The following is a 132,752-nucleotide window of genomic DNA, read 5'->3' as shown; positions in this document are numbered from 1 at the left end:
TTCAATTTGCTATGAATGGTGAAGAATTATGTCTTGCTGACAGTGCAACTACACATACAATACTTAAAAATAAAAAATATTTCTCTCATTTGATGATGAAAAGGATTAATGTAAGTACCATATCGGGTAGTACAAATATCATTGAGGGCTCCGGAAGAGCCACTATAAAGTTGCCTTGGGGAACTGAAATTAAAATAATTGATGCTTTATACTCCCCATTGTCTCAAAGAAATTTATTAAGTTTTAAGGATATTCGCAACAATGGTTATCATATTGAGACAATCAATGAAGAAAATAACGAATTCCTTCAAATCACAAATATAACTCAAGGCTAAAAACATGTTTTGGAGAAACTACCTACATTCTCTAGTGGTTTGTACTACACAAAAATCAATGCTATTGAAGCTCATGCTATAGTAAACCAGAAGTTTACTGATGATTTTGTTGTTTGGCATGACCGGTTAGGCCATCCCGGTTCAATAATGATGCGAAAAATAATTACGAATTCATGTGGACATTCTTTGAAGAGCCAGCAGATTCTTCATAATAATTTTTCATGTGCTGCTTGCTCGGAAGGCAAGTTGATTATTCGCCCATCACCAGCTAAAATTAAATTTGAATCAATTAGTTTTCTGGAACGTATACAAGGAGATATTTGTGGGCCCATACATCCCCCATGTGGACCATTTAGATATTTTATGGTTTTAATTGATGCATCAACTAGATGGTCATATGTGTCTTTGTTATCAACTCGTAACCTGGCGTTTGCGAGATTACTTGCCCAATTGATTAAGTTACGGGCACATTTTCCAGATACTCCCATTAAGACTATTCGGCTTGACAAAGCTGGTGAATTTACATCTCAAGCTTTTAATGATTATTGCATGTCCATTGGGATAAATGTTGAACATCCTGTAGCACATGTTCATACACAAAACGGTCTAGCAGAGTCATTAATAAAACGTATTCAGTTAATTGCTAGACCATTGCTTATGAAATCCAATCTCCCAATTTCTGCTTGGGGACATGCTATATTACATGCAACAACACTAATTCGCATTAGGCCAACAAGTTATCACAAGTTCTCCCCATTACAATTGGTTTATGGTCAGGAACCAAATATTTCCCATCTAAGAATTTTTGGATGTGCGGTTTATGTTCCAATAGCTCCACCACAACGCACTAAGATGGGTCCTCAAAGGAGGTTGGGGATATATGTTGGGTTTGAATCCCCGTCAATAATTAAATATCTTGAGCCTACAACAGGGGATTTATTTACGGCTCGTTTTGCAGATTGTCATTTTAACGAGTCACTTTTCCCAACATTAGGGGGAGAAAAGAGAGAGCTGGAAAATGAAATTAAATGGAATGAATTATCATTATCCTATCTTGATCCTCGAACTAAACAATGTGAACTGGAAGTTCAAAAGATAATTCATTTACAAATTTTAGCGAATCAATTGCCAGACTCGTTTGCTGACCCAAAAAGAGTGACCAAGTCACATATTCCAGCTGTTAATGCTCCATTTAAAATAGATGTCCCGGAAGGACAAAATAAAATTGCTAATGAGTCTAAACCACGCTAGAAACGTGGAAGACCAATAGGTTCCAAAGATAAGAATCCTCGGAAAAGAAAATGAGCATTGATTGATGATGGTCAAATTGAAGAAACAATTTCCGAAGGATCTCCAGAAGAGACTTTAGACATGATACAAGAAGAAATTCAGGTACCTGATAATGAAGAAATTTCAATAAATTATATCATGTCTGGAATTACATGGAACCGAAATCAAATCGACGTCGATGATGTTTTTGCATGCAATGTAGCATTAGATGTTATGGATAATAATGAGGATAATGAACCAAAATCCATTGAAGAATGTAGACAAAGAAATGATTGGCCAAAATGGAAAGAAGCAATTGAAGCAGAATTAAAATCTCTTGGAAAAAGAGAAGTATTTGGACCAGTAGTCCGTACACCTGAAGGTGTAAAGCCAGTGGGATATAAATGGGTCTTTGTGCGAAAGAGAAATGAAAAAGGTGAAGTTGTAAGATATAAGGCACGCTTAGTTGCACAAGGATTCTCACAAAGACCTGGTATTGATTATGAGGAGACATATTCTCCTGTGGTGGATGCAACTACTTTTAGATTTTTGATTATTCTGGCAATAAGAGAAGGACTTGACTTACGTTTGATGGATGTTGTCACAGCTTATTTATATGGCCCACTGGATAATGACATTTACATGAAGCTCCCAGGAGGATTCAAGCTGTCGGAAGCAGCAAAATCTAGTTCTCGAGAACATTTCTGTATTAAATTAAACAAATCTCTTTATGGATTGAAACAATCTGGGCGTATGTGGTATAACCGTCTAAGTGAGTATTTGTTGAAAGAAGGTTATAAGAATGATCCTATCAGCCCATGTATTTTTATAAAGAAATTTGGATCAGGATTTGTTATAATTGCAATGTATGTTGATGATTTAAATATCATTGGAACTCCTGAAGAGATTTCAGTGACTGTCAATTATTTAAAGAAAGAGTTTGAAATGAAAGATCTAGGAAAGACAAAATTCTGCTTGGGGTTACAAATAGAGCACCTAGAGAATGGAATCCTTGTGCATCAATCAACATACATAGAAAAGGTTCTTAAAAGATTTTCTTTGGATACAGCACATCCATTGAGCAGCCCTATGGTTGTAAGATCAGTTGAAGTAGAGAAAGATCCATTCCGACCTCGGGAAAATGATGAAGAAATTCTTGGTCCTGAAGTACCGTATCTTAGTGCAATTGGAGCACTAATGTACCTTGCAAGTCATACACGACCTGATACATCATTTTCAGTTAATTTATTAGCAAGGTTTAGTTCATGTCCAACCCGAAGGCATTGGAATGGGATTAAACATTTACTTCGTTACCTTCAAGGTACGAAGGATATGGATTTATTTTTCCCAAAGTTGTCCAAAGAAAATTTGATTGGTTTTGCAGATGCAGGTTATTTATCTGATCCTCATAATGGTCGGTCACAAACTGGATATGTGTTCACATATGGTGGTACTGCCATTTCTTGGCGTTCCATGAAACAAACCATTGCAGCTACTTCTTCCAATCATTCTGAGATTTTAGCAATTCACGAGGCTAGTCGTGAATGTGTATGGTTAAGGTAGGTAGTTCAACATATAAAAGAAGTTTGTGGTTTATCATCTGGGAAAGAGGCACCAACAACTTTACCAAGAATATGAAATACATGGAATATGAAATACAACGTAACAATCTTCCTCATCTCTCTTTATTTTCTCTTCCATATTTAACAAAGGCAACTTATTTGCAATTTTTTTGTAAGTCTTTAAGATAAAATAATATAATAATCTTATTACAACGGAAAAAGTATGTACTAGGAAGTATGTAATAATGTTATACAATATTTTTTAACAACCAGCGGGCTGTACACAACTGTCTCAATTAACTCTATAAATAAGGCTTCATCCACTCCCTCCAATTCAATCAAGTCATAAACACAAAAACAAACTAAAAATGAATCAGACACAACTGACTAAGTGTGTGCTGTTCATAGCCATGGCTGTGCTTCTTATGGCCTTAGCCGTCTCAGCTGCCCGATCTCTAGCAGACGAACCAGTAAAACTTCCAGGTTCATTCGGAAAAGGAGGGTCTCTGGGTGGGCTGACGGGTAGTGTACGTGGAGGACTACGACGGAATGGTAAAAAGGGTGGGATAGCGGGTGGACTACTTAGTGGACATGTTATTTCCGGCATTCTCTAATAATATTCCAAAGCATGCATATTCCAAGTGTATAGTTTACTACTCTTAGTACTCTATTACATGTTTCTTGTTGTGTGGTCTGTGGCCTGTGTTCATTAATCTCTTCGGTTTAAATTTTAATGACAAGTTTGCGGAATAATGAGCTCCATTTGTTCCGAATACTTGCAACAATTTAACTTTTATACTATTTATATGTGAACATTTAATGCTTTATATCCACCTCTAGTAGACTAGTACACTTTGGACTTGTTCTTGGTCTGAAAAATAGACATTTAGTCCCTTTCTCTAGTACACTTTGGACATGTTTATATGTAAACATTTAACATCTTTATCTCAGCATCCATCTACTGTCCAATACATTAACCATACGCACGTTTCGATTCCAAGATCAGAAATCAGAATCGTTCCCTAACTTAATGTCATTTGTAAATTGTTTCAACTATACAAAAGTTTTCCACTCCCCCAAAATATACATGGCCAACAAATCATACACAAACTGCCTTGCAAAATAGACTGTTGGCTAATCAAGTGGTTAAATAGCAATAATTTCCTTGATCCTGCTGGCTTCCTGTTTCAATGCACTTGACATCTTTATCTCAGCATCCATCTCGAAGTTGATCTTCTGCATTGAGTCTTTCAGCTGTGTGAGTTTATTCTCAAGCAAATTCATTCTCTCTTTGGCTAAAGCTCGCTTAATGATACTTTCTTTCAGCTTGTTTGATTCATCAGCTGTGTCAGATTCCACAGCACTGCCTAGTAGTTGGTTAATGTGAGTAAGCAAGAAATCGACTTTCATGCCTAGCATCTCAAATCCCTTCAATGTTTTCTCCCAAACCCGAAGATCTTCATGAGAAGTAGAGGCCTTCTTATTACAGGATTTGATAGCATCTGCTATGTTGATAGTCTCTGCAATGATCCCAACCACCAGATTACAGTTCAGACCCTTGAGGAAATTCTCATGCAGAAATGAACTTTGGCTGTGGCAGAGCTCGTAGTACTTCTTTCGAGTATTGGCAGAGAATTTGGAGTCCATAATGAGGCCGTCAACAACAATGTGGAAGTCCTCAAAGCCTTCCACTCTTTCGAATTTGATGTCAGAATCTGAGAATTGAATTCCTTCGAGTACTTCAGGCCCTGACTCAATATCACTGTTGCTTTGGGACAGATAGCCTGAGGAAGTGTTGTTGTCTTCTTCTGTTTGTAAGACCTTATCCTGGCTATTGCCCTCTATTTTGGGATAAATAAGGATATGGATATCAGTAAATAATTCATCATGTAGCATTTTATATAGAGACGCGATTACAAGAGTGAGCTTTAACCTGATATCTGTTGTCCTGCTCCAGTATTCAAGCTCAGGAGCTTTAAAGATCCATCAACTTCACCAAATGTTTGTCCTCTTACAACATAAATCTGTAAAAACATTGTGAAGTAGTAATGGATTTTAAATTGGTGATGCAATGTTGCAACTAATTATTGTAGAATGGGACTTCAAAAGGCCTTATCAATGGTTTGAGTGAGAATTACATCTAGGAAGTCGAAAATTTTGTGGTTGTTTAGTGACTAAAACATGGGAATTCTTATAAATGGAGGAAACTAATCAAACCTTTCTTATATACACCCAAACCACGCCACAACTTTGCTAAGAATGGTCACTTGGTCAGGGTTAAAACGGCCAAAGGCAAGCATTACTAAGGGCTAAAGAAAACCTTAAATCCTCATTCAGGACAATGAAAAAAAGTTAATAAACATGCATCCCTATTTGCACTTATGTCCTAACCATTTTATACAGATAAAAATAAGAAATTTCTGCATACATTACTAAATTTAGCAATCATGACTCAAGTGCAAGATGCTTGCCTGAAATTTTGTTGGGGCAATCAGTTGAAAAACCAATACATCACCCTCAAGCAAGCCATGATCAATGGAAAAACCCCTCCATCCGCCACTGAGACCTACTTTCGCAGCTAAATACTTTGTGCTGGATTTCTTACCAGCTTCATCCACCAACACTACATCACTGTCACATACCGGGAGATGCTTAACACAAAATTTCTTCGGCAGACCCTATCCATCACAAAACAAGTAACATCAGACTTTGTACAATGATTCACACAACTCCCTACTAGTGTATGCAACCTTTTATTTTATTGAAGTAGTACAAGTTATTTGCTGGCTTACCAGCCAAAATCCCCCAGAAACATGTGATTTCAACATCAATTTGACAAAGCTAGGATGTTTAGCTGACAGATTTGCTTGGATCTCTTCTGCTCTTTTCAAAGCAGACGACTTGTCACCCGTTGGTAAAGGATCACTTAAGTCACTCCTTCGACTGTCCATAAACAACATCATCAATATACATAGCTCTATTGCCTCTATAGACATAATCTATCACATTCAAAAATAAAAGCTATAAAATTAGTTCATAAACTTACAATTTTTGTGTTATTGAAATCTTACTAGCCTTGTCATTCTTTTTGTTTGATGAATCATTGGTTTTGACCCTCTTCTTTTTAGCTCTTCAGAACCATCCAAATTACACAAATTCATCAGCAGAAAAACAATACATAATTAACAATCACCCAAATTATTATTTTGCACTTATTTGTAATACTTCATAATGTTTATCTTGCTTGTTTACATTAAGGCCTTTACCTTCCTTTCTTTTGTGGCGGCACCCAAACCACGAGTTCTCTATTTTCCAAGGACTCATCATCATCACTAATGTCCCTTGCTCGCTTGCGGCTTTCGTGTACAGACGAGCATCAAATCACGCATAGCAATAACAATGATCAATACCAGTTATAGTATAACAACATCAAGTAGTTACAGTGTTAACACTTACACACTCTAGGAAAGTGATAAATGAAACTGCTATTAAGAAATACATCAGCTAACCTTTCAATTTTTGTTGGAATTTTGGAAGACTTGGACATTACACTAACATTGTCTTCAAATAATGTATGATCATTAGTGTCCATTTCCTTAGATGGCTTGGTGCTTCAGCAATCATTAAGATTTATTTACACAAGACTTAGTTAGCATTGTGAAATTAAACAAGTGATATGCATATAATAACATAATAAAGTAACTTATCTATATTGCTTAATTACTTTTTCGATATGTCTAGCCGGCTTGTATAAAATAAGACAAGTCGCGCCAAATCACATAAAAGTTAAATTTGTGTGTAAATTTTTTATAAAACAAGACAAGTCATGTTCAAATGACATAAAAAGTTACCAACTTGTATTACAAAAATGTACAATACACCCGTTGTATACATAATTTATGCGTTCTCTTATGAAATTTGATAAAATTGAAAATTTTTAGGGCCTTTTATTTACCTTTGACTTTGCTTTTGATTCTCTGGAGATAATATCTGTAACCCAAAAAAAAAAAAAAATGAAACTTTCAACCAACAATAGAATAAATGGGCCATAAACATTTAAGGGAAAGTTCAATCTTTTTGTGAGATTTAAGGTAAAGTTGATAATTATGATCATTTTTCATAACAAGAAGTCCAAATAAATAAATCAAAAGACCTCATTAATAAAACTTGAAACGAATATAAAATCTGAAATTTTCTGGAGTAATAAAGCTTCAAACTTTTCTGAGCATAAATGAAATAATAAATGAAAAAAGGTAGTAACTTACAGGTTGAATTTCAGTTTGATGATCATCTTGAAGCATAGACAGTCTTTTTGCAACTAAAGCAAGCTTCAAATCCTTCTTTGAAATTACTGATTTCTCCTTTTTCTACCAAAAAAATAGACAAAAACAGAGAGAAAATAAGTGTATAAAACAGAGCAACTCAATTGGGAAAAAAAAATACAGTTTTGATATAAAATAAAAGATCAAAATCCCAGAATTCCAGAAATAATGGAGAGAAAATAACCAAATCAACACTCTTTTTTCTCTCTGCTTCTTTTACAGGAGTTTTAATTTCCATTTTTTAATGATTATTTTTTTAGGGTTGAAAAATGAAAATTGAAAGTGTAATAAAACAGCAAATGAAGATGATGAAGAGATGATAAACTGTAAAAGGAAAGGAGGGAGAGTGTAAGAAAGGAATTGGACCGTTTGAATTTGAAATTGGGTGGATTTTCTAGGGACTCTACTCTACTCAACCCCTACTAGGAGTAATATTATCGAAATTAGATTATGTGATTTGATAGAATAGAATGTCTGAATATTTTCTTTCTATTTTGGAGAAAAAAAACCTCCATTTTTAATTTTTTATTTTTGAATTTGTACTTTCTTTTTCATACTCCACTCTTTTAGGTTTAAATGAATGAATAAGAGTATATTTTATAAGTGACTCACAACACCCAAATTTAATCTGGCCCAAATTTGATATGAGTTGATAATCAATGTTACTACGGAGTACGGAGTAATAGTTAAGTGGATTAATAATACTCTGTATTATGGAATTTAATTTAACACAAGTCAAAATAAGATTCAAAGTGATTTTTCACTTAAATTTAAATTTAATTATACGGAGTACGTAACACTGTTCTTAAAACCAGTCCTTAGAATTTTTAAAATCAACAACAGCTCTTGCTTCTTACTACAAGCAATTAGGAAAATTTGAAAATTTTGTAGAAACAAATACGTAGTTGATTATTTAGTATGAGATGAACTTAAAGGTTTCCTAAATAAAAAAGAGCTTATAAGTTTGGGATGACTCGTTATTTTTCTTGTCCTTGCATCAATTGACTAAAACTACATACTGAAACCAGTCATCATAATGCTAACATCCCTAAATTACATGTGTCAACTTCTTGTGAAAAATTTCTCGCATAAATTATTTATAACATCATTCAATTTACTGTAACTTTTTTTTTCCTTTCAAATTTCAAGACTAAACAGTTTTCTTAAAAAAACGTAAGAAATTATTACTCCGTATTACACAATTTCCAAGTAAAGAGTGATAACATTTAAAGAAATAACTCGTATTTTATTAACTATACAATTTCCACATAATTAACTTAGTAATAAATCATATGATAAATAAGGTTGCTTCCATCTATCCTCTTCACCTAGATATATATGGTTGGAAATTATAGCTTGATCCTTTATTACTACTATAAGATAGATATATAATGTTCAAAAGTTTGGTCTTCCAAAAAAAATTGAATCTTATCCAATCTGAAGATTCCAAAACATGATAAGTAGTACTCCGTACGTACAACTTACCAGGATCATGATTTTCAGCTTCGGATGATTTCTTCATCAGGTTTTTGGTGCGAATGAACCAAGGGGGGGATACAAATTATAAGGGGGGTGGAGAGATTTGAACATATAAATTGTATCACTAGATTAAGACCTCATCGGTGAAAAAAAAAAAAAAAAAAAAAAAACAGTAAAAAGTAATATGTGAACGATAGTTATTTAGTAAGTCAGATTAACTCAAAAATCTATTTGATTTGTTTAAGAATAATACGGTCTGTTCTCTTCAGCTTTTTTTCAGTTCAATTTAGTTTTTAATTTCCTTCTCTCATAAAATATTCAGTTCTATGAAGACCCTTTCAAGTGATATATATACTCAATAACTCAATGAAATATTCCTCAAATGCTCCGCAAGATATATAATGTATCTAGTAAGTTTAAAATGTGTATGCAATTCATTCAACATCTTAATATCAAGTTCCGAACTCATCAACCTTCATCTCCATCTTGGTCTCTCAGCTAAGGCACATCACTCTTATTAGTCACACTTTAACTAATGATATTGTTTAGACCTATTTTCTTCAGCTTATTTTTAGTTCAGTTTAGTTCAGTTCAGCTCTAATAAATTCAGTTCAGTTCTTGTCTTAATTTCTTTTTCTCATTAAAGAGATTTTGCCTCCTTTGTGATTGGATTAGTTCTAACTTGGTGCACACTTTGTTTGAATCACTTTAATCTCCAAGTTTACTAGATTAATTTGATTGCTTGAGTGCCAAACTATTAGCTTTTTTCAATTTGAAAGACGACCACAGTTAGTTTAAGCACAATAGTCCAATATGACCAATAATAAGAATCAATGAGCCTTTTGTGCATTCATCGTTTGGATTTTTTCTTCACCTGATTTAACCTAACAAGTAATTTTCTCAATTTCACTTCATACACTCAATTCAACAATATTGATTTACATCTATCTACATCTAAAGATGGCAATGGCATGGTACGGTACGGTACGGTAAGAATCAGTACCAAAAAAAAATGACCAAAGCATTACGTTATTTACATGTAATATGTTGGGCAACTGGGACATGAATCATGTCGAGTTTCATTTTATTTGATGAAGCATGACAAGGTTCAACACAACAAAACTAAAATTAGCTAATTTAATTTGTCTAGGCCACCCTTTTAACATTTTCAACACAACACATATAGTACCTTACTATACTAGTTGGCTCGGCAGTGAGCCAGGCTCACCCAACCCTAAGACATGTTAACCAAGCACGACTCACAATTATCTGACATCTTCCGGTTGCAGAAAAGGTAAATAGAAAACTTATAACATGTGATAAATTAGACCTTAAAACCCTCATACTAGTCTTTACCATCACATGCAAATCAATATAAAATGAAATTATATAATCCTAAGTAAAAGTCATCCCAAGTTAGGCTGTATCTTTCCACTATTCAAAGTCAAACCTTCAGGATTATTGGAAGCAAAGTAGTTCCTTCCTCTTCCATTATAAAATTAATCACCTCATTTTCTATATAACTACAACATCTACTTCTCTCTATTTTCCTCTAAAAATATTCACCTTTTCTTGTTTAAAGGTCAACAACAACCCCTTTAAGATCTGAACATATTGGTGGTCGTGGTCGTGGTCGTGGTTGTGATCGTTGTCATTTGATAATGTATAGGTCAGCTAGCGCGACACGGGTTTCCGACGAGTTCTCAACAAACTTGGTGCCGGGTTCTGATGCAGATGAATTGCCGGTTTACAGAGAAGTTAGCAAGAAACAGAGTGGTTTACAGAGGAGATTTACATTTCCTGCAGAATATGTTATTCATCTGATTCCTGTTATTCTTGTTCTTTGTGGTTTTATTCTTTGGTTTAATTCTCATCATACTGAGAAAATCTGAATTTTTGGGGGGGATTTTTTCTCTGATTTGTTGAGGAATGAGGATGTACTTGGTATAATTTTATATGTTAAAAATTATAATTATTAAAGTTTATTTGGATAGTTGTAATTGGTAGGTATATTCAATCTTTTGTCGGAGTATTTAATTTGCATTGTCAATTTTTGGACTGTCTAGTAGCATTAAAAAAAAATGTACAATATTATATTAAACTCCATAAAAAATAAAAATTGAAAACCAAAATTTGTATATGGAGGATATTTTGGGGGGAAATATATATCGGATTAAACGAAAATATTATAACACCCTCTTTGTAGATACACTAATAGGAGTAATATCACTATAAGGTGAAATCAACAATAATAATGTCTCTCTATTTTATGTTAAATCGTTTTAAATAATATGTAACGGAGGTAGTAATAATGTTTAAACAAGACTTGGACTATAGGACACATTGGGCATGTGTGACAAACTTGAACTAGCCAGACATTAACAAAATAACAACGCATATGAAAATGCCCCTATCTAGCCCATACCACTAGAATGAGCTCTATGAATATCATTGTACAAACCCGCATAAAAAAAAAGGTAAATAAAAAGAATTTGTCGTTTGTATTGTCCTTCTAAAAAAAAAAAAAAAAAGATTAAAGGTCATGGAGAATAGCTATGTGTCTAAGAGATTTTCTTCTTGGGCTTAGTGGCCTTGGACAAGGCCCATCTCATAGTTACCAAGTACGACTATTGAATTAAGTCAATTTAAGTTTTACTTAAATCATATGAGTTGACATTATACACTAGTCCGAAGACTCCAAACTAAAATCAGTTTTTTTTGTTTCCAAATGTTTGAAACACTTTTTATTTTGAGATGTTTTATAAAGTTTGACTAATTTATTTTCTTTAAAACAAGCATTTCCTTAAAAGTTCACATACATAAGTAAGAGATGGAAAAAACTTGTGTGGACCTGGTTCACAATAATATTATGTGGACATGAGGACCATGAGGTCCATATGCGTGCCTTATTGATGTTATATTGAAGATAGTGACCCTAATCTTAAAATAGTAACCTTAATTTTAGAATGGTAACCTTTATTAATATTTGTGTGACCTTTAATATTATTGTAAACTTAAAATATGATGTTATGTTAAATATAGTGACTTTAATTTTAGCATAATGGCCTTTAATATTTATATTAACTAGTATATTAATAATTTTAGTAAAATAAATATAATTAACCTCTTATGACTTTTATAATTACTACTACACAATGACTTTTTATTTTAACAATTGTAACTTTTATTTTAACACAGTGACCTTTATTTTTATTAATAAAACGACTATAGTGACTCTAATATAAGTGGTTCATAATAAATTAACATGAACCAGGTTTATTATTAAAGAGTTTGTACCTCTTTATTGAATTATTTTATTTTTATTATGTGGGTGAAAGTGGTCCTATTTAATTTATGCTAATTTTGCCAATGGAAACTATTGAAATGATGGAGAAATATATTTCCTACAATTTAGCTAAAGCAATGACAGTAATGTTATTTCCTTTTCCTCCCCTTTTTTTAGTAATCATGCAAAAATAGCTACTCGTATTATATATATATGCTGCCGTCATAACGAGGGAATAATGCCACAAGTAGCCGTTATACTTTATTTCTGTTACAAAATTCTACCTTCCAAGCGATACATGCATGCAAAGACAACCAACAAAGCTGGCAAATTAATCAAAGAGGATTAAAGAAAACCTAAACTTTTTTATAAGTATAAATACAAATATCGTATTCGTGATAATGCATGGGATGTATCTAATTTATAAAATAAATATTTCAAAAGAAAAACTTAAAGTTATAGGAAATTATTCTTGTAGAGAGGGAGCATATAACAATTCACTTATATTAATATATAAATTCGTATAATAAAATTGATATGTATTTACCCAATGAGAAGCTAGAAATGAGGAAAAGCCAAAATCCCATAATAAAAATATATAAAGTTGACGTATAAAAGGAGAAATGGGTGAAGCTTGGAAATTGAGAAACGTATATTAAACTAACTAATAAAGCTAAGATTGGTTCATAAGTCACGTTTACAGTAATCTTTGGGTTTAGTATGATTACATGATAATTTTTGTTTTTATGTATAGCTAACTACACATGTAATGTTATCTTCTTCTTCAATTAAACTAATGATTCGACTTAACAAGAGTAGGTAGTATTATTTGGGTATGTCAAAGCATGGTTAGCTAGGCAGTATCGGACTATCGGGCACCAACTAATTAAGCTTTTCAGGGTTATTTGAGAACCTTAGGAGGCACCTCGTTGCCTAATTTTGTTGGGTCCGAAAATATTCCTGTTTACTAATTAGATGGCTAAAAGCCTATAATAAATAAAATTGAATCGTTTATGAATGTCGAAAAGACATGGTGTGATGGTAGAAAATACTTACCAATGTCAATAATGTCATTTGGAACCATATGTTTACAACCATTATTTGGTCACATAAAGGCTTGTGATGGTGTTGAGTTAATGAAGACAAAGAGGTGTATATACGTAACTGGCTACATTGATGATTAGGGGTGGATAGGAAGCACCTCATCCCCTTTCTTTTATGAAGTTAAAAAAGATAAGATACATCTAAATAAGGTTATAATGCAAGCTTTTTTAAAAGTTGAGCGAGAAATTTTTTTTAAATTTATGCTGGGGGTTGGGGATTTTGTCCCTTGAGGTCATAAAAATATATTTGGAACCATAACTCTACTAGTAGGACCTATAACAGTATAATGTCCCGAAAATGAGTTTAGTATAATTATATGGTTATTTTGTAAATCTATTGTATTGCAGTGGTAGTCAATAGATGTAAGAGATGGTTCCAATCACCATGTAAATATCTCATGAGTATTGGGAATCCTTTATTGATCAGTTAACAAATCTAATAACGTTTTTCTTGGAACAACGGACATACAACTATACATAAATGTGACTAATTCATTATACAATACTATCAACAAATGACGCGGATAAGTTATTTAAGATATTGTTATTCTCGTGCTTTAAAAAAAAATGAAAAGCAATACACATATTTCAATATTCCCAACTTATTTATGCCATTTTAAAAAAAAAAAAATTAAAAAAAATCGTTTTTATAAAATAAAATAAAATATATGTGTCACTTAGCAAATATTTACAAGTTAAGACAAATAGTGGCATGTGAATTAAGGACCACTCTCTTGTTCATGGAGTCTCATCTCATAAGATAAGATGTGTATACCCGTATGAAGAAAAAGTAGGACCAATTCAATTCCTTTAGATTGAAAAAAGGTCTACACGTTTAATTCTCGCCAACAGTTTTCCTATTCTTCAATTCTCCAACTATCATTTTCCCCCTTATGTTTTATTTGCAAACTTCATTCTCAATGTATATGGATTATTATATGTGATCAACATTTCTTCATCTAAAATTCTTTATATAAATATGTATGCAAAAAGCAACCTTTTCCTTTTTCCCTATTTCCCTATTTCCTATTTCCTTTTTTAAAAAAAAATAATAGCAATATGTTGTTATTTTATTTTTTATTTTGCTTAATGTTATGTACATCCATCTTTTGTTAAATATGCATATTATTGCTTTTATATGGAATCTTTTATATAGATTCTAATAAAAAATATATATTGAATCCAATACTCATCGATAATTCTAAGAAAAAGTATATATTTGTGCAGTTTTGTTTGATTCGCTTTCATGTAGCTAGGTATATAATTGTATATATCATAATTTCACATTTTTTGATAGATTAATGGTTAAATGTTGCATTGGATTTTTGCAAAAGTGAAACATGATTATCAATTTTCTACAAAAGGATTAATTATTGTATTGAATTTTCCCTTGTAAGAATGATTTTATTTATTTTAATTGTTATTTTTTTTTGTAAGACAAAGTATTATTTATGACCTTTTTAATCACGGATATAAAGTAAATTTAGATTATTGATTGGTGTGTAGTACCCCATCCATAGAAACAGGGGCAGAGCCACGCACGGGGGGGGGGGGGGGGGCTGGTGGAGGCCCGACCCCCGTGGCCCAAACGCCAACTCTTGTATCTTTAACTGTTGGCCCCCTTTAAAATTAGCTTAAATCTTGAATGTTTCTTATAATAATACATAGAAGAGTATAGCTCAGTGGTAATTTATGATATTTACAATCCCAAGAGACCCGAGGTCAAACCTAACCTTGTTACATACTTTCTCATTTTTTTATTTTTTATTTTTTGTTAGTTTTGTGATTACTACTTGTATTTTAGTAATCCATACTAATCTTTCTTTTTTTTTTGAAAAACATACTAATCTTTCTTTGATTAGTTCTCACATATTTTCTTTTGTACATCTTTTCTTTAATTAATTTTGTCCATTTACTATTTTATTCCAATCTTTTATTAATTTATCATCATATTATACAAATTTAACCATTGATAACTTTAATATTACCTATGTTTCTTATTATTTGCAACAAGAGGGGGTATTATTGTGAGATATAAAAAAATTTCTTTGGTGCAAGTAACAACAAACGGATGTAGTAATTAATAGTAATTAAAGGTTAATATAAATGGTTTTAAAAATATATATGATCAAATAAAGGTAATTGTACTAGCGCATAAAAAATAATTTAACAATGAAAAAAACGTACAAAATAAAATATGAAATACTATTTTATTCGTATAAGTTTCGGCTCCCTTGGATTTCAATTCCTGGCTTCGCCCCTGCATAGAAAGGATTTTTTTTTTCTTCATTTCATTCCGTTCATTATTCTATGATGATCTAGCTAGTGACACTGCTCTCACTCCTCACAAAAATTATTAGCTACTTACTACTCCTTATAAAGGTAATTATGTTGAATAAAAAAATGTTAAAAAAAAAAAAAAAAAGAGTTTATTATACTTGTGCACGCAATGCACAAATTTATGTAGATAATCTAGCAATAATACTTACAAATCAACTAATTATTGAGTGATGATAGATGTAACAAATAATTATTGATTGTGTTGAAGGAAGCTAGATATGATCACATGATGTGGTAATGAATGTGTCACTCAATATCATGTTGTTGAAAGGTTGTAACACAAAATAAAAAATTTATATATATTTTTTGTTTTTTTGTTTTAGTTAAAATGGTTAAAGAGTGATATTTGTTGAGATCTTGAGTATCAATATTAATCTCCGTTGACAACCACCAAAGATAATAGTTTTGCATTGGTTTATGCATCGAATCCATTCTATTGAATTCAATTAAGACTTTGATATTGTTGTCCTCGTCATCGTCAAACCTCCCATTATTTAGATTAATATCCTAATATTGACCGTTCACACGAGAAGGTTATTATAACAAGAGAAAATGAAAGGAAATATAAAAAGTTAGTCTACAAATGTTAATTATTATACACTGGTATACCAACTCCAAAATGTTGGTAGTTTTGGTGCTTATGCAAGCAATTGTTAAGTCATTTGTAACACAAAAAACTTTGGGTTATTTTTAAGATTGAAGTTTTTTACTTATAAAAATTCTATGGTCATATGATGGACCCAATGAATGCCTCATGTTGGTTGGCTGCCACTTGAATTGTATTTATTTTTAAGAGGCTGCTATTTGACCTTTTCTTAATTGATGACCATAATTAACACTTTTACTTTTCGACCCTTTATTTTTAATGGATATTTTCTGTTTTTATTATTTGTCATCAATGAAAGCAAATACAACTATACAAGTAATAGTCAAAAAAATTAATACCAATTTATAAACTTTAGCTTTGGTACAACTTAGCATAAATTTTTATGAATGTTCCGTCAAAATATGTTATACATTTTTTGTTTTCGTAGTTTTTAACAATTTATACTCTACAATTAATAAAGAAAGATAATAACTAGTTTGAATATTTCAAAATTGTAAATATGGATACTTTTGAATGGATTAAGTATTTATTGCGGGCTTGTGGTTATATTTGCGTTAGGATTGCGCCCAAAAATAAATAAATTAAGAAGTAGCTAGTATTGTTTAGCATTTTGTATTTAATTTACAATTAAATAAACATAATGTTAAATCATCTTAATGTGGACCGTTTATACATTGTTGACTTGCTTCTTTGCTTATTCAATTAAAAAGGAAACACAAGTTTTATTTTTAAATTTAAGCTAGTGTATACACTAAATAATTTCTGAAATTTCTAGTTGATAATTTAATTATAAAGTTAGAAGATTCTAATGTGAATACCGGTCAAGCTCAAATCATGCATAATCCCTAACAAGTATTTTTAAAAGTAAAATTACTTGCACCGTGGTTAACCAATTGAGATCAGGATATTACTTTTTGGACTAGTTATTTTTATTCTTAGGTAATTGTACAATATAATATGTTGACCAAAATATATTTATTTTTTTTCTTGTTTCATTTTATATGAAGTCATGAAAACAACAATATGGACAATCTTTGAATATAAACGTGTAAGACTTTATCTTTGTATTTAGCATTTGTAACTAGGCAATTCTATTATTATAAAGCATTAGTCAGATGCTCAAAGTTTGAAGGTCATTTTTCTAATTAAAATCAAATTAAGTCAATACTTAATATTTCTTCAAATTTAGGCATTGTTTCTTTTAATTTGAATCCCTAAAGATCATATAATTATTGTTGTTTGAAATAGAAAAAAAATATACAAAAAAAAAAATTCCCCTTATTTGTTTCCATAAAACTATTTGATAAGAATATCACATAAGATTTTGTGGTACAAAAATAATCTACTTTCTCATATTACCGCATCATATCCAAATCCTAAGTGATCTTTCAATACACAAACAAGAAACAAATCATAGTCATTTATGAATTTAAAATCCTAGTTCTTGTGATATGATGATCACACAATATCTAATTACTTTAACAAGAAACAAATCAAATTACATCTAAAGGATCATATGCTAAAATTTTATCTCAAAATAAAATTGTGCATTTTTAAAAGAGTAGGCGAAGATAGTATATAAGAATAATGTCGTACGGAGTACAATTAACTCCTCCTCAACAAGCTATTCTTAATCATTCGACAACTTGTCATACCATACTACTACTAACCAAATAAAACATTATTAGTAAAAAAAAAAAACCATTGCATGCCCCAAATAAAAAGCAAGAATAATAAGCATATTCTCATTTCATATTTTTTTATTTTTATTTTTTTTTATACCATATTCATACTATAGTCTTTTTTTTTTTTTTACCTCTTGGAGTATCAATTTAGATTTTACAATCTCGTCAAAAAAAAATTTAGATTTTACAACCAAATTAAGGCACCCCTACATAAATATATATATTTATTTTTTATATTTTTGAAATTAAAATAAAAAATAAAAGAAAAAAAAAAGAAAAGAAAAAAAAACCACAAACTTCTCCCACCAGCAAACAAACAAACAAACCAACAAAACGCAAACCCCCCTTTCTTCTTCTTCTTCTTCACCAAACTGAGCAATTTCTTCTTCCAAATTCAGGTATTTTTTGCTTTCTCTCTCCTCTTTCTCTCTCTATAATCTTTTATTCATCTTTTAATTCTTTCAATTTCAAGCATTTATTTTACTTTTATTTGATCTTGTAATCTGTACATTATTCTGATTATTGGAGTTTGTATCATTTTTTTTACATGAATTTATGTTTGATGTTAGCTGATTGTGGTTCTTAGATTGCTGATTTTGATGGTTTTTGTTAATTTTCTGTTATCTTTTCTGGAATTTTGATTTTGTTGTTCATTAGTTCATAAAGTGATGATTGGCTTTTTGTAAGAAAAAATGTGATCGTTGTGTTTCACTGCTAAATTAACTCTCTTTTTTGGGGGATTTTGATTAATATTGAGAAAAGAGAAATTTAAATTGTTGGAATTTGAAAATTGGTTTTAAAATTGCTTATTTTCTATATTTATTTATTTTGTCTGTAATATCAATTTAGTCTTAATTACAAATTGGTATCAGTTACACATGATTTGTTACATAGTATTGTTTATGCATGTAAGTTTTAGTCATTGATCTTGCTTTAATTGTTTTTGTAATCTTCCTGAATTTTGGGTTTCGTTTCATGTAACAGGTGTATTTAGATTTGATTTTTAGTGTGAAAAGGTTGATTTTATGATGAGATTCAAGAAGGGTACGAAAGTGGAGGTATTGACCCAAAAGGAGATGCCGTCGGGATCATGGAGGTGTGCCGAGATAGTAGGTGGTAATGGCCACAATTACACTGTTAAGTATGAAGGGGATGTGGAGCTTTCAGGGAATGGAATGGTTGAAAGAGTGTCCCGGAAAGCGATTAGGCCTTGCCCACCTTCGGTGGATGTATTACAGGATTGGGTATCTGGTGATGTTGTTGAGGTTTTTCACAACTATTCTTGGAAGATGGCCATAGTTTTGAAGGTCTTGGTACATAATTACCTATTGGTTAGGCTACTTGGATCTACCATTGAACTCAAAGTGAGTAAGTTTGATGTTCGGGCAAGACTTTGCTGGCAGGATGGTGAATGGATTGTGATTGGAAAGGTATATTATCTATACACATTATTCCTTAAGAGATTTCTATGTTGACACTTTAGCTGTTTGATGTACCCTGTAGTTGGTATTCAGTTTCACTATTTTTTTCATCAATTTTTTTTTTTATATGGCAACTAATTGTTGTAATTGAAGTCTTTCAAAAATCCAGTTCTTTTTCACTGTAGTATCCGGTTTGTCATTGAAGCCATCACAATAAGCTTTAAACATAGTCCTTTCCTATGTCATTTTATTTTGGGGGTAGGGTTATTTGTTTACAGGGCTGCAATCTGCTGAAGGACTTTTAATGTGTGGATATTTGCTTCCATTGCTATATTGTTTTTATCTGCTTATATATACAGTACATGGAGAGAAATTACCCTTTTTTTTTTATTATTGGACCAATGTTCTTAATAAATCAATTTGCTTATATGTATGTTGCTTCTCTATGTAGGCTTCCAACAAATGTGAAGATTCGAGGTTCAGGCTTCCATCGTCTCGAAAGGGTAATAATCAGTTGCAGAAAGTTGATGCTGCTGTGTGTGTACCTATGAAGGGTTACCATGTTGGCATTAGGAATCCTGATAACATTAAGGAATCTCTTGTGATTCCTTCCAGAGCTCTGAAAAGGAAGCAATCCCATTGCTATTCTCAGATTGAAGCATATGCAGGGCCTAAGCGGAAAATTAGAGTGGAGAAAAGAGAGGACATGCAGCAACAACTCGAATTACCTGAAAAGGTAGATGATGTTGCTTCTTCACGAGCAATGCTGCATGAAAAATGCATGCGTCCTTCTTTAACCAACAAAGTAACTGGGTGTTCTGAGTTGATTTTCGAGAGGGAGAAAACGGATGGTGCTGTTGGATGTTCACGTTCAGTTAGTTTAGAATCAGATGATGATAACAGTGTCTCATCTTCTGTTGGTAGTTGTAGTGTCTATGGGAATTACTCCCATAAATTGCATCGTTTTTTTGCCACAGGTCCTTGTGAAGATAATGACAGTCAAAATAGTGATGCTGAATCTTGTAGTCAGTTGAGACCCGTTGAAGGGAATTCTTTCCTTCCCGCAAAAGAGGAGTTGACAGAAGAAATACATAGGTTAGAATTGCAAGCCTATCGTTGTACTATAGGGGCATTGCATGCATCAGGTCCGTTAAGTTGGGAACAAGAACTTTTATTGACAAACCTTCGCCATTCACTGCATATATCAATTGATGAACATTTGAAGGAGATAAGGACCTTGGTTGCATCTAGTACCTGCATTCCTTCTAGTTGACAAATCATAGGTTTGTCCAATTTTTCGTCAATTATTGCAGTAGATAGTAGGCTCTTTGACTGTCTTTCACAAGTGTAAAAAAGCAACCCAAGTTGTGTCTTCGCTGCCTGTGTATTAGCTCTTTGGTTTCTCAATAGTTTACTTACAAATACTTGTACTTGGTACTATGACAAAGTAATGAATGCTTTTTTTATTTCTGAGTTTATTGCTCTCTTTTCGTTCTCTGTCTCTGTCTCTGTCTCTCTCTTTACCTGACTTCCCTACCCCTGGCTCTCTCACAGGATTTTGCTGTCCAATGTTTTGCATCCTGATGCATTTGATTATCTTTACGATATTTGTGATCACATTTGTACTTTCTTGTTTGATAAGAGTTAAATTGCAGTCTGTATAATTTTTGAAGCAGTTTGCTAATTGCTAATAAACAGTTGCATTTAGCTCCTTCTATATTGATGATATTTGGTAGTGTGCCATCATTTGTGTCTTTATAATTGATGCAGTGACCTACACCTCGGTCATCTTACTACTTTCTCGTTAAAGCAGTGATATGTGCTTTTATTCATGGCATATGAACTGTTTCGTTTATCCAAAGAAAGAAAATGAAATAATTTTCCTTTCAGGATATTATTGATACTTCCCAATGCATTTCCAGGGCCATAGCAGGGGGCTTTTCCAGATGCATAAAGATGATACTGGGATCTGCCACCTCTGTTTTGGTGTGACTGTGCCAGTATCTGCATCCAATCCCTTGCTCTAGAGGCTTATGATGCTATTGATGACTCTGTTACGCATTGCTGGCTGCTGCATTCTTCCATTCTGGGCCTTGCTGGAGCCTTGAATGCTTGTCTGCTGAAGGATGTAAAGCCAGAATCTTGTGTCTGCGACAAGGTATCTGTGCTGATACTTAAAAAGGTTCCATTTTCAATCTTTATATTGGATTAGAGTTATTCCAGCTAACCCTTTTGATCAGTGCTAATTCTCATATGGTCTCATTAATGACCTGCATTCTTTAGATTGGTTTATGGTTGCTCCAAGTTTAAGTAACTTTCTTGCTACCTTGAAAATTGAGATAGAGGAATCATTTGTGACATTAGTGAAGATAACAAATATGTGACTAGAAGTACTATTGAGATATGAATTTAGCTATTTAAATTATGGTTCCTTAATTATATAGAACAGGATAATATAGTCGTTCAGGAAATTAATGATATTGTTTACTCACATGTATTTGTTGAAGGAAATTAGCCACTTTGTATATGGTAAAGCTAGCTAGAGATTGTTTAGCATCCTATTATTATGGATATTGTCAGTAAAATTCAGAAAACTTGAAAGAAAAATGAAGTATACATGTCATTCTTTGTTTATGATGTCATAGATTTTTTGTTGCTCAACTTCTAGAAGAAAACCTTGAAATTGGGTTTGGGTCCTTAAATAAGATAGTAAAGATATAAGTGTGTCTCAATGTGAATTCTCTCAATGTCAGTATGTAGTGTATCTTTATAGTTGAAGATTTGTTTCTTTTATGTAATTAAGTTTGAATTGTAACTTTGGCATTTTCTTTACTCCTTGTAAAAGGCTGCCTTATATCATTGAATTTTATCTACCTCAGCTGTTCTTTAAGATCAATCATAACTCTTCTATAAACAACTCGGCTCTTTTTAATTCACTAATGTTATTGGTTTATTCCACTCTGCTGCTACTGGACGATGTATGTCATTTTCTCCTGAGAGCATTAGTAGAGATTTTAGCCCATTTTTACTGAGATTCATGTGTTGGAAGATAGGAGCAGTATCGTATAAGTGCAACTGGTGAAGAATTCATTTTCTGTAACCAGCTAGAATACTGAAGTTTGCTAATCCTCAAGTTCCACCGAGGCTAGTTCTGTGATTCGGGGACATTTGTAACCGAGATATGAAAAAGCCCTGCTTATCATGCTTCTGTGATCTCTGTTATTAGCTCACTTTCACTTTGTTACATAACCTTTGTCCATATCATTACCTAATATAAATGATCATGGATTCCATACATTGTTATTGCTATATCCATCCTTATTACTCTTTATAATATTCGGTCCATCATAACTTCCTTTTTAGGGAATTTGGATAACTGAGAGAGATGTTGGCAATCCATCTTTTGGATGTTCAGATGTTATATACATAGCCCATGATTCAAGGGATTGTCTTTTTTTGCCTTTTATTCTCTTATTAGGTCAAATTTCCCTTTTAGTCAGGGGTTGTCTATGTAATGCCTCATTGTCTCTTGTTCTTACTTTCTATCTATCTGACTAATTCTGTGCAGAGGCTTATATTTACAAGAGAAGCACAAAATAGTTGTCCACTTCATCCTGTTTACCTCATGGCCAAGCTCTTGAATCTTTTGTCTGAACTTTGAATATTGCAGACACAGGTTATAGTTGAGCTTAGATTATTTAGCTTCTGATTCATTTAATGAAATGTAGCCTGTTCAATATGCACTGTAAGGGCCTGTTCTTATATGTTGAAATTCAATTCAATTCAATTCAATTCAGCTCAGTTCAGTTCAGCTCAGCTCCTAATTTCCTTCTCTTATAAAATATTCAGCTCAGCTCAGTTCAATCAATGAGAACAGGCCATAAGTTGTGAAGACAGTTTCTGGTTGAGCTGTGTGGCTCATCTTCTACTTTAGGCTACTGTAAATTTCTCTGTGAAACTCTGAAGTTTGTTCTTGAAAGCTACATTCTTTGCAATCTTCGCATCTATAAACTCATTTCAGATTTGAATATTGAAGTAATAGCTTTATAAGAGAAGCAATGTGATCATATTTGTTCAGGATGGGTTCAATACCTTTCTTTCCTTTTTTATTGCTGGCTCTTTTTCGATATGATTAGAAGGACTTCATCTGCATACAATTTCTCAGATCTGAGTTCATTCTAGTTGTGAAATTGATCCATTTTCTAAATTTACTTCATGGTTGGTTGAAAGAATTTGTCTTGAAAAGATCATGTGATTAGAGTTGCTGCGTCACGTATTTGGCCTTTTCTTGTGTCATGTAAGCAGAGTTCAGGGACTTGTGAGCATGTACATTACTATTTCTTTTGTTCTAGTGCCAGAGCCAAAGCTGCAAAGCAGCTTCATATGATGTGGATAATTTCCTATCATTTAGCCTTGATGGAGGCCTATTGGCTATTACCACCGACCACCTCTTGTTAACTTAGGAAATAGCTGGTTTAGTCTTTCTCAAATGTCAGACACACATCTGTTCAATGCTAGCCAGACATGTATATATGTTCTTCTGTAAACCTAGTCTACAAATAAGAATATAATTTACCGTACTATTAAGGAATTCTATGTTGGGAACTTGGGATTTTAGATAAATTCTGAGGCAAGATCATAACAGTGGAAGCCTGAGTCCTGATAGTATTACAATATGGCTGGCAGCTCAGAAAACATATATGATGAAGTATTAATTAAGTTTTCTATCACATTGGTTATAATCACTATCGTGAATGGCCTCCTAATAACCCACTTATCCCTTCTTTTGGGTTGTAGATTTGATTTAAGCTGCCTTCCACCTCACGGATTTGCGTACAAGACCTATGTGGACATGTGGAACTTGGGATTCATGCCCTGGTCTTGTCTGCTTAAATTAGTTCCCGGGGCTGTGCAAATGATGATGTTGGAATTGACTATTTTTAAGCGTAGGTAAACGTGTAGCTCTTCCTCTATCATTTTATATTTCCAAATTAGCAGTGAAACCCTGGTAACTAGTCGTAGCCTATAGAGGGCCGGAAAATGTTATGAGATCTTGCATTCTTTCCTTAATTTTCCTCCTTGCTGAGTCCTTATTTGCAATTGCCATAGACTGCTTTGGGATCTTCTTTAAGCCATTTTAGGATGAAAACATCTTAACAATTATTTAATTTTTCATGAACTGCATTTGCTGAACTGCTGAGAAAAATACATAGCAGTGTAGCTCACACATATGAAGTATGATTCTAGGTCTTCTGAAGATGATCTATTTGTATTACAGGTCCAAGTTATTCAAATTTCAAAAGAACTTATGCAGCTGATGCGTTCTGAAATTGTGTGAAAGCTGGCTATGTACTTTCTTTTCTGGAATAAACCTCTTGCAGAGTAACTGTCCCATTTCTGAATGGTATGTATTACGAGAAAGTTTCCTCTCTCGGGGAGTTTTGAGGGTAGGGTAACAGTTTGCTGTTTTGTTCTTGATACTAGTTTGTGGGAAAGAATTGTGACTATTAAGGCTGTAGACTGTTTTACTGGAGCATATCTATTGTTTCTCTTTTTAGTTTGCATTTTCTTGTTGAATGCTAGAATCATATAGCTTGATTTGATATGATTAGTAACTCTTCGTATATTGCAACTTGCTGTATGTAACTCCAGTTACTCTTGTGCTTAGCCAGTTTGGGACCTAATATCGGATTTGTCGTTTCCTGTGATTCTAAAGGGCGGTTGGGAAAGGAAAGTCCTTTTTAATACAGCTGAACATCAAAATCACAGGTACAAGTGTACAGCCAATAATCTCAGCCTCTTAAGTTCTCAATTTCTTTATTTTGAATCTTATATTGATGGATCCTTCAAGGATGCTTCACCTGCTAAGGGTGCTGTTGTATGTGGTAACTTTCACAGATCATGATTGATGCGCCGAAACCATAAATGCACATTGTTGGCTCCAGTTAATGATCTCCCTTGCTCAGGTCAGAATTCTAAATCTTAGAACAGCGGGTTTTTTTTTTGTATGTTCTATGAAAAATAATGCTTCAACCTGACCTTTGACATGAATATTAAGTACGCGAAAATGATTTTATGCCCTGTTTCATTTATTTTCTCACCAAATGTCCAGCCTTTTGTCTATTAACCCCATTTTGATTGATTGCAGCTTCCATGTGACGGTGCCCCCCTCGCCCATATTCTCTTAAGGGACTAAGAGAGGGACTTGGACGGAAGGTATATTGGGGAATGTTTGCATTTATTAGATTTCGATTACGCTACTATATATATATATATATAACTTCTTGACGTGGAGAACTTTGAGCCTTTAGACAGAATGACAGTTACAAATTAGTTTTCAAGATTTTGTGATTATTAATGTTGTCAATATTTAATTCCTGATTAAGTTGGCTAACTGATTGTTCTAGGGGCAGTTAACAGCTGCACAGCTGCTGTTGTGCCGACGCCGTCAAGTCTGGCATTGAAGGCGATTCATATTGAGTTGTTAAGGATGTTACTATCTATGGAAAGTCACGCACCCTGAACTTTTTGGTTCCCTGCATGTTTGCCCGAAACTTGAATCAGTAATTTTCATCAGCATCATGTGAGGGCAGGACTTTTCACAGGATTTTGAGGGTGATAAGCTCTACTGTCATCAGTTATAACATTACTACAGTTCAAATTATACTATTAACGTGACAATTATACACGAAGAGAGTTTATATACAATCTGCATAAGTTTATCCCCAAGCAGAAAACAGATCAAACTCGAACCCAAATTGGTGTAGATGAAAGAAGATGATTTTATTTCACATCGTCTTTCTAGCTTGTAATGAACTGCTTTTGCTGTTGTTATTAAGTGTTATTGCCAAATTATTTATTTATTTTTTTGAATGGAAGTGTTATTGCCAATATAGTAAGGCCATGTACAATTGAACATCACTTGGTTTAATAGCTATATCATATAATCTCTTTATAACTCGATTTCTATGACTAAAATTTAAACGACTAAGGCCCTGTTCTCTTTAGCTTATCAATTCAGTTTAGTGCAGCTCAACTCTAATCAGGTCAGTTTAATTTTTAATTTCCTTTTCTCATAAACAATTCATTTCAGCTCTTTCCAATTCAGTTTAGTTCAGCTCAGCTCTAATCAGTTCAGTTCAGTTCAATTCAGTTGTTTTCAATAAATTAGAACAAGCCCTGAGTACAGCTAGCATGTTAGCCACTAAACAATCATCAAGTTAAGGAAAAAAAAAAAGAAGAAGAAATATATTCTCTCGTAATTCAAGTGCAAGAAAAAAAAAATAATAACTTAGTAGTATTTGGGTATCAGTAAGTAAAAAAATTGTCATTTTGCTCAATAATTATATGTTGTTAATTATCTAAAAACAAAGGTTAAAAAAAAATTAATAGTAACAAAAACAAATTACAAAAAACAAAAAACAAAACAAAAAAAACACACACTATTTCACCTAAATTTGTTCCAATCTTTTCGGTGATGCATTTGTAATTTTGCATGAATGTTCAAAAGGGGTGCGTCCAGAAATCATTACTATTATTCATCGGACCAAATTTTAAAGATAATATTTTACATTTATCTTCTATAGTATTGCCTAACAGTCGCTCTAATACAGCATCATGTTGTACCAAACCTACTTTCTTTTTTGTATAATGACCACTAGCCAATTGACCTTGGGACCAGGGATGAAGCTTTTGAGTGGTGAAGACAAAGCCTTAACCCCTCTTAAAATTCTTATCTTAACTACAAATAAAATAAAATAAGATCTATTAAATTATAAAATTACCGAGTAGAATTTTACATGAGTTATCCTGACACAATCTTGATAAAATCGGCTCTGGATAGGAGGGAAGAGTATGGCCGGGGAATCCCACCATCTAGATAGAGTACCTTTGATGTGTGGAATACTAATCTTATCACTAGACCAACGCTACTATCCTCAACACGTGGTAATCAACTCAATCTATCATATGGTATCAAGATAAAGCCATACTATTTCCAAATAGTTGGTTGATATGGATGATATAACTCTTTGTTGACAAAACTTTCTTATTTCTTTGTGTCCACCTAAAAGAAGATGCATTAAAATCTTTGGTGAGTCTAACAAAACAATTTCACAAAGATGGAATTGAACTATACAATAAGCAATTTCAAAAGAAAACCAAAACCTAACAAATTTTTTCACAAAGATGGGGTTGAACTTATACACCAAGCAACTACAAGGAAAATCCAACTTTATTTCCTTATTTAATACAAGTATAATGTCACATTTTTCATGTGAATCATAAGTGTGAAGACAACCAAACATAGCTTGTGATCACCTGAAATTGGAATGTACTATGTACTCTTTCCACCCCACATATATCATTTAACTCGAATTACTTCTAACAAAAAATGATCAAATGGGACAATTATAGCGAGACTGACAAATGTTATTGTATGTTGTTGAAGCATATGACAAGACTAATGGAATATGCATAGAAACATGATCCGGGGAATCAGAACAAACTCTTTCAACTTGGTCCTTATAATTTTGTTAGTGTCATAGCACACTTAATAAGCCAACCTCATTAAATTTCCACTATGAAATGACTAACATGTGCCATTGACTCTTGTCACCGGAAAATGTGGTAATTTTTCCTGTGCAGCTAGCTTAGCTTTGGTGTAATTGCTCCTCAAAATTTTAGGTCAAAACATTTATTCATTGTGATCATTAATTTGCCACTGAAATTCATGGTTTTTAATTAAGTTTGTGCTTTTCATGTCACTAGCAAAGTAATAGGAGCTTTCATGATTGATGACATGCATAATTCCTTTTCTTTGAAATTAGTTTTGGGTCTTTTCTGATTGTGATAGTTGATTAAGCTATTGTGATATTTTTTTGGCTTCTTTTTTAGTATGTTAAACAATGATAGGGTAGATGGAAAAGGGGTGGACTAAATTTATTCAATTTTCCTCATAAAGGTTCAATTATATGAATAGTAATTAAAGTTCATTATCATCTTTAAGCTTATATACCTATTCTTTGGTTATCTATTAATAGACTCCTATAATCCTACTTCCGATAAACTTGAAATGTATGTTGAATTAACAAAACAACGACATGCGCATAGATGGCCTAGTCTAGACTTGTAACTATTTAGATAAACAAATAGTTCCAACCTGATGTGAAATGCATAAACACCATTATTTTGGAACACCACCAATTATTTTTGTACATGGTAACATTCAACCCTTATAAGGCCTTGTTCATCAAAATTAGAATTAGGTCATGTTCTTTAGAGCTGCTCTGCTCTATCCAGAAACTCAAAAGAACAGGGTCTTAGTTAGTAGTCTTTTGCTTTTGATTAGTTGGTATATTTGAAGGAGAAACTCAATCTCCCAAACAAGTACACATAAAAATACCAATACTAAAAGTAAACAATCCTTAAAATCTAAGATTGGATAGCCAAAAATCTACATTGAATTATTATAAAAGAGGCTAAGCACTAAGCAAAAAGGACAAGGAGTTAAAGAAAATATATTGGAATAATTTTTTTTCCTTCATTAATTATTATCGAAGTAGTACATTACTAAGAATTTAAGATATCCACTCAATTGCTTCCTTTATTTTTTTTAGGGGCTACATTTGTTGAAGAATGATGAGCTAATCATATAGGCAAGAGACACAATTGCATATTTGATTTATGACAGCCGACAATCACAATAATAAATAACAAGTAGAAATTGAGCCAGCTCAATTTTTTGGGAATGATGCCAATTTGAGACTTTTAAAGGGTCACATTAAAAAAATAAAATTAAAATTCTTACAAATAAATTAAATAATTAATGTTGTATACTAAAGTGATTATTAAAATTATTGTATGGATAAAAACTAAGACCCCATGATCATGAACTGGCCATGAATATTTGATACAGAATTTGTCTTGTTATTGACATGTTGATGATGGACCACTTTGATCTCTTTTGTTTATTTGATGTGTTACATGTCCAATTGAAATTAATTCTCCCAAATTTAAATTGTTTTTTAAGAAAAATAATAAAATGAAAAATATAAAAATAAATGGGGAAAAAAAATGAATTGGTGATAGTTGAGAAAGGAATTATGAAATCTTCGTTTTGTCACATGGATCTTTCTTATCAGATTCATTGCATATTGAGGTTGGCATTATATTATTTATATCTCAATTGTATGGCTTTTATTATGATATTGATCGATTTGTTTGATTTGATTAGGGTGTGTTAGCTACATACGTTTTAATTTGCAAGTCTTTTGGTCCCTTCCTAGAATTGAGAAAAAAAAAAAATCTTGTGCGATATTTGATAAATTTAAGAGAGATTGTTGGTTTAGTTTTTCGTATGGCTAATATATAATATATTTTTTTAAATAAATATAATTTTCGAATCATTTGTTTTTAAGAAAAAAAAATTATTAATTAATGTTTTTAAATTGATCTTACAAGAGTAACTGTCATTATTAAATTTAACTATATGGACATAATTGCATCACGAATAAAAGGTGAGAAAGAAATTAAATGCCGAAATAAAACTCATTTATTACTATGAGATTTAAACATGACAAAACTATTACAGGATAATTAATATTGAATGAAAGGGTTGAAAGTATTATACAAGAAAGTAATCATAGACTTGCATCTTTCACTTATCTAGTCAATTTATGTCATGTTTTTCTCTTTATTTCAAGCGCAATTCAAATCTTGATTCAAAGAATTTACCAATTGAAATTATAATTATGGTCAAATGCCATGTTTAGCCTTTCTACTCCATTACTATTCCATAGTCAACTAACCTTAAGTTTAGCTTATCTATCTTCCCCAACTAACTCAATGTTTTCCTAGTGAAAAGGACATGAAAAATAGTCATATCCTATGTGCCAAAAATAAGTAAAAGAAGCATGTTTTTTTAACCCATTACACATTGTCTTTCCTCAACTAGATTACAAGTACAAAACAATGATGTTAGAGAGGAAATAATTTGTACAATTTGTTGCCATATAATTTGTTAAGTGGGACCATAATACATTCTTATGTCTCTTAACACATTTTGGATAAAAAGGATTTCAATAACATGTAAAAAATCATATCCTTTAGCCTTAATTAGGGCCTATTCTAATTAGCTAAACTGAATTGAACTTATTAGAGCTGAACTGAACTTATTAGAGCTTAACTGAATATTTTATAAGAGAAGGAAATTAGGAGCTGAACTGAACTGAACTGAACTTATTAGAGCTGAACTAAACTGAACTTAGGGCCTGTTCTCATACGTTGAAATTCAGTTCAGTTCAGCTCGGCTCAGTTCAGTTCCTTCTCTTATAAAATATTCATTTCAATTCAGTTATGTTTAGTTCAGTTCCTTCTCTTATAAAATATTCATTTCAGTTCAATTCAATTCAATTCAGTTCAGTTCAGTTCAGTTCAGCTGAGTTAAGTTAATGAGAACATGCCCTTATTAGAGCTGAACTGAACTGAAAATAATCGTATCAGAACAGACCCTTAATTGATTAATGATGTTGTAATTACTCTATCTAGTTCTTTTAAACTATTGAGTCTTTCAATAATGTAGATAATATCTTTTACTATAAAAATAAATACACATTTCAAAACTTACTAATCATGTGAACTATTGTTAGATTTATCTTGTTTCAAATATACATTTCTCAATAACTATTTTTTTTTTCAAATTTATTTGTTAGTTATACGTACATGTCTAATAAATTGTTATTACAGTGATACATGGAAAATCATACAAGATTTCAATGAGAAAATATAAAAAGAAACAAAGGGATTACTAATTATGATTATTTTTTTTTTATAGCAAATGATTTGATGAATATTTTGGAACACATGCACATGTCTAATTAAAAGCCATTTCATACTATTTTCAGGAAAGATATTAAATTCTCAACAAGTTTTTCTGCTACAAAGTGTACTACAACTACATATATGATGATCACATTTTATGAGATTTTTGCTATAAATCTTGGAAATATCCCATATCTTTTGTCGGCAGATGAATCACCTAACCAATTTTAATTTGATTTGTTTAATTTAATTTAATGTTTCTCTTTATTATTTGCCACGAGGCTCTTCTGTAATTCTATAAACAGTACTTAGTATTCTGATTCCATATGAACTGTCACTACTTCAATCCGGGCAACAGGGGTACAATTTTAACTTCTATTATATAATTAATACAAGTATTAGGTTGTTATGATATACTTATGTAATTTGTTTAACTAACTATATGTCTATGTCTCTAATGTATAGCTAGGTCTAAGGATTGGACATCTTTGTTGGCTTCATTATCTCCCTAGGTTTCAAAATAAAAGTCTTGTTTATTTGGTGATCTGCTATTGGTTGTTGTATGATTAGATGTTAGTTTAAATTGGTTATCTAAAGATATTTGATACGTAGTAAAATTAAAGCTAAGTTGTTGGTTCTTTAAATATTACTCTACTACATACCTTATTCAGCATGGCTTACTAAAAAAAAAAATCATTTTAGCTAAAAAGAATTCGGGTAAAAAAAAATCATTTTAGCTAAAAAGAATTTGGGTTGAAACTTTGAATTAAAGTAATTTACCAAAGATAATTTGATGAAAAAAAAAAAAGCCAATTAAAGGGTTGTAATCTTGTAAAAGTCATTTACTTAACAAGGTTGGGATTTGTTATACACCATGCGGTAGGGGTTATCCGAGTCTTTTTGCTAGGGGTTACCCGAGTTTTTCAATCAGGGGTTACTTGAGTTTTTCAATCAGGGGTTATTTGAGTTACTCGATTAGGGGTTACTTGAGCTACTCGGTCGGGGGTTACTTGAGGGGTTCGAACAGGGGTTCACTCAGTTAAGGGTTCTTTAGTCAGGGATTACTTGAGTTTCTCGGTCAGGGGTTACTCGAGTTTCTCGATCAGGCCGCATGCAAAAAATTGTGACTCGAGTAACCTCTGACCAAAAAACTCGAGTAACCCCTGACCGAGAAACTCAAGTAACCCCGAAAACTCGAGTAACCCTGTTCGAGAAATTCAAGTAACCGCGAAAAACTCAAGTAACCCCTGACTGAGAAACTCAAGTAATCCCTGACCCAGAAACTCAAGTAACCCCTGGCGCACGGTACAACAGGCCGCACATAAAAATTTGTGTATAGATAGTATGCATATGCTATAGTTTGTTAATTTCGATAATGAATTCTAGCATGCTAAATTCACTCTAAAATTTGAAATTTAAGATATTAACGATCCAATAAGTACATGCTGATAATTGTATTAGTCAATTTAAAGTATATTGCAATATTTTTTTTAAAAAGCAAAAGTATTAATTAATTAATGATAATATATACTCTAATTGCTTTATGTTTTGTCAAGTATCTACAATAGTATTTGTACGAACCATACAAACAAAGCTGCAAAAGGTACAAATAGTTAGATTTCTGTAATTCTGTTACATGCACTAGACCTCCAACATATAGTATGTACTTTGTTAGATCATTAATTATGATAAACACTAACGATAAGAAGGAATAATTAGTGTTAATTTTGGTATTAATAACACCACGCAATGTCTACACTTTTCATGTGGGAGAATGGAGGAAAAGCCATGTCAATCTCTAGCCCCCTATAACACTTACACAAACCATAGTTTAATGTTAATAATTTAATTAAACTATTTAGTACTTAATTTATATATTATTAGCCTTTAAGCTAAGGTAATTATAGATGGATTCACATGCTTGATAGCATGCTTTGATTCTCTAATTTATCTTTAAAAGTAATTACAAATAATAATATTGCATTGCATGCATGGAACGAATAGAAAGAGTATGTTCCTCCCCAACCACATGCTTCCTAGGGGCCAACAAAAAGAGTCTCAATTTAAAGGCATTACAACTTTATAGTATTGATGTATTGTATATTATTGTATAATGTATAGTATGAGATCCCATAAGGTTACAAAAGAAAAAAAAAATTAATGATAAAATAATTTTTTTGATGAAATTAATTTTTTCTTTTTTATAATAATAATAATAATAAATAAATAAATAATAAAAGGTGGTCCTCTATTACTTGCGAATACATGTATCACAAGCACAAGGTTCATAGAAAGCTCAAAGCCCAAAATCTATAAAGGTCGAATGCTTATTCCTAAAAGGACATTTGCATGCCACATTTCAGTTGCTTTGCTTTCGAACAACATCTCTTTTGCCTTGGGAGGTGCTAGTTGTTCTATCTCCGCTCTTTTAAAATTGCAATTTTGCAATGTACTATTGGGAGTTTCAAGCTCTATCATCGAACAATATATTATATATGTGAGTGTCCTGCATTGATCGAAAAAAGAGATTATTAATCACTTTATAGGAGTAAGCGGGTGTATTCAATTCATCTGATTTACTTATTTTAAACTTATCTTACGAAGTATCTTTTTCTAAACTTATTGTATTATAAAATAAATGGAAGTAAGGTTGATTAGAATAAATTCTAGAATGATTTTGGGATACAAACTCCTTTAGTCTACATTGATTAAAGAATGAAGAAGATGTTGATCATTCATTATTTAACATCGAGGGACTAATTTTTTTACTTAAATTTAACACTTACTAATACACATTAGTAAATATAATGAGGCTAGGTTAATATTTTAAAAATATATATCAAGACAATTCTAACAGGATTTCACGATATCTGATGATGGAAATTCGAATGCCACATACTCTCTAATTCTCTGTTGATTTATTTGACAAGTGTCAACTTTTGTTAGAGGAATGGCTTCATAAGCGTACAAGAATAGTTATTACAATGATAACTCGAAAACTCTAACCAATAGGCAATAATCAAGTGCCCCTAAAATCTAGGCTCCCTAGCCGTGATCTCGCCGGACTTTAATGAAAATAACCTGCATTGGTAACTCAAACTTTAGCTTCCTTCATTTAGCAATAAATTCCATTTATTCAATGCAATCCTTTTTTTCAAGTTCCACTCATTTGTATTTCTCAATTATATCAATTTCTTGGTTCCTTCTTTCCCTCATCCCCAAGAAAATGCAAGGTATTTAAATTATTTATTATTTTCACGGTCTTCAAATAATAGTCTCATTTGGCTTTTATATACGCTTTTAGGAAGGTAAACAATATGTATATTTATGTCTGCGAAAGAAATGAGTGAAAATCAACATTTCGTACATTTAGAGTTTAACCAAATAAAAGAATGTGCATATCATTCAAAGTTGAAACCCTTGATCAACATATTTTTAACTAATTCCTAATTATCCCACATTCCCATAACAAATCCTAAAGATCTAAGCAAGGAGTCAAAATGCTACAACCTAATGTCTTGTAACCTTTTGGCAAGATCACAAGATTACATTTGCTAAGAAATCCATGTTAGTAAACACGTACCACAACCGAAAACTTTCCTTTTTTTTTTTTTAATCACGACGAGTGATTAAATTTTGATATTTTAACCTAATTTTGAAAACTCATTAGTAATACTCAATACCACAATCACAAAATTATCGATTGGATAATTACTATATGAACAGAAAACGCACACGAGCAAGCATACATAAAGGAGACATGCTAACTCTTTAACTATACAACTCAACATGACACCCCTCGATCATCCCTATTGTCCTCGGACAAGCGTCTAAACACGATTGGTGCACCGTGTTGAGGGTAGAGGAGCATCAACACCGTTGGTGCATGTTGGTAAGACGGGGCAAGCGTGAAAGAGAAGCGTTGTAACAAGATAGTGAGCACAAGTTTAGCTTGAAGAATAGCAAGATTTTGGCCAATACAAGTGCGAGTTCCAAGGCCAAAAGGAATGAACGCCACAGGATGCTTGGCTGCACGAGAAACACCATCAGCAAATCTCATGGGATTGAATTCATTAGCATCATTGCCCCATATTGCTTGATCATGATGAACGGCTAAGATCGGGACAAGTAGCTCGGTCCCACGTGGGACCCGACATCCTCCTAGCTCCACGTCATACTTAGCTCGTCTAATTGTTGCAATTGCTGGTGGGTATAAACGAAGGGACTCGTTTAGTATCATGCTCAACTGCACATTAATTCATAAGCTACATCAAATTTAGAATTTCGATTTTCCATAGAAAAAAACTTAAACTTCTAATGTTCAACCAAATAATTACTCAATTCACTAGATTGAAATTATACGAGAATTGTAAATATACGATAAGTGTAACTTCACAAGTGCAATCAAATAACTATCCGAATTCTCCACACACATTTAACATACATGATCACTGACAAACACTATGAGCTTTTATTGGAGTGATGCACACTCCAATCACCAACCATATGATCTCATATATGTATTACCTCGTATTGCTTTTAGAATTATCGTTCTAATTAAATATACTCATATCATAAATGATTTCTTTCGTAGTCTAAATAATTACATATCTTATATGTACTCCGTATAACCAATGTTAAAAGAGGACGTACCACATTATTAAAGTTTCCCTATAACTACTACTCCATAGTCCCATATATAGGTAGACTTTATCATTGTATTTGGATGTTAGAGTGTTAGACACTTAGACCCTATCTTATCAATATACTAGTGTACATAGATCCTCACATAGATGTTAAAGACAAAATTATTTAATTTTCAGAAAAATAAAATAAAAATATATAGTAAGAATGTTATGCTACAAGACAAATTTAACATTAAAAAACAATAACAAAAAAAAATGTAAAAAGGAAGAAAAAAGTAGAAACGGAACATACCATCTTAAGCTTAGCAAGATCATCTTTAGAGGGTAAGTCACGTGATGGGCAGACCCTTAAGACCTCCTCACGTGCCAGGTCCTGCCAATGAGGATGCATTGCTAGTAGCACAGTGGTCCACGTCAGCAGATTCGACGTCGTTTGTTTCCCAGCAAAAAAGAAGCTTTTACACTCTTCCACAATATCTTGGACCGTTATTTTATTATTACTAACATTATTATTATTAATATTATTATTATTATAATTAGTGCTTGATAATTGTGGGGCATAATTTAATGATGATAATAATGAAGAATTATTTATGGCAAATTCTGGAATACTGTTATTTTTTTCATTCTCTCTCATTCCAGCCTGGATCATTAGGCCCAGCAAATCTTTTGGCCCACCATTTTCTGCTACTTCCTCTGATCCAATATTATTATTTCCCATAATAATATTATAATCATCATTATTATTATTATTAAGATTTTGATTCTCTAATTTCCTCTTCTCAATTAGCTTCACTAATGATCTTCTTATCTCCTTGTCTAATCTCCATGATTTCACATTCCCTTTTGTTGGTAGAAATCTGCATTACATTTCAACCCATGTACAAATATGTTAGTACATGATATTAAACAAATGCTACATATATAATATAATAATATAATGTGTCTAACGTTAGGACATTAGTAAGTCTAAAGATATTTATTAGTTGATGATGTTAAAACAAAAACAAAGATATTATAAATTTATCCTTACAATTTGTCCAGTATTGGTTGACTTATGTCTCTACATACATGGTGACATTACAAGTTGTTGTTTAGTTATTGCAACAAAAGAGACTTAATAAGTGAAATAAACCTAATAGTATTCTATTTTATAATTCACAACATTTAATACTTTATTGCGGACATAATTAAGTCCCGCCTTTTATATGTAAAACAACAAATAAATTAATTTCAATTACTCTATAATAAGGAGTACAATCGACTTTATTTACATGTTAAATCGAGTTTAAGGCGGTCGGTACAAATGTGGAATCTTGTAATGAGGGTAGGTTGTATATATGTGAAGCTACATAATGGTACAAAAACATCGAAATCATATTTATAACTTATAAGACCAAAATCATAAATCACAATGAATTAGAAGTGAGGACCTAGCTATGAAAATGAAGCCGTTGATGGAAAAAGGTCGGTGAATCTATAAAATGGGTGTATTATAAGTAGTTGATGATGAAACGTGGCACCTTCTTTTAGAAAATGTCACCATACTCCTATTAATTAGGAGAATAACATAGTTATGATCTTGGTTTAGATGGTGATTGTCCAAAATTAATTGGGGGGTGAGTTTGAAAATTTATGTGGTGGGTGAATTATTAGGGAATAAAGGAGTACAATCTAATAAATAGCTTACTCATTCAAAAATATGGATGTCATATGTACAACTAGCATCTAGCTAGCAATTAAGGCAATATGAATTATTTCGGCCTAGAAAAACACAGCACCTCGTCTACTTATCAATCTTATAGGTATATCCGTATGCATATAAAATACAATTCCACTCAATCGCTAACTTATTAAGGGTCGACATCAAAACCAAGCCAAGATCCTTTGAAATAAAGTGCTCCCTATTAAACTACTACGAGTAATGGTCTAGTGGTTGACACTGATGGACAAATATATTGTGACCGTGTTTCATTGGATAGTCTCGTGAGACGAGAAAAAAAAAATAGTGGAGTTAATAGCTTAGTCGGGATTATTTACCTATAGCCAGGAATGAGAACCTTCTGAAAGGCATCAGCAGCAAGGAGCATTTGATGGCTTTGAAGCCTGAAAATGGCTTTACCTTGTTCATAGCTACTTCCAAATGCCATTCTTGTGATCACATCCTCTGTTAAACCCTGAAACCACTCCGAAACTTCAATTTCAACTTCACCTTTCTCACACATCATCCGGTCCCACTTGTCCAGCATTTCCTCTACACTCTTTCCCACCATTGGTATCAACAACTGCATCCTCCCCAACAATATTTATGTGAGGCCATAATCATTACTTTACATACTATATTTGTCACATTCCATGGACTATATGTTAATGTTATCCCTACCTTCATGTTACACTTAAGTTTACTCGAGTTAACACGAGTAACATATGTTAGGTAATGATGTAGACAAGCTTTGATTCTATGGTTACTGTATCGTGAAAATAACTTAATAATTAATTACCTTAAGATTTTCCATGTGGAAGGTGGGTGTTATGATTTTGCGATGGTGAGCCCATTTTTCACCCTTGAGGCTAATAAGTCCATCTCCCTCGAGTTGTTTCACAAGCGGGTTAGCCTCGATTTTCTCATAGAATTCGGACTTGGTACTAAAGATTTCTCTAATAAGGTCCGGATCTGAGACTGTCAAGCGAGCCGTGGGTCCAAACCACACTATGAATGTTGTACCTACACACATACATTCAAACATACACATTTAGATTAAAACAAGAAAATATCAAGCCTAGTAAATGTAGGAAATAAAATCCAAAACAACTTGAAAACTTGCCCAAGATGAAAAGATTGCAATAAATACATGGGAGTAGGAGGAACTGAGGAAGTAATAAACCTTAACACTAAAGTAGAAATACCATACAACTTCAAGTAGTAAGTATCAAGTTTGCAAATAAAGGAAATTGAAGCAATAAATAAAAATAAAAACTTTATACAAGTAATAAATTTCCAATAATTTAGAAATGAAGATTAAGATAGATGTTATAGAGGGCTACCCTAGAAAAATAGGACAATTCAAGACTGCGCCACTAAGAAAGAAACAAGTTGTACAATTTAAAGGGTTATCAAAATTTGAGCTTCCTTTAGTATCAGAAGGTAGTAAGAAATCTGAAAGAAGGCAATGATTATTAACCCCACATACATTTAATTTTTCTCTAGAAAAATCCTTTCTATAAATAAAAAATATAATAATTGTATTAATAATATTGAAAAATTATATAAATTTGAAATTGCATTTTTTAAACATTGGAAAGCTAGAAAATTATCCATTTATGATGTCATTTTCCAAAATTTAATTCTTTTTTTAAATTTTGGGTTATAATTTTGGAAATTTACTTCACTATGGATAATTTATAAACTAAAAAATTACTCAAAAAATAAAAATTGAAATTGAAGAGAAAAAGGGACGAAAATTGAATGCTTATACTGTAGTAGTAACTGAAATTGATGAAGAAATGCAAATAATTAACAGCTGAAAGAAGGCTGCACAACAACATCATGTCAGAGAGAAAAAACAGAGGAAGAAGACAAGTGATGATTATTAAGAGATTTTGGCTGATGCAATAAAAAAGTTGATAAAACAAATTAATGTTGAAAATCAACAAACCCTCACCAAAAATAAGAATTAAAATTTTAAAACCTTTTTATTAAACAATTCCAAGAAAGTACTCCTCCCCTTTCTCAAAAAGTTAGTATAAACTTTGGATGATATAAAATTTTAACAAAATCCAAGAATTATTTCCTCAATGGGTCCAATTATGAAATATCTACAGTCTCCCTTTTCTCAATACAATGAATTGAATGAAAATATAATCTAATAACAAAAAATTTAAACAAAAAATGTGTCAAATCATATAATGCTTTACAATTACATTAATCTTCTATTCATGACAATATAAGAACGGGATCAGATGTACGCAACCTTACCTACTAGAACTATATCCACTACACATAAACTTTAACCAAGTAACAAAAACTGTACTAAATGAACTACAAACACGAACACAAACACGAGACGAATGACTCATAAGTCATAACTTAACCTCTAAATGACTTAAGACATGATAAAAGATAATAAGTGAGAGAATTACCATAAATTTTCCTCCAATGATGGTAGAAAGAGAAAACTCTAGGAAGAATGTTGTGAGAAAAAGGCATAGGATGAGAAGAAGCCTTTAACATGAGTTGAACAATTTCTTTGACATTACCAATGAAAAAATTGTAAGGAGGTCCTTTGATCCCCTGTTTTGCAAAATGATACTCTAATTTTCTTGGTCTCCACCATAAAACCACCATTATTCTTAATACTAAAACAAACATAATTGATGTAAAAATTATGGGTTTTATACCCAGTAATTTCACCAAAAACCCATCATCATCCATTTTTTTTTTCTTTGATTTTTATTACAAAATTTGCTCTGTTTTTTTTCTTTTCTTTCTCTCTAAAAAACAGAGCAAAACTGCTGCTGCTGCTTTTGTCTGGCTGTCTCTGTTTTAAGAAGGAAGCAAACTATTTTTAAAAAAAATTTGGATTTTGGATTAATAATTTAGATGGGTTTTTTCTTTTGTTTAAGTTTTTGGGTTTGTTTTTTGTGTAAGAAGAAGAGTGGTTTTGATTTAGGAGTGAATTCTGTGTTTAATAGTGAAGAGGTTTTAGAGAGAGGAGAGAGAAAGTGAAGAATAGGGCTTGGCAAGGCCAACGGCGTAGGGGCCGCAATTGTGTATATTTTTGAGGGTCAACGAGGTTGAGTTTTATATTGTTTTCAAACATTCTTTTTTGACATTTTTACCCTTCTTCTTTCACAAACTTTGGGTGCTCAACATACTATTTGTCATTCTGTTGTTGAGACTTGAGAGTCTTGAGAGTTGAGACTTGTTACAATTTAGTCCATTAAGTATACTTGCTAAAACGGAACTATTCTGAGCTAAACTGAACTGAATTAAAGTTGAATTGTGCTTTGATTTGGATTCGGTGACTTGGTTCTAATGCAAAGCAAGATCTAACCTAAGCTGACTCGTGTCAAGTTGTTAGCGAATGACCATCTAACAATCAAACATGCTAAATGCTAAAACAGCTCGAGCTGAAATTTAATTGTATTAAATCGGAAATTGGATCAGATGATTTGGGTTTGACACGAAGAAAGATCTAACCTAAGTTGTTAGCGTTAAGAAATTATATGGAGAGATTGATTCCCCCTTCCCCCCCCCCCCCCTAATGAAGATCATCCAATATTGTTTTATATTCCGTAACATGTAACTAGGTAGAGTCTCTTGGGTAGCTATTAATGAATATACGTTGATTTTTTCACCATAAAAATGATACCACCTTCATTATTGTTTGATCTATCTAATTACTATAGATTCGCAAATCAAGTACTTTGAAAATGGTAGTGAGGATAATAACAAGGTTGACAAAGTATGAGACAAAATAAAAAATACGAATAATAATGTAAGATCGATTAAGATGGATAAAGAAATTTCTTAATAATGTTAGATAATAGTTGTCCATGCATGATTTGCTTCCTTATGGAGTTTTATTTCATAGAAAATAATCAATTGGTAGCAATAATAATAGCAATGATTAAGATTTGTGCTATTTTGTTGAATTGGAAATTAATTAATTATTTGTGAATTGCTTCCATATTAGGGGCATATTATAAAAGTCATAAAAAGGTAATCTCCTTCTCCTTTTGTTGGAGTTTTTACAATTCTAGTAATGCAAATCGGAGGTTTACCAAGTGAGTGTGCAAGGAGTTGATGATGGAGTGGTGTGTCAAGCAAGTTAGTGAGTTGCGCGAGACCGAGCTAGCAATGGAGCTAGCGAGAGAGCTATAGATGGCATGGCAAGTAGACTACGCAAGGTCGAGCTAGCGTTAGAGCTATAGCTCACATGGCATATGAGCTACTGCAAGTCCGAGCTATAGCTCGGATGGTAGCTCGTATGGTCGCTCTGCTTATGGCAGGTGCGAGCTATAGCTCGCATGCTAGCTCGCTGCACTTGTTGCTTGCGGTAGATGCGAGCTATAGCTCGCGTGCTAGCTCACTACGTTTATTGCTTACGGCAGGGCCGAGCGATAGCTCGCTCATATGAGAGCGAGAGCTCGGCCGCTCGTGGGCTTATTGTGGAGGCCTTGTTTGCTTCGTTTATATCCTTTCTTTTGTACACATATATATATAGCCTCCTAAACCCTCAATTTGAGATATACACAGTTTTGTTATCTCTGGAACCCAAAACACATATACACAAACCTACCCTTTGAGATCTGAACAGTTCTTGAGTAATTCCACGCTTCGGGTTCGGGTACACGAATTACGAAGGAGAGTTGCGTTAAACTTGGGGGGCGTGCGTCATCAGGAAACCTGTACCGGTGGTGGCGTATTTCGCTTCTAAGGCAGTGGATTATGTTCCACGGCGCGACTGTGAGTTTGAGATCTTCAATCAAGTATTTTCCTTTTCATCTTCTCTATTTTGTCGTTGGAATCAACAGGTATTTTACCAACACCTTTTAAAGTACTATAATTTGTTTTACAAGATAGAGACAAGTATGTTATTTTTCAGCAAATTAGTGGAGTCGATATTACAATACTCCACCCTTTTAATTTTGCTGTCTTAATTATTTAAAATCTTTTATAAATTCCAATAGTTGTTGGATATATGTATAACGGAAATAAGCTAAAGAGTCATAAGATAATTATTAAGTGATAAAAATCATCTCTATCTCACAATAAACTCATTCTTAGACCATATACATATATTCGAAATTGTTTTATTCTTTATATATATATATATATCAAGAGAGTAACTATTAACTAAAATGTGATAATTTTGACTTTCAAGCATTTTGTCAAGAAATAAAAGTTACAAAAGAGTTATGAAAAGTTGACTAATAATAACATTTCCATTAAAGACATTGTCTTCATAAATTTGTCATTAGTGCTTGAAAATCATCCAATAACATACCGTGTAAAATTGATTCACCTTCATTTTGGAATGAAACAAATTAAAAGTAGAGAAGTCAATTTTCCAATGACATCCATAGGTAAGCATGTATATTTTTTCTATTAACGTTAACTTAAAGATTTAACTCATTTTAGTAATAACTTCCAATTTACGTTGGACTAATTTGACATGTAGAACAAAAATTAATGAGCTCATAAATCATCGAATAAACTAGTTAACTAGATATATATACAAGTATATTGTTTGCACATTTTTACTAACTGTGAAATCTAATTGATTTGGAAGTATATATAGTTAATCAGACAAATGATACATTAATCAACCGGATGTTTTTCTAAAGAGAACCTTTCTTTTGAAAAAAAATTCTTGTTGCAAAAAGGATGAAAATTTTGTATACAATTACGTCTTATGTTTTAGACTTTTTCTAGAAAAAGGTTAGGTATATTTTTTAAAACCTCGCTCTTCTTCACTAAATTTTCAACAATAATACAATTTTCACAATTAATAATCACTCTTTTAAATATAATTCATGGAACAATTTAAGTCATCACACAAAATAATATAATAAAATCCTTTTTTTTTTAAAAATCGATCATCACTACTAGAAGCGCCACTTAGAATTTTCTTCATAACTTTCTCTAAAACACATAAAATTTATAATCATCTAGTTAAAAGAAAGAGTTCAAAATAATGAAGAACATTGTATCTTATAATAGGATCAATGCCATACATTTGTACAACACATAAACTAAAGTACTGTTAGAGCCTATTCACTTTAGCTTAATTTCAATTCAGTTCAGTTCAGCTCCTATTTTCCTTCTCTCATAAAATATTCATTTAAGCTCTATTCACTTCAGTTCAGTTTAATTCAGCTCCAATCAGTTTAGTTCAATTTAGCTCAATTTCAGTAAACGTGAATAGCCCCTTAATAATCTCATATTATTCTCACCAAGATATTAAAAGAAATAATGGCACTAATATGTACACTATAAACTTGGTATGTAATTATATAAAATGACTACGTGAAATATTATGAAACTACTAAAAAAAGAGACAATTGAGTAATTTTGAGCTGACAATGCATGCAAAAAGTGGTAGCTAACTTATCAAGCAATACCTCTGTCTACATTAATAATGACAGATAATACAACAATTGACAACTACGAAATGAGATCATAACATAAACTACTATTAATACACATTCTAAGATCATTTGTCACTTAATTAATTTAACTTCATTCGAACTGACCAAGATAGAACAATTACCTGGTTTCAATTAATATCACACGGGAAGCTTGATTAATTAAATCATATAAGGGTGCTATAATATTGATTTATGAGTTTACTTTATGATTAGCACACGTAATTACGTACGAAATTCGTACTCGTAAACTTGATTAGTAATGCAAATGACAGTACTAATTGGGATTGTAAAATTAATTGATTTAGATTAAAAGAGTAGATGGAAGGATAAAACGTAGAAGGTACTACCATGGTTCCTAGCTTGTTCCTTATTCCCAAGGGGCATAGAGAAGCGAGGAGGGAGGGTTTGCAATTTTGGAATGTTGCTCTTTAATTTGGGGCACATGGGAACTAAATTTGTCTATTTTTAATGTTTTTACTCATATTTTCTTAGCTTCTTCATCTTTAATTTCGTATAATTTAAAGAGATATTTGTACTCGGTCTTTATTAAGAGACATCACATTCTTTTAAATAAATTGGTTAATTATCGGACAACATAGTAACGTGGTCCCGACATAAATTTTACAGTTTGTCAGCTTTAATCTGTGATCGTGATCTATCTATAGATTATTCGCATAAGATAATAAGTATAAATGTTGCAATTTACTCATGAAAAGAATTATATAAATTAACAAATAATGAATCACTTATTAAAGAGTGGCATATGAGACGGAGGTATTGTTGTAAATTTGTAATACATATACATCCATTGGATAGAGCAAATTTTCAAGTGGAAAAGGATATGGCAAATCTTGAGAGAATTGAAAGAGCCTTTTCAAACAAAAAAATTCATTGGGTTAACCAAACCAACTCACTTCCAAAGGGTAAACTAGGTTATTGTCAATAATAAGACTAGGATTCGGTTCATAATACAATTGACATCTTAGTCCTTTAATTTGTACATTTATAACCTAATTTATACCACTAGTAAAAGTAATAAAATGGAATGAATAGAATATTGTGTTTAATTAGCTTCGTGGTAAGGCACTGTTAAATTTGATGTCTTACCTCTTCTCCCATGCACTACATTAATAAGAGTCATATATATAAATCTCATCATGTATAGATTAAGGGCCTAATCTCATACGTTTATTTTCACTTCAGTTCAGTTCAGCTCCTAATTTCCTTCTCTTATAAAATATTCATTAATTTCCTTCTCTTATAAAATATTCAGTTCAGCCGAGTTCAGTTCGGTTCAGCTGAATTCAGTCTATAAAAACAATCATCAATAATACTTATCATATTCTCTTTCAATATTGCTTTGTGTAATCTCTTAACTCAATTACTTCACTTCTATCAAGAAGTAAAAAAAGAAAATATACTCCTCTTTATAATTTTGATTTTTTTTTTTTTGATTTTTTTTTTAAAAAAAATGGCTTCCATCCTTAGGTGGGGAAGTGTGTGCTATATGACCAACATAGGTGAGCCCACGCAAAGGGCAGCCTATCTTTAATGTTGTCGTAATAGACCCAAAACATTATGGGCCCCATTTTCATACTTTATGGGCCCTACCATTTCCTATATTGAACTCAAAACGGTTACAATGCGCTCAAATTTTAGGGATTCATCAATTTTGGACCATTTGGCGGCCACATTGGACAAACTTTTCCAATCATCATTTTTTATTTTTTAAAAAATACAACTACATATTTTGTTTTACCCCCCAATTCTTAGGAAATTAATTGAAATGTACAAGAAAATTATAAAAATATTACTTTATGTTAGTTAACCTAAAACAATGTCCATTTCCTAAAAAAAAATATAATAAAATAAATAAGGGCCTTTAATTTGAAGATTTTGGATTTGAGGTGGAGACTTGTGCCCTAATAGTTAGGGGGCAGTCCTTAGAAAAAGAGGCTATAATAAGACAACATTTTCCATGAATTAAGCATGATGGGAGAAAAAAATTACTGATATGTAGCATTGCTTAGACAATAATTAATTAGTTTAAGGTGTTAATTAGCCGTAGCGTGATGGCAGACCTAGTTACTTAGTAATAAGTAGTTAGTAATGTTATTAGATTATTATTTTTTCTACCATCCAATAAAAGTTTAACTACTCTAATCTTTAAGTAGACACTAGCTACCTAGACTAGATTTAAGAGTAATTACTCTTCTAGAGCATGGAACCATGATTAAATTATGCAAAATGTTTAAAGCCTACGTACTTTTATTAAAATTAGTCTCATAGATAGATTCTTTCAAAAAAAAAAAAAAAAAAAAAAAAAAAAAAGTCTCATAGATAGATAATTAGGCATGACATGGAGTATACGAATTATGATTTTTCATAACGTGTGGTTGGCGAAATAAATAAAAAAATAATACTATTTGTGTGTTATTCGTTCTGGAAAAGTAGCAATGTGTATTCATAATACAGTATAAGATAAAAACGACTTAATAAACATCGTTGTTTTCTTTGTCATATGTACTTATATAGATGAAAATAACATAATATTATTGCATATATATAATATATGGTTATTATATCGATCACATAATAACATACTTTATTAATTAGGATAACTATGATATCCCTTATTCCTTAAGACATTACGTGCTAATATATATCAAACATGCATGACAATTGTAAAGTCATAATAACAAAATGATCAATACAGTTAGATAAAAATTTGTACGTTACACATTAATTACTCCATAGAATTTTAGCTATTTTGAGTATACTGTTGAAAGCATTATCCGAATAGGGTAGTCAATTAATGGAATGGAAAAAAGCCTGTTCAAACTGTATCATCTTTATTTGCTACATTTATATAATCAATTTTTATGCTTTTAGCCTGCTTTATTTTCAATAATTTTTAATTGTTAATTTATATAATGGGGTAGGGGAGTGAGACTTTTAAGCTAAATTTTAAAAATCTGTCAACCATATGTATTTTAAGCCATATGAAGTAGTTAATTAATTGAATTATATCATTTTAATTTGTTTAATTATGACACAAAACCTACCTATTGCTACTTTTGGTTAGCGGCTTTAATTTTCTAATAATTTAATTTCATGAGGTAAGCATGTCTCCCTAGCTACATTATTTTCCCTCCATAAACAATTATATAGTCGAAAATCTCGAGATGTAAAAGTTTAAAAAACGATGGATAATTATGAATGTAAAAGTAATATAGTTATCAATCATCACCTCCCTTGTTAAATTTATTTATGTGTTATCGGTTTAATTATTAAAATATTACTAGCGTCTGTTCACATTTACTTAATTTCAGTTCATTTCAGCTCCAATCAGTTCAGTTCAACTCCTAATTTTCATCTCTCATAAAATATCCAGTTTAGCTCCAATCGGTTCAGTTCAGTTCAATAAATGTGAACCGACCCTAAGCCTTCTTTTACAATATCGAAGTATCTAAGGTAGTTGAACATTTACAAAAACTCATAATCTTAACTCCACTATCAACTAATTAGAGCTGCCAAATTAGATTTTCAATAGTTAGTTTTGATCACACAATGGAGTGTGTTAGGTCGTTGTGCTCATACGTACCAATCAAATTTAATGTGTAGTGATACTTCAAGCTATTCTTAAGTACGTTTTGTCCGATTACCATCGAATCAAGTCAATTTTTTTATCGTTCTAACCATTATTCAATTCCACTAGACAACCGATTTTATTCTCCTTTCATGATATATGCGAGGTGAGTACTTAAAACAAAAGGCATTATTATTGTTATTATTCAATTATTTGAAAGTGATTAAAATCAAATCGTTGAGTTGTAGACACATCTTGCAAATATACAAATTAAAGCTGATGTACCTTCTTATAGTATGGTCATATCTTATTTGTATTTTTTATCTATTGCCAAAATAAAAATAAAATAAAATAAAATAGAGAGAGACAATATATACTTTCCTTGACGCAACTTAAACTGTGTGATGATTGACGAGTCCATAGTACTACTGTCTTGATTTTAACAACCTTGTCAAATTAGGGCCTTCCATGTGTCATCTAATGATCCAATCATTTGACACTTTTACAATTTTGTCCTTATTTAATCGTTCATCAACCTCATCCTACGTAACGTAGCATATATAGATCTATTCAAATGGACTCACATGATATATGCACATTATTTAATTTATTTACCTTGCATGAATAATATTACGTGTTATACATAGCCAAGTTGTTAGTTCTGTTGGATTTAGCAATGAATTAATGATGGTGTTTAAAATTGAATTGTCTTATGGAGGATATTTTATCGAGATGTACTGTAATGAAGCTTAGTACGTACAGAGTAATTGCATTCAATTTCTGTTTTGAAACATGAAAATTAAAATTGACTTAATAATTTGATGTTTCTTAAGTATAAGGAGTGGTTTCAAATTAAGGGAGCGAGTGTACAAGACAACACCAACGATAAATTTGGATACTCTAGTGATGTGCAGAAACAAATTCCGCTATGACATCTTATATGGCATGTTAAGGGAGGTGTGGGGACTAATGTAAGATGGAAGAGTATTGAAGGTGGTTGGACAAGAGAGGATCCGGTAGATTCTATAGCGAATATATCATTTAGCACAAAAGACATAAGGGTGGTGCACTGTTACTCTTTACACCCATTATTAAAGTTGATGTTATTCTATACATCTGTCGTTGCATCTATATGTGCATCTAAACTTCCCATTCAAAGTGTTAGTTAGTTTATTTGTGTCACGGGAGTACGGGACACTATTAGAACGTGACATTAGTGTCATATATATAGGCTTAATTTTAATTTCTTTGAAACTGCGTACATATAGTCAAATAATAATGAGGGATCGGAGGAAGTGGAATCAAAGGCTCAATTTTTTCAGACTTATCACCATAGTTCAGTCTAGCTTAATTCAACTCAAAATAGCGAGACTTAATTTAAATGGAAGATATATAGAAAAATTCTTAACAAATTTAAAAGGAACATATATTTGTAATTCTTTGTACCAATACACACTACTTTATAAATTAATCAATAAGCATACTAGGTATATTGTACATATTTGTTTTTAATAATCTCCATATGTAACAAATAGTTGTCTTACTGTATTATTCAAGCACAAGAGTTAGTTTACATTACAATAGAGATTTGTCAAAGCGTGCTATCCAATCAAAATCAAAATAAATAGTAAAAATAAGAAGAAAAAAACATGGTGAAAATTCAATAAATAATATAAAATAAATCCTATCAAATCATGATATTATGTCATTATAGAACAGTGTAAAAGTATGCCTAGCAATTATATACATTGGGAGTATGAACTATGAAGTATGTACAAGTAAGTACAAGTAGAGATCATAAATACACGAAAAACTTACCATAACAATCACATGTTGGTACGTTATAAATATTAAAAGCAGGAAAAATAAAAATGTTTTTATTTTTTTGTTTTTGTTTTTGTTTTTTGGGTGAGCTACCATACAACAGAGTAACAACTTGTGGCAGTAGTACTGATTACTGAATGATCATAATTCAGTATTCAGAGACATTGTGCAGCTCCGTACTGTGAGTACTGAGTAGTGCACTCCCTCGATTCACGGCTGCCAAGTATATATTCCGTGTTTTAATTAGTGGTCATTTGGTTGCACATACATATAAAATACGGAGTATGAGTACGTTATATATAGCCAATGTAGGTAATACAAATTAAATACTCCGTTACAAAGTGTCCTCTACTCGAATTAAGTAAGCAACCGTTCATGCTTGAATTTTTGTTTTTTATAGAAGTTATATTATTATCTCATATGTTTTGATGTCAACCAGTTAATAACAAGGGTTTTTTTTAATTGTTTTTTTGTTTACAGTTTTCTGGTTTTTTGAAAACAACCAAAACTAATTTTTTTTTATTCAACTAAAATTATTTTTACTGTTGTTTCAAAAAAAAATATATTTTTACTGAATATTTTTTTGTAAAACGGGAATATTTTTTTAAGGTGAAGTAAATAGGGCCTAAAGGGCCCTAAATCAGACTACAAGTATGTTTTAAAGTGTCAATAATTTTTATTGCAGGGGTAAAATAATTAAAGATGAACATGTGAATGAATTTAAAGCACAATTGGACAAAACAAGTGCTGTCAATTGCTGGACAAATGCAGGCAAAATATAACAGTGATCTCTAGCTAACTTTTGATCCCAAAAAAAAAAAAAATTGGCACAAAGAACATTGAGCACAGAAGATACTGACTGATAATTTGGTGTAAAATCTTAAATCACAAGTTAGCTAGAGAGTAAAGATGTTTGATCAATTCAGATATATCTGTAACTTTATTACTCGTATATGATATGATAATACAGTATATATACAATAATAAAGTTTTTTTTTTTAAAAAAAAAACATCTAGTGTCATGTCCTAAAGTTATGATATGGTCCAGTTAATATTTGTAATATTAGAAGAGAAGAGAACCATATAATATGTAATCCTGTAAAACTGCCTGTACAAAACACAACCAAAAAAGATTGTCATTTTTTGGGGAGAAATTAAAAAAGCAAAACAGCAAGTGCAGTCATATCATGTAACTTATCATAGTGTCGGATATAATGGGCTAAATCCATTTTTATGTAATTTTGTATAGGTCCTCCCCTTCATACTTTCTTGTGCATTAAAACCCCATTTTAATAAATTATCTGTTTTAACATAAGTTTATTACGGAGCATTATCTTTTCATTTCCAAATAAAATTAAAGTCTAGAAAGCAAGAAAAAAAGGATATAAATATTATGATTTCGTTGATAAATGAATATATATATATACGTTAAAAACTATTACAGCATGCAGTTTGATTGAATTAAAGTGAATTGAATATAGTGCTAAGTATAGTAGGGTTTAGCAGATTAATGGAGGTGAATAGAAATTTTTTATTGTAAGACAAGTATATATTAGGTGAAGTCAAAGTTTTTTTTGCTTTTTGCTTTTTGTTTTTTGTTTTTTGTTTTTTTTTAAGGGAAACAAATTATCATTGTGTGGTTTATAACAGATTTATTAGTTTTATTGAAATAAAAAAAAAAATATTAAATAGACTACTGTAAATATATTTGTCAGCATGCATTGTATTGCTTTGCATGGAATAGTCATAGTCATAGACTCATAGGGATCCTTTAATAACCTTTCAAGAGCAAAAGAAACCCAAAAGCATTAAAATCGATCTTGTGTAAGAGATGGGATAAGATAGGTGGAAAGACAAGAGGATCATATATGATTATCCCAATATTAGGGAATAAGGTGAAGTAGATAGATCTTTAGAAATCGGCAGCTTAACTCTATTATTGAAACCAAAAAAGAAAAAAAAAAAAAAAAAAAAAAAGGGTTTTGATTAATTTTTTATATGTCATTGAAGAATTAGTTAAGTGTACTTGTTTTAGTGTCCCACTTAATTTATGGTACTATAAATCTATAATACATGTGTTTTAAAGCTGATAATAACATACTTACATACTTGTTCATGTATTCATGAACATTCATGAACATGTTGTTTTACTTTATATACTAGCTCCATTGCATATTATTTGCAACGATTTGACATAAAATAGAGAGGAAAAATGTCTAATCGTTGCAGATAATATATAACGGAGGTAGTATATGGAGGAGTACATAATTATTTTGGTGTTTAATTGAGGAGTAATTAGCGTAATGATGTATACGTACATATAAATATAAGTGCTATAACATTGAATATTCTAATATATACCACCTTGACGTTATCAAACAAATAAACAAATTGACATTCATTGTATTTTTATAACAAATGCATGAGAATCATATGAATGAGCAAAACTCTTCATGAATGTGAGTAAAGTAGTAAACAAATTCAAAAAAGAAGGGTGTAACTAATAGAATTTCCCAAGGCCCTTGTTTTACAATTATCTCCTAGCTAGTAAGTAGAAAAAGCTCCAAAACCATGTTGGGCATATATATTTCTCATGTGTGAAGTATAATGTACGAAGTATGTTTCATATTGGAATTTTGGAAGATTCTCGGGTAGGTTGTAAATGGTGTAACAAGGATTTTTCATGATTAAGGAAAAAATGCTACTATAAAGTAACTTAAGCAAAGCTTTAAACTTGGGCAAATTATAAATCACCAATTAATTAATTTGGTTGCAAAGAAGATAATGATAGAATATATATATATATATATATATATATATATATATATATATAAATTACTCTTAAATTAATTTATGGAGGGTAGCCATGGTCTACCACAGCAAGTAGCAGCCCTTAATTCCACCCCTAAGGTAGGTCGCACACATATACGATCAACATATTATTCCTATGTACTACTTTGTATATGTTACTATTTGATATACTTCGTATATAGGGTTGTTACAATCTCAAAATTATTAACATGTGTGTTGGTAGTCTCTCTAGTAGTCTAGTGTTACCTTTTGTGGGCTTTGAAACGTGACATAGTTAACAGATTATTATTTTAATACCAGAGCTCTATAAGAATTATTACTACATACTTACCTGCCACAATGTCCTTGATTCCTTATTATAACTCAATTATTCTCATCCCCATACATGAGAATTAGGAAGAGATTAGTGGGTTAGAAGAGTATATTAAAATTCAATGTAAAGATTAAATCTTCATCATCTATATATACGATCCAAATTAATAGTGAAAACTTAAAGACACAAAGGGAGCTATCTTATCATTAGATTGAATACAATAGCTAGCATGGACCAAGGTCTAGTAGAGGTTTACTACCCACATAGACAACTAACTCAAGCACACTAATAATAAAAGAGAGAGGATGACAAATAAAGAATAGAATGCCACATCATTATCATAAAAGAGTATTATCTCCCATAACTCATGGGCATTAAATGAGGAAGAAATAAGGCAAAAATGTTTTTGGTGGGCTAAGCTAGAATATAGAAGAGAGGAATGAAGTTGTGATATATACAAGTATATATGATTTGAAAGTTGAATAATGTTGGTAGCTTCATTGCAATTAATTCAGGTTACCCTATTCCCCTACCATTACCATCAATGCCATCCTTATTGGCAATGGACAATGACACCTGCTTCCTATCTTCTAGTATTCTACTAATGCTCTCTCCCTCCTCTTTGCATTGTCACTTTTTTATTCTTTACACCACCACGGTAGAAATTATCGTGCCTATATGTAGTTGTTAACTAGCTTAACTGGTAAAACAATAAAGAAATATAGACATAATTTGTTGATGTGGAGTATATTATGTACCTAGTTTGATCCTTTGTAGTTTCATATAGACATAATTTGTTGATTTGGAGTATATAATGTACTTCACTTATATATTATTAGGTTCTTTAATGTGTATATATGTAGCAATTTAAATGATTAATATATATATATATATATATATATATATATATATATATATATATATATATATATATATATATATATATATATATATATATATATATATATATATATATATATATATATATATATATATATATATATATATATTATGCTCTAAATTTGTAGGAGTATGTTAATGTATCTAAATTGAAATGAATTAAAATTGTGAGAGAAAACATGTTAAATTAAATAATATGAAAAATTGTCCAAAAGTTTTCTAGTGTTGTACTCCCTCTATTCATTTCTACTCATCTACTTATTTTTCGTGAGTGGCTGAGTGTAAGAAAAATAGAGAAGATATTATTGTCATTTTATTTTTCAAGTACCTCAATTTACATGTATTTAATTTATGTCTAGTTATACAAAGTATGAATTATGCATGGCCAATTTAAGTTGGTTTTTGTTTTATTTTCGTTTTTATGGTCTCATGCACCTAACTCAATCAACTTATATATCAATTCAATTACCAATTTTGTGAGTGAAGTTAATTAGTTGTCTAAATTGCCTAGTTGATTGGTGTCCCTCTTCTAATATATATATCACCCCTGTGCCACGTGAATACCATGTGACTGTGGTCACTGTTTTTAATTTGCTTCTCCTATTACTAGTACTGCTCTTCTTCACTACTTAATTAATTTTATGATGTAATCTTTCATCTGTATATATATTTGTAATTAATATCATATATGTATTCTCTTTCAAAATTTCTAGTCCATTCAACTACCAAATTGTCCTATTTGGTGCAACACAAATATGAATTATTCTACGTGTTTATCTTATTCTAATTTTTTTTTAAAGTTATATCTACGGATGTTTTTAAAGTTTGATTAGTGAGATTATTGAACGGAATCCAACTGATTTAATTGGTAAAGTCTTTAAAAAGGTACTATTAATACTTAAACTGGATGAGCTTTGGGCATGTTCCAATTTACTGATGAAAACAACTGAACTAATTGGAGCTGAACTGAACTAAATAGAGCTTAAATGAATTGTTTATTAAAGAAGGAAATTAAGAACCGAACTCAACTAAACTGAATTGAAATTTAGCTGAAAAGAACAAGACCTTAGTATTTATTATATAACCCCTTTATTTGTCTCCAAATTATCAAATCAATAGTGACAATGCGTGTTTGGGTGAATGTACAAGGCCAAAGTTGCAATAATAATAATTTACAAATAGTGAAAATAAAATTGATTTGAGATCAATAAAGAAATAATTCACAAATTAGAAAATGAAAATAATTATCTTCAACGCGAGTGGATTTAATTAATTCAACGTAAAAATGATAAGTAAATCTTCTGTATGCTTATCTTCAATTCATCATAAAGTGAAAAGATTAGGATGAGAGAAATTGGAAATTAACCACTAACAAAAGTATACACATTAGCCAATAAGTAATGATGAGATATTAAGTTTTAAACCTTGTAATTAAGACTAATATAGACATTGGAAAGCATGCTATTGTACTATCTTCTCATAAGCTTTTCTAAAAAAAAAAAAACTTCTCATAAGCATGCATATTTTTCGGTGATCTTCCCACTCATGCAACATTCTCTTGATGCCATGATATTACGAAATATTTCATTTTTTAATAGTTGCAAACTTATATGTTTACCAATCATTTAGATATATTTAAAAAAAAAAAAAAAAAAAAAAAAAAAAACACACTAATAAGAAGATGAATCTAACCATATCGCACATGACTCCATGCGTTGCATTATACTATATAGCTCCATTCTGGTTAAATATCAAACACTTTAGGTGCTCTACATACAATATTCTAACGTTTGAAGCCATATTATCTGAAGTAAAATCAATTATTCTTTAATTTTTAATAACACATTATTATAGAATGATAACATTGTAGATGTCAACTAACTTAGTTGGTGAACGTTTTAAAAGGTGGTACAATAACACATACTTGTATTTAATATTTGAAATCAAATTTTGTCTAAATTATTTATCTGGCATTGTGACTTTCTCTATAATTACATTATTTACATAACAATATTATTTCGTTAGTTCGTTCTCACATATGATCAAAACATAGCATACATGGATATGTGCGTATCTTGATTAATATACTTTTGTGCTTCATTTAGTAAATTCAATAATCCTACATTACAAAAATAAAATACGAGTACATTAATAAGATGAAAATTTTATTTCATTTTAAAAAAAAAGATAAACAAGAGAAGTCCAAACCTAACAATACTAGCTAGGTTGGGTGTAACAGCAAAACATGGTTGATCTCTTTCAAGCTGATAGCAATAGAACGTCTGACTTTCGATTAGTTAGAACAGCTCATGAACCACACCCTTAATTAATTAGCTTACCCACAAATGTAAGCTTTGTGGATAAGTGCATGTATACAACTAATACAAGTACTCCGCAATTAACATAAAGATAGGAAGTTAGAGCAGTTTACCTATCTCTTTAAATTTCAAGTTTAAGGTTATGGTCGAATATCATCAACCTCATTCAATTCTATTAGAGATTTTCTCATAAAGACTCCCAGCCAAAAGAAGACTAGAACTTAATGGGTGATTTCAAGGTTTCTTAACTAAGGACATGTTCTCATTGACTGAACTGAACTGAACTTATTAGAGCTGAACTAAACTGAACTGAAATGAATAATTTATAAGAGAAGGAAATTAGGAGCTGAACTGAATTGAACTGAACTGAAAATAATCGTATGAAAACAGGCCCTAAGTACATAAAAAGCGGTAAATATCCAATACAATATACAATTTTCCCTCTTAGGATGATCTTTCTCCTAACCGTACAATTATTTATAAAAACTACTACATACAAATATTACATATACTACATTATGGAGAAGATTTCATAAAAAAAAAAAAAAACAACTTTTTATAAATAAAGAAAAAGAAATTATGTTGTACACTATGTATTTATTTTGAACAAGCAAAAAAAGTGCATTATCTATGACTAAAAAAAAGTGGTACAGATTCCCAATTTCTTGAGGACTCTGAATGTATATTCCTTATCAATTTTGGTAAGCAAACACTTGTAGAAATTTCAATTTACTTTTACAAAAGATTGGTAGTTATTGATGTAGCCTAACTAGATCAGAAATTCCTATCTATGTCTTTTCTTTTCAAACTTTTTTGTATGTACATGAAACACGCAATACACGCATTCATCTAATTAATTACTTGCCATATGATCATTGTCAATGTCTAATTATATTAATATCATTTCCTATTTTTGGGTGTTCCAAAATTGTAGCACTTACATAATTGTTGAAACATAATTAATATAATCATTTCATCATAGTGTTTCATTCATATTCTAGAAAGGAAAAATATCTTCAGTATGTTTTTTATTTCAAAGATATTTCTTGAAAGAAATATATTAGCACCTAAAAAATAAGTTCCCGTGTAATTTGTCGTTTTAATTAATACTAAATCGCGTATCAAAAGTGTTTCAAGTGATTATTAAATGTGGAAATAGAAAAAGATAATTGCAAAAAAAAAATAACTAAGAAAGAACAATAAAATGTCAATGTCATGTTTTAACTCATAAATACATCAAATTAAACATTAGCATAATGCTTAAATAAGCACAATGATCAACTTAAAAAGATAGTCAATAAAGAGTTTTTTAGATAGCTTTTAGCTTTATTGAGACCTATAAGGTGTTTAACCATTCTTAAAAAGCTAATTTAGGTGTTTGGTAAGTAGCTTAAAGAGTTTTTTGTGCTTAAAAAGTTCAATAAGAAGAAACTCATCATAATAGAGACCTTTCTTGGTAGTCAGCTTTTAGCTATTATAAGCTGCTTTGACTAATCGTTAGTTGTTAGCCTTTTAAAATTAGCTTATTAAACATATAGTTGTTTGGTTATTACATATATAAATTGAAAAAACTAACAATTAACAGTCATTTACCAAACACTTTTACACAATCATCTAGTCAAATCATCTAATACAAGCACCTGCTCAAACCAGTTAATACAACTAGTTATATCAATCGATTACTAACATGGCTAACGTGACAAAAAGTAAAGCAATGAAATACGATTCCTCTTCCTCAAGTGTGATTATCAACAAACTTAATTGCAAAAATCTTTATAGATATTAATCAAAGATGTAGGATCAGACGAATTAAGAAGGTTGAAAAGTCGAAAACAGGATATACAAGTCTAATCAATTTAAGGGTTATGTTGAACTAGTGTAACCATGGGTAGGGTTAGGGTACAACCCTACAAGGAAAAACAAGTAGTGATCCAACAAAATAATCAAATCAAAGAGGGGGTCCTAGAAGTTTAGGGTAGGGGGCAAAGAGTTTCCAAATATAAATAGGGAAGATAGTGGGCCAATAAAAGGGAGAAAGGCCCATTTTCCAACAAATACATTTTGTTTGGACATGAACATGGATGTTTGGGTGAGCCCTTTCATGTTCAAAGCCTGCTGGAATTTTATGTGGTGGGTGAACAACCAATGGGCAAACGGCAGAGAGGATTTTCTGCCTAAATAGAAACATGTTTGGGGGCCCATTTGTAGTTTTTGATATTGGGCTGTTTTAGACATTGATAGGGACAATTGTTTTGGAATTTGGGCTAGTCACTTTCATTCATGTTGGGGAGTTGGTTGGACCATTTGTATTTATTTGGGGGCCCAATTGAGTTTCAAATTGTCTCCTTTTGAATGATGAGACCCTTCTTTTTGTTATTTTTGGGATAATTGTTTTGTTGGCTAAATAGATGGTTTCACCATTCTAATGGCCTCCCATGGTTTCGTGAGGTTCATGGAAAATATTCCTATCTTATCTCCTCTTTCCGGGTTCGGAAAAGTCTAAAAGAAATTCGGATAATTTTAAAGATCTTGAGACTCAGTGTTAAATCTCGAGATCATATAATGTTATTAGAACCATATATGATCGCAAGTTTGTCATATGAAGGTCTGTGGTGGCCTTGAGTTGATTAAGAGAGGTATGTATGTAATGACTTTATCATTTATTTAAAGGCAAAAAAATGATTTCCTAAAATATTTATTTTTAGGTCAAAAAAATCCCAAAATTGCATATTATACTATAAATCAGACAAATTTTAGGAGCTGATGTCAATATATCTTGGGATATTAAATGATGGTCAATGAATTATATTCAAATTTTATCTTAATTTTGTTTTTTTTTACAATAAACAAGTCTTTTTACAAGTCCTATTTACGAATAAAATTAGTCTTTTACAAGTTCGAATATAAGTAGAAATCAAGTGCATTGAAAGCGTTAGCTACAATTCCGTAGGCTTCACACTTACATCATATCTACCCTTTCTCCCTTTCTAACCTTCTAAACATTCGCACTATTTGCTTATCTCAGCTCATCACCTGGATTTTATTTCCAAGTTTCATATATTTCATCATCACAATTTTTTGGAGAAACAAAGGAAAGGATAAATTGTACTTGTAATAATAAACCTCTCAATAACAATATCAAATTATCAACAATATAATCTGTAAAACTTAAAAATTATAAATCGAGTAGGATATATCTAGCTAGTAGCTGATAAGAGTTATAGACATGAATATGTTTAAACCAAGTTTGGTGTTCTTCAAAGGTACACACCCCAAATGAACAAATCTACCATTAAAAAGCGATTCTCAGAGCCTGGCCACTACTCAAATGTATCATCATCGTCATCAGGCAATGGCTGCATAGCTGCTTGAGCAAGGTCTGCTTCATTCCTGGAACAAACACGAGAAAATACTGAGTAGTGAGTACAATGGCTTGACAATGCTTCTTAACATGTACAATGATGCATATCACAGTTCACATCCACTAAGGCTTTTAAAGGAAAATAAACTACATCACACATTTACACAGCACATACGAGCCAACATTGAGTGAGTAAAATAAAAATCAAGCGATTATTGATTTATAGCAAAATATGCACAACAAAACTGCTATTACTCTGATTATTCACACTGCTATCAGAGCAGACAAAATAGCATGCTGACAAGAATTAATACTAAGTATCCAAACTCAAAGACATCTGGATTCTAGATACTATCATATTGTTGCAAAGCACAATGAATTCAGAGTACTCTAAATCAATTAAACTGTAATAACACTTACTGTTGTTGCGCGATCAAGTCAATCTCTACTTCAGGCGGGGCAAGAGCAACCTCCTCTTTAAAGACAAGATTAGGGTCCCTGAAACAAAGGCAAACACACGTTAGGTATTTAACCAAAACCCAGCAGTAACATATGAAAACAACAAATTCATTAAGCATTTAATTCCCCCAAACATGCTGCAGGAAAAGAATAAAATGAGCACAGCAGTTACCCAGCTAGCTTCCGAGCAAGGTACAAGAAGGGCTTCTCATAGTTATAGTTGCTCTTTGCAGATATCTCATAGTACTGCAGATTCTTCTTCCTATGAAATGTAACCTGTTTTGCCTTCACTTGCCTGTTCTTCACATCAACTTTGTTTCCGCAGAGAACAATGGGAATATTTTCGCAGACACTGCTCGGGAACAAGAACAAATTATTAAATATATCCAACATGGACTATACTCAATGGACCTAAAAATCATGTAAAAAAAGACTCACCGGCAAAGATCACGATGCCAGGTTGGAACATTCTTGTATGTCAGCCGAGCTGTAACATCAAACATAATGATAGCACACTGACCATGAATGCTGCATCAAGCATGACAGTTATAGCATTAGTAACAGGAATAGTGTGTACACAGACACATACACATAACTGAAATACACTTGGCTCAAGAAATTTGGTTGATATTGCATAACAAGTTAGAGGGCCTATCAATTTAGACAGCTTCATCCCTAAACTGGAGAAATCACTCGAATGTGATAAATCAATGTAATTTTGCAAAAAACATATCAGATGTATAAATGCTATCCTTGAAATGAATTCCATTCCTGCTAATTCTCCCTAATGAAACTCTGCCAGTCTAAACAAACAAGAGTGACTCAACAGTTGCATGAAGATCAACGACATGGTGAGTCTCCATCAACAGAATATAATTCAGAGGACGGATGTCTGTATAGTACCAGCACAATAATTTGGCTTAGAGAGCAGAAAAAAGATTTGGATAAACAATGTAATCAAACACCAACTACGCAGTTATAGTTAATTACTCGAAGTAAAGAAGCAATAGTATTGAACAATTGAATTTTCACAAAACAGACATCAAAGTGTAAGCATTAATGGTTACATTTGTTTCAAGTTATAAGACTTACTAGTAACCATCTCTAAGGCCTCCAAATTTCTCCTGCCCAGCAGTATCCCAACAATAATATCTTATTTTGCCAAGGTTTGTGGTAAAATCCAATGGATGTACCTCCACACCAATAGTTGCTGGAGAAAGGAAGAAAGACATATATGTTAATCCCGTAACAATTACATCCACAGACAAGAAAATGGGGATATCAACAAAGAATTCAATAGGCTTACGTTCATATTTCTTTTCAAACTCCCCAGTACGATGCCTCTTAACAAAAGTAGTTTTTCCTGCAACAGCAAACAATATTTTAGAATATATTGACAAATATTCTCCTTACTAAGGAAGTATATCTATACGTGTAGCATACAACTAAATAAAACCCGAGTCTAAGCATTAAAGTAACCACAATAATGTATTAGATTCCTAAGATTGCATTGTAATCTTGTACTACACACAATAGCTACAGAATATCCACTTATACATGCTTGTTGTGTTAGACAAGGCACCGGACACATAAATTCCGCTAAAGGAAAATAATTCATAAATTCGCGGCCTACCAATCCAAGCAAATCATGAAAATCATTACCTTAATTAAGGTTCTATTCTTTATCAAAAGTCACAATAAACGCACAACAGCAAAAGCATTGTTTCTCTTTGAATTCATGTACCAAAAAGAGCTCTAACTACGTCTTTTTCTTCTGATTTTTTTTAGTATAAATAAAATCAAGAAATTAATTTTATCTCCCATATCCAGATCATAGTTCTCGGCAACAAAATTGCTCGTGCATTATCTTCAAAATTCACACTGTTCTCATAAATTAAAAATTAAACTTCGAAAATTGCTAATAATCTAATGCAATTTACGTTAATCAAAAACAAATTGTTTGGTTAAACAAATTTTTATAAAAAGATCCAATTTTACAAAACATCGTTAATCATCCTTTCACAATTACATTCTCTTCAAAATTTACATGAATTTACACCATTCTCAGAAAATTGCACTTCAAAAATCACTAACAATGTCATGCATATATTACTACGGCATTAATTTTAAATAAACAAAATTTAAAATCATATACCACTGCCTTAACAAAAACATCGATAATTAGAATTTCAATTACATTCTGAAAATAAATTCAATAAACTGGTGAAAATTATCTAAACAATTAGCAGGCAAATATCAAACCCTAATCAAATAATTATCTCAACGTTTTTATTCAAAATATCGTTACACTCGTAAATTCTTAACCTATAACAAATTAACAACCATAATTCAACCAGCAACCAAAAAACAAATCATCAAACAAAAATCACGTATCAAAACAACAAAATCGATCGTAAAATCATATGAAATAATAATACGATAATCCATTTTTTTTTTTTTTTTTTTTGTAAAAAAACGTACCAGTGCCGCCATCGCCGACAATGACAAGCTTGAAGCTAGGATAATCAACAGTTTGCTGATTAGGTAAAGCCTGGAAAAGAGCAAAATAATAATTAACCAAAAGAGACATGAAATTAAACCCTAATTTTTAATTTTATCGTATAAATTATTGGAGAAGATCGAGGAGAGAGAGAGAGTACCATTGAATACGGCGGAATTGATAAGAGAGAAGGGTGAGATGGAGAGAAAAAGAGGGGGATTATCTGTATTAATAGAATGACTAAGGTTGGCTTCAATTTCACGCACTATTATGTTTCAATCTTCTGTTTTTAAGGAGATTCAACCTTTTTATTGTTTGTCCCCAATTTTGGATTCGTAATCTTTTTTTTTTTTTTTTTTCGGCCTATGAAGATTGTATCCCGCGTTCTTCAAACGCACAAATAATATCTTTGTGTTTATCATATTTATACCTTGCTACTAGAAAACTAGTTGCGACTTGCGAGCGACCTCGCTAGAGCTGTCAATTCGAGTAAATGGATCGGGTAAGAGTGGGTCGGATCAGGTCATTTCAGATTAATTCCATAACCTATGGGTCGGGTTTGGGTTAGGTCATGCTTGAGTCGGGTCACGTCGGGTCATACTTCTTATTGGGTTTGGGTCGGGTTTAGGTCAGGTTACATTCGGGTCGAGTAAAAAATAGGTCGGGTTTAATTCGGGTTAGAGTACTTCTCGGGTTCGAGTCGAGTTCGGTTCAAGTCAATAATTTGCGGGGTAGAATCAGGTCAGGTCATTCTCGGGTTTGAGTCGGGTTCGGTTCAAGTCAATAATTTGCGAATTATAATCAAGTCAGGTCATTTTCAAGTCGGGTTCGGTTAAATTCAATAATTTGCGGGTTATAATCAAGTTGGGTCATTTCCAAGTCGGGTCATTCTCGGATTCAAGTCGGGTTATGTTCAAGTCAATAATTTACAGGTTATAATCTGGTCGAGTCATTTCCAAGCCAGGTCATATTCGGGTTCAACTAACAATAAATATAATTATCATTTTTATCAAGCTAATTATTTCCTTTGACTATAATATATATGACAATATACTAGGGAACTATAGTCTATAATTTAGGAAGATAATTATCTCCGCTCTTTTGACCATACAACAAATATATACTATATTTAACTCTTAAATTTAAGAATGATGCTCCTTTCTTTTGCTGGCCCGGACCGACTTGGTCTCCCTAGAAAAAATGATTTGATCAACAATAATAAGGTGGTCTAAATTGCATTTAAGGTGATTTGAAAACGGGTCAGGAACAATTTGGGTTGAATTTAGGTCGGGTCAATAACAAGTCGTGTTAATTTCGAGTCGGGTTTGTAACAGATCGGGTTAAATTTTTGGGTCGGGTAAGTAATAGGTCCGGTAAAATTCGCGTCAGGTCAATAACAAGTCGGGTATTTGGGTCAGGTCAATAACAAGTCGGTCAAGTTTGTAACAGGTTGGATTAAATTCGGTTCGGGTTAGGGACGGGTCGAGTTGAATTCAGGTCAGGTTAGTAACAAGTCGGGTTTTGACGTGTTAAAAAGGGTTAGGGTCAAGTTCGGTGCAAGATAATTAAATTGGCCATTGTAAACCGGTAAATCGGTGCAAGTTGTAAACTGGTAAATTGACCGTATAACAGCAAATTGGATGGTTCCACACACCCAATTGGACTCCCGTAGGTTATTAAGGACCACGATAAAATTTCGACAATTTTTATTTTCGGGCAAAAAAAGGTCAAAAAATTTCAAAATTGAAGGCTAATATCCACGTTTTTTGAGAAATTTTGGAGGTTTCGGCCTTTCGGGGCCCAGTGTCGAAAAGTCTTGAAATTCTATGGGATACATCTCGGGGTCATATAATGCCGTTTGGAACCATATATGATCATTATTTGTTGTCATAAATTCTCGTGGTAGACTTGAATTAACGAAATCGGTGCAAGTTGTAAACCGATAAATTGGTCGTTTAAAGGCAAATTGGATGGTTCCACCCACCCAATTGGACTCCCGGAGGATATTAGGGATCATGGTAAACATTTCGACAATTTTTATTTGCGGACAAAAAAAAGTCAAAAAATTCCAAAATTGAAGGCTAATATTCACGTTTTTTGAAAAATTTGGGAGGTTTTGGGGCCCAGTGTAGAAAAGTCTTGATATTTTAGGGGATACATCTCGGGGTCATATAATGCCATTTGGAACCATATATGATCATTACATGTTGTCATAAATGTTCGTTGGGTGCTTGAGTTAATGAAATCTGTGCAAGTTGTAAACCAGTAAATTAGTCGTTTAAAGGCAAATTGGATGGTTCCACTAACCCAATTGGACTCCCGGAGGGTATTTGGGACCATGTTAAACATTTCGGAAAATTATATTTCCGAGCGTAAAAAAGTCAAAAAAACTCTAATATCGAAGACTAATATCAACGCTTTTTGAGAAATTTTTGAGGTTTCGGGGCCCGGTGTCGAAAAAGTCTTGAAATATAGGGGATACATCTCCGGGTCATATAATGTCGTTCGGAACCATATATGATCATTATTTGTTGTCATAAATGTTCGTGATAGGCTTGAGTTAATGAAATCGATGCAATTTGTAAACCGGTAAATTGGTCGTTTAAAGGCAAATTGGATGGTTGCATGGTTCTACCGACCCAATGGGACTCCCAAACGGTATTAGGGATCATGGTTAACATTTCGGCAATTTTTATTTCCATGCGAAAAAAGTCAAAAATTACAAAATTGAAGGCTAATATCCACGCTTTTTGAGAAATTTTGGAGGATTCATGACCCGGTGTCAAAAAGTCTTGAAATTTAAGGGGATATATCTCGGGGTCATATAATGCCGTTTGGAAGCATTTATGATCATTATATGTTGTCATAGATGTTAGTGGTAGGCTTGATTTGATGAAATTGGTGCAAGTTGTAAACCGGTAAATTGGTTGTATAAAGGCAAATTGAATAGTTTTACCCACCCAATTGGATTCCCGGAGGGTATTAGGGACCATGGTAAACATTTCGACAATTTTTATTTACGGGGGAAAAAAGTCTAAAATTTCCAAAAATAAAGGCTAATATCCACGTTTTTTGAGAAATTTTAGAGGTTTCAAGACCCGGTATCGAAAAGCCTTGAGATTCTAGGGTATACACCTCAGGGTCATATTATGTCGTTTGGAACCATATATGATCATTATTTGTTGTCATAAATGTTCGTGGTAGGCTTGGTTAATGAAATCGGTGCAAGTTGTAAACCGGTAAATTGGTCGTTTAAAGGCAAATTGGATAGATCCACCCACCCAATTGGACTACCGGAGGATATTAAGAACAATGGTACATTTCGACAATTTTTATTTTCGGGTGAAAAAAGTCAGAAAATTCCATAATTGAAGTCTAAGATCCACGCTTTTTGAGAAATTTTGGGGGTTTCAAGGCCCGGTGTCGAAAATTCTTGAAATTTTAGGGGATACATCTTGGGGTCATATAATGTCGTTTGGAACCATTTATGATCGTTATATGTTGTCATAATTGTTCGTGGCCTGGTAGACTTGATTTAATGAAATCGGTGCAAGTTGTAGACCGGTAAATTGGTCGTTTAAAGGAAAATTGGATAGTTCAACTCACCCAATTGGACTTCTGGTGGGTATTAGGGACCATGGTTAAAATTTCGGCAATTTTTATTTGAGGGCGAAAAAAAGTCAAAAAATTCCAAAATTGAAGGCTTATATCCACGCTTTTTATGGAATTTTGGAGGTTTCGGGCAGAGCTGTCAATTCGGGTAAATGGGTCGGGTTTGGGTCAGTAACATTGGGTCGGGTTAATTTGGATTAATTTTATAATTTATGAGGGTCGGGTTATGCTTTATTCGGGTCACGTTAGGTCAGATTTCTACTAGTAGAATAAACGTAATGGCAAGCGGTTCAAACCCCCTAATGGGAAGCGGTTTTGAACCGCATGCCATTGGGGGGCTTGCCATTAGCCTTTTAAATGGCAAGCGGTTCAGAACCGCTTGCCATTTGTAGTGAAAGGGCAGCGGTTTTGGCGCCAAACCGCTGCCCATTATGGGTATAAAAAATAAATTTTTTATTTTATTTTATTTTATTTTTAGTTTTTCCAATTAAATTCAAACACAAACATAATATATGCAAAAACATTAATATTTTTATTAATTAATTGTTGTAATATTACATTTTCATAAAAAAAATAAAAAAATTCAAGCATATTAAAACTGATGCTGCTCTTGTTCACCAACCATGCACATACCACTAGCCGCGCGCACCTCCAGCCGCACGCGCCACCAGCCGCCACCACCAACCACCTTAACCCGTATCACCACCACCACCCTATCCCGATTCACCGTATCTGCCAAACAATAAATTGAAAAAAAATAAACAACAATAAGTAACTTAATTTCAGATCTTTGTGTAAAAAAAAATAAAAAAATCAGATCTTAAATTATAAACAACAAAATTTTTAAAGCTAAAAACTCGAAAATTATACACAAACATACCGGGTTCAGATCTTAAATTATACACAAACATAATATATGAAAAAACTCAAAAATTACCAAACTAGATTCCCACCCAAACAACGACCTCCACCCACGACCCTAACCCAAACCACGACCCCCACCCACCACGACCCCCCACCAAAAATCAAATTAAAATAAAAAATAAAACTAAAATCGAAATAAAAATAAAAAAAACCATCGATCTAACCCACCACGACCATCTAACCCACCGATTTTGGCTTCAAATAATTATGGTTTTAAAGGTCAAATTCGATCATAAAAACTCTAGATCTAGAGTTTTCATGGTCGAATTTGACCTAAAAAACTTATACACCCACATGCATGCACGAATTTGCTCGAAATTGTTTGAAATTTGGTTGAAATTATCCTCGAAATTTGCTCGAAAATACCCAGTTATGTTCAAATTTGATGAGATGAGAAAGAACAAAGAAAAGCTAATGGCAAGCGGTTCAACCCCAAACCGCTTGTCATTATATATATTGGCAAGCGGTTCGCGCCAAAACCGTTTGCCATTTCATATTACAGGTTTTTTTAAAAAAAAGGGTGAATGGCAAGCGGATTTTTAAAACCGCTTGCCTTTTAGGGCTTCCCATCACTTATTTTCTACTAGTATTCTTATCGGGTTTAGGCCGGGTTAATAATAGGTCGGGTTACATTCGGGTCGGGTGAACAATAGGTTGGGTTTAATTCGGGTTATCAGATCACGGGTTAAAATGAGTTAGGGTAATTCTCGGATTCGATTCGGGTTCGATTCAAGTCAATAGTTTGTGAGTTATAATCAGGTCGAGTCATTCTCGGGTTTGAGATGGGTTCGGTTCAATAAGTTAATAATTTACGGGTTATAATCAGGTCGGGTCATTTTCTAGTCGGGTCATTCTCAGGTTCAAGTCGGGTTCAGTTTAAGTCAATAATTTGCGGGTTATAAACTTATAATAAAGTTGGGTTATTCTCGGATTCAAGTCGGCCGAGTTATGTTCTAGTCAATGATTTGCAGGTTACAATCAGGTCGGGTCATTTCCAAGTTAGGTCATATTCGGGTTCAACTAACTATAAATAGATAATTATCATTTTTATCAAGCTAATTATTTTCTTTGACTATAATATATATGACAATATACTAAGGAAATATAGTCTATAATTTAGGAAGATAATTATCTCCTTTGACCATACAACAAATATATACTATATTTAACTCTTAAAATTTGAGGATGATACTCCTTTCTTTTGTTGGCCTAGACTGACTTGGTCTTCCTAAGCTAGACAAAATGCTTTGATCAACAATAATAAGGTGGTCTAAATTGCATACATTTAAGGTGATTTGAAATCGAGTCAGGAACAATTTGGGTTGAATTTAGGTCTAGTTAATAACAAGTCGTGTTGATTTTGAGTTGAGTTAGTAACAAATTGGGTTGAATTTTTGGGTCGGGTTAGTAATAGGTCTAGTAAAATTCGGGTCGGGTCAATAACAAGTCGGGTTGAATTTGGGTCAGGTCAATAACAAGTCGGGTTGATTTCAGGTCGGGTTTGTAACAAGTTGGGTTAAATTCGGGTCGAGTTAGGAATGGGTCGGGTTGAATTCAGGTCAGGTTAGTAACAAGTCGAGTTAAATTCCCGTTTGGCGGGTTAAAACGGGTTTGGGTCAATTTCGGTTCAAGTCGGGTTCGGTTCAGGTCAATAATTTACGGGTTACATTCGGGTCGGGTCATCTCCAAGTTAGTTCATGTTCGGGTTTGGGTCTCACATACTCGGGTCAAGGGTTGGTTTTAGGTCGGGTTTGGGTCACCATTTTTCGGGTTTAGATGGGTCGGTTAATAATAGGGTTTGAGTCAGTATTTCGGGTCGGGTCAACTTTTGACAGCTCTAGACCTCGCTATGCATTTAGGAAGCCTTTTTACGACGGAAATTCTCATGTACCTTCTCCGTGTTTTAATAGTACAAGGGGAGTATTTAGTAAATAATGTTTTTTTTTTAAAAAAAATATTTTTTTAGGTATTTAGAAAGCCACAAGGACGAGTGATAAGAATCGATCCCAAAATCACTTAGAATCGGGATGGGAGCTCTATCCATTGATCAATATCTCAAAAACTAATTTTGTTGCTGAGTACATGGTTGATGTCTCTAACAAACATGTTCCAAAATACTAATTTGCTCAATTTGCAATTAGCCAAACAAAATACGAGTATCAATTAAATAAAAAATCGACTAATTATTTTATTTTATTTTATTTTTTTAACGGGAGACTAAATATTAAATTGTTAATAAGCATCATTTGTATTATTATTATTATTATTATTATTATTATTATTATTATTATTATTATTATTATTATTTATTTTTAGAGAACTTCATTTGAATAATCTAAGCTGACATGAACTAATAACCAAATTGACTTGATCCATGTTTCAACACTCTAAATCTACTGATATGTCCTGTTTTTGGTTGTTTCAAGAGATTCAGGAAATTCTCCCCCGATTTTCTGTTAGTCAGCCCTGTAAGGTGCCTCGGAATTGGGTTGCTTCTGCGCATTGGTTGGCGGCCTGTGCTCGTGACCGCCGTTTCCTTTGTTGGTGTTTTTAGATACTTAGCTAGTGGTTCTTGTGTTTGTTTGTTTTGTTAGTGAACTTTGTTAAAAAAAAATAAAAAGAAAAAGAATTGACTTGATCCGAATCCACTAAAAAAAAAAAAAAAAAAAAAAGATAGGCTGCGCAAAAAGAGAAAACCCGCCCACAGAAAAGGACGTTAAAACTTACTCCGTCCGTAGTAATGTACAAAGAAAATTATTCTTATTCAACCATAAATAAATAATTTTTTTAAAAAAAAAAATCATCCCAAAAATCACAAGGGAAATTCCGTCGATCTGTAAAACGCAGTCGTCTTCCTCCGACCTCCCCAACTTCATCAATGGCTTCTCCTTACGATCCCTTCAAACAGTAAGCTTCTCATCTCCCTTCAATTCTCTCTCTTTTACAATACACTAAATTTCTGATCTGGGTTTTTTTTCTTCTTCTAATTTTATTAAAAGGGAGCCAATTAAGCAGCAACAACAAAAGAAAAAAGGCCCCAATTTCTTACTCATGCTCCCTCTTATCTACGCTCCTGTTCTTCCTCTCAGTAATTCCCTCTTTTTTCATCTAATTTTTATGATTTTTTCTGGGTTTTTGTTGATTTTAATTTTGGTTATTTTTTCTATTTTGATTTCTGAGTGCAGTTAGAATATCACTGAGGCATAAACCTGTTATTAGGGATCGTTTGTTTACTGCTGTTCTTGTTGGAGCTTTTGCCCATGGCGCTTATCTTGTGTATCCTTTTACCTTTCTCATTTTAAAGTTTTTGTCTTTCAGATTTTCCTGCTAGTATTATAGTTTAGATAATTACTGTTCTTTATAACCAGCTACCAAATAGTGTTTTCGGAAATGGTGTTACTTAATGATTTGTGAGATGAATTGTTTAGAATTTTGTATTGAATTCTTGATTATGTCTTTTGATTGTTTTTATGAAAATGTAGTTGCTGTTTTTATGAAAATGTAGTTGCTGTTGTTTGTTTTCCTAGGTGGGATGTTGATTTGTAGTTATTGATATGTTGTATGTTGTAGGACTGAAAATTGTGAATATTTCGAATGGTTTGAAGTTTGATTAAATGTCCTATGAATAGGTAGTTTGTGTTTCTTAACAATGATGAGATTAATACAGCAAATTGAAGGAGGGGTTGTATGTGTTAGATTATTTGAATGAGTTTATTTGAGTTTAAGTGTGGTTGCTATGTGATGATAGAGTGTAGATGAAGCTGCCTTCAAGTTTATTGATTGTGGGTTTGCTGAGAGGTTTAGTTTTCTTGGGTTAGCATGTTAGAGACTCCAATCATTATTTAGTTTCCTCCTTTACGCAACTCATAAGCTGAGTCAGTTTCCTTCTTGGGTCAGCAATTCAGCATGTATAGATAATAGATGAAAAGATACATGAAACATGACGATTCATTTTGGACCCAACAAGTGTACGGTTTTCTGAAAAATGGATTATATGTGGCATTCGGACATATATTAATCTAGTAAATATACCCTTGATGCCAGACGCACACTAGTAGCTGAGTTTGTGTAACATAAATCATTAGTCGTTTTCTCAGTATCTCCTTAGGAGAAAACTCTGTATGACATATGTTATATAGGGAATGGATGATGAAAGATTGTTGTGAACTTGTGATGTGGTACTCTGAATCATATATCTCAAATTTAGATAGGAAACTCTAACCGTTATTTAGTTTCTTCCTTTACACAACTCGTAAGCTGAGTCAATTTCCTTCTTGGTTCAGCATGTATCGATGAATGGATACATGACGAATCATTTTAGACCCAACATGTGTACGGTTTTCTGAAAAATGGATTATATGTGACATTTGGACATATAACAATCTGGTAAATATACCCTTGATGCCAGACGCACAATAATAGCTGAGGTCCGTGTAACATAGTTCATCAGTCATTTTCTCAGCATTTGCTTAGGATAATTCTGTCTTACATATGTTATTTAGGGAATGGATGGTGGAAGATTATTGTGAACTTGTGATGTGATACTTTGTATCATATATCTCAAATTTAGATACACAGTATATGATTTCATTTTCTCACTAAGTAAAAAGTTATACTTGACTCCAGCATTCTTCTGAAGTAAGGTTTTCTGATCAGAATTTTCTGAATAAGCAGTGTTTTCTCACTAAGTAGAGTAAATACAAAGTAAGACTCCAACATTCCTCTGAAGTATGGTTTTTTTATCAGAATATTCTGAATAAGCACTTAAGCAGTGTTTAGTCTCAGGCAACTCTATTTCTTGCTATTCCTTGGGCAAGGAATATATTGCTGGCTGCTGCTAACTTCTATCTTGGAGAATTCAATGTATAACTCTTGAAATATATCTGGAAGGCTGGAATATAACCTGCATATTGAATACATATTTCAGTCTTTTCAGAAGTGGACTGGTGTACTTAGGTGGGTAGCTAGGAGCCGATGTTTTTACTAATTATCATAGTGTACTTGCCAGGCTCTTACGTGGTACTTCCCATTTTTGTTGATGAGATCGTGATTCATGATTATAGACTACTGAAAGGCGAATATCTCACAGAAAATGATATTCTAGTTGGTAATGTTATCTTATATTCTTATGTGTCATCTTCATATATTTGTGGTCTCTGTTCGTGGTTTCTGTTTGGTATTATACCACATGTCTTAGGGTGGTTCACAATTCATCCCATCATTTGGCATGCTGATAAGTATAGGACAAGATCATTTTAATCACATTCCTTTTAATGTTGCTTTCATTGGTCTCCAGCCTCCATATCTCTATCATGGCAAATTAATTTAGCTAGTATGCTGACAAATGGTACCGAAATCTTATTTTTGATGTCAATTGATCATTTATATGATTATACATTCTACTAATTGGGTCCTACACTTTGTGATCTTTTTTGTTTCTTTTCTTCTACTCGGTTGATTCGACTTTTCTTCTACATTGTTCTTAATTCTTAAGTATCTTACCTGTGATAGATTTTTTTCCATCCTTTTCCTTGTTATTTCTTTTTTTTTGTTTTTTTTTTTTAATTACTTATGTGCAAGAAAAAAAAAAAAAACAAAAAACAAAAAACTGGACTTGCTGTTTTGGTTACCGCTTGTGCGAGATTTTGGTTTTGCTTTTACCTTGGACTTTTAAACCCTCTTTCAGTTTTACATGCACGGCTAAGTTTTTGTGGTCTTCATAAGCCAAGATAGGACTATTGAGGCTTTGACTAGAGGGTTAAAATCTCATACTTTTGATACTGTATATATTTGAATTAGACCATGCATTTGTGAGCATTTATGCCATTTGTAATCTTTAGTTAAGCTAGTTTTTATTTGCTGAACTACTTATGCGGATTAATATTGCTTTTATGCATAGTCATCCCATGTTGTGTACGCATTTTTAATCTGGAAACAGATACGGTCATTACAGGGGTTAAAGTTTCATCATCATCTCTTTTGTTAAACCTTGACTGAGATATTCAGGACTGATCTTTATGATGTCGAGAGCAAGTAGAGGAACTGAACCAGCACTTGGTCTCCTGAGGCTTGTAAGTACACCATCATTCAGTTGATCGTGAAGACAATCTTATTGCTTGATCTCACTGCTTTACATTTTTCGAGGATTCTTGCTTATTGATAATTATTCTTCTCTAAATATCACTTCTTGCAGATTTAGCATTAGTTGGTTATATTATTATGTATTCTTGGAACTAAATAATCTCAAATAGAGTATTTTGGGAAAATGATGGCATATTCAGTTTTGATTAGCAAACATCTGACATTCTTGCCGAGTTATGGGAACCTTATTATCTTTATTATGAATGGTTTATGACGTATCAGCTTGTTTATTACCATGGTTGGTTTTGGTGATGTTTTATCTGAAATGTAGTATCATCATAATTTGAGAAACAGCAGTATGTAGTCTATTTACAGCCTTTTGCCTCTTTGGTCCTTGAAGGGGCGTTGTTGCAGCGCTGGATAGTACGAGTCGGTGTAGACGAATGTATTGTAGTGAATTGAGAGATTACAGGATCCTTTTGAAATGTGATGCTTGAAACTTAAGGAGCAAAACGTGAAGGTCAGGATCATTGGGCTGGCTACTTGGTCAAGTTGTACCTCACCTGCTTTTAGCCTTGTTTTGGTTTTTTCAGACTTTATCGAACCATGTCAAACTAGTTCAATTTCGCACATGACAAATTGGACCCTATTAATATGGTCGATAATGACCATAATTGAATGAGCCAAACAACAACAAAAAAAAAAACTACCCATCTCACGTAAGTATATGCGGTATATTATATGTATGCCTACTTATTTTGATAAATTGATTATGAGGCCAACCTTAAAATTAAGTCCATGCCTCTAACATCCCAATTCACAAAGCCTGTTATCAAAATCTAGTACTAAAATTTTAATTTAGTGCCTAAGGTCCTCGAATTAAAAAATGTTCAAATTGTTCTTCCGGTTTGTCTAACGTGTGTCCATGGTTTATTTAGTGATGTAAGATCCACGCTAGACAATGATAACGTGTGCCATATACAATAAGCAATAAGCAATAAGCATTTAAGCTCAATATTGTATAGGTTTAGATAGATATCAAGATCTTAAACTAAAAATAATGGGTTATTTTACTTATCTATTTAGTTAATTATTACTCTATTATTTTTTTATTTTTGAAAGAAATTATTACTCTATTATTGAATACGAGTAATAAAGAGATCATGTTGGCCAAAGCATCAGCAACAAGTATATTCCATCCACTTGTTGTGATTCCCTTTATCTCCCATCAATATTCTCTCAAGTACACTCTACCAGCTTTCAATAAAAAAAGAAAAAAAAAAAAAAAAGTACACTCTACTAAAATTCGATTTAAAAAAAAAATTATAACAAATTAAAAAAATAGTTGGAAGATACCCCCCTTGTCCTTGTGAATTGTGATTAGCTATATGCATCTCTAGATTCACAATGTAATCCTTCCAAGATTCCCGACCGTCTGATCAGCTCAAACATACTCGTACACATTTGTACGGTTTAGATTAATTTATACTTCTAATCCTACCGTAATATTCTAAGGCCTTCCTTCGACAAACACTCTCTCTTCTACTGTTCTACAAATAATTTACTATTTTTATGTCAATGTCTGAAAACGTCATCGTTCCATTAATTACTTTCCACGGCTAATCCTTACTTAACACACTTCCTCCTTCCACTAATTAACGTCTTTATCTTAAAACGTCACCGTTTTATTCATTAATCCTAATCCAATCGCTAATCTTTTAAAAAAGCAATATAATCTACTTTAAGATCACTATCTACTCAGATCTTACATCATTTCATTTTAATAATAACTTATCACTTATCTAGAGATTTACATCATCCTAAAAACCATTGGCTTAATATTAGGATCCACTAATCAGTGTACTTCTACCTAATCTAGGAGTTAAGTCTAGCACTCGCCTACAATCGAATCAGATATAGAATTAAATCTCCATCAATATATTATAGATAAAAAAGGAATTATATACAATAATGAAAATTAAGTAAAAAAACCAGATAATTAGAGTAATGAATAATTACAGATAGATTAATGAAGGCGCACCTAATTTTGTCCACATTCATTACAATATTACATCATCATAAAAAATTACCAAAAACTAAGTTTTTCATGCATGATGCTAACTAAATCAACCCAAATTCAACAATAACATTACATTTTTTTTTTTAAATTAAAGAAAAATCTAAGGAGAGAGAAAATGTGGACTAAAACGATGCGTCGGTGAAATTAGGTCATTGACGATCTGAGTCATGAGCAGAGAAATCAGAAGCAAGACGAGAAGCAATAGCAGAGTGATACATTTTATCATGAAACGCCGCCGTTTCCTTCGTCATCAACCTCATCTGCCTCGCCTTTTCTTCGGTGAAACAGCCTGAGAACTTCGGTTTCGCCGGAACATCCTCCGACTTCACCGGAGTTGCTTCGATCTTTGAGCCGGAATCAATGTAATCAGCTTCAGCGGACCATCCGAAGAGCGGCGACCACCACTTTCCACCGCCGGCAGCGGCGGATGTGGTGGTTTTCCGGCGAGTGTTGTCGGAGACGCCGGAAGCACGGACTACAAAGGTTTGAGAAGGTAGAAAAGTAGTCGCCATTTTTGGAGGTAGTTTGATAATGGAGTTTTTTTTTCTGAGGAGAGAGAAAATGGAGAAGAAGATGATTTGATTGTAAAAGATGGAGTTGGATGAAAGAAAGGTAAAAGGAGGAAGGGGGTATTTAAGGAAGGAGAGGAAAAGGAAAGGATAAGGTTTTGTACACGTAGCAGTTAGAAATTAATAAAAGCATGTTTAATTTTCACGATTTAGACGGAGTACACGGTTTTTGTGACTTGTATTTTAACTTTATTTTGACCGGTTACTTGTGCTGTCGGTATTCTGGTATGGGGAAAGAGAGGGGATCATTTGGACGGAAATGTTCTGAGTTCTGACAATGCTGGATATATTGACGTTGGGGGTTAATTTTAGATATTTTTTTTTTATCATGGGTTTAAATTGTGAAGTTATCTATTGTAGAGGGATGGGTTATTGATTGGATCGGATCGGATTGGGCCGATATAATTGGTCCGGGTCGATATTGTCTTCTATTTATAGGGTAATATTTCTTAAAAATTATTAAGAGATCTGCTAGCACAATAAGTGGGTCGTTCCGTGCATAAGCAAAGATATACACAAGTTTAGCACAAATATGTTTTTTTCTTGGCTCATTCAATACATGATCTGCTTGAGTATAAGGTCTATTAACACGACAAGTGGCTTGTATGACCCTGATCATGCACATTTAGGGCCTGTTCACGTTTACTTAATTTCAGTTCAGTTCAGTTCAGTTCAATTCAGCTCTTAATTTCCCTCTCTCATAAAATATTCATTTCAGCTTAGTTCAGTTCAGTTCAGCTCCAATCAGTTCAGTTCAGTTCCAATCAGTTCAGCTCAGTTCAGTAAATGTGAACAGGCCCTTATAATCCATCTATAGAGTGCATTTTATTAAAATGTGATTTAATATTTTCAATAATGTAAAATAAAAGATTATTCAATGTACACATATAAAATGAATATTACTGCAGATTATATTTTTATAATAATGTTCATCAATTGTTATTTCGAAGTATTCTAACAAATGCTAACTAATAATAATGTGAATTGTGAGATATTGTCACCCTTAACTACATCGTCTCCATTGAAAGATATTTATTTCTCTATATATTACAGGAATTAAGGATCTAATTACAAGTGGTAATGGTTTACAAAACCTAAAATGGACTAGTATGGCCAATGCAATGGATATTCCTATTCAATGTATACGTACACAAAGCATATCCTTGGAACAACCATTAAGCCTTAGGTTTCCAAATCCAAATCGAACGAACTCTTTGAAGTTAGAAGCCCACATGCATGACTACAACAAAATACGGGTCAAGTTAACACAATTGGAAGGGTCTAATTTTAGATTTTTTAAAATTTTTTTTTTTTTAAAATTCTGGTTTCAAAAAGGTGGTTTCCTACAATTCTCCAAGAAACTGGATGAAAGAGGCATATGCTTATGCTAGTCACGTTTTTAATTGTCAGAAAATAAATTCTTGTGTTAGAATTAGAAGAGGAAATTAGGAATATAGTTGTATGATTTTTGGAGGTATTGGAAGGAAATCAAGGCGATCTAGATATCCATATAAGGACACAAACCCACTTATCATTAGTCTCTTTCAAGGCCAGGCCATAAGCTCCTTCTTTGCAGCTGCCCATTGCGAAAATTCCCATCCCAAGCACCTTTATATGAACCGTGCTTTATGTATTAGGTTCACATGGAACAATATTTTAACGACAAATTTTAAAAGTATTCCTATATGCTGTTAGAACTTAAGAAATCACGTAAAAAACACGTAAAGATTGAACTTTCATTAAAGGTTTCTGTTGGAGAACGTAACTCATAACCATTGAAGTAATTTTTTCTATTGATCAATCTAGCAAGTTATAATGTTTAAAAATTGAGACGTCTATTAATGTACTTAGTAAATCAAGCTGTTGGTAACATATATAGTGCGTGACCACATATCAACTTTGTTTAGTAATTAGTGGATAGTTGGTTGTTAAAAGTTAAGAGTTGATTGCTTTAGCTGATTAGACTAGCTAGTTTTATTAAATGTATTGATTTGCTGATTATATTAGTTGTTTGTATAAAACTGCTTGCTAAAATGAGTTGATTACTTGTAGTTATTTTGTTGATTGAACTTGTAAAATGACAAATAAAGACATTAATATTTGGGTAGCTAAGCTAGGAAATAGGGATGTGTAAGTTATACTCCGTACTTGGTAACTTTAGGAAAAAATTGTCAATCGACTAAAATTTCTCAACCGGTAATTCTAAACAGTAACTAAGGCCCTATTTGGTGGTAGCGTTTGAGGTAGCGGTTAGCGTTTTGACCAGTCAAAACACTATTAGAAAAAATTTGAAAGTGTTTGGAAAGGTAGCGATTCTAGTAGCGGTTAGCAATAGAGGTAGTGTTTAGATAGCTATTCTCAAACATAAAAAATAGTAGCGTTTAGAAGTAGCAGGTAGCGTTTGACAATTTTTTACTACTTTTTAAATAATATTTATATAAATTTTGATATACTTTAGTATTACAACCGCTACTTTTGCCAAACACTCATACTATCAACCGTTTACTTAGACAGTTGATTGACAGCTACTCGCTACCTTAACCCAAGTACAAGTGTATAAGTATACAAAGAAAAGTTCTTTATGCTTGCCTAATTATGATCACAGGAAAAAAAAAGAAGTTAATTTAGCATGATTGATTGAAGAATTAATTGATTCATATTTAGACATTTAGTTGGGCTTTTTTGATACTATTTTCAATTTTCAAGCCCCATATTCATATTGGGTCAATTAGATAACATTGGCCTTTATTTATACTACGTATAGTTGTAGCTAAACATTGAACATGTCCACCAATGACCACCAACAACAGAGAGGAAAGAGAAGTAAATCTTCTTGGCGTGGGTTGTAGACTTGTAGTATACAATTGCATTCTCTTTTGAAATATGTTTTCCAATGAAAAATAACTTTCTCGAAGTTTAATTTCCTCAAAACAAATAATGGACTCTTAATTATATTATACACGAAATTAAATTAAATGAAACATGAATGTGTGTTATATGTGTGCCTCGAATGCTCCATGTTGATATATGCTTTAGTATTATGGTGTTTGGAGCTTTAAGCAAAGAAGCATGGAAAGGGCTGACTTAAAATGAGCATATCTCAAGATCTAGAAGTGATATTGAGATGATTCAAGTTGGAGGTGATAGCTCTTCTCAAGAGCTTTCCAACGACTGGTCATAAGCTTGATTTGGTTAAGAATCGAGGGAGTTATGACTGTTTAAAGAAGTGTTGTCCGCGCAGGGGGAGTTCGACCGAACCATTTCCTTTTGGCAGAACTGATGCCCTTTTGATTTCTAGAGTAGGTTCGGTCGAACCTATGGAGGTGTGACCGAACCACACTAAGTTTGACCGTACTCTGGGTAGGTTCGGTCGAACCTTCGAGCCCCTGTTCCAGCGCTGCGATTTCTTCTTATTTTGCTCGGGATGTAATCTTAACCGTTGATTCATCTTGCACTATATATACTCTTGTTTTTCATTGTAGAGAGGATGAGAGAGAAACACAAGTGAGACTTAGACCTTAAATTAGTTCACCAAGAACACCATCTTTCTCCATCGTAATTCTTCCTCCATTGAAGAGTAATACAAGCTCCAATCTCCCCAAAAGTGGATGTAGCTCATTTTGAGTGAACCACTATAAATCTTGTGTGTTTTATTTTGTTCATTTTTAATTGCTTTCTCATTTAGCTTTGCATTGTTCCTCAATCAAATTCAAAGTCACAAAAAAGGTCCTATTTCATAACAATTGGTATCAAGAGCTTAGGTTGTTTTTGGGGTTGATTGTTTGATTTCTTGTTTTGAGTATTGAGTACTCATGTCAACAATGAAGCTAGACATTGAGAAGTTTGATAGGTCAATTAATTTTGGCCTTTGGAAATTAAAGATGAAAGCTATTTTGATACAAAATGGTGTGCACAAGGCCCTTGATGGGAAAGAAGAAAAACCGTTAACCATGACGGAAGAAAAGTGGGAAGAAATTGACTTGAAGGCTTTGTCGGCTATACAACTTTGTCTCTCGAACGAAGTATTGAGTAAAGTTGCCAATGAAACTACCGCGGAGGAGCTATGGACAAAGTTGGAGTCTCTTTACATGGCAAAGAGTGTCACCAACCGTCTACTACTCAAGAGTAGACTCTATGATCTCCGCCTTGAGGAAGGTAATTCACTTAAGTCTCATTTAGATGAATTTTTCTCGATTGTCATGGATCTTCAAAATATTGATGTGACATTGGATGATGAAGATCTTGCAATTTACTTGTTATGTTCATTACCACCTTCTTACAAGCATTTTCGTGAAACTATTTTGTATGGTAGAGATGACTTGAGTATAGATGATGTTAGAGATGCTTTGACCCAAAGGGACTTAATTGATAATTAATTAATTTCTAAATCATCTAATAACTCCAATGATGGTTTGTTTGTGAGAGGTAGAACCTTTGAAAAGGGTTCTACTAGTAATGGTAATGGGGGGAAGAATAAGGGTCGGTCTAAGTCAAAGAAACCGAATCCTAATCGTAACAAGACTTGCAATTATTGTCGCATTAAGGGCCACATTAAAACGGAATGTTGGAAGTGGCAAAAGAAACAATTGGGAAATGGTGATGCTAAGAACACAAAGGGCAAAGACTCTCAAACTACCGCCGAGGCTAGTTATGTTGATACCGATAGTGATAGTGGTGCATTGGTTGCCACTCATGGGAAATTCAAGAGAAAGGATGAATGGATTTTAGATTCGGGTTGCTCTTTTCATATGACCCCCAACAAGGATCTCTTTAGCTCTTATGAGGAGTATAATGGAGGTAATGTCACAATGGGAAACAATGCTACTTGCAAAGTGATTGGAATTGGGACGGTCGCCATCAAAATGTTTGACGGTGTTGTGAGAACCTTAACTAAAGTTCGTCATGTTCCGGAGCTCAAGAAGAATTTGATATCTCTTGGAACCCTTGACACTAACGGGTGCAAGTACATAGCGGAAGGTGGAGTTTTGAAGATTGTCAAAGGTGCTCTTGTGTTGATGAAAGGTTCAAAAGTGGGTAGCTTGTATACATTACAAGGATCCACCATGGTTGGCTCGGCAAATGTTTCCACGGGTACTATGAGTGATAGTGACACCAAGTTATGGCATTCGAGACTTGGCCATATGGGGGAACACGGTATGTCGGAGCTTTGTAAGCAAGGTCGTTTTGGAAGCTTGAAGCTTGGGAACCTTGGCTTTTGTGAGCATTGTGTGTATGGTAAACATAAGCGGGTTAGCTTCAAACCCGCAATTCACAACACCAAAGGGATTCTTGACTACATCCATTCGGATTTGTGGGGTCCTTCTAAAGTCCCTTCTATTGGTGGTTGCAATTATTTGCTCACTATGGTTGATGATTTTTCTAGGAAAGTTTGGTCATTCTTCATCAAGCATAAAGATGATGTATTTGATGTTTTCCTTGATTGGAAGACCATGATTGAGAAGAAGACCGAGAAAAGAATCAAGACCTTGAGGACCGATAATGGTCTAGAGTTTGTTGAAAAGAAGTTCACAAAGTATTGTTCCAAGAATGGCATTGTGCGGCATCGAACTTGTGTGGGTAGACCTCAACAAAATGGGGTTGCGGAGAGAATGAATAGAACTCTCCTAGAGAGAGCAAGGTGTATGCTCTCACAAGCAAATATGGGGAAATCTTTTTGGGCGGAAGCCGTGTCAACGGCTTGTTACTTGGTGAATCGCTCTCCTCACTCGGCCCTTAACTTCAAGTCACCACAAGAGGTATGGTACGGAAAACCCGTTGATTATTCTACTTTGAAAGTATTTGGTTGTCCGGCTTTTATTCATGTAAATGATGGTAAACTTGAACCTAGAGCTAAAAAATGTATTTTTATAGGCTATGGTTTAGGTGTTAAGGGTTATAGAGTATGGTGTACCAAATCTAGAAGAGTTATAACTTCCAGAGATGTAGTCTTTGATGAAACATGTATGATTGCTCCCGAAAAGGAGATTTCTATATGTAATGATGATGTAGGTACACACCATGATACCGAGGAGGAGGTGGAGCTCGATGATGAGCATCCACATCATGAAGATGGTCCCTCTCCAAGGAGACCTCGTGAAGCAACACCACAAACCCAAAAGAAGTCCATTGCCGAAGAGAGAGCAAAATGACAAATCAAGCCTCCAAGTAGATACATCGAGGAGTGTGATTATGTCCAATATTCTCTCACCGTTGCAAGTCAAGTTGAGACCAACAATGATGATCCATGCTCCTTTAAAGAAGCAATATCTCAATCCGATGCTGGTAAGTGGTTAATAGCCATGAAGCAAGAGATGGAATCTTTGAGTAAGAACAATACTTGGGAGCTATGTTGTGCACCAAAAGGCAAGAGAATTGTTGGGTGCAAGTGGGTGTACAAGAAGAAAGAAGGTACACCAGAATCGGGCGGTCCTATCTACAAGGCAAGAGTTGTTGCAAAGGGTTTCACGCAAATTGAAGGCATTGACTTTCATGAAGTTTTCTCACCGGTTGTGAAACACTCATCCATAAGGGTGTTGCTTGCCTTGGTAGCTATTGAAGACTTGGAGCTACACCAACTTGATGTGAAGACCGCATTTCTCCATGGTGAATTGGAGGAAGAGATCTACATGAGACAACCGGAAGGGTTTGAGGTGGTTGGAAAGGAAGATCATGTATGCCGTCTTGTGAAGTCCTTGTATGGTTTGAAGCAATCTCCAAGGCAATGGTACAAACGATTTGATTCGTTCATGTTGGCACATGAGTTCACAAGGAGTTCATTTGATAGTTGTGTTTACTTCAAAGAACTTGAAGGTGGTTCCTTTATCTACTTACTCTTATATGTAGATGATATGTTGGTGGCTTGCAAGAATATGATTGAGGTTAACAACTTGAAAAGGTTGTTGAGTAGTGAGTTTGATATGAAAGATCTTGGTGAAGCCAAGAAGATTCTTGGTATGGAGATCATTCGTGATAGGAGTGCGGATGTGTTGTATCTTAGTCAAAGAAGATACATAGAGAAGGTGCTTGAGCGTTTCTCCATGATGCATGAAAAATCCGTGTCCACTCCATTGGGTTCTCACTTTAAGCTCTCAAAAGAGCTTTGTCCTCAATCCAAAGAAGAAGAGAAAGATATGGCTCACATTCCGTACACAAGTGCGGTTGGAAGTGTGATGTATGCCATGGTATGTTCAAGACCGGATATAGCTCATGCGGTGAGCATGGTGAGCCGGTATATGTCAAGACCGGGAAAGGTCCATTGGGAAGCCGTGAAGTGGTTGTTGAGGTACTTGAAAGGAACCTCAAACGTTTGCCTTGAATTTGGAAGGGATGCAAACGGACTTGTTGGCTATTGTGATTTGGATTATGGAGGAGACTTGGATGATCGAAAATCTACATCCGGTTATGTTTTTACTTTGGGTGGTACGGCCGTGAGTTGGCAATCTTCGCTACAAGATGTTGTAGCTCTTTCAAATACGGAAACCGAGTTCATGGCCATTACCGAGGCATTCAAGGAAGCAAAGTGGCTTAAGGGTCTAGTGGGTGAGTTTAGTTCATATTCAAGCTTGGTGTCCGTTTTTGGTGATAGCCAAAGTGCAATCCACTTAGCCAAGAACCAAAACACATTTTATAAACGAACCAAGCACATTGATGTTAAGTACAACTTCGTTCGAGATGTGATTGCAAAGAAAGAGTTACTCTTGAAGAAGATTGGTACCGAGGAGAATCCCGCGGATATGTTGACAAAATCTTTGCCTACAACTAAGTTCACTTTGTGCGTGGACTTAGTTGGTCTCTCTTTATGTTCGATGTAAGCCCTTAAAGGGCTTGTTTGGGGATGGAGCTTCATTGTTGATGATTACTAGTTAAGAGAGGAAGTGTGGAGGATTGCGAGTCAAGGTGGAGAGTTGTTATATGTGTGCCTCAAATGCTCCATGTTGATATATGCTTTAGTATTATGGTGTTTGGAGCTTTAAGCAAAGAAGCATGGAAAGGGCTGACTTAAAATGAGCATATCTAAATATCTAGAAGTGATATTGAGATGATTCAAGTTGGAGGTGATAGCTCTTCTCAAGAGCTTTCCAACGACTGGTCATAAGCTTGATTTGGTTAAGAATCGATGGAGTTATGACTGTTTAAAGAAGTGCTGTCCGCGCAGGGGGAGTTCGACCGAACCATTTCCTTTTGGCAGAACTGATGCCCTTTTGATTTCTAGAGTAGGTTCGGTCGAACCTATGGAGGTGTGACCAAACCACACTAAGTTTGACCGTACTCTGGGTAGGTTCGGTCGAACCTTCGAGCCCCTGTTCCAGCGCTGTGATTTCTTCTTATTTTGCTCGGGATGTAATCTTAACCGTTGATTCATCTTGCACTATATATACTCTTGTTTTTCATTGTAGAAAGGATGAGAGAGAAACACAAGTGAGACTTAGACCTTAAATTAGTTCACCAAGAACACCATCTTTCTCCATTGTAATTCTTCCTCCATTGAAGAGTAATACAAGCTCCAATCTCCCCAAAAGTGGATGTAGCTCATTTTGAGTGAACCACTATAAATCTTGTGTGTTTTATTTTGTTCATTTTTAATTGCTTTCTCATTTAGCTTTGCATTGTTCCTCAATCAAATTCAAAGTCACAAAAAAGGTCCTATTTCATAACAATGTGTATTAAACATATATTACATTATGTACTCTAATGAGTGAGTTCCGATCATATGATTTAAATGTTCACATAAATTACGCCACCACCAAATCAACACCTTTGGGTATCCAACCAGTGAGCTTCACTAGACCCTCTCCAAACTCTCTACAACCCTTCTTCACATTTTTTGCCTTGATATCGTCTCCACATTTCCCACATTTTTTATTCGAAAGGTTTGTTGCTATAACAATCTTCTCCAATGATGCAGACGCACCAAGCAAGCACTCAGCGAGCTCCAACTCGCAAGGCCTGCTACGAAAGCCTTGCATCTCAACCAGCTTCAAGCATTGATGGTGATGAAATTGCTTCGCTGCAAGCCTTATCTCACTGTAATGCTGTTCGACCTTTGCCTGATACAAAGACATCCACTTCGTCCACTAAAAAGGCAAAAATTTACTATGAAAATATACCCTTGATAGCAATCTATTAATACAAAGCTGAGGAAATGATGACAAACCTTATATTTCTTATTAGCAGCTTCCACAAGCGAATCAATGTGAATCGAATCTTGTGAATTCATTATCTACCATTAAGCGAAACAAAATCAACATCACAAACATAATACACTATATAACGTTTTTGATTCAATGTTTGATGATTAAGAGTAAGATACAACCTGCATAATCTTACAAAATAACTTTCATAATAGGCTTATAAGGCTTCGTTCACTTCACCTTATTTTTGAAGAACTGAAATTAATTTTACTGAATTGAAATTATTTTTGTAAGGTGAATTGAACAGTGCCTAACAAGCCGATGCCTAAAACAAATAAAGTGGCCTAAAGTCATAGCTCAATTAATTAATATACTAAAACAGATATATAAATACCTTAATTGAAAATCTATGCAAGAAGGGAGCTGCCTTGATCAGAAGAACCGGCCAAAGAAGACAGGAATCGCGTTCTATAGGTGCCTTTATATTCACTTCCAACTGCTCAAGCTTTGCTAGTTGTGGAACATCAATAGGATACTTTCGTTCAATGCAATCCTAGATAAAAAAAACACAAAGATTTACATAAATGCAGCTTAGAAAAAATAAGAAAAAAAAAAAACTAGCTAGTAAGAGTTTATACTTACCACATTAAACTCAGTGATATCCAACATAAGCGTCTTGACTTGAAGAATGTATCCAAAATTATACGAATCGTTTCGCAGTGGAAAACTGCTTATATTTATAGTAAAATGCAGCTTAGACAGCAGAGGAGCATGGCTTATATACAGAGTATCGAGACATTGATACCTTAAGGACAAAAGACTTGATGACCACAAACTTAAGGGGTTCCGCGATTGGTGGATGTCAACTAGCTCTAGGCTCTTCAACTTAACAGATTCATTTTCAATATACAGCCTATCTATCATCGACGAGTACAAGCATAAGTTCTCAAGAACAGGACAATTGTATAACAATAAGTTGAAAGCTTGGGTGGTTATGTTTACATGTTTCAAGCAGAGTTCTCGCAGGTTATATAAGGTAGGGTATCGAACATTCTTAATAAGGTTGCTGGTATTATGACCACCAGCCGAGGTTAACAAAGACTTGAAATCATTTCTAAATGGTAAGGAATAATTAATCTTCCTTCGACGAGTGACTTCAGCCTTGCCATTGGGTAAAAAGTCCAGTTCAAGTCGGGTTGCCCCCTTTGATGAATTTCAATGGTGGCAGTGTGATCAAAATCGAAGCAAACTGTTAATTCTTCGAGTGTTGGCTTGGTATAAGCTTCCAAGACGCGAGTGATCAAATCTACGAAAAATGACCTTAACTCTTTAAGGTCTAGGGAGCGAGGGCAGTTATGACAGCGAGGTGAAAGCGAAAGCTTAGAAGTGCTGTTATAGTCCCATAACTTCTGCCATCTACGAGAAAGGATGCTACATTTGATTGCATCTTTCAATTCCAACTTTGGTAGTATATGTGACACAATAATTTCGTCTGGCAGCCGATTAAAATCATCTGTATCCTCCATGACTTCTTCGGTTACCAGACAACTAGGAAATCAGGGGGTGTTTGGTTCGCAGAGTGGTATAGGTTTGGAATCACAAATAGGGTTAAGGTGGTATCGGGTTGGAACTTAATACTTAATACCATGTGTTTGGTTCAATTCTGGAATGATATATCATCCCCTTAATTTCATATATTTGATACCTAAGGGAATGGAATGAGCCAAATCCACCTTCCCCCAAGGTTTCTAAACCCCATACGGCCATACCTCATGGGTTTGAGGTATGGGTTTAAAAATCATATTTTTGACAACCAAACCTATGGTATGGGTTTTGGTCATTCTAAACCCATACCTAATACCTATAATCTGCGAACCAAACGCCCCCTCAATATATATATATAGGGTTACAATACGAGTTTTAACTGTTTAAGAAAACCTTAAAAGATTAACATACCATATTTATAAAATATATCCTAAACTATAACAGAATATCTTATCATATATTCAATCAATCGATGATTTGTTGCAAGGAAAAACTTATTGTGTACACAAATAACTAACGGATTACCAAAATAAATTATTACGGAGTATAATTAACTGAGTAAATAATTTGACATACATATTAGTGGCAGAAAATTAGTCACACCTTTAGCAATCAATAACTATATACTAAAAGACACACCATCAATGACACGTGTCATTTCCTGACGTGTCATTAGTATTTTTTTTTTTTTACTGAATAAAAAAAATTCTATTGCAGAATCAGATCTTATACAAAAAAATTCCCTAAACTTATATAATATAATTACTTAAAATAAAAAAAAGATTTGGTATATTTTAACACAAATATTTACATAGCTATAGAAAAAACATTCTTAACATAAGTTTGATAATATTTTACATCATTTTATACCTCACAAATTTTTCGTAATCCTTTATTTTGATAAAAAATTTGTCAACTGTATTTTATATATTTTTTGTTTATAAAAAAACTAATTATAATGAATTAATGATAATTCAAGAACGATTATTGAAAATTTCCGTGCAAGGCACGGGAACTAACCTAGTAGTTGTCTACATGAATGTTCCATCTGGTAATTTGGGTCATGGTTCGATCCATAGATTATGTCCTTTTCAGATTCTTTCCTAAAGCCTTCAAGTATGAACAACCGTAAACATCTGCAATCAATATGTCTAATACCTTCATTTCATATTATTTGCAACGATTTGACATAAATTAGAGAAGGAAAATGTTTAATCGTTGCAAATAATATGAAACGAAGGTATTATACAATTTTATCATCAAAATGTAAGTTGTAACTATTTTTATCCACAGAAAAACTTGTAAACTGTAATACAGCAATTTCTACCAAAAGACTAGATTAGGCAAAAAAAAAAAAAAAAAAAAAAAAAAAAAAAAAAAAAAAAAAAAACAACTATGAAGTACTTTTCATATATATTTAAGGGGAGAGGGTTTAGAATCAAATCCCCATATTCTGAAACTCTACATTTTTACATATTTGTGTCATCTTTGATGGCAACAAGGTGATCTCCATCTCTAATTACCTCTATACCATCAATTTCGGCACCATTATCAGTTTCAACTCTCAAAAACAAAATACCAAACTTTTTAGCTATCACATTCAATAACTCCTCAAAGCTATTTGGTAATAAAACAACCACCTTCCTGACTTTTCCTTCTTGCTCACAACTTATGGTCACTCTAGAAGCGACATGGTTCTCCTGGTGATCAACGTCGACCTTTCTACTAAAATATTCATGGCCTATGCCAGGAAACAGATCACTCTGTCCGCTTTGAGCAGCTGATATGACCCCAAATATTGAGTTACGAAAGTTATTAGCCTTCCTCCTTGGCCTCATCCCTGATCCTACTGATGCTGATCCATCTTCGGAGAAGTGATGGTGTTCTTGAATTAAATTTGGTGCACTAGTATACCTCCCTAGGAAACGCACTTTGTTTCTATGCTCATCAGGAACTTGGAACACGATTTGAGGCTTAGATCCTAGCTTGGCTTGGAATAGGGCTGATATTTGCTCATGACCCTGCTGTTCAGCAAGGGCTCTTGGAGTCCACCCACTGATGTCTGGCAATTCAATGTGCGCCCCTTGATCAAGCAGATACTCGACGATCTTGATGTTATCTTCGCTAACTGCCACGTGCAGAGCCGTCTTTCCTGTGAACTTTGAAGCAGAGATCTCACCTTGAGGAAAGGCAGTAGAAGTGACTGCTGGGAATGTTACATCACCACCATAGTCCACTATTTTTAAAAGGAGGTCAAGGTTGTCTTGCTCGGTAGCTATACAAGCATACTGACCAACGTCGCCAGCACAAATGTTAGCACCATGACTTGTTAGAAGTTTCACCACTGCCTCATGACCACCCTGCATTGCATTCCATAATGGTATGTTTCCATCTTGATCTGTGCTCAAACAGAAACGAAAACATTTCGAAAAAGATGTTAGACAAGTTGATTGCTCATGATCTGTAATTAGAATTTCAGAGCTAATGATATGTACCTTTGCAATCAGGATCAGCACCATAGTCTAGCAGTAGATACACACATTTTTCACTTCCATTCGACGCTGCAATGTGCTGCAGTTTTAAGGCCAAAAAAATACAAACACAAGTAATTAGAAATGAGAATACATGAATACTACTACTAGCTATTATTTAAGTCTTGAAATAATGAACAACATACAAGAGCTGTCCTTCCACATTCGTCTGTTTCATTGGGATCGCGTCCTTGTTTCAGCAACCTATGCATCAAATGACCATCCCCTCTTGCAGCAGCAAAACATAGGCTTATCGGTAAATCAAGCCTACCATGACCCATCATCTTCTCTATCTCCGCCATACTTTCCTTTGCGGTGTTGTCATTCTTGTGCTCCTGCTCTTTCAGATGCTGCCCAAGAAAATATAAATGTGACACACACAAACAATAACAGTCTCTGATAATAAAGACTTTGATTTATCATGCAGAGTACCTGTAAGAGATTATTCATGATTATGTTCCCATCTCCTACATTGGACTGCACAATGTTCAAGAAATTTGTACGATTTATCCGTAACAACTGACAGAGCCTCCTGGTTCTCACAGTATACAGTTGAGGCCTATAGCAAAGTACAGCGACTTCACCACATATATCACCCTTGTTCAACTCTCCAATAACCTGAAATGTGCAAATAAACAGAAATAAGATACATATACTGTAAAAAAACAATCCTCATGCATGTCCAATTTGAAGTTTAAGGCACACAGGAAGTATCATATTAAAATAACTTGCCTGATATACTCCATCATTATTGGGCCGGATAAGCTCCTGAAGTCATAAAATAAATATCATTAGATCAGGAAAACTGCAACATTTTCTGCTATCTATGAAAAGGCTTTAATTTGGTTCTGCAAGTTTACCAATGAGCCATTTACAACGATGTAGAAGTCAGTCGGCGCTTCATTTTGGAGGATGACATCTTCCTTTGGAGCAAAGTATTCTGCTTTCATCTCAGACACCTTCATACAAGGAAATCAAGTTGATCAAAGAACATAAGAAATATAATATAATTCAGTTATGTGCAAGATTTAGTGAGGGTACCAGCTGAAAGAGGAGGTCTTTGGACACATTACGAAACAAATACACGTTTTCTACTAAAGAGTAGAAAAGGTGTTCTGAAATATTTGATCTGATTGCTTTAGGTAAGGAATCGATTATCTGTTGTTGCTGCAGTCCCTCGGTATCTGTTCGATGTTTCAATGTGATATGTGCAAGCATCTGTTCCTGCAAATGTTGAGGAAGTTGGTGCCTTTGTGCAAAACTCGAAGCTGCTTGAATGGTATCCCTCTGTTCAAAAACAGAACACAACAAAACAAGTGAATCACACAAGAAAACAGACTACTTAAATACTCAATGACTGCAAATGTACACCAATTAAGTCTGTTCTTTAACTCACTTTTACTCATTCCAAAACTTTTTGTATAGTTTTCTTAGAGGATTAAAATGATTTTCTTCCTAGGACAACCATTATAGTTTTATCCTAACTCGACAATAATCAGACAACGAAAGATGGCCTTACATATTTCCTAGTTCGGCTACTTCCATGGACAACCAAGTTGGTCATGTTTCCTATTATATATGCAGTGAGTCCAAGGTTGAATAGCATGTAGAAAACATCGAAAAGCATCTCATCTCTGTTGACAGGATGCAAGTCACCATATCCAACAGTCGACATAGTAGTTATAGCCCAGTAAACCGACATCACATATCGTGTCCACAAACTGAACTGAAGGAAGTCTTCCAAGGTTGATCCAATCCATGTAGCCCTTTTATCGCGATGATGTGCAGCAATATGATAACAGAAACACCCAGCACAATGCACTGCAAAAAGGGTTATCTGAAAATAAAAGAAAAATGAGAGATTCAACAAACATTAATCCTTTAAATCAAAATAAAACAGTATTAGAAACAAACAACCTTCAATAAATCAAGAAGATACTTACAAGAATAAGCTTAAGACATCGAATCACAATGTAGCTGTATTGTCTATCTTTCTCCAGACTGTTAACATTGTGACTATATCAGTTTGAAACAGCTTTAAAAATCTTACTAATATGCTCAAAAACTCGAAAGAAGTGTATACCTGGAAAAGAGCCTACTGACTCTTCTTAAACGCCATAGACGGAACATGTTGAACACACCATAAGTTCGTGTAGAAGGAGGTAAAATCTTCTGAATAAGTTCAGAGGGGATAATGGAGATGACATCGAGAGGCATCTTAAAGCTAAAAACATACTTCCTGGCTATTAATTTTCGATCATCAACAAACATGTATGTTGTTTTATCAAGGTATGCAACAAAGAATGTAAGGATGATGTCTAGACCAAAGAACCCATTGACAATATTATCAACAATTGATATTGGCGTCGTAGGCTTGTCAAGAAAACCAAACTCGAATGGAGAAATCCAAGCCGTGTAGAGCACCAGAATTACCAAAAAATAATCCCATTTCCTGCAGGCAAATAAAGAAAACTTTGACAAAATTGAAAATAAACTTGTGACATTTTCACAAATACATACATATCATCACAAACCATAAACTAGCATAACTAGAGAAACTTGGATAACAATTGGCTTATACTAGCATTATGATCCTTAATCTTGAATGTCACTTTCATCTAAGATTGATGGAGTATAAAACATATTCCCTGGAGTATAAAACATATTCCCTGGCCTCAATCATCAGCTTAAGCTTTTGGTTGAGTTGGTCCTTTAATATGGTATCAGAGCCAACGACCAACGTGATATAGGGGTCAGCAGGTCAGGGGTTCAAATCTCATCAACCCCTCCTTTAAAGTGGAATTAATCCGTGTCGAGTATGAGACGGCTTGTGCTGCATCCACATTTCAAGCTCAAAGGGCCTTTTATGTGAGGGGAAGTGATAGAATATAAAACATATCCTTGGGCGCTGGGCCTCAACCATCAGCTTAATTACATTGCTATACGGTGTGTAGTACAATACATACATTGTCATTCCATATAAAATACAACATTTTTTTTGGTCCGTCTCTAAAAACTTATATCGTTCCCTCTTTAGGTAACTTTTGTCTTTGTTCAAATTATTTTATAACGCGGTTACATAAACTTCTTTCTTCCTTTTATAAATAGAGTTTCAGCTAAACACTGCATTTTTGGTGCTCCTTATATGTCTCAAAAACAACTACAAACTGTACAACATTCCCTCTTTTGCTAACTTGTGGTTAGTTCAAACTATTCTGTATCGCATTCTCATTAATTACTTGCTTGTTTCTTTCTCTTAAAAAGAATTCCAAATTCATATATATGTCTTACTAATATTTATATTGAAACAAAATGACTAATTTATCGGTTGTTAGAGCAACTCAAAATAGGTGATTAAAGGCCTGATCACTTCAGCTTAATTTCAATTCAGTTTAGTATACTTCAATCAGTTCAGCTCAAATCATTAAATGTGAACAGACCCTAGGGGATCATTTGTGAAAGTTACACCAAAATTATTTTCCTATAATGCAAATAGGATTAATTTTGACAACCTTTTGTTAAAAAGACCCCTAATATAAATTCATTGCTACAATTTTCATGAAATTCCTAAATTGTCAAAGAAATGCTACAGTTTCATCCACCAATTTAAAAAACAAACAAAACATCATGAAACAAAGTAACAACAAACATTCACATTGGACAAGTTTTTCCAACTTTTCAAATTTCAATGCGACATTTTATCAAACACATTGCATGCAATATGGTTCACAAATTTATTTATTTAATTATTTTTTTAATTTATTAAGCTTCTATGTGGGTCAATAGCAATTCCTTCTTCACACAAGAAAATGCAAAACACCCTTTTTGACAAAATTAAAGCAAAAATTTATTTGTCACTTTTAGCATAATTAATTAATTTAGTTGGTTTATTGGTAAAATCCAACTTTATTTTTTTCAAAAAAAAAAAAAAAAACACAAAATTAGAGTTCCAAATGCTAAGAAATCGGAGAATAAAGTACAAAATTTGTTACATGCCCTAACTGTGACAGATGATAAACCTCTAACAATTGATTTTCTTGGTTCACATTGCAATCACTTGCACTTTAAGAAAATTTCGGCATTCTTAAGCGTGTTTAATGGTGTAATTGAATGGCAATGCATAATCACGAGTACATGACTACAATTTTCATGCTCTCGAAACCACTAGAGGTACGTAATTTTTTTTGTTGTTGAAATATAAACTTCGAAACTAGTACTCCATAATATATTATAATTTAGTACGGAGTAAAAAAAAAAAACACGTAACTAAGATAATAAGATGGAAAGAACAAAACCTGTAACGACGATCAAAGGGAGAAATAACATATCGTCTGAGATTAACACGACAATGGCTTCGACCACCAAGAGATGGCAAAACCTCAGCCGTTAGATCATAACCAGTATGACTTGAAGCTTCTTGCTCTGTTTCTTTTTCTGAACCACAATTTAATCTCTTCCATAACAATTTACTCAACATTTTTTTTCTTAATTAATAATTACACTTTAATTACTATTATTTTCTTCTTCTCCTTTTTTCTCTCAAACCCAGAAAAATCCTACATGAATACATCACAATTTAATGGGTTTTGGTTTTATTATATTTTTATGGAAATTTATTATTTGGGAGATTTCTTTCTCTTTCTCTTAGAAAAAAAGTTAAGAACTTGGCGCCTTAAATAGGTAGGGAAGTGATTTGAGTGCACTTTTTTTTTTTGTTTTTTTACTGTATTATTTAGGATTCTCTTTTGCCAAGGATGCTAATCTTTTTTTATTTTTATTTTTATCCCCTGTTTTCCAAGAAATGGAGTACTAATCTATTTTTAATATTTTTACCTTCTTTAAATTCTTTAGGTTATTTGTTTTTTTTTTATTTCCTAAAAAAATAAAATACTACGTCCGTTTGGAATATTTTATATCTAACAAATAATATCCCAAACTTGCAGATAATATTTAACAGAGGTAGTTTTCGAGAATATGATTTTTTTTAATATATTATTATTTTTTAATATATTATTTTCTAGTTTCTATTTTACTATATGGTAATATCATTAATAGATTTCTAATTTCTTTTAGAAACAAATCTCAATATATAACTTTTTGTACTCCATAATAAAAAAATCTTCATTTATGATGATTTTAATTATGGAAACAATCGAAATTTTCATAATAATGCAAAATATTTGTTACATTTTCTTCCTTTCCAAGCCAAAAATTAAAAAAAATTAAACTTACTTGAAATAGAATATTAAATATTGGAAAATTTGTAAATTACCATCCAAAAATGGGTGCTGTTTTGAAATTAACACTCAATAAAAAATTTATTTTAAATTACCACCCATTAAAAACAAAATTCTTTCAGATTACCACCTTTTTTTGTTTTCCGGTGGAAAATCTGTTTGAGGGCCCCACATAACGGCTATAAACAGCTACTTTGACTCTCTCTCCCCGATTTCCGTTGTTTATAAATTGTCATACTTCAATTTAAAAAATTTTGCCCCAAATTTCATTCTAAATCCCTCAAATTTCAACATGTACTGTTAGAAGAAGATATAAACTGAATTTCATACTCTGATTTTGCAGCTAAGGTATGATTCCAGTACTTCGTAAATTAGGGTTTTTTTCCCTAATTTAGTAATTAGGGTTCATGAGGCAATAAAATTTGGGGCTTTTTGCAATTAGGGTATTTGTTTGAAATTAATTCTGAGATTTAGTTAGAATTCTACTAATTGAAGTTGATGTTGTCCAAATTTGTTCTTCAATTGTTTATTATGCTGAATAATTGTATCTTATGTGTTGTGTTTTGCGATTGAATGATTTGAATGATTCATTGATGCATGAAGTTGTAAGCTAGTTCTTTTTGTTTGTTTTTGGATTATGTCTTGCAGAAATGGAGGAGAATAAGTACAACCAAGCATTCAATTTCCAGAAAAAGTAGACTTAGGGTTTTGATTAAATCCTATATGGGTAGTTGAGAAGTTGACAGAGAATAAAATGAAGAAAGAGGGAAAAAATTGATGATTTTTGGTTAGATTAACAGAAGGAATTGAGGAGAGATGAAGAGTATGGAGTTTAATGCAACGGTTAGAACATTAGGTCGAAGAAAAGAAAAAAAAAATGAGGGAAGTTAAAAGGTGGGACCCACAGTCGGATTTTCAACCGGAAAACATAAAAAGGTGGTAATCTGAAAGAATTTTATTTTTAATGGGTGGTAATTTAAAATAAAATTTTTATTGGGTGGTAATTTCAAATTAGGACCCCTTTTTGGGTGGTAATTTGAAAATTTTCCTTAAATATTAGCTCAATAATAAAATAAAAAAATAATTATATATTTTTTAAAGCTCCTTATCTCATTGAGATCGAGAATTCGAGATGGTATTTGACTCGTTTCTTTAGTAGTCATATGTATTCAACTTTTGCCGCCGTATGTAATTCTTTGGTCGAATAAGAAGATTTTGCGTAGGAATTCTTAAACCTGCAAATTGATGCCATGTATAACACTATGATTTAGCCAGATTTTTAGTTTATGCAACGATATGATATTAAAATCATCATAAATGAAGATTTTTTTTCTTAACCAATAATATGCCTTCATATTGGATAAATTTGCATGTGTATGTATATTATAATTAAAATTGGATGGATAGAATTATCAAGATATACAAATATATGTATAAGTGTATAACCTAATAGATAAAATGGGAAAAAAAAACGTTGGCCAATAAAAGGGGATACAAATAGGAGATTTAAAAAGAAACATTCATTCAATATTTCATATACATTGGCAAACCTCTTAAAATCATAATTAAGAGTTAAGTATGAATTCTCTACAAATGTGTGTCACTCTTTTTGTATAAAGTGTACTAGACTACTAGCATGCGGAAAAGGTATGTGTATCACTCTTTTCCGTATACAATAATAATGTAACAGAAAAACCAATCAAAGCTTGGTGAAGATTCTCTTACCCCCTCGCCCTCACCCTCCCAAAGGGCCTAGTTGGTTGACTTGGAACGGGTAGATTTGTAAGAGGTTCTAATCTGACGGAGTGACGGGATCATCCTTATACGTACTAACCAAAAAAATATACTCTTATTAAAAAAATGTAACTAGAAAATCTTATGTAACTAGAAAAGACATGTCTCTTCGTGACTATGGACTAAAATGATACCACTAAATCCACTAATTAGTGTGTAGGTTAAGCCCCAAAATCAAAGCTAAACTAACATGCATGTGTCAACGAACGTTGAATCCTATCTCACCGTGATCCACTACTTTATTTTTGGTAACAATTGACTTTATAACAAACTAACCGAAAGGCTATATTATGTCTTTGTTCATGCTATATATAATTTATGCATAATTAAACACATCATACAATGTTTCCTACCAAAATCATGCAATAATTAGTGTTTTTAATTAAAGGGATATATTGTTTGGAGACATCTTCACATTCAAAACATTAAGTGATGGGCATGTCTAAATTTGAAAGATGAGTTTGTCTTTGTATAATTAAATCTTGCTATTGTATTTCAATACTTTCTCATGTGAGTTTGTTGGATATATGCCCAATTTTGTATGCAATAATTGATGCATGAATTAAGGTTCCTTGGTATATCTTTCTTAAAGGATAACGAGGATTCTAAATCAAGCAATAAATTTTCAAAATCATTTTTTGTAGTAATAAATATTTGTATTCTTTCATACTCCATGATTCAAATATGTTTTTTTAGTTAATAAATATAAAATACAAATGTTTATTGTAAATTATGATGGCCGCACATATATACCTTACACGATGTTTTCATACTTATAAGAGAATCTATCTTTTGCATGGGACTCGAGTATGGGACCAAGAGTCCAAGAGAAGAGAGTGAGAGCGCGTTTAATAAACTAGTTTCCCACGGAGTATTTCATACTTTGTAGTATCTTGCAAATTAACAAACTTTAATAGATAATAGTCTTACTAATGGAATGACGATAAATATAGTCATGCATAATTTTTTAGAACCCATACCCAGTGCTACCAATGGTAAAATTGAATAACACTTTTAACTAGAGCTGTCAACTCGGGTAAACGGGTCGGGTAAGATCGAGTGGGTCGGGTCAACTCGAATCGTGTCAATTCGTATTAATTCCATAACCTATGCGGTTCGAATTTGGGTTGGGTCATGCTTTAGTTGGGTCACATCGGGTCATACTTCTTATCGAGTTTGGGTCGGGTTTAGGTCGGGTTACATTCGGGTCGGGTGAACAATATGTCTTAATTCGGGTTTTCACGGGTTAGGGTAATTCTCGGGTTCGAGTCAAGTCAATAATTTGCGGGTTAGAATCAGATCGGGTCATTCTCGGGTTTGAGTCGGGTTCGGTTCAAGTCAATAATTTGCGGATTATAATCAGGTCGGGTCATTTTCAAGTCTAGACATTCTCGGGGTTCAAGTCGGGTTCGGTTCAAGTTAATAATTTGCGGATTTTAATCAGGTTAGGTCATTTCCAAGTCAGGTCATTCTCGGATTCAAGTCGGGTTATGTTCAAGTCAATAATTTGCAAGTTACAATTAGGCTGGGTCATTTCCAAGTCAGTTCATATTCGAGTTCAACTAACTATAAATAGATAATTATCATTTTTATCAAGCTAATTATTTCCTTTGACTATAATATATATGACAATATACTAGGGAACTATAGTCTATAATTTAGGAGGATAATTATCTCCTTTGACCAAACAACAAATATATACTATATTTAACTCTTAAATTTGAGGATGATGCTCCTTTCTTTTGATGGCTTAGACCGACTTGGTCTCCCTAGACAAAATACTTTGATCAACAATAATACGGTGGTCTAAATTGCATTTAAGGTGATTTGAAATCGGGTCAGGAACAATTTGGGTTGAATTTAGGTCAGGTCAATAACAAGCCGTGTTAATTTTGAGTCAGGTAAATAACAGATCGGGTTGAATTTTTGGGTCGAGTAAGTAATAGGTCTGGTAAAATTCTGGTCAGGTCAATAACAAGTCAGGTTGAATTTGGGTCAGGTCAATAACAAGTCGGGTTGATTTCAGGTCAGGTTTGTAACAGATTGGGTCAAATTCGGGTCAGGTTAGGAACGGGTCGGGCTGAATTCAGGTCAGGTTAGTAACCTGTCGGGTTAAATTCGGGTTTTGACGGGTTAAAATGTGATAGGGTCAATTTCGGTTCAAGTCGGGTTCGGTGCAAATTAATTAAATTGGCCGTTGTAAACCGGTAAATCATTGCAAGTTGTAAACCGGTAAATTGGTCGTTTATTAGCAAATTGGATGGTTCCACACACCCAATTGGACTCTTGTATGGTACGGAGTATCAATTAAGGACCATAGTAAACATTTTGGCAAATTTTATTTCCTGGCACAAAAAGTCAAAAAATTCAAAATTGAAGGCTAATATATCCACGCTTTTTGAGTAATTTTGGAGGTTTCGAGGCCCAGTGTAGAAAAGTCTTGAAATTCTATGGGATACATCTCGGGGCCATATAATGTCGTTCGGAACCATATATGATCATTATTTGTTGTCATAAATGTTCGTGGTAGGCCTGAATTAATAAAATCGGTGCAAGTCGTAAACCGATAAATTGGCCGTTTAACAACAAATTGGATGGTTCCACACACCCAATTGGACTCCCGGAATGTATTAGGGACCATGGTAAACATTTCGGCAATTTTTATTTCCGGGCGAAAAAAAAGCCAAAAAATTCCAAAATTGAAGGCTAATATCCACATTTTTTGAAAAATATTGGAGGTTTCAGAGCCCAGTGCAGAAAAATCTTGATATTTAAGGGGATATATCTAGGGGTCATATAATGCCATTTGGAACCATATATGATCATTATATGTTGTCATAAATGTTCGTGGTAGGCTTGAGTTAATGAAATTAGTGCAAGTTGTAAACCGGTAAATTGGATGGTTCCACCAACCCAATTGGACTACCGAAGGATATAAGGGACCTTAGTGAAAATTTCGGCAATTTTTATTTCCGGGCTGAAAAAAGTCGAAAATTACAAAATTGAAGACTAATATCCACGCTTTTTAAGAAATTTTGGGGGATTCGGGGCCCGGTGTTGCAAAGTCTTGAAATTCTAGGGGATAAATCTCGGGGTCATATAATGTCGTTTGGAGCCATTTATGATCATTATATGTTGTCATAAATGTTCGTGGTTGGCTTGAGTTAATGAAATCGGTGCAAGTTGTAAACTGATAATTAAATTGGCTTTTTAAAGGCAAATTGGATGGTTCCACCAACCCAATTGGACTCCCGGAGGATATTAGGGACCGTGGTAAACATTTAGGAAAATTTTATTTACGGGCGAAAAAAAGTCAAAAAATTCCAAAATTAAAGACTTATATCAACGCTTTTTGAGAAATTTTGGAGGTTTCGAGGCACGGTGTCGAAAAGCCTTGAGATTTTAAGGAATACATCTCAGGGTCATATAATGACGTTTGGAATCATATATGATCATTATATGTTGTTATAAATGTTCGTGGTAGGCTTGATTTAATGAAATCGGTGCAAGTGATAAACCGGTAAATAGGTCGTTTAAAGGCAAATTAAATGGTACCACCCACCCAATTGGACTCCCGAAGGGTATTAGGGACCATGGTAAACATTTCGACAATTATTATTTCCGGACGAAAAAAAGTCAAAAATTCCAAAATTGAACGCTAATGTCCACGCTTTTTGAGAAATTTTGGAAGTTTCTGGCCCCGATGTCGAAAAGTCTTGAGATTTTGGGGAATACATATGGGGTTCATATAAGGCCGTTTGGAACCATATATGATCATTTATGTTTTCATTGATGTTCGTGGTAGGCTTGAGTTAATGGAATCGGTGCAAGTTGTAAATCGGTAAATTGGACGTTTAAAGGCAAATTGGATGGTTCCACCCACCCAAATTGACTCTCGGAGGGTATTAAGGGTCATGGTAAACATTTCATCAATTTTTATTTTCGGCCGAAAAAAGTCAAAAAATTCCAAAAGTGAAGGCTAATATCCACGTTTTTGAGAATTTTTGGAGTCTTCGGGGCCCGGTGTCTAAAAAACTTGAAATTCTAGGGAATACATCTCGTGGTCATATAATGTCGTTTGGACCCATATATGATGATTATTTGTTCTCATAAATGTTCGTAGTATGCTCGAATTAATGAAATCGGTGCAAGTTGTAAACCGGTAAATTGGTATTTTAAAGGAAAATTGGATGGTTCCACCCACCCAATTGGACTCCCGGAGGTTATTAGAGAGCATGGTAAACATTTTGGCAATTTTTATTTTCGGGCGAAAAAAGTTAAAAAGTTCCAAAATTGAAGGCTAAGATCCACGTTTTTGAGAAATTTTGCAGGTTTCGAGGTCCGGTGTCGAAAAGCTTTTAAATTTTAGGGGGTACATCTGGGGGTCATATAATTCCGTTTGGGACCATTTATGATAATTATATGTTGTCATAAATGTTCGCGGTAGGCTTGATTGAATGAAATCGGTGCAAGTTGTTAACCGTTAAATTCACCGTTTAAATGCAAATTGGATAGTTCAACCCACGAAATTGGAATCCCAGAGGGTATTAGGAATCATGGTAAACAATTCGGCAATTTTTATTTCCGGACGAAAAATATAGTCAAAAAATTCCAAAATTTGAAGGCTTATTCACACTTTTGGAGAAATGTATGAGTTTTCGGGGCCTGGTGTCGAAAAGTCTTGAAATTCTAGGAGATCTATCTCAGGGTCATATAATGCTGTTTGGATCCATATATGACCATTATTTGTTGTCATAAATGTTCGTGGTAGGCTTTAGTTAATGAAATTGGTGCAAGTTGTAAACCGGTAAATTGGACGTTTAAAGGCAAATTGGATGGTTCTACCCACTCAATTGGACTCTCGGAGGGTATAGGGACCATGGTAAACATTTCATCAATTTTTCTTTCAGGGAGAAAAAAAGTCAAAAAATTCCAAAATTGAAGGCTAATTATTCACGTTTTTCGAGAAATTTTGGAGTCATCGGGGCCCGGTGTCTAAAAAACTTGAAATTATAGGGAATACATCTCATGGTCATATAATGACGTTTGGACCCATATATGATCATTATTTGTTGTCATAAATATTCGTTGTATGCTTGAGTTAATGAAATCAATGCGAGTTGTAAACCGGTAAATTGGCCGTTTAAAGGAAAATTGGATGGTTCCACATTCCCAAATGGACTCCCGGGGGGTATTAGGGAGCATGGTAAACATTTCGGCAATTTTTATTTCCGTGCAAAAAAAGTCAAAAAAATTCCAAAATTGAAGGCTAATATCCATGCTTTTTTAGAAATTTTGAAGATTTTAGGTTCCGTTGCCGAAAAGAAATAAGATTTTAGAGATACTTCTCGGTGTCAATAATGCCGTTTGGAACCATAAATGATCATTATATGTTGTCATAAATGTTCGTGGTAGGCTTGAGTGAATGAAATCGGTGCAAGTTGTAAAAAGATAAATTGCCGTTTAAAGGCAAATTGGATGATTCCACCCACCCAATTGGACTCCCGGAGGGTATTACAGACCATGGTAAACATTTCGGCAATTTTAATTTCCGAGCGAATAAAATTCAAAAAATTCCAAAATTAAAGGATATCCACGCTTTTTGACAAATTTTTGAAGTTTCGGGGCCCGATGTAGAAAAGGCTAAAGATTTTGGGGGATAAATCTCGGGGTCATATAATGCCGTTTGGAACCATATGTGATCATTGTATGTTGTCATAAATGATTGTGGTAGGCTTGAATTAATGAATTTGGTGCAAGTTGTAATTTGGTAAATTGGTCGTTTAAAGGCAAATAAGATGGTTCCACCCACCCAATTGGACTCCCAGAGAATATAATTAAGGGACCAGTAAACGTTTCGGCAATTTTCGGGCGAAAAAAATAAAAAAAAATACCAAAATTAAAGGCTAATATCCACATTCTTTGAGAAATTTTCGACGTTTCAGGGACCGGTGTCGAAAAAGTCTTGAAATTCTAGGAGATGTATCTCGGGTTCATATAATACCGTTTGAAACCATATATGATCATTATTTGTTGTCATAAATGTTCATGGTAGGCTTGAGTTAAGGAAATCAGTGCAAGTTGTAAAACGGTAAATTGGTCGTTTAAAGGCCAATTGGACTCCCGGACGGTATAAGGGACCATGGTAAACATTTTGGCAATTATTATTTCCGGGCGAAAAAAGTCAAAAAATTCCAAAATTGAAATCCACGCTTCTTTTTGAGAAATTTTGGATGTTTCGAGACCTGGTGTCGAAAAGTTTTGAGATTTTATGGGATACATATCAGGGTCATATAATGTCATTTGGAACCATATATGATCATAATATGTTATCATAAATGTTCATAGTAGGCTTGAGTTAATTAAATCGGTGCAAGTTGTAAACTGGTAAACTGACCGTTTAAAGGCAAATAGGATGGTTCCACCCATCCAATTGGACTCCTAGAGGGTATTTTCCTATTTGGGACCATGGCAAACATTTCGTAAATTTTTATTTTCGGGCGAAAAAAATAAAAAAATTCTAAAATTGAAGGCTAATATCCATGTTTTTTGAGAATTTTTGGAGTTTACGGGGCCTGGTGTCGAAAATTTTTAAAATTCTTGGGAATACATCTTGGGGTCATATAATGTCGTTTGAAACCATATATGATCATGATTCGTTGTCATAAATGTTCGTGGTAGGCTTGAATTTATGAAATCGGTGCAAGATGTAAACTGGTAAATTGGTCATTTAAAGGCAAATTGGATGGTTCCACACTTTCACCCATCCAATTGGACTCCCGGAGGGTATTAGAGACCATGATAAACATTTCAAAAAAATTTATATCCGGGCGAAAAAAAGTCGAAAAATTCCAAAATTGAAGGCTAATATCCACGCTTTTTGAGAAATTTCGAATGTTTCGGGGCCCGGTGTCCAAAAGCATTGAGATTTTAGGGGATACATCTCGGGGTCATATAATGTTGTTTGGAACCATATATGATCATTATATGTTCTCATAAATGTTCGTGGTAGGCTTGATTTAATGAAATCAGTGCAAGTTGTAAACCGGTAAATTTGTCGTTTAAAGGCAAAGTGGATGGTTCCACCCAGACAATTGGACTCCCGGATGGTATTAGGGACCATGGTAAACAATTCGGCAAATTTTGTTTTCGGGTGAAAAAAAGTCAAAAAATTCCAAAATTGAAGACTAATATTCACGTGTTTTGAGAAATTTTGGAGGTTTCGGGTAGAGCTGTCAATTCGAGTAAACGCGTCGGGTTTGGGTCGGTAAGAGTGGGTTGGGTCAATTCGAATTAATTCCATAACCTATGCGGGTCAAGTTTGGGTTAGGTCATGCTTTAATCGAGTCATGTCGGGTCATCATACTTCTTATCGGGTTTGAGTCGGGTTAATAACAGGTCGGGTTACATTCGGATCGGGTGAACAATAGGTCGGGTTTAATTGGGTTTTCACGGGTTAAAATAATTCTCGGGTTCGGTTCAAGTCAATAATTTGCGGGTTATAATCAGGTCGGGTCATTCTCGTGTTTGAGTCGGGTTCGGTTCAAGTTAATAATTTGCAGGTTATAATCAGGTCGGGTTATTATCGGGTTCAATTCGGGTTCGGTTCAAGTTAATAATTTGCGGGTTATAATTAGGTTAGGTCATTTTCAAGTCAGGTCATTCTCGGATTCAAGTCGGGTTATTTTCAAGTCAATAATTTGCAGGTTACAATCAGGTCGGGTCATTATTTCCAAGTGAGGTCATATTCGGGTTCAAGTAACTATAAATAAATAATTATCATTTTTATCAAGCTAATTATTTCCTTTGACTATAATATATATGGCAATATACTAGGGAACTATAGTCTATATTTAACTCCAAAATTTGAGGATGATGCTCCTTTCTTTTGCTGGCCTGGACCAACTTGGTATCCCTAGACAAAATGCTTTGATCAACAATAATAAGGTGGTATAAATTGCATTTAAGGTGATTTGAAATCAGGTCAGGAACAATTTGGGTTGAATTTAAGTCGGGTCAATAACAAGTCGTGTTGATTTCGAGTCGGGTTAGTAACAGATCATGTTGAATTTTTGGGTCGGGTTAGTAATAGGTCTGGTAAAATTCGGGTCGGGTCAATAACAAGTAGGGCTGAATTTGGGTCAGGTCAATAACAAGTCGGGTTTATTTCGGGTCGGGTTTGTAACAGGTTGGTTTAAATTCGGGTCGGGTTAGGAATGGGTCGGGTTTAATTCAGGTCAGGTTAGTAATGAGTCGGGCTAAATTCGGGTTTTGACGGGTTAAAACAGGTTTGGGTCAATTTTGGTTCAAGTCGGGTTCGGTTCAGGTCAATAATTTACGGGTTACATTTGTGTCGGGTCATCTCCAGGTCAGTTCATGTTTGGGTTCGGGTCTCACATACTCGAGTCAACTCGGGTCTAGGGTTTGTTTCAGGTCGGGTAAGGTCGGGTTTGGGTCACCATTGTTTCGGGTTCAGATGGGTCGGTTAATAATTGAATTTGAGTCGGTATGGGTCGGATCAACTTTTGACAACTCTACTTTCAACAAATAATATCTTCCTCTAAAAAATATAACTTACAAATTTACAATAGACAAATCTTATTTTAGTTTATAATGCAATATGTTTTAATGGTCAAAATTGGATTCCCTTTAAATTAAGCTATACATTAACCAATAAATGCATCACCTCATTTTATTTTTATCCTATAAGCCACAATTAGCTATTAAAAATCCATTATAAATTGAAATTCTTTTAATCATTTTTAACAACAAAAACAATAATTTACTTTAGTTCTACACTAGAAAAATTAAATTAAATTTTCACAAAGGATTACAAAATGGGCATTTCAAGAAAGAGCTTAATTGCAATTATCATAGGAATGATGTTGATTTCATGCATAATTAGTGAAGTTGAAGGAGTTGATATAGGATATGGTGCAATTAGGAAAGGAGACAACAATCCAAGAAAGGCCAAAGTTGGTTCCCCTGCTAACCCTTATGCACGTGGCTGCGAGAAAGTCGTTGGATGTGGAAAAAATCCAGGGAATAAAGATCCTGCGGCTAAGAATTAATTAATTATTTTTTTCTTTATATTAAAATGATCATAGTAGAATAATAAATAGGAAATTTAATTTTCTACTATTAAATGATTGCATAATTTATGCTTATTTTATATTCATTTTGTTAAAAAGAAATAAGTTTAGAGGTTGTATAGAGTTTATTAGGTTTACAAATATCGATTTTGGCTTTGTCAACCTATATATACTAATAAAAGACTACATGCATGTTGATTTTGATCTCATGCAATATACCTTACATTGCATCTTTGTTTTTTATGACAATGTCTATATTCTTTGGAAAAAAAAGTTAAAAGTTGTACCATATGTATAAGCAATGTTTGATACGAGAACATGATCTTATCAGTAATTTTGAATTGATGATAATGTTACTTTTTTGTAGAGTATAAATTATTCCGAGTATTATCTATACTTATCTAGTTATTTACAAAGCATAAGTTCGTGGTGTCTGCGACGAATTCACTCTATCATAATTAGTGATACCTATTATGCATAGCATGTCAATATGAGAACAAAAAAATTGACAAAATGAGTAAATGACGAGTATATATTTACAGCAGACTAGCTTGTTCTGATAAGATAAGCTCAAAAAATATAAGATTTGATGGGTTAGTAACTTAATATCGGCAATCAAAATTCTTTAATCAATTAAAATAAGTATAATGAATCCATATCAGATATAAGATAATTCATATAAGATCATGTAAATTCAAGTTAGTAAAAATCATATGAATATAATGCATTTTGATAAGGGGTCCTCAGATTTGATTTCTATACGAAGTATAATTTATAATTAAATCCCATCGATCGTCATTCATTTAAAACCATAACTATTCAGTATATTAGGGCTTGTTATGATTGACTGAACTGAGTTGAATAGAACTTATTGGAGCTCAACTGAACTGAATATTTTATAAGAGAAGGAAATTAAGAAGTGAACTTTACTAAACTTATTAACTTATTAAAACTGAATTGAAAGTAATCTAAAGAGAACAGACCCTTAGTCGTGGCATGCCTGTGATACTCCAGTGATAAGAAAAATAAATACCAACCACCTAAAAGAATATAGTGGAAAAGGAATATCATTTTTCATTTATCAACAAGAATTATATACGAAGTATATGAACCAAAAAAGTGTATGAACCCAAAAGAACATTATTCCAGTTTAAGGAGAACGAAATAGTTGATACGACATTTGCTTTTGACTAATATCAATCTGGAATTTTATCACAAGCAATACTTTGATTGCGACTTTTAATTAATGTTTGATTTTCCATTATACCCTAATCCTTTCTTTATTATTTTTTTAAATGATAAGTTTAAACTTCACTGTTTTATAATTTTTACAAAGTATTTTGATTAGTTTTTGTGATTTATGCTCAAGATAAAACATAGCTTGGGATATAACTTTTAATTACGGATGATAGTTAAAAATATTAATCATTAAATTTGTGATTGACACACGTTATACTTAAAAGAAAATTGCCAACTAAAAATGGGAAAAATAGTCTTTAGTTTTATACATTTTTACTTCAAAAATGATTTAGCTAGTCATCGCCTCAATAACTCAAAATTTAGAGTTTGTTCTAATAGACTGAAATCAGCTGAATTGAACTGAACTGAGCTGAACTAAACTGAAATGAAAATAAACGTATGAGAACATACCCTTAATGTATAAAACAAACACAATAATGAAGGTTTTCCCTCCCATATTAGTTGTATTGCGTTATTTTATTTCATTTGTTTTACTTACAATGTATAGAACTTTTAGGAGGTAATTAAAGGAAATACTGCTCCATTGTTACATACGAAGTATAATTTATAATTTCTGGTAATTATTAATGATATATTAACAAAATAATTCAAAAATTCCAAATATTATATAACAAAGGTAGTATTAAAATGTCTTTATCAAAAATTCAAAACCATGTGAACATATTTGGATACATCTCTCTTATGTATGATGATTAGTCCAACAACACTCTTATATGAGTAAATTTCACTAGTCAATTAACTAAGGAAAATCAAAAGACCACTTGAGCACTTCTCCGAGAATTAGTTACAAGCACTTTTTTTTAAAATGTATTGTAATTATCTTCACCTAGTCTTCAAAATTCAGACCAAAAGTGCCACCTATCACATTCCTCATTGATTTTTTTCAATTTCACATTAAAAAAAAAAAAAAATTATGTCAAAATGATTATCCTTAGGTCTAATTTATTCCATGTATTCAACTCTACGTGTTTCATAAATCATAACCCCTCTAACTTAGTTTCTTAACGGAAATAATCAATGTTACTCCTTTCCTTTCCTCTTGAAACTCTTTATTTGTTGAATAAGAAATGCATATGACAAACAAAAAATACATGTATTATTTTACTATAGCCTATACGTGATACGGACCAAAAATCTAGTTTTAACTCATAAGATAAATATTTTGGCCCACATTTTATTTCCATAAAAGAAAGTAATTAAGTTAGAGGGGGTGTGATTTATGAAAAACATATAGTTGAATACATGTAAGAAACACATATAGTTGATTTATGATAATGACCTTTTTTTTATTTACAATGATTTAGTTCCAATAAGAGGAGGGGGGAGCTAAGGGAGGGGGACTTGATGAATTGTCAACTTCTTATTGCTTTACTTTGAATTTGCATTACTTTAAATTGGCTTTCTAGATTTGGTTTTTTTCTTTTTTTTCTTTTTTTGATATCCGCCAGTGGCCGTGTTATCCGTGTTGCCTAACACTTGTCATTTGTGTTGTTCTCTAACTATCCTCTAACATAATAGGTCGTCTCCTCATTTAGTATTTTTTCCCTCCAATATTCTCCTTTGGTCGTGTATTTGTGTTGCGCAACATCTGTCATTTGTGTTTTTCTCTTATTATCCTCTCTATAGGTCGTCTCCTCGATTCATCTTTTTTTCTTCAAATATCCGCCATTGGTCGTGTTTTTGTATAGCACTACACCTGTCATTTGCGTTGTTTCCTTATTATCCTCTACCACTATACTATTATAGGTCGTCTCCTCGATTCATCTTTTCCTTCTAATATCCGCCACTGGTCGTGTTACCCAACACGTTATTTGTGCAATTCTTTAGCTATCCTCTACCAATCACTATAGGTCATCTCTTCTTGACGACCCAGGCAGAATATGCTCACTCGCTACCATTCACATTCACATTATACGTCGTTCAATCGTTTTGATATTGCTATTACCGCGAATGAACACTCTATAGTCCACTTATCATATTTAAGTTGACCTGTTACAATTCTATTTCCATTAACTGTTGTTTGTCAACACTTTTTCTTAAGATCCATTGATCAATTGCCAAACTCCCTTCACTTTTCTGCTTTTAAAAAGCTACAAATCATTCAACCCAACATCAAATTAAATTTTGTCCTATATTTCTATTAGGGTCCACTAATATATATGGGTTACTTTCATCTTGTAAATTGGTCATTAGCATTAGATCCTTCTAGTAATTGACATTACGTGTCAATTATGAAGCTTAATAACCATCTAATATCTTAAACAAAAGACCCCTTTGTAAGATTTCATGGGACCCAAAGTATCAAGAATCCTCCATAAAATGTGTCAAAAAAGAATCCTCCATAAAAGAAGTCCCAAACTCAATTCTTTGATCTTCCAAACTAGATTAGATTTCGTGAAGCAATATCAGTGGGATGGAGGAGTATTTGAGTTGATATGAAATTCGATATGTTTTTTTTATACGTAGATTGCGCAAATATATATTATAGACCGTGAAAAAGATACGAATTAAAAACAGAGAAAGTATTAATCACAAATTTACAACATTTTGTCCACCACATTTGTTTTTAAATCACACTTGTACAATTTCAATTTTCATTAACTTAGAAACGTGGATTTTTTTTAATTTTTTTTTTTTAAAGTTTTACTCCCTATCATTTTCATCACATCTGTTTGTATTTCTAATTATAGTTAAAAGGTAATATAGTTTTAGATAAACTTCTTTTCTATTTAATTTTCTTAATTAACTGCAAATTATACTTTATAATATTCATTGTGCACTATACATCAGTAATAAGAAACGCGATTCCTCATTTTCATACAGACTATCAATATTAAAATTTCAATTCCTTGGAGTAAAAATTTAGCTACTCCGTTATATATTACATTCAACACCTCGGGATATTACATGGTTATTATGAAGTTAACCTAGTTTAACTATAGCAACTTGAGCATCTTGAGTCGTTCTTCATGCTCCGGATCCAGCTTAGGTGGGGTATAGCACCCATGTAAATCCTCTACAATATATTCCTGTAAAAGACACCAGAAAAAGGTCAACTTTAAAGCACATTACATGTCCAAACACTGAAGATCAAGATACAGAAGCTGCCACTCCCTTGAACCACTTAAGCATGTCGGTACGATGTCCCAAACCATGTCATTTAATAGAGATTCAACAGCTAAACAACATAGATAATTTGTTTCCAACTAGTTAACCTAACAGCATTATACTTGTATTAAATTTTCTTGATGCAACTGCGAAACTGCTTTGAAAACAACAAAAATTTAGGTGCTATAAATTTCCTACAACTTGGCCTTCAGATCATGCTGCAGATATTCACTAGTGACTGGTATTCACAAGTTCAAATCGTTTATTCGAATAATGCAACAGCATTACAGCAGTGATAGATAACATGCATGGAACTATAAGCGTAACTGCATACTAACCTTTGTCAGCTCTCTCTTTGTAAGAATATGGTAGTGCCTTTGCCATATTCTTTGAACAGCCATGGTAGCAGCAAGGAAACCATATGCAATTCCAAGGATTGCAAAGATCACCACAAAAACAATGACAAGTGCAAAGCATGCTTCCATTGATGCAGGAAAACAATCCAAAATTCCCCATCCATAGCAGCAGTTGTGGCAACCAGCCATGCGTGGATCATTGTTCAGGGAGGAGCAATGAATTATGAGACCACAGAACCCAAGCAACACGAAAAAAGTCACCACTCCTGTTCACAAAAATCAAGACAAATCAGGAAAAAAATGTATAAGATTAGAAGCAGTCATTATTCTGTACTAGCATTTACATTTTACAAGACATAATTGCAAAGAGACAGGGAAATCTACATACTCCAGTACTAGTAATCAGTCAGCAATTATAAAGTTAGCATAAAGAAAGATGGACCACATGATAAGCTGGTTTTAAAAATAAAAAAAAAAAAAAAAAAAAAAACAGACAGCTTAAATGTACATTCACTATATTTCGAAAGTAAATGTGGACGGAAAGGGAGGGGATGGAAGGAGAGAGAGAGACAAAAAGGGAGGTGGGGAAGGAAGAAATGTGATTGCCATTTCCTTCCAAAAATTTTCAACACTGGATGAATTTGGTTTATTAATAATTCCCTTCTCTTTCCTCTTCCCCAAGTCATATCCAAACAAGTAAAGATGAATGACATGAATCCCTCACTCCCTCTTCTCTCCCTTTTTCTCCATATTACCCTATCGTAACACACTGTAAGTATGCATGTCGCAGTGTTTCACATCCAAACACATTGAAAGGGGAAAAGAAAGATTCAAAGAGAATCGAGCATTTACCACTGACCACCATACTCAGTTGTAGTTGCTTTACTACTCAAATTTTTGCTTTAATGAACTGCTGAGAATCCCGTATTAGAACCTACTACATACTCTCCTAAGTTCTCAATATAATCAAAACTTTCAAAGCCACATAAACCAAATGAAGGTTTTGTCTGGTCTAAGTTCAAAAAAAAAACTAAACAAGTCTTATCTCCTCCTAGCCCAATTGTCATACTTTCTATGTTACATACTCTATGTTCTTATTTACCAGGAAATCAAATTTACCTCCTGATTAAGGTCATCTAGTGTGCTGTGATGGTGACTGATTAGCAATCCCAAAGATTTTAGAAGTGTCAGCAGGACAGTGGTCAGGAAAAAAGGCATGTCAAGTTACAAATATGTTAGCAACACACAACTAACTCTCACTATTCTATGTTAAATGCTAGCCATAAAATAAGGGTAGGCCCATCTTCAGGACTTCAGGTGCCCAGTCCCCATGTCAATTAAATAAAAAAAAAAACTCAAGTAGCTAGCCAGATGGGTCCACTAATCAGATTGCCACTCTAGAACCTGGATAGCATTTATTTTTTGCTTATTATGCTTGGAAATTATCCAACAATCTCCACAATAGGCAGTTGGCACTAAATTAAGAACATGCCCCTTTTACAATCAAAGGTTCACTTTTCCTCTTCATTCTGTGTAATTTGTCTGGTTGTAAAATAGGAAAGATGCAAAATGGTTAGAAGAAAACTGTTGCATAATTTCAACAGTATCTCGTTTTTCAAACAACGTGCTCTTAAACTGTCAACAGTCAATTGATAACTCCATCTCTATCCTCCATTTACTTTCGCATCTCTCTCATGTCACACTGTAGAAATATAGTATGCCACAGTGTCATTAGAGTGCTCAATAGCGATTTAAATTTCCGTGCAAATTCGAACTACAGAAAATATTGTTGCAGAATCCCCAAAAAGGCCCTATTTTGCCCCTTTTCTAGTAGAAATTATCGTGAATGCAGCAAATAAATGGAAAGTCAGGAGGCATAAGAAAATTTACCTATGCAGTAGTAAAATGGTATAGGATGCGTTGACAATATACGATCCCATCCATCACTAAATGAATTCCTGAAAGCCCCATCTTTGTCCATGAGATAAGCAAAGGCTCCCATTGCCGCAATTGCCTGAAAAGACTGGTTGTCAGAGACAAATTTATTTGGAAACACTATGGGAAAAAAATCTAATCTATATAGGAAGCTAAACTTAATAAAACTTCCATTATCTCAAGGCTAATACATTTATGAGAAGAATGAACTGCTGTTCAGGGATCAATTCGGAAGTCAAGCTATAAACTTTGAGTCTAATCAAGAATAGTTCTCCGCAGGAATTAAGGATGTACTGCTGTCCAGGGATCGGTTTGGAGATTAAAAGCCCCCTATGTCTCATTTGTGCATTGAAAACTGGAGATAAAGAATTTGATGAATTTGAAAATTTTCCAACTTTCCTTTTAGAGAGCCATAAGTGGTGTACTATTTACTGCTTTAAAATTGCAATAATTGATAAAACAATTGAGAATAAAAGAAAGTGTATTAAATACAATACTTATAGGATGGAAGGAGACAAATAATCAGCCTAATTTCATAAACTTATCATCAAAAGGAAAACCCTCCAAGCTAAACAAGCAAATCACATGCCCAAGGATTGCATTCAATTGTCCTGAAGTCCTCCAAATGAGAATCAAGCCATCCACTCATAGTTTGCTCAGAACTCATGGTGCTTATATCATCCAATAAACATTCATAATACAGAAAAACCCTCCCAGCTAAACAAGCAAATCACATGCCCAAGGATTGCATTCAATTGTCCTGAAGTCCTCCAAATGAGAATCAAGCCATCCACTCTTAGTTTGCTCAGAACTCATGGTGCTTATATCATCCAATAAACATTCATAATACGCCAAATACAGAAACCGAATTCCCTTAGTTACTAACTCCATGACCCCAACCATCATAGCAACAGATGATCTTGAGCTTCCCTAAAAGACATTTTTGTAACCTTGGAAGAATTAGAAACTTCAAATGCTATGGCCTATGGTTCTTGTCCACAAAATACAACCACATAGCAACATTATACTTTATTCATATTTCTTATTCTCCCTAAGGTAAAAATCACCAAGAATTTGTTAAGCAATCAAACATAGTGATCATCCATAGAAACATTAATTGATCCAAATGAAGGGAGATTGATATTTTCATCCAAGAAAATCAATAACACTGCACTTATTTTTTAAACACTTAAAACTTTTCAAGATTTGATTGTCATAGCTTAAATCTTCAAGTGGAAACTACTACCATCCAAAAGAAGAATAAACAGATTTCAGATCAATCTTAATTGAGTCACATCAAATTGAATGACACAAACTTATCCTCCCCTTGTAAATAACTAAATACCCTATACGAAGTATAAACATTAACATAGCAACAAATTATCCACCAGTAGATAAGCATCTTGAAGACATTACAGCTCTCAATACAAAAATCCAAATGAAAAATAAAATGAAATACTACAAAGACTATGTCAAGGAGTAGATGATATTCCCAAGTTCCAATTCAACATACAATAATACAAGTTATAAAATAACAAACGATGGAGCATAACAGTGACTTGAGAAAGATAAAACCAGATTTATAACTATAGCACTTGAGAAATTTATTCCCAGCTAGCCCTGTCAAAGTCACTTTCTGTAACTTGATTTTTTGACATCATTTACTTGAGTCACATCAAGGCAGAAGGGAGGTAAGAGAAACAGAGCAACTATATAGAAAATCTTATACACCAAGGTACTAACTACAGCAGAAATGAACAAGTAATTGCTATCGAAATCAGCATAGCCTTGTATAAAGAAGGTGAAAAAGAAAAGGAAAAAAAAAAAGCTACTGAAAATATTTTGGTTTCTTACTACTCTGCTTCCTCCAGCTCATTTATCTTACGGTACTAGCCTTTTGAAAACTTTGACATATGATATTCAGATTTTTCAAGTTTGCATGCTTAAATATGAGAAGAAACATGAAACTACTGGATTAACAAGAAAGTTCCTACCCTTTTAGATTATTAAATACCTAAGAGACTACACAGTAGCCACTAATAAATATAAAAACATAAGAGCAAACCGCCACTCAAGTAGTCAGTAGACAAGAGAAAACATACTGTGTAATTATTAATAACAACAAAAATCAAACCCAAAACAGAATTATAAACACCAAATCAAACACCTATAAGCAAATCTTATGCTTGATTCTTTTCGCTGGTTTTGTTCGCCACATTATTAGCATCCCCATAAAAAGGAATAAGATCAAAGCTCTACTTACAGTCTGTACAGCCAGGAATACAAGGAGAACATCTCTAGCAACAAATAGCCTGAACTTCAATTTTCGCCAAGTGTTGTCTTCAAATGATTCAACGCGAAGATGAAATTGTGCTTTGCAAGTCGTGCAATGTGAAAAGGCAAAACCTTCCTGCATAAGTTTATAGATAAATCAGGTCAATTGAAGTACCATTATATCTTATTTAATTATTATTAATACCATACAAAATTGAAAGAGATATTGCCATCATTCATATTATAGTAATTCTTTTTTTGGAAAGACAACTTGCCTTCACCGAACGCCAATGATCGAGACATGAACGATGAACAAACTGCTGGGTGCCTTTGCACATACATGGTGATATCAACTCATCATCTGCAAAGCAAACATATGCTGTGTTGACTGCCCAGAGAAAAGGTAAGACAAAATAACAAGGTAAAGAGGGCTGAAGAAAGTGACACACTTCACACTATGGATCTCCATGAAGTAAGCCAGTAACAGCAAACATTACAGTTCCACATACATAAATAACTTACATCTAGGAGTAGTAGCATACTTCAAAAGACGCAACAGAAGAAATATCAAATAAAAGTTTCAAATAACAAAAAAAGAAATACATATGATTTGCAGACATCTGTTCTTCTAAAAAACACTAAATATCCCAGTCACAAGACACGGTTAAATAAACAGCTAATTTATAAAGCTTTAAGCTTCAACTAATCCTAATTCCTAATTAAAGACGTAAAATCATAACCACAACTACAAAATAGTTTCCTAAACAATTAGCTTCCCGCATACCAAATTTTCACTTCCAACAACAAAAAACAGCAACAGCAATGACAACAAGAACAATCATGTATCATGCAGGTAATAAAATCAACATGTACACATCGTTAGCCCTCACCTAAGTTCAAATTGGTTAAATTACACCAATTGATCCCCAAATTTCACCTTCTACTAATCGTAAAAATGTGAAATTGCACAATCCCTCATCATCTTTTCCCTCTCATTGCTCTAAAGCTAGAAAACATATTCTCGAAACTAGTTTCAATCAGTAGCTAAATACCCCCCTCCATTCCGAAATAATATTAACATTGCCTCCATTCCTCAACTCCGCCAGTGGGTTTCCCGCTGCCAGTCCCAAGCCTGGATAAAGGAGGAGGGTTACGGTAGGCCAGTGACAGCCAGTATAAAACTTCGTCACATCCCATGACATGAGCCAAACAGATATTTTCGTGGGGGCGTTCCCTACTCAGCGACGCGCTGCACTTCCTAGACCCGGGTGTAGTGATAAGTATGCAAGGGTTGCTAGGTCGTCGCCCAGAAGCGACGCGCCACATTGCCCGAGTGTGGTGTCAAATGAGCAAGGGCGTGCCATTGGGGCGTTCCCTACTGAGCGACGCGCTGCACTTCCCAGACCCGGGTGCAGTGATAAGTATGTAAGGGTTGCTAGGTCGTCGCCCAGAAGCGACGCGCCATATTGCCCAATTGTGGTGTCAAATAATCAAGGGCTTGGAGTTGGGATCAGGAGGGAGCGTGGGAGAAAAGAATTTAGTTTGCGGATTGGTTCTTGGAATGTGGGGTCTCTTACGGGAAAATCAGCAGAATTGGTAGAAGTAATGAAAAGACGACGCGTGAACATCATGTGCCTCCAAGAGACAAGATGGACAGGAGAAGGAGCTCGAGGCTTGGTTTTGGGGTATAAGGTATGGTATGTTGGGCAAGAAACGAGCCACAGAACAAGGAATGGTGGAGCTAGGAACGGGGTTGGTGTGGTTCTCGATGAGAGGTTGGCAAAAGAGGTGATCGAGGTCTATCGGAAGAACGATAGGTTGATAAGGCTGAAGTTGCTATGTGGCAAGGAGATTGTGAATGTTATCAGTGCTTATGCTCCCCAAGTGGGTTTAGATGCAGAAGAGAAACGACAATTTTGGGAGGACCTAGACGAGGTGGTGCAGGGTGTCCACCACTCAGAGAAGTTATATATTGGAGGGGATCTAAATGGGCACGTTGGGGCGAGCCGAGATGGCTATGAGAGTGTCCATGGAGGCTTTGGGTATGGGCAGAGGGACGCCGGTGGGGAAGCTATTATGGATTTTGCCCAATCATATGATTTAATTTTGGCTAATACTTGGTTTAAGAAGAGGGATTCACACTTGATAACTTTTCGGAATGGAGCAAATGCAACTCAAATAGACTTCCTGCTCACAAGGAGCATAGATAGACAAAGTTGCATAAACTGTAAGGTTATCCCAGGGGAGAGTGTGGTCACCCAACACCGGCTATTGGTAATGACTATTCGTCTGAAAGAGAAGGCGAAGAAAAAAGTTAGACAAGAAGAACCAAGGATAAGATGGTGGACCCTAAGGGATGCAAAAGCTAAGGTTTTTACAGAAAAGGTAATTGAAGAAGCGGATTGGGATGGAGAGGTGGATCCGGACATGACTTGGTTACGAATGAAGAACTGTTTCCTAAGAGTGGCCAAAGAGGTCTTAGGGGAAGTAAGGGGAAGAACTTCGGTACAGAGAGATACTTCGTGGTGGAATGAAGAGGTGAAAGCAGTAATTAAGCAAAAAAGGGAATGCTATCAAGCCTTAGGAAAATGTAGGAGTGATGAAACCTTGGCAGCGTATAAGGAGGCTAAGAGCAAGGCAAAGGCAGCTGTTCGCCAAGCAAAAGAAAAGGCATATCAGGAGGTTTATGAAAAGCTTGATTCCAAGGAGGGAGAAAGGATCATTTATAAGATGGCAAAGAGAAGACAAGAGGCAAGGAAGGATATTGGCATGGTGAAGTGTGTCAAAGATAAGAACCAAATGGTCCTAGTGCAAGAGGAGGGCATCAAGGACAGGTGGAAGGGGTACTTCGATGAATTATTTAATGGAAGTAATGGAGTTGTGATAGGAGATACCTCTATGAGTGATGAAGAAATCAACATGGAGTATGTGCGAAGGATTAGGAGAGTAGAGGTGGAGATTGCACTGAGGAAGATGAAACCTAAGAAGGCGGTTGGCCCTGATGGGGTACCGATAGAGGTGTGGAGGTGTTTGGGTAAGATTGGTATTGATTGGTTAACAAACCTTTTCAACAAGATATGGACGGCTACAAGGATCCCACAAGATTGGAGGAAGAGCACCTTGGTCCCGGTTTATAAAAACAAAGGAGACGCTCAAGATTGTTCTAACTATCGAGGAATTAAGCTTATGAGCCATACTATGAAGTTGTGGGAAAGGGTGATTGAACAAAGGTTGAGGGCATGCACAAGCATTTCAGATAACCAATTTGGTTTTATGCCTGGGAGATCTACTATGGAGGCAATCCATTTGATAAGACAAATGATGGAGTTTTATAGGGTAAAGAAGAAAGATCTTCATATGGTCTTTATTGATTTGGAGAAGGCATATGACAAGGTGCCAAGAGAGATACTTTGGTGGGCAATGTTGAAGAAAGGTATCCCACGAAGGTATGTAGACCTAGTTAAGGATATGTATCGGGATGTGTCAACAAATGTGAGGACATGCGGAGGGTTGACAAAAGATTTCCCTATTACAATCGGATTGCATCAAGGGTCTGCATTAAGCCCTTTTCTTTTTGCAACGGTTCTAGATGAATTAACTAGACCAATTCAAGATGAGGTTCCATGGTGTATGCTGTTCGCAGATGATATCGTTTTGGTGGATGAGACTAAGGATGGGGTTAATGTCAAGTTGGAGCAATGGAGGCAAAGGTTGGAATCTAGAGGGTTTAAGCTAAGTCGGAGTAAGACTGAATATTTGGTATGTCGTTTTGGCACTCAGAGGGGGACACGCAATGAAGTGGTGAGTTTGGATGGAAAGGATTTGACCATGAGTGAATGTTTTAAGTACCTAGGGTCGATCATCCAGAAGAATGGTGACATTGATCAAGACGTGACCCACAGGATTAAGTCAGGGTGGCTTAAATGGAGAGCGGCCACGGGAGTGTTATGCGACCGCAGCATTCCCTTAAAGTTGAAGGGAAAATTCTACAGGACTGCCATACGACCAGTGTTGCTCTATGGTACAGAATGTTGGGCTTCTAAGAAAGAGCATATTAAAAAGATGGAGGTTACGGAAATGCGCATGTTAAGGTGGATGTGTGGAAACACTTTAAGAGATAGAATCAGAAATGAGGTTATTCGCAAGAAAGTAGGTGTGGCGGGCATTGTAGATAAACTAAGGGAAAATCGTCTGCGTTGGTTTGGACATGTAAGACGGAGACCCGAGGGTGCACCGGTGCGAAGAGTGGAAGAGTGGGACCATGGAGGGATTAAACGAGGAAGAGGGAGACCAAAGATGACTTGGTTGGAAGGAGTGAGGAAGGATATGAAGTGCATGGATTTACGTGAGGATGAAGTTTTGGATCGTAAGGGATGGAGGAGAAAGATTTATGTTGATGACTACACGGAATAATCAAACTTGGTTCATGTTAGCCGACCCCACTTTTGGGATTAAGGCTTTGATTGATTGATTGATTGATTGATTGCCTCCATTCCTCATGATTACAACTACTGCCATAATATTAGTAAATAATCATCCAGGCCACTTATTACATGAACCAATTTCACACTCTCCCCATCACTCAATCTACATACGCCATATTAAGAAATTCGATCAAAAACCAATACCACCAACCATTTTTCTAAACAAATTCCAAAATAGTATACATAATTATTAATTCCACACTAAAAACAAAAGAAACAATAATCATTCCAAAATTTCTCACAAAATTGTCAAATATTAAAACAATTCAAACCAAAAAAAAAGAATATACCATCCTCTCCATCACATTCAAGACAAATACGACAACAAGGAGCAGAACCAGCTTCAAGATCATCATCATCATTGCCACCACCGCTTCCGCCGCCATTATCATCAGCTTCTCCCTTCACTATCTCAGTAGAAAAAGAAGCCGACTTCACAACAACTTCATCTTCATCATCATCATCATTTTTCATCGGAAGTAAAGGATCAGTATCTCTCTCCTCTGAATCCCTTACTCCTAAAGATGATGATGATGATTCCTCCATTTGTACCTCACCTTTCATCTTCACTCAGAATTTTTCCCCAATTATCAAACCCTAACATCAAAATTTAAACATCAATAATCAATCAAACAATTCATATTTTTCTTTAACAAGATTTCAACAAATTCATACCAGAATTTCAACAAAATTACAAAATTTGGCATGATTATTGCAGTTCAAAAGCAAAAAATTGATGATTAAAACAAGTTTTGAGATTGAATTTGCGTACCGATTGAGTCTTCGAGAAATTGATTGTGGAGTTCAGTAAATTGGAGAGAGAGAATGAAAACGACGCGTTTTTTTTTTTTTTTTTTATTCTTTTTTTCTGTTATAATGCGGAAAGTTTTACTGGTATTATTAATACTATTTTAATTTAATTCATCACTTGGTTAATTAGTGAAAATTGGAAAGAGAATTTGATGATGAATTTCTTAGAAAAAGCCAAGCAAAATGTGGATAAGTTCCATGGAGTTGGTATAGGATTGGACTACTATTTAGTCTATAAGACAAGAAAGTTGGCACCAATTAGAGAGTACGAGTATATTGCTGAATAAATTTTTGAACGGTTACTGAATTATGTGTAACTTGTAAGTGATTGATTGATGAATGTTGTACGCTTTTTATATAAACTTATTATCTCTAAAAACAGAAAGATACGAATAAGTTTTTATAAAAATCTTTGTTTAAGGTTAGTCACTTTACTACCAATTTTGCTTTCCCCTTTGCTCTTAATTTCAATCATTAACCTACAGCCTACTAAAGAACGAAGTTATTAGTTGTAAGGTCAGCAACCGTAATTGTTAGCCTCATCTCTTAGGGGGCGTTTGGTTTGAAAAGTGAAAACGGAGTGGAAAGGAAACAAATAATAAGAGGGGAGAAAGGAATCATTTAGCTATTACCTTTTCATTTGTTTGGTTTAACCATAAAAGGGGTATTTATTAAGAGGAAGGTAAGGGTATTTGTTACCCCAAGTTTTTGGGAGGTAACAAATAAGGGGTAATCATTACCCTTAGTTAATGGTAATTGTTACCATGCCTTCAAACCAAACACATGGTAACGGTATTGGTTTAATCGAATCCGTTTCCAGTTAAAAAAATACACCAACCAAACGCCCCCTTAATGTCTATCTCCCTCTTAATCAATCTTCTCTCTAATCAGCTCGTTGACTAATAAAAAGAAACTTTAACTACGAACTTACTTTTTTTCGTTGAGTTGATCATTTAACATTATTGAAACCAACACAACTATAAGGTCACTAGTTCAAATCTCATCTATCCTTCCTTCAAAGTGAAATATTTAGTCATAATATTTTAGTTGAGTTGGTCCTTCGACAAGGAAAAATATCGATTTCAAACAAGACATATGCTACTTTCACAAGATAATACATGGGTAGATTACTTATTTGGACAATATATATCAATCATTATGTGAAGTAGACTATGTTTTTTTTTTGGTCATTTTAGTATTATTAAATTATTTTTACTGTGGACATTTATGACGATGTATGCTAATAACCCCATATTATTTTGAAACTAAGGGCTTCTTTTGATTTGCTGAATTGAGCTAAGCTGATCTAAACTGTTTATGAAAGAAAGAAATTAGAAATTGAACTGAATAGAACTGAAATTAAACGGAAGAGAACAGGTAGTAAGAACTTGCTTTAGTTGTTGAAGTCAGCTGACTTCACAATTAGTGGTGGAGTCAATCAACATTTTCATAGTAAATTATTAGGTCCGACAAGGCACTAAGTGCAAAGTTAACATGTTGAGCAACTTACAATTCATCAAACTAAGTATAAGTCTCTCTTACTGTGGATATGTAATACTTCGTAAAGTAATTAAGTAAGCCCTACTCTTAAAGATTGCTCTACATGACTTTTCATGGTCATTGATACATGTTTACTTTGTATCATTTATATTTTCACACATAAAATTTGTAATAATTGATATTCTAAATAAATTCATTGAAATGAACCTAACACAGTAACACATAACTGAATTTATTCTTATAAATTGATTTATGATCAAAATGGTATATGTTAGAGGCTTAGAGCCAAAATAATGCAAAGGAACAATATTTGAGTGCGGAGGGAGTAATAGATTATTGCGTGATATCCAATCATTATTCCATGTTTTTTAACAAAAAAAAAAATAAGTTATTTGTATAAAGAGCAGATTAATGAAGCAATTGATAGTAAAGTGTACGTCTTAAACCACACGTAATGATTATTGTTAAAGCATACTTGAGCACCTTACAACAATCAGTGTCTTCAATTCTGCATGCTAGACAATATACATGGCTAGATTGTGTCACAGTAGCCAACCAAGGTATTGATCGCGGAAATGACTAACAGCCAGGGTAGTTTACTTTACGTCGAGTGCTGTGCACCACTAGCAGGTAGCTGGTTAGGGTTGGTATGATTGCTACTGTTGTGCTCTTTGTGGTGGATCGCATGGCAGTGGAGAGTTGCCGGTGTCAATGGGCAGCACAATATTGGATTATTGGTCCTCACTAGAACTATCAAAAGTTGACCCGACCCGAAATACCGACTCAAACCCGATTATTAACCGAACCATCTGAGCCCGATAAAATGGTGACCCAAACCCGACCTGACCTGACCCTAGACCCGAGTTGACCCAAGTATGTGAGACCCGAATCCGAACATGAGCTGACCTGGAGATGACCCGACCCGAATGTAACCCGTAAATTATTGACCTGAATTGAACCCGACTTGAACCGAAATTGACCCAAACCCGTTGTGACCCATTAAAACTCGAATTTAACCCGATTTGTTACTAACTTGACCTGAATTCAACCCGACCCGTTCCTAACCCGATCCGAATTTAACCCAACCTGTTACAAACCCGACCCGAAATCAACTCGACTTGTTATTGATCTGACCCAAATTCAACCCGACTTGTTATTGACCCGACCCGCATTTTACCAGACCTGTTACTAACCTGACCTAAAAATTCAACCTGATCTGTTACTAACCCGACTCGAAATCAACACGACTTGTTATTGACTCACCTAAATTCAACCCAAATTATTCCTAGCCCGATTTCAAATCACCTTAAATGCAATTTAGACCACCTTATTATTATTGATCAAAGCATTTTGTCTTGGGAGACCAAGTCGGTCCAGGCCAGCAAAAAAAGATCATCATCCTCAAATTTAAGAGTTAAATATAGTATATATTTGTTGTATGGTCAAAGGAGATAATTATCTTCATAAATTATAAACTATAGTTCCCTAGTATATTGCCATATATATAAATATTATAGTCAAAAGAAATAATTAATTAGCTTTATAAATCTATTTATAATTAGTTGAACCAAAATATGACCTGACTTGAAAATGACCCGACCTGATTGTAACCTACAAATTATTGACTTGAACATAACCCGACTTGAATTCAAGAATGACCCGACTTGGAAATGACCCAACCTAATTATCACCCGCAAATTATTGACTTGAATCGAACTTGACTTGAACTCGAGAATGACCCGACTTGAAAATGACCCAACCTGATTATAACCCGCAAATTATTGACTTGAACCAAACCCGACTCAAACCCGAGAATGACCCAACCTAATTCTAACTCGCAAATTATTGACTTGAACCGAACCCGACTCGAACCCGAGAATTAGCCTAACCCGTTTTAACTCGAATTAAACCTGACCTATTGTTCACCTGACCCTAATGTAACCCGATCTGTTATTAACCCGACCTAACCCCGACCCAAACCCGATAAGAAGTATGACCCGACGTGACCCGACTCAAGCATGAACCAACCCAAACCCGACCCGCATAGGCTATGGAATTAATATGAATTGACTCGACCCGAGTTGATCCGACCTACTCTTACCGACCCAAACCCGACCCGTTTACCCGAATCGACAGGTCTACCCGAAACCTCCAAAATTTCTCAAAAAGCGTGGATATTACTATATTAGCCTTCAATTTTGGAATTTTTTGACTTGTTTTTCACCCGGAAATAAAAATTGCCAAAATGTTTTCCCTAGTCCCTAATACCCTCCGGGAGTGCAATTGACTGGGGGTAACCATCCAAGTTGACTTTAAACGACCAATTTACTGGTTTACAACTTGCATCGATTTCATTAACTCAAGCTTACCACGAACATTTATGACAACATATAATGATCACATATGGATCCAAACGGCATTATATGACCCCGGGATGTATCCCCTAAAATCTCACTAGTAGAAAAAGGCTCATTTGCGTCGCTCATTTATAGTGTATTTGCGTCGCTTCTATGAGCGACGCAACTGCTCGCGACGCAAATGACTTTTAAGTCATTTGCGTCGCTCCTAGACGCGACGCAAATAAGAGTCATTTGCGTCGCTCCTTTATAAACGAGCGACGCAAATGACTTTTTTGATAAACTTATTTTTTGTCATTTGCGTCGCTCCTTTATAAATAAGCGACGCAAATGACTCTTCTGAAAAACTTATTTTTTGTTATTTGCGTCACTCTTTTATAAAGGAGCGACACAAATAACTCTTCAGATAAACTTATTTTTGGTTATTTGCGTCACTCCTTTATAAAAGAGCGACGCAAATGACTTTTCTGATAAACTTATTTTTAGTCATTTGCGTCGCCCCTTTATAAACAAGCGACGCAAATGACTCTTCAGATAAACTTTTTTTGTTATTTGCGTCGCTCCTTTATAAACAAGCGACGCAAATGACTCTTCCAATAAACTTATTTTTTGTTATTTGCCTAGTGTAAATAATTTGAACTTAAATTTTTTCTTACTTGAGAGATACATATTGTAGTATTTATATATGAGCGCATTAGTGCATAGGTATGTTAATAATGTAATCACAAATGCTAGATTCAGTTTAAATGATTTGAAAAACAAAAGTAACATTCATTAATATGAACAGAATCAGAATGCAATTGACAGTAATTGACATCTTTATTCAAACATAAAATCACACCCATTAAATACTTTTCTGTTTAAAACATTGATTTTAGAAGATTGCTAGTGTATTACTAGAGACTACTAGGACTGATACTTCATATAGTATTAAGCAGCTTCTTAACACCTTAGAGGTGTCCACCCTCAAACTTGAAACCCTGAGGCATCAAACCCGGATTGGTTATACCTCCTTTCGAATCCTCCATCATTGGTGCTTGATGATACTGATTCATCACGGCGAAATTAAAAACCCCCATCCTCTGAGACAGATTAGAAAAATGGGAAACATCTCGACTACCTTCCAAATCAAATTCATTCATCATATGAACCTCATTCATGAACCTGAACTTGTAGCTCTGAGAAACATCCACATTCGCAACCTTATCCTCCCCTGCTATGAGATGGCTGCTATTGCTCATCATCCCTAGCACAGGATTCTCAAAATCGCGAACATTATTGTCCCAATAATCCATATTCCCAATGGTACTAGACCCCGAAGAATTGCAACCTACATCATTGCTCAAAATTAGTATAACCTGCACAACATAATATTGCAGGCATCACTATAATGACACTATGCAAGATAAAGTCACCACTGTCAAACCTATTAACCTTACAGCCTTACCAAAATTAATCTATCATAATTCCAACTACAATCTCCAGAATGTAATATAACCGAGAACGAATTACCCAAATTAACCAATAAATAACAACATAGAAAGGAATTAGATTCAGCTAAACATAACATCAAACACATGGTATGCAACTCACAAATTATGTATAAAAAAACAATCATAAAAAGAAAAAAGAAACAACCTTTTCTCCCAACGATTAGCACTGAACAAAAGATGAATAGTATGATCATCCAAATTAGATTGATTGGAAAGATAAGCAGAGATCATCTGCCCAACAGCAGTATTTCGATCCGGAAACCGCCATAACTCAGCAGAACACCCAATACTTTGCAAGTGAGAGAGAAGCTGAATACACTGAGAGCTCTTTCCACTTCGATCTAACCCTTCTAATACAACCAAAGCACCTCTTGATTATAGACTGACCTGTGAAAGAGGGTTCATATTTAAGCCAGGGTGATTACAACCCTAACAGTCATGCAAATCGGACTTGGAAATGAGTATGTGAGGTTGCTCTCTCTCTCTCTCGGGGGAAAGAGAGTTGTTGAGCTAAAAGAAAGAATGAAAAATAGTTACTCTAGCAATGCTTCACAAGATCAAAATCATGAATGATATTATAAACAATGGTCATGAATGATATTTGGGCTATGAAACTCATGTTTAGAGCAAGGATAGGTTTGAAGCTGATAAAAATTAACCTATACACAATTCTATTTGATGGTTGTCAACTAGACCAAAACCTAATGCAGAGGAAAATCTTAGCAAAATTGAAGTTTTACTGGCCAATATTCGCACAAACTATTGGCCATCAAATGGTTTTGTCAAAGAAGCTTTGCCTGGAGATGTCATCAAGATTCTGGATCGTGTCATTCTTGAACACATAGACTGTCCAGATAGCAACTTACGGTTGGAGGCCCTGACTTCTATACTCGAAACAGCACTTTCCTGCACAACAGAGATCCCAGCAGAAAGGTTAGACATGAGTGATGTTGCTGCAAAGCTATCATCAATCAAAAACAAGCTCCTTGGAACTCGTTTACAACGAAGAAGGAGAATGCAAGCAGGTAATGTATCAACTACTACTTTTATTTGCCTCACTAATGAATAATTATTACTGTAGGTTTTTACTTTTCTATTAGATTTTATATTCTTTTCTTCTTGGTGCAGGGACACGAGGGTGATCGATCAGTGTTTTACCAATTTCAACAGCACGCCCATGAGCATGCTTGTGATTTGATAGCCTTGAAGAAGAAGATGAGCTCATAAGCTGCAGTGACTTCTCATAAAAAGCTTCTTTTTTCTTCTTATCAATAACTAGTCCCTATGTGTTCTCACTCAGGATCAGAACATCAGAGCAGCTATCTTGTTCAGAATACAGTTTTAAGTTATTTTGATGTTTTTATTTTGCTTGCTTAGATGTGTAATGACGAAAATTTCTTAATCCTTAGTTGCATTAGGTATTTGATGATAAACGTAATATATTGCAATGCCCATTTCCCAATGGCCAACAGATAGGTTTGAAGATCAGATACATCTTGATTGATCAAATTTTCAAGATTTCGGGTTTCTGTGTTCCTAAGATGAGCAAATTGTAGCTTATCTGAAGAAATTTCATCTTTAAAGGCAAAGGCAACTAATGTCAGCACACTAGCAATAAGAAAATAGAAGCCAGACGCAATATTTCCACTCATAAATTCTTATGAAATAAAAGTGTCAAACACAAATCTGTGTACTACATAGACGGTTCTTGTATAATGCAAAGTACTTGTTTCGGTATAAGGATAAAAAGAAAAGGTATTAGGCATGAATTTTGAAAGAAAAATCATGCATAACAACTAACTTAATCAAATTCATCATTTCTTGTACTGATACATAATCCTAATCCCAAATTGAAGCATGCAGAAAAAACATCAAAAATCTTTTTTCCATCCAAAACAATGACATTTATAGATTAAGTTCCGGAATTACAAAATCAGGAGGAGAACTATAATAATTACATAAAAAGCACTCCCTACTCCAAACATAAAACAAAAACAAAACCCTCAACCTCGTCCATACAACATGACATACACAAGGTCGCACAACAAGAGGTATTGTATCGACTACGAAGACAAGCTGCTTTCATACTTTCACAATCTACATTCTACATAGCAAAAAAGATTGGCACAAACAATAACAGTATGACAACTACATGAAAACATTCACATTCGCAACCTAAACCGCCCCCATAAGGTGATCAGTCTAGGGAAAAACACACTCAAACAACACAAATTCCAGCTAAAATCCTCAACTCAGCAAAGAAAACACAAATTCCAGCTGAAATCATCAACTTAACCAATAAAAACACAAATTTTTATCTAATTGAGCTTTATCTAACAACTACCTCTTTCGCGGCAGTAGCATAGCCGTGAGATCCGAAAGCTGGAGCAGATGGTCCAGAATTCCTGTGAATTTGACGCCCTAGCACCTGAATAACATCACAACAACATCAATTTCCATCAATTCAAAAATCACACAAACATTTTAAAAAATTACAATCAATTCAAGAAATTGTTCTAAAATTTTACCGAAACACCACCACGAACAGCTTTTCGCCGCGCAATCCCTAACATATTTCTACAACCAAAAAAAAATTCAACGCAATTAATTTTCAAATATTTTCTAATACCTGATTTTGAAAATTCAAAAATCAAAAATTCATACAACAAAAATTCGGATCTAAATTTTTGACTGAAATTCGAACAAAAATTATTTATGACTGAAATGGGACGAATTTCTTAGGGTATATTGCGTCGCTGCCAAAAACCCTAGAAATCCCCCCACGAAATCCCCCAATCGAACTTGAAGACCGAAATTGAATTTTTTGGGGCTTTTAGGGTTCGAATTTGTATGCTTTTGAGTTGATTTTTTGCTCGAAATGGGGGATTTTTGGTCGGAAACAATCAATTTTTCTGGGTTTAAGGCTTCGAATTTCTTATTGTTTTTGGTCTAAATTTTTGCTCGAAATTGCTCGAATTTGCAGCCGATTATGGGTCTTCGACTTCACTGCGATTTCAGATGTTAAATTTGCTGGGGAAACGCAAGTTTTTGGCCGAATTTGTTGGATTTCAGAGACAAATTTGTGGGTGTTTTGCTGTAGAAATTCGCTGGAATTTAAGAACTCTTGTTTTTTTTTTTCTTTTTGGATAGTGAATGTAGGTACCTGATGAAAAACTAAGGTAAAAAACGCACAAAAACCTAAAGCCAAAAGAGTTATTTGCGTCACTTTATTATAAAAAAGCGACGCAAATAACCTTGTTTATAATGTTGTACAATGTACATATGCGTCGCTCATTAGTAAAAGAGTGACGCAATTTACTTAATCACTTATTTGCGTCGCTTGCTAACTAATGAGTGACGCAAATAAGTTTATTAATTGCGTCGCTTTAATAAATAGGAGCGACGCAAATGATAAAAAGCTGAAATGCACTTGAGTTTTGCGTCGCTTCTTAAATAATATGCGACGCAAATAATTTAAAAGGAAGGTAAAATAATACATTTGCTTCGCTCCTTAGAATGAGTGACGCAAATATGGCAACGCAAATGTACATTTTTCTACTAGTGTCTCAATACTTTTTGACACCGGGCCCCGAAACATTCGAAATTTCTCAAAAAGCGTGGATAATTAGCCTTCAATTTTGGAATTTTTGACATTTTTTCGCCCGGATATAAAAATTGCCGAAATGTCTACCATGGTACCAAATACCCTCCAGGAGTCTAACACTCTAATTGGGTGGGTGGAACCATCCAATTTGCCTTTAAACGACCAATTTACCGGTTTACAACTTGCACCGATTTCATTAACTCAAGCCTACCACAAACTTTTATGACAACAAATAATGATCATATATGGTTCCAAACACTATTATATGACCCTGAGATGTATCCCCTAAAATTTCAAGCCTTTTCGACACAGGGCCTCGAAATCTCTAAAATTTCTCAAAAAGCGTGGATATTAATCTTCAATTTTGGAATTTTTTGACTTTTTTTCGCCCGGAAATAAAAATTGCCGAAATGTTTACCATGGTCCATAATACCCTCCCGGAGTCCAATTGGGTAGGTGAAACTATTCAATTTGCCTTTAAACGACCAATTTACTGATTTACTATTTGTAGCAATTTCATTGATTCAAGCCTACCACGAACATTTATGACAACATATAATGATCATATATGGTTCCAAACGACATTATATGACCCTGAGATGTATCCCCTAAAATTTTAAGGCTATTTGACAACGGGCCCCAAAACTTCCAAAATTTCTCAGAAAGCGTGGATATTAGTCTTCAATTTTGGAAAATTTTTACTTTTTTTCGCCCGGAAATAAAAATTGACGAAATATTTACCATGGTCCCTAATATCCTCCGGGAGTCCCATTGGGTGGGTTGAACCATCCAATTTGCCTTTAAATGACAAATTTACCGATTTAGATTTTGCACCGATTTCATTATCTACCACGAACATTTATGACAACATATAATAATCATATATGGTTCCAAACGACATTATATGACACCAAGATGTATTCCCTGAAATTTCAAGACTTTTCGACACCGAGTCTCGAAATCTTCAAAATATCGCAAAATGCATTGATATTAGTATAAAATTTTGGATTTTTTTTTTACTTTTTTCGCTTGGAAATAAAAATTGCCAAATTTTTTTACCATGGTCCCTAATACCCTCCGGGAGTCCGATTGGCTGGGTGGAACCATCTAATTTGCCTTTAAACGGCCAATTTACCGGTTTACAACTTGCACCAATTTTTTTAACTCAAGCCTACCTTGAACATTTATGACAACATATCATGATCATAAATGGTTTCAAACAACATTATTTGACCATGAGATAAATTCCCTAAAATCTCAAGTCTTTTCGACACCGGGTCCCAAAACCTCCAAAGTTTCTCAAAAAACGTGGATATTAGCCTTCAATTTTGGAATTTTTTAATTTTTTTTTTGTCCGTAAATAAATATTACCGAAATATTTACCATGGTTTCTAATACCCTCCGGTAGTCCAATTAGGTAGGTGGAACCTTCCAATTTGCATTTAAACGGCCAATTTAGCGGTTTACAACATGCACTGACTTCATTAACTAAAACCTACCACGAACATTTATGACAACATATAATGGTACATTATGGTTTCAAACGTCATTATATGACCTCGAGATGTATCTAATAAAATATCATTTCTTTTCGACACCTGACCCCGAAACCTTCGAAATTTCTACAAAAGCGTGGATATTAGCTTTCAATTACGGATTTTTTTTTTACTTTTTTTCGCCTGGAAATAAAATTTACCGAAAAGTTTTCCATGATCCGTAATACCCTTTGGGGGTCCAATTGGGTGAGTGGAACCATTCTATTTGCCTTTAAACGACCAATTTATCGGTTTACAACTTGCACCGATTTCATTAACTCAGGCCTACAACGTACATTTATAACAACAAATAATGATCACATATGGTTCCAAAAAACATTATATGACCCCGAGATATATTCCCTAGAATTTCGAGGCTTTTAGACACCGGGCCCCAAAAACTCCAAAATTTTTCAAAAAGCGTGGATATTAGCCTTTAATTTTGAATATTTTGACTTTTTTTCGCCCGTAAATATAAATTGCTGAAATGTTTACATTGGTCCCTAATAACCTCCAGGAGTCCAATTGTGTGGGTGGAACCATCCAATTAGCCTTTAAACAGCCTATTTACTGGTTTACAACTTGCACCGATTTGATTTACTCAAGCTTACCACGAACATTTATGACAACATATAATGATCATATTTGGTTCCAAACGACATTATATGACCCTGAGATGTAATCCTAAAATTTCAAGGCTTTTCGACACTGAGCCTCGAAATCTCCAAAATTTCTTAACAAGCATGGATCTAGACTTTAATTTTGGAATTTTTTTGACTTTTTTTTCGCCCGGAAAATAAAAATTCCGAAATGTTTACTATGGTCCCTAATAACCTCCGTATGGTCCCTAATACCCTCCAGGCATCCAATTGGGTAGGTGGAACCATCCAATTTGCCTTTAAACGACCAATTTACCGATTTACAACTTGCATTGATTTCAGTAACTAAAGCCTACCACGAACATTTATGACAACATAAAATGATCATATATGGTTCCAAATGGCATTATATTACCCCGAGATGTATTCCCTTGAATTTCAATACTTTTCGACACCGGGCCCTGAAACCCCCAAAATTTTGCAAAATGCGTGGATATTAGACTTCAATTTTGGATCTTTTTGACTTTTATTCGCCCGGAAATAAAAATTGCCGTAATGTTTACAATGGTCCTTAATACCCTTCCAGAGTACACCTGGGCTAGGTGGAACCATTCAATTTGTCTTTAAACAACCGTTTACCGGTTTACAACTTGCACCAATTTCATTATTTCAAGCCTTCCACGTACATTTATGAATTATGACAACAAATAATGATCATATATGGTTCCAAACAACATTATATGAACCCGAAATGTATTCTCCAAAATTTCAAAACTTTTCGACACCGGACTCCGAAACCTCCAAAATTTCTCAAAAAGCTTGAATATTAGAATTCAATTTTGGAATTTTTTAACTTTTTTTTTCGCTTGAAATTAAAAATTGCCAAAATGTTTATCATGGTTCCTAATACCCTCCAACATTCCAATTGGGTGGGTGGAACCATCCAATTTGCCTTTAAACGATCAATTTATTAGTTTACAACTTGTACCGATTTCATTAACTCAAGCCTACCACGAACATTTATGACAACAAATAGTGATCACATATGGTTCCAAACGACATTATATGACCCCGAGATGTATTTCCTATATTCTCAAGGCTTTTCGATAACGGGCCCCGAAACCTCAAAATTTCTTAAAAAGTGTGGATATTAGCCTTTAATTTTTGAATTTTTAGACTTTTATTCACCCGAAAATAATAATGGCCGAAATGTTTACCATGGTTCGTAATAACCTCTGGGAGTCCAATTCGGTGAGTGGAACCATCCAATTTGCCTATAAATGAACAATTTACCGGTTTATGACTTGCACTGATTTCTTTAACTCAAGCATATCACGAACATTTATGACAACAAATAATGATCATATATGGTTCCAAACGGCATTAAATTACCCTGAGATGTATCCGCTAAAATTTCAAGGCTTTTTGACACCGGGCCCCGAATCCTCTAAAATTTCTCAAAAAGCATGGATATTAGCCTTCAATTTTGAATTTTTTCACTTTTTTTCGTCCGAAAAATATAAATTACTGAAATGTTTACCATAGTACCTAATACCGTCCGGGAGTCCCATTGGGTGGGTGGAACCATCCAATTTGCCTTTAAACGACCAATTTACCGGTTTACAAGTTGCACCGTTTTCATTAACTCAAGCCTACCACAAACTTTTATGACAACAAATAATGATCATATATGGTTCCAAACAACATTATATGACCCTTAGATGTATCCCCTAAAATTTCAAGACTTTTCGACACAGGGCCCCGAAATCTCTAAAATTTCTCAAAAAGCGTGGACATTAATCTTCAATTTTTGAATTTTTGACTTCTTTTCGCCCAAAAATAAAAATTGCCAAAATGTTTACCATGGTCCCTAATACCCTCCGGGGATCCAATTGGTTGTTGGAACCATCCAATTTGCCTTTAAACGGCCAATATAGTTACCGGTTTACATACAAGTTGCACGGATTTCATTAACTCAAGCCTACTGCGAACATTTATGACAACATATAATGATCATATATGGCTCCAAACGGCATTATATGAACCCAAGATGTATCCCCTAAAATATTCACACTTTTCTGCATCGGGCCCCGAAACCTCCAAAATTTCTCAAAAAGCGTGGATATTAGCCTTTAATTTTGGATTTTTTTTGCTTTTTTTCGCCCGGAAATAAAAATTGCCAAAATGTTTACTGTGGTCCCTAATACCCTCCGGGAGTCCAATTGGGTTTGTGGAACCATTCAATTTGCTTTTAAACAACCAATTTACCGGTTTACAACGACCAATTTAATTAACTTGCACCGAACCTGACTTGAACCAAAATCGACCAAAATCCGTTTTAACCAGTCAAAACCCGAATTTAACCCAACTTGTTACTAACTAGACCTGAATTCCACCCGACCCGTTCCTAAGTTGACCCGAATTTAACCCAACCTGTTACAAACCTGACCCGAAATCAATACAACTTGTTATTGACCTGACCCAAATTCAACCGGACTTGTTATTGACCCGACTCGAATTTTACCATATCTATTACTTACACTACCAAAAAATTTACCCCGATTTGTTACTAACCCGACTCGAAATCAACACAACTTGTTATTGACTCTACCTAAATTCAACCCAAATTGTTCCAGACCCGATTTTAAATCACCTTAAATGCAATTTAGACCACCTTATTATTGTTGATCAAATCATTTTGTCTTGGAAAACCAAGTCGATCCAGGTCAGCAAAAGA

The 132,752-nt window shown here is 33.8% G+C and overlaps 9 protein-coding genes and 2 long non-coding RNA genes across 29 annotated transcripts; 2 read left to right on the top strand and 9 right to left on the bottom strand.

Annotated features, from left to right (window-relative positions):
• Positions 1–4,194: 4,194 nt before the first annotated feature.
• On the bottom strand, positions 4,195–6,596 carry LOC145636526 (B3 domain-containing protein Os01g0234100-like). The gene is made up of 7 exons (XM_081688112.1): positions 6,577–6,596; positions 6,433–6,522; positions 6,213–6,296; positions 5,959–6,109; positions 5,638–5,844; positions 5,100–5,190; positions 4,195–5,007 (listed from the first exon to the last, which is right to left on the bottom strand). Exons 1-7 carry the CDS (start codon positions 6,594–6,596, stop codon positions 4,313–4,315), a joined length of 1,338 nt encoding a protein of 445 aa, XP_081544238.1. The 3' UTR covers positions 4,195–4,312.
• A 79-nt stretch (positions 6,597–6,675) lies between these two features.
• LOC145634318 (uncharacterized) lies at positions 6,676–7,720 on the bottom strand. Its single transcript, XR_014113398.1, has 4 exons — positions 7,673–7,720; positions 7,432–7,533; positions 7,122–7,156; positions 6,676–6,777 (listed from the first exon to the last, which is right to left on the bottom strand). It is a non-coding gene; the product is annotated as an uncharacterized LOC145634318 (long non-coding RNA).
• Positions 7,721–18,255: 10,535 nt separating this feature from the next.
• LOC145635627 (uncharacterized) lies at positions 18,256–26,272 on the top strand. Of its 15 annotated transcripts, none has more exons than XR_014113894.1 (10): positions 18,256–18,386; positions 18,973–19,418; positions 19,861–20,145; positions 21,332–21,567; positions 24,207–24,355; positions 24,688–24,813; positions 25,126–25,178; positions 25,308–25,375; positions 25,558–25,625; positions 25,817–26,272. XR_014113894.1 is itself a non-coding variant. In XM_081686944.1 (3 exons), exons 2-3 carry the CDS (start codon positions 19,014–19,016, stop codon positions 20,680–20,682), a joined length of 1,227 nt encoding a protein of 408 aa, XP_081543070.1. In that variant the 5' UTR covers positions 18,256–18,386; positions 18,973–19,013; the 3' UTR covers positions 20,683–20,900. The 15 variants fall into 15 exon arrangements, 1 of the variants encoding a protein (XP_081543070.1); XR_014113895.1 differs by having other exon boundaries at positions 21,332–21,591; XR_014113883.1 differs by having other exon boundaries at positions 19,861–20,692.
• An 8,642-nt stretch (positions 26,273–34,914) lies between these two features.
• Positions 34,915–40,738, bottom strand: LOC145634317 (cytochrome P450 734A1-like). Its single transcript, XM_081685739.1, has 5 exons — positions 40,016–40,738; positions 38,377–38,600; positions 37,916–38,160; positions 36,168–36,735; positions 34,915–35,475 (listed from the first exon to the last, which is right to left on the bottom strand). The coding sequence occupies exons 1-5, from the start codon at positions 40,305–40,307 to the stop codon at positions 35,014–35,016; spliced, it is 1,791 nt and encodes a 596-aa protein (XP_081541865.1). The 5' UTR covers positions 40,308–40,738; the 3' UTR covers positions 34,915–35,013.
• Positions 40,739–58,914: 18,176 nt separating this feature from the next.
• On the bottom strand, positions 58,915–62,453 carry LOC145634316 (GTP-binding nuclear protein Ran-3-like). Its single transcript, XM_081685738.1, has 8 exons — positions 62,265–62,453; positions 62,086–62,155; positions 60,911–60,967; positions 60,697–60,814; positions 60,043–60,132; positions 59,777–59,956; positions 59,566–59,643; positions 58,915–59,174 (listed from the first exon to the last, which is right to left on the bottom strand). The coding sequence occupies exons 1-8, from the start codon at positions 62,265–62,267 to the stop codon at positions 59,105–59,107; spliced, it is 666 nt and encodes a 221-aa protein (XP_081541864.1). The 5' UTR covers positions 62,268–62,453; the 3' UTR covers positions 58,915–59,104.
• Positions 62,454–69,389: 6,936 nt separating this feature from the next.
• Positions 69,390–72,999, top strand: LOC145634315 (uncharacterized). The gene is made up of 4 exons (XR_014113397.1): positions 69,390–69,547; positions 69,640–69,728; positions 69,826–69,916; positions 72,647–72,999. It is a non-coding gene; the product is annotated as an uncharacterized LOC145634315 (long non-coding RNA).
• Positions 73,000–74,950: 1,951 nt separating this feature from the next.
• Positions 74,951–75,313, bottom strand: LOC145636525 (uncharacterized). Its single transcript, XM_081688110.1, has one exon. The coding sequence runs from the start codon at positions 75,311–75,313 to the stop codon at positions 74,951–74,953; it is 363 nt and encodes a 120-aa protein (XP_081544236.1).
• An 8,633-nt stretch (positions 75,314–83,946) lies between these two features.
• On the bottom strand, positions 83,947–86,027 carry LOC145636523 (uncharacterized). Its single transcript, XM_081688109.1, has 5 exons — positions 85,752–86,027; positions 85,144–85,704; positions 84,896–85,054; positions 84,525–84,590; positions 83,947–84,444 (listed from the first exon to the last, which is right to left on the bottom strand). Exons 1-5 carry the CDS (start codon positions 86,025–86,027, stop codon positions 84,103–84,105), a joined length of 1,404 nt encoding a protein of 467 aa, XP_081544235.1. The 3' UTR covers positions 83,947–84,102.
• Positions 86,028–87,430: 1,403 nt separating this feature from the next.
• On the bottom strand, positions 87,431–93,101 carry LOC145634314 (potassium channel AKT1-like). Its single transcript, XM_081685737.1, has 11 exons — positions 92,873–93,101; positions 90,661–91,029; positions 90,521–90,578; positions 90,097–90,414; positions 89,619–89,864; positions 89,438–89,536; positions 89,310–89,345; positions 89,010–89,195; positions 88,724–88,927; positions 88,542–88,617; positions 87,431–88,444 (listed from the first exon to the last, which is right to left on the bottom strand). The coding sequence occupies exons 1-11, from the start codon at positions 93,052–93,054 to the stop codon at positions 87,516–87,518; spliced, it is 2,703 nt and encodes a 900-aa protein (XP_081541863.1). The 5' UTR covers positions 93,055–93,101; the 3' UTR covers positions 87,431–87,515.
• A 15,645-nt stretch (positions 93,102–108,746) lies between these two features.
• LOC145636522 (uncharacterized) lies at positions 108,747–118,663 on the bottom strand. Its single transcript, XM_081688108.1, has 6 exons — positions 118,408–118,663; positions 113,909–114,021; positions 113,623–113,769; positions 111,315–111,438; positions 109,407–109,690; positions 108,747–108,989 (listed from the first exon to the last, which is right to left on the bottom strand). The coding sequence occupies exons 1-6, from the start codon at positions 118,661–118,663 to the stop codon at positions 108,897–108,899; spliced, it is 1,017 nt and encodes a 338-aa protein (XP_081544234.1). The 3' UTR covers positions 108,747–108,896.
• A 4,927-nt stretch (positions 118,664–123,590) lies between these two features.
• Positions 123,591–127,417, bottom strand: LOC145634313 (uncharacterized). 5 transcript variants are annotated; one of them, XM_081685732.1, is made up of 5 exons: positions 126,806–127,417; positions 126,622–126,705; positions 125,075–125,183; positions 124,423–124,664; positions 123,591–124,114 (listed from the first exon to the last, which is right to left on the bottom strand). In XM_081685732.1, exons 4-5 carry the CDS (start codon positions 124,469–124,471, stop codon positions 123,735–123,737), a joined length of 429 nt encoding a protein of 142 aa, XP_081541858.1. In that variant the 5' UTR covers positions 124,472–124,664; positions 125,075–125,183; positions 126,622–126,705; positions 126,806–127,417; the 3' UTR covers positions 123,591–123,734. The 5 variants fall into 5 exon arrangements, with proteins under 5 accessions (XP_081541858.1, XP_081541859.1, XP_081541857.1 ...); XM_081685733.1 differs by having other exon boundaries at positions 125,144–125,183; XM_081685731.1 differs by having other exon boundaries at positions 124,423–125,183.
• Between the last annotated feature and the right edge of the window lie 5,335 nt (positions 127,418–132,752).

This window comes from Chenopodium album, chromosome 6 (assembly GCF_948465745.1).
Source record: "Chenopodium album chromosome 6, dcCheAlbu1.1, whole genome shotgun sequence".
Taxonomy (NCBI): domain Eukaryota; kingdom Viridiplantae; phylum Streptophyta; class Magnoliopsida; order Caryophyllales; family Amaranthaceae; genus Chenopodium; species Chenopodium album.
Note: the sequence above shows the minus strand (reverse complement) of the source record. Positions and strands in the feature narration are given on the sequence as shown.

Excerpts from the sequence above, each read along its gene's own strand:
- LOC145636526 (XM_081688112.1), bottom strand. The coding sequence starts at position 6,596 with ATGTTGTTATACTATAACTG. Across the intron at positions 6,523-6,576 it reads ATGTTGTTATACTATAACTG|CCGCAAGCGAGCAAGGGACA; the intron begins GTATTGATCATT and ends TGTACACGAAAG. Across the intron at positions 6,297-6,432 it reads CCGCCACAAAAGAAAGGAAG|AGCTAAAAAGAAGAGGGTCA; the intron begins GTAAAGGCCTTA and ends ATGGTTCTGAAG.
- LOC145635627 (XM_081686944.1), top strand. The coding sequence starts at position 19,014 with ATGATGAGATTCAAGAAGGGTACGAAAGTGGAGGTATTGACCCAAAAG. Across the intron at positions 19,419-19,860 it reads AATGGATTGTGATTGGAAAG|GCTTCCAACAAATGTGAAGA; the intron begins GTATATTATCTA and ends TTCTCTATGTAG.
- LOC145634317 (XM_081685739.1), bottom strand. The coding sequence starts at position 40,307 with ATGGATGATGATGGGTTTTTGGTGAAATTACTGGGTATAAAACCCATA. Across the intron at positions 38,161-38,376 it reads TCCACATGGAAAATCTTAAG|TTGTTGATACCAATGGTGGG; the intron begins GTAATTAATTAT and ends GGGAGGATGCAG. Across the intron at positions 35,476-36,167 it reads ATCTTGCTAAGCTTAAGATG|TTGAGCATGATACTAAACGA; the intron begins GTATGTTCCGTT and ends ATTAATGTGCAG.
- LOC145634316 (XM_081685738.1), bottom strand. Across the intron at positions 60,133-60,696 it reads GGCCTTAGAGATGGTTACTA|CATTCATGGTCAGTGTGCTA; the intron begins GTAAGTCTTATA and ends TGCTTGATGCAG. Across the intron at positions 59,175-59,565 it reads GACTTGATCGCGCAACAACA|GAATGAAGCAGACCTTGCTC; the intron begins GTAAGTGTTATT and ends TGTTTGTTCCAG.
- LOC145636525 (XM_081688110.1), bottom strand. The coding sequence starts at position 75,313 with ATGGCGACTACTTTTCTACCTTCTCAAACCTTTGTAGTCCGTGCTTCC.
- LOC145636523 (XM_081688109.1), bottom strand. The coding sequence starts at position 86,027 with ATGGAGGATACAGATGATTTTAATCGGCTGCCAGACGAAATTATTGTG. Across the intron at positions 85,055-85,143 it reads ATATCACTGAGTTTAATGTG|GATTGCATTGAACGAAAGTA; the intron begins GTAAGTATAAAC and ends TTTTTTATCTAG. Across the intron at positions 84,445-84,524 it reads CTGCTAATAAGAAATATAAG|TGGACGAAGTGGATGTCTTT; the intron begins GTTTGTCATCAT and ends TTGCCTTTTTAG.
- LOC145634314 (XM_081685737.1), bottom strand. The coding sequence starts at position 93,054 with ATGTTGAGTAAATTGTTATGGAAGAGATTAAATTGTGGTTCAGAAAAA. Across the intron at positions 90,579-90,660 it reads GTCAGTAGGCTCTTTTCCAG|TCTGGAGAAAGATAGACAAT; the intron begins GTATACACTTCT and ends CAATGTTAACAG. Across the intron at positions 88,618-88,723 it reads AATGTGGAAGGACAGCTCTT|CACATTGCAGCGTCGAATGG; the intron begins GTATGTTGTTCA and ends TTAAAACTGCAG.
- LOC145636522 (XM_081688108.1), bottom strand. The coding sequence starts at position 118,663 with ATGGAGGAATCATCATCATCATCTTTAGGAGTAAGGGATTCAGAGGAG. Across the intron at positions 114,022-118,407 it reads TGAATGTGATGGAGAGGATG|TCAACACAGCATATGTTTGC; the intron begins GTATATTCTTTT and ends TTCTCTGGGCAG. Across the intron at positions 111,439-113,622 it reads TATTCCTGGCTGTACAGACT|GCAATTGCGGCAATGGGAGC; the intron begins GTAAGTAGAGCT and ends CAGTCTTTTCAG.
- LOC145634313 (XM_081685731.1), bottom strand. The coding sequence starts at position 124,471 with ATGATCATACTATTCATCTTTTGTTCAGTGCTAATCGTTGGGAGAAAA. Across the intron at positions 124,115-124,422 it reads GCTAATCGTTGGGAGAAAAG|GTTGCAATTCTTCGGGGTCT; the intron begins GTTGTTTCTTTT and ends GCAATGATGTAG.